The following is a 142,768-nucleotide window of genomic DNA, read 5'->3' as shown; positions in this document are numbered from 1 at the left end:
GATGCAGTGTATGGGTGCAGAAGTCGGATCCAGGCCCATTTGGAAACACCATGATGACAAGCGGGACCATTTTGAGAGGTAAGTAGTCCGCATAGATAATTTTCTACTGTTTAGTAATATGTGTTTGACAGATTGCGAACATGCTACTTCTGATTGTTGGAACCAACTAGGTACCACGCTGTGAGTGCGAGATGGTCTACCTGTGGATGGAATAGGGAGCGATGATTCTGTGAAAGCAGATCGGGTCATATCGGTAGAGGATATGGAGGACACATCAACATACGATGGAGGTAGGGATACCACGTTTGCCATGGCCAGGAGGGGGCTATTAGGATCACGTGGCTCCTTCTCGTATAATTTTCTCCACGACCCTGGGTATCAAAGGTGTGGGGGGGAACATGTATAGTAGGTGATGCCCCCAGTTGTATAGGAAAGCGTCCCCTTTCAAATCTCGCCCAATTTCCACTCTCGAGCAATATTGAGGACATTTTGCATTGTGATGAGTGGCAAATAGGTCTACTGACAGAAATCCTCAACGTTGAAATATCACAGAAAGCACTGTGGGATGTAACTCCCACTCGTGGTTGAGAGAAAAATGTCTGCTCAGGGCGTCGGCCGTGACATTGTGTTGGCCCAGGAGATACTCTGCGATTAGAGAAATGTGACAGTTGCACATGTTCCATAGACGTACCGCTTCTGCACACAAGGAGTGGGATCTGGCTCCATCCTGCTTGTTTATATAATAAACGGTTGTCATATTGTTGGTAAGGATTCGTATGACTTGCCCTTGAATGATGGGAAGGAAATTTTGGCAGGCTTTGTACACTGCCCTGAGTTCCAGAAAGTTGATGTGCATCAACGATTCGTTGGGAGTCCATAGACCTTGTACTTGTTCGTGCCCGAGGTACACACCCCATCCGATGAGTGAGGCATCGGTTGTAAGATGTGCTGATGGCTGAGGGTGGTGAAAGGGCACGCCCGACATTAGATTGCCTGTAACTGTCCACCAAGCTAGTGACGCTTTGACATTGGTGGGAATTGTTACTATCATATGTACATCGCATACGTTGGGGGGGCAAACCCCTGCCATCCAATGTTGAAGGCAACAAAAACGTAACCTTGCGTTTTTGACTACATACGTTGCGGAAGCCACGTGTCCCATAAGTTGTAGACACTGTAGTTTGGGAACCGTTGAGCTGGTGAGCAAGATCTGGATCAAATCCTCACGTGTAGAGTCGAGACGAGCGCCGATGAATTGTATTGATTGGTGCGGTTCCAGGGGTCCTCAGATTGCTCAAGTTTGAAAACTGCTGACATAAGATAATCTTTTGCCATAAACCATTACATTTCCTGTGGAAATACCACTTTCTTTCTTTTACTAGACTGTAGTTATATGTTGGAGAGCCTTGCTCAAATATGAGAAATAGGGGTCACCAAACAAAATTAATAGGTAGCAAGTTTAAAACAAACAAAAGGCAGTATTTCTGCACATAATGCACAGTCAACCTGTGGAACTCCTTGCCAGAGGACATTGTGAAGACGAGGACTTTAACTGGATTCAAAAAAGAACTAGATAAATTCATGGAAGATAGGTCCATCAATGCTTATGACTATGAGCCACGATGAATAGGAACAGTGTCCCTATTGTTTGTCAGAAGCTGGGAATGGGTGACAGGGGAGGGATCACTTGATGATTACCTGTTCTGTTCATTCCCTCTGGGGTACCTGGCATTGGTCACTGTCAGAAGACATGGATACTGAGCTAGATGGACCTTCAGTCTGACCCAGTATGGCCATTCTTATATAGATGTTTTGTATTTCACCGACAGTACAGTTTATTTCAAGCGCATTGTGAAAAGCCAGGACAACAGAGCAGAATAGGTCTGATCACTTTAAGAAGTTACAATTTGGTGGGACCATTTCAGAAATCATTGATTAAGGAGAGATATAGTTTATGGAATCTTCACTCTGTATTTTTTTGCTTTTGATCTAATATGGTGACTAGCTGCACAGATATTGGCAGTGTCTAGACTGGCAAGTTTTTCCGCAAAAGCTTTTGCTTTTGCGGAAAAACTTGCCAGCTGTCTACACTGGCCGCTTGAATTTCTGCAAGAACACTGACTTCCTACTGTCTAAAATCAGTGCTTCTTGCGGAAATACTATTCTGCTTCCGTTTGGGCAAAAGTCCCTTTTGCGCAAAGCTTTTGAACAAAAGGGGCAATGTAGACAGCTCAGATTTGCTTTGCGCAACAAAGCCCCGATCGTGAAAATGGCGATCGGGGCTTTTTTGCGCAAAAGCGCGTCTAGATTAGCACGGACGCTTTTCCGCAAAAAGTGCTTTTGCGGAAAAGCGTCCGTGCCAATCTAGACACGCTTTTCTGCAAATGCTTTTAATGGAAAAGTTTTCGGAAAATCATGCCAGTCTAGACGTAGCCATTGTGTTTAATTATCTTATTTGTTAATTAACAAGCATCAAAGGACCTATTCAGTCCTATTTTTTAAAATTGCACACACTCTAACACACTCTAACACCAACTGCCAGAGCATTTGTTTAAGACGAGACCTCCCAATTGTTTTTCAGGTGGACTGTGAATCAGCAAAGACAGAGATTTGGCTGCTACTCAACCCAGTGAAAAGCTGTTTAATGGTTCTTCTGAAATACACAGTTTACTTAATGTCAAAGGATAATAAATTTCTAACAGACAGTACTGATAGGCCAAAACCAGAATTATCTAGAAGAGGACTTTGCAAGACATTTTGAGCAGAGAGGAAAAGGGATCTGAAGAAGAATGGAACCTAAGTGGCACCTGGAACCCTGAGCCCTTTAAATCATCGCCACAGCAGTTCTGAGCAGTACTTAGGGCAGCCTGGAGTACGCTCCAGACAGTGCTGGGAGGCCCTGCAGTCTAGACCTTGCTGAAGGCTGGCTGCCCTTGGCCCCACCCCTTCATCCTGAGGCCCTGCTCCTTCCAGCATAAACCTCTCCCTCTCCCCCCCCCCCACACACACACACACTCACCTTGTCCAGGGGCCTGGCATGGCTGTCAATTTGCCTGACCTAACTACGCCTCTCATGAAAGTACAGCTATTAATTCAGTGTAGTTGGTGAGTTACATTTGCAGAAGCTACATTTTAGTGTAGACACAGAGTTAGATCTACATAAGTTGCTTTACATCAACCTAACTCTGTAGTGCAGACCAGGCCTATGGCAAAGTTCTGATTGCTTTTCAATGGAAGGAGACTGAACATGGTTTGCTGATGGGTCTTCGATGATATAACCCAGCACAAATCCTTGTGCAGTGCCTTGGAAATGAAAAGCAGGGGGAAGAGATTACCATATGCAAAGGATCAAAGCCTTAGTTGTATGGGGAGTGTTATCAATCTGTTTCTCTGTGTTCTCATTTTCTCAGAAGCTGCTTGTTGAAGGAAAAGAGTCCAAACTACTTAATCAGCTAAAGCTTGTCACATCCAATTGTTCTGTTCAGCTGAGCTCTCTGGCAGCTCTGATAACTCTATCAGCAAATTAAGTGGAGCTTCTAACCTATGGATTTGTGCCAAAATCGGAGGTAGCGGATGAGGGAGGTCCTGTGGGCACTGTTCTTGAAATAGATAATGCCTCTAGGAATGCAGGAGGCAGAGGTGCCTCAAAACTGTTGCTAGCTGGAAAAGGCACAAAGTGGAGGGCGGGATGTGATCATCCTTTGCATCACCTCTGAATCTAGAACAGAGGTTTTCATACTGTGGGGAGCACCACCTCAGGGGGCTCAGTGGAACATTCAGAAGGGCAAGCTGCAAAACCAGACAGGTAGCTCTGGCTGGTCTCGTTTGGGGGCAGGACCACCACCTTCACCTGCTGGCTCATCTTGAATGTTGTTAAATGGAAGGCAGGGTGAACCCTGCTGTAGTGCCAGGGGGAGTAGTTTCCTTTGGGCAGAGCCCTGCTTCCAGAGCGGAAGAGTGTCCTGTGCCCCGGGAACAGGCCCGGGACATTCACTGCAAGACAGTCTGCAGAGCAGGCAGCATAAGGTTGCCAACCCACCTGGCGACACCAGGTGTCTCCCGGAATCGAGCTTCGTCTCCCAGAGGCTACTGCAGCCAATGTGGGAGACTTTAGCTCACTAATAGTCTGGTGGTGCTCTGCACGCAATCTCCCTCCTGCAGCCCCCACCCCACACCCAGGCTCCCTCTCAAACCTGCACCCCACACTGCCTTCTTCTCCTCAACCTCCTGCCCCAGCGTGGAGAAAGCGAGTGAGGGTGGGGGTGTGAGTGACTGAGGGAGTGAGTCAGGGGGTAGCCTTGGAGAAGAAATGGGGCAGGGCAAGAGTGTTTGGGATGTGATAAAATGGTTGGTAACCTTTAGGCAGCAGGAAAAAAGATGTGCCCCATGTAGCAGGGAGTGTGGCTCAGTCTGCAGTCAGCCGCCCATGCTGCATGGGCACACAGTGAATGCTAGCTGCAACAGGACCTGCTGAGATTTGAAGAAAATTCTTTGTTCATTCTGAACGGTTATTTTCCTTTAGATCCCTCTTCAGCGATTGTTTTGATGACTATCAATTGTAGTCCGTCCTGCTTCTGTTCTCTAAATATACATCCCAAGTATGTATATATACATCTTCAGTTATGATGGAGCTACAAAGGATCCATTAGAAGGGCTAATCATGTTGTATGTTCCCAGAGCACAGTCAAAGAATCCTTCCTGCTGTCTGATTTGTATTAAAAAATGCAGGAAAATAATCTTATTTCCTTCAAGTATTTGCATGTCAAAGGGAAGGATCTTCAGCAGATATCAAGCATTAAGCAGAAAGTATGGATAGCATGAGATAGTCACAACCCTTGACCTTGGGAGGTATGAACTGCAGCCAAAGGTGCAATGATAATTACATTTCCTAGATTCTTTTTTTTTTCTTTTTTGAGAAAGCATCTATTCCAGAGGTGGGAAACCTCAGGATGCAGGTCCTAGCTTGCCTGGATCTGGCCCCCGAGGCTCAGAGCCCCCCCTAGCATTGGGGAGCACGCACTGATTCTCCAGCCCTCTTGCTGCCCCATTGTGGGACTGGAGGAACACACATCTACTAGCCTTGGGCCCCATAGGCTCTGGTGTGGGAGGAGAATGTGGGAAGTGTGTTTCTCCTTCTCACTTGGGAGCCATGTCAATGAGGGCTTTTTTTTCTCACTTGTGTGGTGTGCAGCCCCCAACTGATTTTTCTGTTGGTCTGTGGCCCCCAACCTCCAAAATGTTCCCCACCCCGAACTATACTTTGAGGGTTGAAAAAACCAATGGAACTGGCATTTTAGAGTAGTTAATCTTAGAACACTAGAACTAGAAGTGACATTGAGAGGTCATCAAGGCCAGTACCCTGCCCTCATGGCAGGATGAAGCACCATCATCCCTGATAGAGGTCTATCCAACCTGCTCTTAAATATCTCTAGTGATGGAGATTCCACAACCTCCCAAGGCAATTTATTCCAGTGTTTAACCATCTTGACAGTGAGGAAGTTTTTCCTAATGTCCAACCTAAACCTCTCTTGCTGCAAATTAAGCCCATTGCTTCTTGTCCTATCATCAGAGGCCAAGGAGAACAATTTTATTCCCTCCTCCTTGACACACCCTTTTAGATACTTGAAAACAGCTATCGTGTCCCCTCTCAATCTTCTCTTTTCTAAACTAAACAAACCCAATTCTTCCAGTCTTCTCCTATAGCTCATGCGAGAATGCTTTGTGTGCACTGAGCAATTCATTTAATGAGCTTCATATCCTTTCCAAATGACCAGTTGTCAAGCAGAATGTTCCCTCCAAGCACATGATGATAGTTTTGGCTAGAGTTTTTGCATCAAGTACCATATAATGGTATCTCCTCCTGCCTAGCCAAGAGATCTCGAGTCACCCAGGAAGCAGGGTTCAGACAGGTCCCTAGTTGAAAGGCCAAGTTACAATACTCTTCTCCAGGGATGAGCAATAATTTTTGATGGGGGGGCACTGCAAGAATTTGGTAATTTGGTAAGAAGGGAGCTAGGGATAAGGGATTGGTTGCAGGAGGGGGTCTGGGTGAAGGAGGGGATTGTGACCTGGGACTGGGGATGGAACTGCAGGAGGGAGTGCAGGGTCTAGGGGGTGTAAGTGTGCAGGAGAGGATTCTGACATGAAGGAGGGATGCAGGGCCTGGGATGGGGTTGTGAGCTGGGCCAGGAGTGCAGGAGGGGGTTCAAGGATTTGGGATGTGACCTAGGAAAGGAGATTTGGGTGCATGGTCTGGGAGAGGTTATGGATGGAGGGGGGACAGAGGGTTGGGAGAAGGGCAGGGCTGGAGTGCCAGAGGCAGGCTCTGGTTGGAAAACATTTACTTGGATGGCTTTCAGCCAGCAGCCCAGCAGGTTCCCCAGTCTGGCTCCCTGCCTTCCATGGCTACTCAGAGCAGCCGGCTGCAAGGGCCATGTGTGCTCTTCTGAATGCTGTGAGCCTGCAGAGAGAAGGAAGAGGCACTTCATGAGCTGCCTGTCCTGCAAACAGACAGTTCCCATTGACCGGTTTCTGGCCAGTGGGAGCTGCCAGATTATTTTTGGGGCAGGGGTAGTGTGAAGTTTCTCTCCCCTCTGCCCCAGGCTTGCAGCATTCACAGCTGCTTCTCTGAATGCTATGTAGAGGCAAGGCAGGCAGGGTGTGTATTGTAGGCTACATCCAGTGGCTTGGTGGGCTGCATCCAGCCTATGGACCATATTTTGCCCAGTCCTGCTCTTCTCAGTGCATAAGTAGGCTTTCCCTACAGTGCAGCACTGCTTTGAGCTAAGTTCAGTACCGACAGTGTACAATACTAATAGTCCCACAATTTCTAAAACTTGAGTAAAGTCTAGTGAGCTACATTTCAGCTGTTTACAGTTGCCCTCATTATTTATAAGACTTGATCTTATTCTGGCTAAGATCCATCCTTGAAACTTGACCTCTGATGAACTAGAAAAGAACTTGTTTCTTGTTAGCCTAGCAAAGATCTTTGACTCCCAGCCTAGTATGGCTAAGTCTAAGTGACTCTCCCTTTGACTTCTGATAAAACATGGAGCTTGAAGCCACTTTGAAAGAGTCTTTTATCTTATCCTTTGAATATGATTCTGCTGCTGAACTGATAGTTTTGGAGTCTCTGAGGTTTTCTCTTTAATGGCAGTGCGTGTGTGTGTGTACCCTTTCAATATGATTCTACTGCTGAAATGATAGTTTTCTAGTCTCTGAGGTTTTCTCTTTAATGTGTGTGTGTGCGTGCATGCGTGTGTGTGTGTGTGTGTGTGTGTGTGTGTGTGTGTGTGTGTGTGTGTGTTGGGGGGGAGGATTTACAAGTTTCCCCACCCAGTCTGTCAATGTCCATTAACTCTGAATGAAAGAACTGCTAGGCTGAAGAACAAAGTTGCCATATCCATTCATGCTAGTCATTGCTAATTATCACACAAATATCTTCCACAAGAACTGAACCAAACAACTAATTCATTTCACGTGTATTAGTGAGTGGATGGCAGAATTTTCAGGTACATGTTGCAGCTCTCTAAACTGGGACTCTCTGGTCTAGCAATATCCATGGTCTGGCAGGATCACAGATGTTCCTGAACCAGAAAGTCCCAGCAGCTGGGAATCCAGTGACAGGATGGCCAGCAGCCAGCTCCCTGACAAGCTAGGAGCCCAGCTGGGCTAGCAGCTGGAATCCAGTTGAGGCCAGCAGGCCAGCAGCAGCAGGGTCAGTGTCTGGCAGCCCAGCTGGAGCTGGGGCCTACAGCAGCAGGGCCGGCATCCAGCAATGAGGTCAGGGCTGGCAGCCCATCTGGGCTGAGGCAGGTGGGCTATCTGGGGCCAACAGCGGAGCCAGTGGCCATCAAGCGGGGCCGGAAGCATAGCTGGGCTGGGGGCCAGTGGTAAGTGTCTGGAATTGACCTCTGCTAGTCCAGCAAACTCCCACATTTAGGACCGGTCAGGTCCTGAGAGTGCAAGACTGTATTCCCTAACTGGTTCAGATTTAAATGACCACAGGACAAAATGCTCTCTAGCCCTTTAACAAAATTGGAACTGCCTTCTCTCTTGTTTTATTTTACTCTGTTAAAAAAAAAAGTCTACCAGATTTCTTTTGCAATAAACCACATATGTTATGAAAAGTGCATACATTTCAATCTCCTGCTCATACGGGATGGAATTTACTAGCACAAGACCTATACACCATGGAAGCCCTACTCTGAGGTCCTAAAATGGAATGTAAACAGAGTAATGGCTTGTGATGATCTGCTGAGGAATGAGTTTCACTCAGAAGGACCTTATGGATGAAAACATAAAGATAAGAATGAACAATTCTGAGCTAGTACCATATGCCATTTGTGCACTTCCCCGCTCCCCCTTTCCTTTTGGTTACATTTAATAATGTGTTACCCCTTCTTAGTATATTTTATATCATTGAGTAATGCCAAGAATGACATCAACTGCCATTAAAAGTGTTTCACATTCTCAATTGTAAACATTAATATTGCTCAGTTTCCAGACAAACTCAATGGCTTCCAAAGACATTCTGAGTTCACATGCTTTTTCCTAAACTTCCTGTCCCCTCTCCTCCAACCCTGTAATAAAGCATACTTAATGGATCTCCTTGGAGAGCAGTAGGTTGCAATGATGATCTGTAATGAATATCGGATTTCTCTCCACCACTCAGAATGTACTTTGTCCCCTTTCTGGCAACGCTGTTGAAGAATGAATTGTTCTGCTAAGGGATCACTTTGAGGTAGTATGATGGAGGCAGCCAGTGTTGCCTAGTCATCAATCTACTGCCAGGTGGCATGGCTCTTTCAGGGTCTGATAGTGACCTAAGGTAGGTAAAGTTAGAGGGGAAGTAGTTCTGGGAATGAATAATGATTGGAGTAGGAATCTTATCACGGCTCTTTTAAAGGACTCAGAGCCTTGCAGAGGGGGTGGGGCAAAGTTCCCGTCACACCCAACCAATAAAAAAATGAACTGACAAAAGGGGGGCATTATAAATGCTCCCTAATCCCTCATAATAGGACAGATGCCTGTAGACACTGGGGCTACGTCTACACTGGCATGATTATCTGGAAATGCTTTTAACGGAAAAGTTTTCAACACAATACAACTGCTGCACAATACAATTTCTTCCAAACTTGGCTGTCTCATTTGCAGCAGAATAAGCCACAGATGGAGGATAGGTACAGTCCCGCAAATCCATGGATATTCACTTTGTATCTGTGGTAAATGACCAGTGGATCCAGTCTCTGGTAGCGGCATTAACAGAAATCCACAAGAAAATAGGAGAACAGTTAGGTATCTGCATCTGTGGATGTCAATATCCATGGCTCATTTTTGCAGATGCAGATACAAATGTTGTACCTAGAACCCTGTAAATTTGCAGATATCTGCTTTATATACATGGATATCCACATCCATGGATGTCGATGCAGCTATCCGCAGCTCATTTTGTGGATACAGATGCAGATGCGGATACAAATTTTGTATCCTCACAGGGCTCTAAGGGTGCAGGTGGGAGCTGAATGTAATGAAAAGGGAAAATGTGATTTCTGCCATAAGCTGTCCTAAGAGTCAGGGCTGTGTATTTTCAGTTGGTCACCATATAGAGCAATTGCACACAAACATACACTAACTTTATTTCCATATTTTCCCCTTCATGACTTAGCTATCCATGGAGGGTCAAACTCTGCCCTCCCTTATTCTAAGGAAACCTCAGTGAAACCTAAATAGTAATAGAAATGTAGCCATGTTAGTCTGGTGTAGCTGAAGCAAAATACAGGACTATGTAGCACTTTAAAGACTAACAAGATGGTTTATTAGATGATGAGCTTTCGTGGGCCAGACCCACTTCCTCAGATCAAATAGTGGAAGAAAATAGTCACAACCAAAGGATATAAAGGATATAAGGATCCTTTGGTATATATGGTTGTGACTATTTTCTTCCACTATTTGATCTGAGGAAGTGGGTCTGGCCCACGAAAGCTCATCACCTAATAAACCATCTTGTTAGTCTTTAAAGTGCTACATAGTCCTGTATTTTGCTGAAACCTAAATAGTTACAAACAGAATTTGTACCAAACAACTAACTAACTTGTCCCAAATTGCTAGGGATTTATCATGTCACCTCATACTAAACCTTAGGAATAAAAGACTATACAAAAATCAGATATTACTATTAGTGTATGATGGTGTCAAACTACAGCATCACATGACACCAAATCCAATGAGCAAAATACTATAGAAAAACAGTGTCTCAACTCTGGGCAACTGCACTTGTATTCCTCTTTTGGGTCCCTTGAGGGTACTCAGTCAGGACTCCAGGCTCCTTTGCAAAAACCCACATATCTCCTCCTTCTGTTGAGGGCGTTTTCCAGGCTGTGCTGTTCTCTGGTTTATGCTGTGGCATCCCAAGCAAGCAAGTTTTCCTAAACAGGCTAGCATTAGTGTTTTGATTTCTCTTTGAAGGCTATGAACAGCTGTAATTGACAGAAGTTATAAGCTAATACACATCCCTTTATAAACAAGCACATTTATTAAGTGAAAGTATTACAGAGAAATCAATGGAAGTAGGAATAAGGGATCTTCCGGAAAAGGGTTTATTTTCCGCAAGATCCCGTTTAGACTGGCACTTTTCTCCGGCAAAACCCCGAGCCGGAAAAAAGCGGCAGCCATGTTTATGCAAATTCCATGGGGGATATTTAAATCCCCCGCGTCATTTGCAATTCCGAAGTGTCTCATTAGCATCCCTTTTCCGGAAAAGGGTGCCAATGTAGACACAGCCATACTGTTTTGATATGAAGGTTTTTCTGGTTGATATTTTAATTAAAAATTGATCGTAAGTTTCAGTGTTTCATGCTATATCCAAATCTTCCTTTTGGGGTACCTGAAAGATCCCAGTTATTCATTTAATAGTCAGAATCTTTGTTTTTTATAACTAAAAAAAGTTTATTCAATGCATATTACTGTTCCAAATAGAATTTTCTACAGATGGTTCAGTGAAATGGGTATTAAGTGTAATCAATAGTCATTGGAGAGCACAGTGAAATATTGATACAATCAAAGCTGTTGTTGTATTCTGCTGAGCAGAAAATGAAAATCCCTTCCTGTGAAGTGTGTGTGTGAATTTATCCACAGGATTAATTTTAAAGAAAAATTCTGTGTTGGGAACAGGAGTTTAGCCACAGGTGGGTCCTCATTGTCCACTCACCCACTTTGCACCAGACCCATCCCCTCGGGGCTTACCCTGCTCCGCTCCAGCCAGGGTGTGGGGTTGGGGCTTATCCTCTCTTCCCTTCTGTCCTGCTCCTCCCCATTCTTGCCCACCCACACCACTGGGTAATTTTTCAGCTTCACCTCTGCCAAGCTGAAAAGGACTTGTTAATTTCACGTGACACTAACAAGATACTTGCAGCTCTAGTGCTGAAGAGGAAGAGAGCTGTTGCTCCCAAGGTGGGGACTGTAACACAATGGGTCTCACTGCTTGCTGCTCCTGCTGTTCCCTAGGAAATTAACTTTTCCGCTCTGGAGTGCCCCCTTTCGGCTGGTGTCTTGTTCCCCCCAGCAGACCCGCGTCCTCCGCGGCGAGAAAAGCCGCTTCGCGTCTCCCTGGTCTGCTGGGGGGGGGAGGCGCTAGCCCCGCGTCTCCCTGGTCTGCTGGGGGGAAGCGCCCCCCATGCCGCTGGAGGTGGCGACAGTGGGGGAGGCACCCCGCACTAGCTGCGCCTTCCCCCCCCCAGCAGACCAGGGAGACGCGGAGCGGCTTTTCTCGCCGCGGAGGACATGGGCTGCGGGACCGCTGAGTCGCGCCGAGGTCCCACTGCCCGCGTCCTCCGCGGTGAGAAAAGCTGCTCCACGTCTCCCTGGTCTGCTGGGGGAAGCGCCCCCCGCGCCGCCGGAGGCGGCGACAGTGGGGAAGGCACCCCGCACTAGCTGCGCCCCCTTCCCCCATTTGTAACCAGGGATCTGACATAAGTCGGATTGATGTAACCCGGGGACTGCCTGTGCCTCCTTTTTTGAGGCATAAGGATTTTGCACAAAAGAGTTTTTTTGCACAAAATGGATCCATCTACACTGCTAGTTTTTGCGCAAAAACCTCTTGCGCAAAAAGCATCGGTAGCGATTATGCAAATGAAGTGCGAGAAAATGCTAATGAGTGTTTCATTTGCAGTGCCTCTTCCGCAAAAAAAACCGTAGTGTAGACATAACCTATATGAATTTCAGATTCAAAACCTCCCAAACTCAAAGCAAAACTCAGCCAAATCTACCAAACTTTGCCAGGATGGCTGTTAAAACCATGTAAAATCATGAAATTTCTGTAATCCTAAATTCACTTGTATCTTGGCTGAGGTTCACTGAACTAATGGAACTCTTTGTGAACCTGACCCTGGTATCAAGCATCTATTCTGCAAAAAACTTTCAGACCTCTCTTGTATGGTGCTTTGTTTCCGTGCACCACCTACTGGGTATTATCTTTATGTGCAATAGTAGTACAAAAACATCTAGCTAGACATGTGTGCAGTATTCTGACTGCTTCCATTGGTTTGCCTCATGCATATATGATCTTATAATAATGAAGAAGATAACACCAGTCATGAAGGTAGTTAATAATTTAGAATGACACAAATCCCTGTGGTATGACAGAAATCTTGTCTTTTGCTTCAGGTTGCCATTCCATCACTCTGATCACAGACCTCTTCACAGAAGCATGTGGAGAGTGAAAAATCAAATCAGACATTACTGTATTTATAAGAAGAAAAAAAACTCAGTAAAGGCTTAACATGTGCTTCAATCAAGATAGTCTATAAAGCCTGCCAGAGAGACATGCCAACTAACAGCAACTTTTGACCCTGATTTTTTTGGCTTCGTTGCATCTTGGCACTTGAACAAAATGCAGGCTCAGCACTCCAGTGGAGACAACTGATTGGAGTAGATTTTAAGAGTTTTTGGAGGAGGCCAACTGCTCTTATTAGATGATTAAAAACCCTATCTTCAGAAGTTGTGTAACAAACTCATGTCAAATTATTCACCTTTGAAATATAGGTCAAGGAATAGTCTGAACAATAAAAAAGGTGAAAGATTGTGCATTTAAAAGAAAATCTAAGTCAACATTTTTTCCATGGGAAAGTATTATCTAAAGCTTTGAAAAACTGTATTATTACAAAAAGTAATTTTCCATTTTAGAACTCTAGTGCCAATTCTATATCCTAATCTGGTCTTTTGATGGTACTTTGTCAGTGCAAAGGGATCATAAACCCAGTGAAACCAAACCAGCCCTCATATACATTCCTACACCAAAGAAGGCTTGGGAGTAATGAAGAATCAACCCCTTTTTCCTCTGATCTGTTAAGTTTGATAGGTGGTAAAATAGTTTTTAATGTTGAACAAAATCCTCTTCTCTCTCCATTTTCATTGAATATCATTCTTTATCCTCTTCTGACAATCAGTGAGGAGGAAAAGAACAGGACCTCACACAGTGAAAATCCCTCCCTTGTGCATAACATTTTCCTATGAAAAATGTCCTGTCATTAACTATAAAAGAGGACTTTTTCCAGAGTCTGAGAAAATCTTTCTTCTTTTCCTGCTTCTTTGACTTCTAAGGTCCTTGGCATGCCAGCCAGAGCCCTGTCCTATAGAAAATGGCACACAGATGTGGCTCAATTTCTGTCTTTTTGAAGAAGCTTTGGAGTATCTAAAAAAAACAACCCAACAGTACATACATCGGAGAACAAAAGGCAAGGCAATGGCCTTGATCATGTTAGGTGTTTCTAGCTGGGCAAAATCCTGCCATTCTTATTCATGAAAATGTGTGTTGAACTCAGCTCTGAGGAATGCAGGGTTATCCCCAGAAGGGGTGCTTTTCTAAAATATCAATGTATATTTAACTTTTTATTGTGCGTTCATGTACTTCTGTGTACTTTTAGGCCCTAAACATTGTCAAGAAAATACATTTGACTCAGAACACTGACACAGGGCAGTGTATGGACTAGAGTCTAAGAAGACCTAGATTTAGGCCAAAAATCCAAAAGATGGATCCAGATTCCAAACATATATGTTCAGATCTGGGAATGTATTTGGCCCATTATGAAGACAACTTCTAAAATTCATATCTAGATCTAAGTTCATGGCTTTGGCTCAGGAGCCTCTCCAGTAAGACACACTTTCTATTATAGCAGTCATGCATGGGAGCTGACTCCTTTGATCAGTGATTAAATGATCTTATCATAAACTAGACTAGGTTGTGACTCAGTAGTCATCAACACTTTTATTTGATTCTTTGATTTATCCAGTGTCAATCCCAGGCTCTAGGCACCTGAAAGCATTTAAAACATACAAGTTACTCCAAAATTTTAAATCACCAGTTCAGTTATCCAGGTATCAGACTGCTTTGTTAGAGGTTACTGGGCCATAAGACTCAACAAGGTTGTCCCTAGATCACGCCACCTGAGAACCCGCATCTTTCCCAAATGCTAAGTGCAATCATTTTTTTATATCCTCTGAGTAACTATCCATTTACTCCAGTTTACTCAAAGAAGAATATAGATTACCTAGTTCTAGTGCTTTGATGGAATCTTACAATCTACCTAATTTTCACAACAATACTCTAAAGGTGAATCCTGTCTTCATAAACTAAGCTGTTTCTATGACCAGATTATCACATTGCCCTCAGTCACAAGTGAAATCTGTATGAAACATTCGTCGTTGTGGCCAATTTATACTTCTACCGCTTAAAATGATGAGATAAAGAGAATGATTAGATATGCACATTCCAACTGTCCCACATCTGCCAGCTCTGTTGTGATAGTCAAAAACAAAGAGACCAGAGACACCCCTCCACCCATTTTGTATCTCTATTTTATTTTAAAAGCATTTTGAAGCCAAGAATGTGAAGATTAACCAAATGCAAACATGTTAGTAACGTTTTGTTTTACATAGTTCTATAAATATACTTATCACTGTTTAAACTATGACTGAATATATTGTACAGTCATATGAAATACATATGTTTTGGAGGACAGAAAGAAATAATTATGTGAAACAAAGACTGGAAACACTTTCTTCTCTGGGTAGAGTTAAGTTTCATAGAAATACAGGAATGCCAGAGATATAGATAAGACCTATGGTCCATCTACTCCATTATCCTGTCTTTGACACCAGATGCTTCCAAGGTACAAGAAAATCCAAAATAGGTTGTTATTGAGGCTACATTTTAGTCATGGGTATTTTTAGTAAAACTCATAGACAGGTCACTGTCAGTAAACAAAAAATCACAGTGATCAAGGTTCCATACCAGCTGGGAGAGATTTGCCGCTTTCTTCTCAACAGGGACCTGCTGCTGTAACTGATGGAGAAGTGCCCCTCCCCCAGCCAGGCAGTTCCATGCGCTGAGCCCTGAACCCCAGAACATTAAGCAGCTGCGGGGCTGTGCTACCACACAGCTTAGAGGGAACTTTGCCTGTGACCTGTCCATGACTTGTACTCCATACCCTGGACTAAATGTTGGGTGCTGGAGTGGCAACCTGGGGATGCTGGGCATGAGGAGTGACTCACAGCCTGGGAACACAAAAAGTGCTGAGGGAGCAGTTTGGCATGACCCAGGATCCCTATAGGTTTTCGGGGTGGGGAAGGCAGCAGCAGCCCAGGACCCCCACTGCTACTGCTACTGGGGGGCAGAAGGGTACAGTGGCATGAGATCCCTGCTGCTGCTGGGAGATAAGAGGGCACAGCGGCCAAACACTGTCTCAGTAAGAGCCAATGTGGTTGGCCCATGGGCTGCCCAACCTGCTCAGGCAGCTTTGGGCTAACTTCATTAGCCACTGCAGAAGCCATAGAGGTCCCAGAAAGATAAGGAATGCATAATTTCCGTGACAGGCTTGCAGCCTTTGTCATTATGTAAAAATCTGACCATGGGGAAATTTTCTCTGACCCCAAGAAGATAGTTGCATTAAAATCCACTGTACTGCTGGAAATGCCAACCTTTGGCTCCCAAATAAAGTATGAATCTCTGACTCCAATCTTTAATAAGTGCCCAGGAGTTAGGTTTGCAATGATCCCTATTTTGACCACTCCCATTTTGGGGCCCTCTGGGTTGTTTCAAGTAGGAAGAGAAATTGGTGATGAAGGCTAGTGCTCTATATCACGTTCATATTTTGCCTTGATGTGAGCTCTCAACTAATGTTGCAATACATTTTCACAAGAACTGCTTGTAATCATGGCACCTTTAGCACCACTCCTTAAAAAGGCTTCACTGATAAAATGTTAGGTGTCCATTTTGATTTGTTTAAATAGTGTAGCTAAGGCTGTGAATATAATAAAGAAGTATTTCTTTAGAGAAATTGCAACTGGCAAGAGGTGTGGTATGTTTGCTATTGAATGCATGCATGACTCATTTACTAAGCAATCCCTAAACATCTTGGCTGTGTCTAGACTGGCCAGTTTTTCCGGAAAATCAGCCACTTTTCTGGAAAAACTTTCCAGCTGTCTACACTGGCAGCTTGAATTTCCGCAAAAGCACTGACGATCTCATGTAAGATTGTCAGTGTTCTTGCGGAAATACTATGCTGCTCCCGTTCGGGCAAAAGTCCTTTTGCGCAAAAGTTTTGCACAAAAGGGCCAGTGTAGACAGCCCAGATTTGTTTTCCGCAAAAAAGCCCCGATCGCAAAAATGGCAGTAGGGGCTTTTTTGTGGAAAAGTGCGTCTAGATTGGCACGGACGCTTTTCTGCAAAAAGTGCTTTTGCGGAAAAGCGTCCATGCCAATCTAGACGCTCTGTTCCGAAAATGCTTTTAACGGAAAACTTTTCCGTTAAAAGCATTTCCGGAAAATCATGCCAGTCTAGACACAGCCCTTCAGTAAAGAAAGCTATGTGCCCATTTTCACTTAAAAAATAGAAACTTATTTATCCTCAACCCTCTATAAAGCAGCAATTTCTGACTGTTATCCACTGACCTGTGTTTTTGTGCTCTAATGTTCTGAGTAATTGTTCTGCTTCTAACGTACTGGCCTCTCACAGATGAATTTGGCCAGGGTGCAACAGTATGGCTGGTCGGCATTGCCAAGCAATTTTGCCTCTCTGTTTTATGAGTAAGACTCTAGCTTTATTAGAGCTTTTTCTATTTTTATTTTAATGTGCTGGGTTTGTGTATGTTTTGATGTGCAGTGCAATGTGTTTGGTTTTATTCTCTTCTGTGAAAGATAAAATTTAATCAGCTAGTTTTTTCTTTTGGTTGCTCTGGCAATACGACTCTCAAAATGCTTAATGATAAAAAAAAAGAGTGCCATCTCAGTTCTATTTTTGGCAAGTTTGTCAATGTGTTTATGAAGCCAGAGTTCTGAAAGTCTCCAACTTGTGAGTTCTGAAGCAATGGTAAGACAACCTTATAAACTAGATTTAAGCATTTTAAGCTGCTTAGGGCCCTGTAATTTGGGAAGCACTGCTTTGTGGACACCCCTTCCCAGCAATTACTATGTTCACAGCTCACCTTGAAAGATTAAGTTGAGGCCCATTTTTTCCCAGATCCAGTGATAAGCATCTTGTTCCCTATCTGACTGATGTCAAATACGCCACCATCATAGCCCTGGTCTACACTAGAACTTTATTTCAAAATCACCCCCCTTAGGTTGAATTTATAAGTGAAATGCCCACACTACCAAGCCCATTATTTTGAAATAACAGGCCGCTTATTTCAAAATCTGGACTCCTGCTTTTCTTGGGGAAAATACAGGCAGTCCCCGGGTTATGTACAAGATAGGGACTGTAGGTTTGTTCTTAAGTTGAATTTGTATGTAAGTTGGAACTGGTACATATTGTACCCCAGGTGTCCCCGATTCAGCCGCTGCTGAAACTGACCAGGGGCTGACTGCAGGAAGCCCGAGGCAGAGCTGCTTTTCCCCGGGCTTCCTGGAATCAGCTGCTGATCAGTTTCAGCAGCAGCTGACTTGGGGACACCTTGGGTAGAGCTGGGGTGCTGCCAGGTTGGTCCCCGCAGCGCCGAGGTGTGGCGCTGCGGGGACCAACCTGGCAGCGCCCCAGCTGCTCTGTACCAGGCGTCCAGATTCAGCTGCTGTTGAAACTGACCAGCAGCGGCTGAATCGGACATGCCTGGGGCAGAGCAGCTGGAGTGCTGCTGGGTTGGTCTGGTAGCGCCGACCCTTGGCGCGGCGGGACCAACCTGGCAACACCCCAGCTGCTCTACCCCAAGTGTCCCCAAGTCAGCTGCTGCTGAAACTAATCAGCGGCTGATTCCAGGAAGCCCGGGGCAGAGCAGCTCTGCCTCGGGCTTCCTGTAGTCAGCCGCTGGTCAGTTTCAGCAGCGGCTGACTTGGAGATGCCTGGGGCAGAGCAGCTGGGGTGCTGCTGGGTTGGTCCAGTAGCGCCGCACCTCGGCACTGTGGGACCAACCCAGCAGCCCCCCAGCTGCTCTACCCCAGGCGTCCTGATTCAGCCGCTGCTGAAACTGACCAGCGGTGAGAAAAGCCTGGTCTGCTGGGAGGGGGGCACACTAGCTGCGCCCCCCCCCCCAGCAGACCAGGGAGACGCAGGCAGCGGAACCGCCGAGACGCACCGCAGTCCCGCTGCCCGCGTCCTCCGCGGCTTTGCTCCGCATCTCCCTGGTCTGCTGGGGCGCTCCCCCAGCAGACCAGGTAGACACGGAGCAGCTTTTCTCGCCGCAGAGGACGCGGGCGGCGGGACTGCCGCAGCGTGTCTCAGCGGTCTGCTGGGGGGGACGCAGCTAGTGCGGGGTTGTTGCTATATTTCAAAGGTGGGAGTGCCACGCAGTGTTCCACCTTTCAAAGGTATTTCATTTCAAGGACTGAAACATTGCATTGAGCCCAGGACCAGCAGGGGACTCCTGCTGGCCCCAAGCTTCATGCAATACTGTTCTCTAGATGGGAGCAACTTTCAGCCTCCATAAAACAGGTCTTATTGAGCATATGAACACAGCAGAGCCACTCTCAGGGAGTGAAAGCCTGGCCTCCCTCAGCACAGCACATCTGAGTCTCCCCTGTATCCAGGTGGGCTCTTCCTGTTCCCTTGCCCAGTCCAGAAGCCCTCTCCTTCCAACCCAGCCTCAGATATCACTCTCCAGCAGCTCCTCTCCTGTCCTTTGTCTTTGTCCAGGTAAACAGGATCACCTGGGCCCCTCTCTTCTTTTCCTCTCACCCATCCTTTCTCCTATGTCTGGAACCAGCTGATCAGGTTACTGGGGTCCTCTCTCAACAGCCCATTGTCCTCCCTCTGTTTAGAACAGGTGTGGGCTGGGTCTTCTGGTCACCAGATCACCAGTCACTGTGGTCTCCATTCTCTAGGCCACTGTCCTCAGTCCTCAGTTTTATGCTGGTCCCTGTAATAACCAACTCCCTCTCCACTCAACCTGTTAAATTGGTAACACACAGGGACACTGAATGCCACCCCCACTGCAGGAAACCCCTCTGAGCCCCTCTTCAACACAAGGGTATAGCATGGACCCTCCACTTCTTCATACCCATGCAGAGCCAGTTTTGCTGGCTGATATGGAAGAAAGGAGTGTTATAGCCATCCCCTCTGATGTATTACAGCTGACAATGAACAGGGAGCAGTCTGGAAAATACAAGTACTGCCACTGTGATTGGCCAGGTGCATAAGAATATGAAGCCCTTTACATCCTTCCCTATCTCCTTGTACAGAGGCCAGTCACTATTTTGCCCAATGTGCTCTTAAAACTTATTTTAGGCGAACATGTTGCTGATAAAACATGAGTTTTGACTTTCTAGTCAAATTCCCTAATCTCAGTAATCATTCTCCTCTTCCCCACCTCTATTATTTGTGCTGCTCCTACATGACTGATTCAATGCCTCTGATTTGTGATCTTAAGACATGTATGTGGCTAAGTAGGAAGTAGAATGTAGAAAAACTATCAAGGTGCTGAAGAAAAGATCAGCTGGTATGGACATGGCTAGGAGCCTGAATCAGAGAAATTGAACTACTAGACATATGAGGAGAGTAAACGGACCTAAGATCTTTCAGTGATACTTTTTCCTAGTGTTTGTATATATTTCACTTCATCCTTTTAAAAGTACTTTCCCTGCTTTATGAGTAGATTGTAAGAGCAGCAGTTAAACACTAGGGCTATATCTAGACTGGCATGATTTTGCAAAAATGCTTTTAACGGAAAAGTTTTCCGATAAAAGCATTTTCGGAACAGAGCGTCTAGATTGGCACGGACGCTTTTCCACAAAAACACTTTCTGCGATTTTTGCGATCAGGGCTTTTTTGCGGAAAACAAATCTGGGCTGTCTACACTGGCTCTTTTGCACAAAAGTTTTGCGCAAAAGGACTTTTGCCCAAACGGGAGCAGCATAGTATTTCCGCAAGAACACTGACAATCTTACATGAGCTCGTCAGTGCTTTTGCGGAAATTCAAGCTGCCAGTGTAGACAGCTGGAAAGTTTTTCCAGAAAAGTGGCTGATTTTCCGGAAAAACTGGCCAGTCTAGACACAGCCTAGCTCTACTTCTGAATAACTCAAAACATCTTTGTTCCATATTTCCCAGGCAATAGCCCAATTGTGTGGTAGATATTTCCTAGTCATATACATTCAATTAAAATGTAGCCATCTCTGATCCCACAGAAACATAGTACTGAGCCAAGAACTTGTGTAATGACTATATTGCAAAGAAATAAGGTGTGCCCACAAAACTGTTATTAGCAATGGGTAACCAACGATGGTTCACGGTGTTGCTAAACATAACTGAATATAACATATTATGGAGTTGTGTTCATGTTCTTTTTATTTTGTACTATCCTAGATGCAGAGATGATCACATGAGATTATTTTTACATGGACAAGATTCTGCAGTAAACAATTCCTAAGGCCAAGAACCAAGGAAACAAGCAGCGACTGGAAGCCACCTGTAGCTCTGGGACCTGCTGATATTTGGGAAAACAAATATTTTCAGTGCAAAAATAATCGTTGGTGTCAAAGGCACAACACACAAATGTTTTAACATTGAAAATAAGAAATTCTACAGTATCTTGATTAAATGCAGTGCCAGTAAAAATTCAATTACATTCAACTTCGTTTTTTATTACTTCTCTCAAGCGTCTCTTCCCTGCCCTAAGTGTAAGCTATGACACTGCTATGGTATGGAACAGGCCTGGGCAAAACACCCTCCGCAGGCCGGATGTGGCCTGCCAACACACTGGATCCAACCTGCAGATGCTGCGGGGAGTCTTAGGCAGACTCCCCTGCTTGCCCCACCCACACATGCTGATCAGAAAAGTGGCTGCTAGGCCATTTGTGTTCCACAAACTTAAATCAGAGGAGAGGTGGGGATGGTGCTTCATGACTACTCCTGCCCCCAGCACAATCCCATTGGTCAGTTTCTGGACAATCAGGACACGGGGACGGGGGAGTGCGCAAAGTCTCATCCTCCACCAGGCTCACATGGCACCAGAGGGAACTGCCAGCTGTTTAAAATGGCTGATAGTTCCCTCTAGGCACCTCATGCCTCTGGCAGGACAAGGGTGGGGGAGCCAAAGATTTCACGCGCTCCTCCACCCCTAGGCCCTGATTGGCTCACCAAGTCTCCTCCTACCACCAAAGGAGTGTGGCACCTAAAGGGAACTGCCATCAATTCAAAACAGCTGGCGGTTCTCTGTAGGCACAGCACGGGCAGGGGACAAAGACTTCACATGTTCCTCCTCCTCCAGGCCACGGGCAGAGGCAGAAGACAAAGACTTCACATATGCCCGCACCTCCAGGCCAATCAAGGTCTGTGGAAGGAAGAGCATGCAAAGTCTCCTGGCCCCACTGCTTCCAACTGATGCCCCACCCCTTCTGGGGTGCCCATGAGCACTTCTGAAATTTGTGAAGTGGACCCTCTTCAAAAATTATTGCCCACCCAAGTTAAGAGGTGTGGAGAAAGACATTTCTGCCAGAGCTACATTTCCAGAAGCTTAGAGTATAGAAACATGGGCGTGCGCAGCACATTTCATTAGGGTGTGCACCCAAATAATTTCTTTTAAATGTACTTTGACCCCCCCATTAGCCACACCCCTGACCCCTGTTAACCACACCCCTGACTCCCATCAGCCACACCTCTGGAGGTAACACTCTTTGGGCAAGATGGACACATGACCAGAAGTAAAAGGTGTCACGTGACACCCGCCTCTAAGGACTTTTCCCACCATCCTCCTACCAATACAGATGTTTGCCCCTTCCCCCCCAAACTGCCCTCATGCCACTATCCTGCAGTTGCATTACCCCATTGTGTGTGACATTAACTGGGGGGCAGAGAGGCTGGGGGAAGTGTTCCCTCTAAGGGTATGTCTACACTAGCCCCCTAGTTTGATCTAAGAAGGATAATGAGGGCAACCGAAATTGCTAATGAAGCGGGGGATTTAAATATCCTGTGCTTCATTAGCATGTTCCTGGGTGGTCGCTATTTTAGAAATTGACTAGCCCGAAGTAACTGCCCACGTCTACACGCGGCAGTGAAATGGGATTCCGAATTACAGCCCTAAATTTAATTAGCTGTTATTTTTCCTGGAATGAGGTTTAACAGCTAATTTGATTTAAGGATTTTAATTCGGAATCCCGTTTCACTGCCGCGTGTAGACGTGGGCAGTTACTTCGGGCTAGTCAATTTCTAAAATAGCGACCACCCGGGAACATGCTAATGAAGCACAGGATATTTAAATCCCGCGCTTCATTAGCAATTTCGGAGCTAGTGTAGAAGTACCCTTAGAATTTCCTCCCATGAGCAGAATGAATTTTGTGTTGTGCACCAGTACTGAGTTCATGTGGCTTGTTTGGATGTGCCACTCTGGCACCCAAGTTATTAATAAATATCTCATAAACCTCTACCTTTTCCCTCTGTTGTCATGTCTCCTCCCCTTGCTCCATCAGCTCCCCTGGTGCCTGCTGCCCACAAACCCCTCACCCTCTTCTGCTGTCCTGACTCCTGCCCTTCTCTCTGCCCTCAGCCTTCCTGAGACCTGCCCCCCTCCACTAGCCCTTCTCTCCCCCCTGTGCCCACTCCTCCAGTAGCCCAACTCTGATCATGTGAACTACCCCTCCTCATCCCCTTTCCTAACACCTCCCTCTACACACCTGCCCTGCCTCTCTTTTGGTGCTGGTCCCTCCCCTGCAGGTGTCTGCCCTTCTGCTTCACCCCCAGAATTCCTTGGCATCTGCACCTTCCCTTACCCCTGCACTCTCCTGGTGCCTCCCCCTTCCCTCACTGCCTCTGCCTCCTTTGCCCTCTTTTTCCCTGATGCCCACCCCCTCACCACTCTCTGCCCCCATTCCCCTCGTGCCCGTGTCCTCACATATGTCTTGCTCCATCCCTGCCTTCCTCATGCCCGCCCCTTCTTTCAAGCCCCCTCCCCCCTCTAAGTCCCAATTCCCTTACCCACTCCTCTCCCAGCATCACCCTGTCCCCCTCCCACTGACACCTCCCCTCCTGCCCTTTTCCTCATTCTCTCCACTTGGTCCCCTAGCATTTGTGTCTCCTCTACCCTGTCCCTTGGTGCCTTCCCCTTTCTTCTCCTGACCTGCCCCACTCCCCTCAGCACAAGCCACTTCCTCTCCCACTCCTTCCTCTTATTTTTTTACCTTCCCCTCCCCTCCCCTCCCCTTCCTTACCTTCGGCTTCTGCCTTCCAATTCGTGGGGTTGGAGTCAGAGCCGGCCCAAGCTAGAGGCCGGCCAGGACCTAGCCTGGGGTGCACCCAGGGCGCCGCACGGTGCTGCTGGGACAGGCAGGGGCAGCCCCGGCGCGCCATGCGGTGCTGCCAGGCCGGGCGGGGGCGCCTCAGGGGCGCTGCGTGGTACTGCCAGGCTAGGCGGGGGCGCCCCCGAGTGCATAAAGGGCAGTGCTGCGGGGCACGGGGCGCAAAAATGGTTCGGGCCAGCCAATGTCTGTAGTCGGGCCCCAGCTGCTTCTGGAGCTGGGCCGCGTGGTTTTAAAGTCCCGGGCCGTGACATCATGCCATGCCTGGGCGTCTCCCCTCTCACCTGTTGTGCAGCGTTTGAGCATGCCGTGCATGCGCTCTTTCTGCCCCACAGTGCCCCATAGATGGCCACAGGGAATTTAAAGTGAGGGGCTACGGTGCCCCGTCACAAATCCCTCTCCTCCTCCAGCAGCCGCTAGCTGGCAAAGACATTAGGGTGTGCCTGGGCACACCCGGCAAACCCCACGCGTACGCCTATATGTAGAACATATCAGTATAGCCTGGGCCCACACTATCTGGCACAGTGAGAGCTGCTGCTGAGACAGACTTGCTGGATCCCACACTCCCCAGACTGGATACTCATCCTAGCTCTGCCTATGGACACCTGCCATGATGCTCCAGGTAGTTTTGATCCACAACCTCAATTTGGATCCAAACCAATCCTCTATGTGCCTCAGCCTCCCTCACCCACCGAATTCTGGCAGCCTCAGCCACCTTCTTCCCCTCCACCAACCCCAGCTCAGCCGCCCCCAACAACCCTCTTCCTCTCCGTCCAACCTCACCTCAGCCGCCCCCAACCACCCTCTTCCCCTCCGCCCAACCCCACCTCAGCCGCCCCAAACCTCCCTCTTCCCCTCCGCCCAACCTCACCTCAGCCGCCCCCAACCGCCCCCTTCCCCTGCGCCGAACCTCACCTCACCTCAGCCGCCCCCAACCGCCCCCTTCCCCTGCGCCCAACCCCACCTCAACTGCCCCAAACCGCCCTCTTCCCCTCCGCCCAACCCCACCTCAGCCGCCCCAAACCGCCCTCTTCCCCTCCGCCCAACCCCACCTCAGCTGCCCCAAACCACCCTCTTCCCCTCCGCCCAACCCCACCTCAACCGCCCCCGACCGCCCCCTTCCCCAGCGCCCAACCCCACCTCAGCCGCCCCCAACCACCCCCTTCCCTTGCGCCCAACCCCACCTCAACCGCCCCCGACCGCCCCCTTCCCCTCCGCCCAACCCCACCTCAGCCGCCCCCGACCGCCCCCTTCCCCTCCGCCCAACCCCACCTCAGCCGCCCCCAACCACCCCCTTCCCTTGCGCCCAACCCCACCTCAGCCGCCCCTGACCGCCCCCTTCCCCTCCGCCCAACCCCACCTCAGCTGCCCCCAACCGCCCCCTTCCCCTCCGCCCAACCCCACCTCAGCCGCCCCCAACTGCCCCCTTCCCCTCCGCCCAACCCCACCTCAGCCGCCCCAAACCGCCCTCTTCCCCTCCGCCCAACCTCACCTCAGCCGCCCCCAACCGCCCCCATCCCCTGCGCCCAACCTCACCTCAACCGCCCCCGACCGCCCCCTTCCCCTCCGCCCAACCCCACCTCAGCCGCCCCCAACCGCCCCCTTCCCTTGCGCCCAACCCCACCTCAGCCGCCCCCAACCGCCCCCTTCCCCTCCGCCCAACCCCACCTCAACCGCCCCCAACCGCCCCCTTCCCCTCCGCCCAACCCCACCTCAACCGCCCCCAACCGCCCCCTTCCCCTCCGCCCAACCCCACCTCAGCCGCCCCAAACCGCCCTCTTCCCCTCCGCCCAACCTCACCTCAGCCGCCCCCAACCACCCCCATCCCCTGCGCCCAACCTCACCTCAGCCGCCCCCAACCACCCCCATCCCCTGCGCCCAACCTCACCTCAGCCGCCCCCAACCGCCCCCTTCCCCTCCGCCCAACCCCACCTCAGCCGCCCCAAACCGCCCTCTTCCCCTCCGCCCAACCCCACCTCAGCCGCCCCCAACCACCCCCATCCCCTGCGCCCAACCTCACCTCAGCCGCCCCCAACCACCCCCTTCCCCTCCGCCCAACCCCACCTCAGCCGCCCCCAACCACCCCCATCCCCTCCGCCCAACCCCACCTCAGCCGCCCCCAACCGCCCCCTTCCCCTCCGCCCAACCCCACCTCAGCCGCCCCAAACCGCCCTCTTCCCCTCCGCCCAACCTCACCTCAGCCGCCCCCAACCACCCCCATCCCCTGCGCCCAACCTCACCTCAGCCGCCCCCAACCACCCCCTTCCCCTCCGCCCAACCTCACCTCAGCCGCCCCCAACCGCCCCCATCCCCTGCGCCCAACCTCACCTCAGCCGCCCCCAACCGCCCCCATCCCCTCCGCCCAACCTCACCTCAGCCGCCCCCAACCGCCCCCATCCCCTGCGCCCAACCTCACCTCAGCCGCCCCCAACCGCCCCCATCCCCTCCGCCCAACCTCACCTCAGCCGCCCCCAACCGCCCCCTTCCCCTCCGCCCAACCTCACCTCAGCCGCCCCCGACCGCCCCCTTCCCCTCCGCCCAACCTCACCTCAGCCGCCCCCGACCGCCCCCTTCCCCTCCGCCCAACCTCACCTCAGCCGCCCCCGACCGCCCCCTTCCCCTCCGCCCAACCTCACCTCAGCCGCCCCCGACCGCCCCCTTCCCCTCCGCCCAACCTCACCTCAGCCGCCCCCAACCGCCCCCTTCCCCTCCGCCCAACCTCACCTCAGCCGCCCCCAACCGCCCCCTTCCCCTCCGCCCAACCTCACCTCAGCCGCCCCCGACCGCCCCCTTCCCCTCCGCCCAACCCCACCTCAGCCGCCCCCGACCGCCCCCTTCCCCTCCGCCCAACCTCACCTCAGCCGCCCCCAACCGCCCCCTTCCCCTCCGCCCAACCCCACCTCAGCCGCCCCCAACCGCCCCCATCCCCTCCGCCCAACCCCACCTCAGCCGCCCCCAACCGCCCCCATCCCCTCCGCCCAACCTCACCTCAGCCGCCCCCAACCGCCCCCATCCCCTCCGCCCAACCCCACCTCAGCCGCCCCCGACCGCCCCCTTCCCCTCCGCCCAACCCCACCTCAGCCGCCCCCGACCGCCCCCTTCCCCTCCGCCCAACCTCACCTCAGCCGCCCCCAACCGCCCCCATCCCCTGCGCCCAACCTCACCTCAGCCGCCCCCGACCGCCCCCATCCCCTCCGCCCAACCTCACCTCAGCCGCCCCCGACCGCCCCCTTCCCCTCCGCCCAACCTCACCTCAGCCGCCCCCGACCGCCCCCATCCCCTCCGCCCAACCCCACCTCAGCCGCCCCCGACCGCCCCCTTCCCCTCCGCCCAACCTCACCTCAGCCGCCCCCGACCGCCCCCTTCCCCTCCGCCCAACCCCACCTCAGCCGCCCCCGACCGCCCCCTTCCCCTCCGCCCAACCTCACCTCAGCCGCCCCCAACCGCCCCCTTCCCCTCCGCCCAACCCCACCTCAGCCGCCCCCAACCGCCCCCATCCCCTCCGCCCAACCCCACCTCAGCCGCCCCCAACCGCCCCCATCCCCTCCGCCCAACCTCACCTCAGCCGCCCCCAACCGCCCCCATCCCCTCCGCCCAACCCCACCTCAGCCGCCCCCGACCGCCCCCTTCCCCTCCGCCCAACCCCACCTCAGCCGCCCCCGACCGCCCCCTTCCCCTCCGCCCAACCTCACCTCAGCCGCCCCCAACCGCCCCCATCCCCTGCGCCCAACCTCACCTCAGCCGCCCCCGACCGCCCCCATCCCCTCCGCCCAACCTCACCTCAGCCGCCCCCGACCGCCCCCTTCCCCTCCGCCCAACCTCACCTCAGCCGCCCCCGACCGCCCCCATCCCCTCCGCCCAACCCCACCTCAGCCGCCCCCGACCGCCCCCTTCCCCTCCGCCCAACCTCACCTCAGCCGCCCCCGACCGCCCCCTTCCCCTCCGCCCAACCCCACCTCAGCCGCCCCACTCACCAACTTCCTCCCCCCACCTCGCGTCCCCCCTCCCGCCCGGTCACCCCACTCCCCACCAGCGGCCCCTCCTTCCTCTCCCTGGGGCCGCGCCCTCCGCCTTTGCCCCCCGCGGCGGCCGGGCACATTCAGCCCCGCCCGGGCCGCGTGGCTCCCCTTGTTGCCCGGTAACCGGCCGGGCCGCTCTGGCAGGCGCCGGGTCTGGTGCCGCGGGCCGCCACGGGGACTCTGCAGCGGGGCGGGGATGCCGCTGCCGCCGGGGCTCCTCTTCCTTCTGCAGCAGGCGCAGCCGCCGGCCCGGGCCCCTTCCGGACCCTCTGGCCGCAGCCGCCCGGGAGCTGAGCCCAGAGGAGAGCGGCACCATGAGCGGGAACCAGCCCCGCTCCCGCTGGGGGGACCGGGGTACGTGCGGGATACCGGGCTGGGTGCGGCTGGGCAGGGGAGAGCGGGGCCTGAGGGCCGGGGTGGGAGCAGCGCTGGTGGGAGGGGCTGGTTGAGAGGGGTTGGAGCTCCCGGGTCGGACAGCGGTCTGCCCGCCCCTCAAATGTGACAGGGGAGCAGAGACATCACAGGGAAGCCTCCCCACTGGAAACACATTGGCGTCCGACACGCTCACTCTCGAGTCCCTGGCTCGCTTTCAGCTCCCTTGTCTCACGCTGCAGCTCTGTGACCGACCAGTCACATTCAGCTTTACCATGGTAGAGCCACAGGGCACTAGACCTGGAAGGGCCCTCGGGAGGTCATCCTGTCCGGTCCCCTGCCCTCGCAGCAGAGCCAACCAACATAGAAGCACCCCTGACAGATGTTTACCTAACCTGCTCTTAAATATCTCTAATGGTGGGGATGCCACAACTTCCCTAGGCAATTTATTCCACTGCTTAGCCACCCTGACAGGAAGTTTTTCTTAATGTCCAACCTAAACCTCCCTTGACATTAAGGAAAATATTTGTTGTTCCTCCTCCTCGTAACACCCTTTTAGGTACTTGAAAGCTGCATTCATGTCCCCTCTCAGTCTTCTCTTTTCCAAACTAAACACAAACCCACTTATTTGAGTCTTCCCTCATAAGCCATGGTTTCTAGATCTTTAATAATTGTTGTTGCTATTCTTTGGACGCTCTCCAATTTCTCTATATCTTTCCTGAAATGTGGCCCAGAACCGAACACAGAACTCCAGTTGAGGTCTAATCAGTGATTGTAGTGTGGAAAAATTACTTCTCATGTCTTGCACACAACACTCCTGTTAATGCATCCCAAAATCATGTTTGCTTTTTTGCCAGTATCACACTGTTTACTCATATTTAGTTTGTGGTCCACGATGACCCCATATCCCTTTCTGCACTACTTCTTCCTGGACAGTCATTTCCCATTTTATATGTACCCTTCAGTGTTACCCCTCTTCTCCCTGAAATGAGGATCTTTATCCAGTTCTGCCTCATCATATGCGCCACGACATTACTGCATGCCAGGAGAGGGTGGCATGACAGTTGCAGCAGGCAGGAGAGAATTATTATTAACTACAGCGGGCTATTTATGTTGACACAGCGCACGACTGAAAAATGCTGTACACAGTTTTATGAAAGACATCAAAAATAAAATGCAGCATTAAAATACAATATTTAATAAACATTGACCTATCAATACAAGAGGTAATGTTTGAGTGATTTTTTTTTTTTTTAGATTTCAAAACACCTTGCTCATGATGAGGCAAGTTGAAGAAAGATGGAAAACAAAAAAGGGGAGGAAATAAGAGAACTTGTTTGTTTCCTATTCTGGTTCTTTAAAAATGTCCATTTCAAATGCATAAATTGCCTGCAAACAACATTGCATCACACAGTTTGTGAAACTCAAAATAACACTCAGAACCTTTGGGACTCTGGCTTTCCAAATAGAGTTTAGCTGCCTCAGGGAAATGCTGGGGATTTTTTCTTAGTGCTTTCTGAATCTTTAATAGGTTGTTTCCTGTTAGTAAATTAAGGTATCAGTGCTTGGTAGGCTTAGTAGAATCACAGTTTGACACAGATGTTATTTCTAAATAAAAGATGTCCCATTTTCAATAGGGTTAAAATACTTCAATTGATACAGGATGACCCTCTCTAGCTCAGCACCCTCAGGACCTCACTGGTATCAAACCAGAGAATTTGCTGAACCATGGGAGGTCAATATTGTCTAGCAGCATTACCAACACTTCCACTGCTTACTGGACTCTTGGAAGACATTTAGGGGTAAATTAAAGTACACCACAGAACACTGCGAGCCGGGGCTGCTGACTGTAAACAAGTAAACTACAGGAACCTAGGCCACATTTATGATAAGTGAACATCTAGCTAACTAAAATCATGCTGGACCACAAATGTTGCCAGACCAGAGAGTGCCAGATTCGAGAGGTTCAATCTATACTGGCAAAAAAAAAAAAGGGGGGGGGGAAACGGTTTATTAGAAAAGAAGCAAAATGCCATGCTTACTCATGTCAATCTGTATAAATCTAGATGTAATCTACTTGGGTTAACTTCTGGTTGAAATAGAGTTCGCTGATACTTGTTCTATCTTCTATAATAAATGCTTAATAGCAAATAATCTTTCAGAGAGGTAATGATCATTTTTAAGGTGCCATAGGACTCCTCATTTTAGCAAATAAATTATTATTAGATCTTGATTTGTATAACATTATATTGTGTGTTAGCGAGACCTAATTCTGTTTCCATTGAAATCAAAGACAAAAATTCCACTGCATTTGATACAAATGTGACCAGAATCACAGTTGTGATATAACAAAAAACAGGACTCTGTAGCACTTTAAAGACTAACAAGATGGTTTATTAGGTGATGAGCTTTCGTGGGCCAGACCCACTTCCTCAGATCAAATAGTGGAAGAAAATTGTCACAACCATATATAAGGTTATTTTGAACTTCACCAGGGACTAATGTGTGGCACTGTTATTACTTATGTGAAGGATATTGTCATCAAATATTTTAAGCAAGAACTTACATTTTTTAGAAAAAAATATAAACTCTACTCATAAAAAGGGAGATCAGTATGGAGTCCAGTATCAGTTTATTCCCAGAGCAGTGATTAAGATGGCTGAATTTATGTGTACCAGAACACTAAGCAGAAGAAAATGAGGTTATGAAAAAGACACTTATTTAAACATAGACATTTGATAACTAATAAAAATAGCATGCAGTTAGGAGTCATTGATATCTGGAAACATAAATCTGTTTTATACATCTTATTTATTTTTAAAATATACCCAGCCTCAAAAGGACTTTAAGAAAGACGCACTTTCAATAAAATCAGGCTATTTCCTGCTATTGACTTTTAAGTTGAACTCCTTATTGACTTAATGAAGAGTTCCGCTTTAAAAATAGTGAGATTTAATTATAAGCTGTCTTACACATATGTAATTAATACATTTATATAGAACTTTTCCTTGTGAAGGATCCTAAATTCCTTTGAAAAATGCATGTAAGAATCACATCAGCCGCAGCTAAAGTTAGTGATGAAACATGACAAATATTCTATAGCACATAGTATTTTATATAATTTACAAAAAGAAGTAAAGAGTACCCAATCCAGTTGAAAATTCAGAGAATTTGGATAGGAAGTTGGAATTTGGCCAGGACATTTGGGCTAATGCTAATTCTAAGGAATATAAATCCTATCAATTCATTTATATGAAAGCCTGTGGTAGAACAAATGATGGCAACATAATTAAAGAGATTTTTTGCTGTAAACTGTAATTAGTGTTGTTTACCATTTTCTTTTTGTATTATCCATAGGAATTTGGTTTTCTTAATTCTGAAGGTAATTTTATTATTGTTTTGTGTGTGTTGCAGAATCATATGTAAAAGACATTAAATACCCAGACTCATCATTACTTTCTGAATGGTAAGTCTGTTAATATGGCATGAGACATAAATTAGTAAAGTATTCTCTCACAAAATAAGGTTTTTTTTAAAAACTAGGGATAATTTTCATTGTAAATGGATTTACAATATACTTTGATATCCGACTAGGTCAAGGAGTATGCGGGCTGATTGGGGCATGAAAGGTAGAATGTCTTTTTCTAAATGTATCAAGCTACTGGCTGTGTTACAGAACATTTATAAGTTTAGCATGTAAGGCTGTCTTTTATCTTGAAGAAAAGAGAGACTATATGAATATTCTGTTGTCATATATGGTTCTCCTTTCATGGATAGAAAGGATAATTGTGTATCTCATTTATGTCATATTTGGACTTTAGCTATCCTGTCTGGTTCTCATGCTTTTCATGAATGTGAGATATGGTACTTGTCTTCTACAATTTGCTGTTCCAAAAAATGTAGTCATGTAATCCTAAACATTTTATAGAAATGGCTAGTACCTTTTTGCTCTTTGATGGTTCTGTAGCCCAAATATTATGTTGGCTTTTTTTATTCCAAGTTGCAAAACAAATATGTATTCAACTATTATTGCTTGATGTTACAATCCACCAGAAGACTTAAGTCACAAAAAGGGGGAGTGTTATATTTAACATTTTAATATGCTAATGAATTATTTTCATCTGTGTATAACCTTGGGCAGAATAGCATCTCTATTGTCATTTTTGGTGGTTACCGCACTGAGTCAAAACCTTTTTTGTAATCATTGTAGTCTTGTATTTTCTGAAAAAGTCTGAAGTTCAAAATGTAAGTGTGGAATTATTTTCTTTTAAACGTGGATTTTTTGTTTCTTATTTTTGATGCATGCTCACACACACACACAAACCTTCCTACACTATTGCATTCTTGAATCACTGATAACACAATCTAATTTGAATGATGCTACTCTTCTTATGGAAATAGAATCAATAAAATAAACTCCATCCAGGGTCATCCTTGCAAAAATATATAATTGGAAGAGCACAATGTTTATTAAAACATACAAGATAATCCTTATCTTATTGCTTACTCTTCATGCAGTTTTTTTGTGGAGATGTAGTAAGGTGATTAGATTCACTACTTCTGACACCTCTTAACTTAAAACGCCAACCACAAGACATTGCATGACACAGTTCATTACAGAACATGCTCACTTCAAGGCTGATGAGATTGCTTTCAGAAACTGAACTGGCTTCATAATATCTGTTTGCATTCCAGAGAGTGATTCTGTTCCACATCACTTGGAACTTAAAGAATTTTTTGACATTGTGGGTTTTTAATAGCTTTTCTTTTCATTAACCTAAACAATTTTCCATTAACATACCAATGTTACATGTGTTTGTTTATGTCTGAAAGGTTGATGTAAAACCACTGTAATGGTTCGTATACTGCTATGCCCCCATCTCAAGCCATCCAAATTAGGGATGTCAAGGAGTAGTCAACTATACGATTAACTGATAAGCCTAGACTTATCTGTTAATCTTGTTGACTATGTGCATTTTCTCCCCCCAACCCCGCTTGCTGCTTCTGTATCAGAGGCAGTAATGGGAGGGAAGCAGGAGCTGGTGCTGGGAGGAGCTGGCTTAAAAGCTGGTTCCCCTAGTACTTGCTCTGCAGTTCCACCTGCCCACCACCAGGAGAGGCAAGCGCGAAGTAGCCTCTGTCTGTGGCCTGGCGAGATCATGCTAATGAAGCGTGGGATATTTAAATCCCCGCTTCATTAGCAATTTCGGTCTCCTACATTTGCATCCCTAGCTCAAACTAGGGAGAAAATATAGACGTACCCTAAGAGTAGGAATAAATGGTGAGTTTTCGTAGTCCAGAGTGCTAACTAGTGGGATTCCCCAAGGATCTGTACTAGGATCAGTGCTGTTCAACATACTCATAAATGACGTGGAAAAGGGGGATAAACCATGAGGTTGCAAAGTTGCAGATGATACAAATTACTCAAGATTTTTTCCTCCAAACCTGATTATGAATAATTACAATGGGATCTCACAAAACTGAGTGACTGAGCAACAAAAAGGCAGATGAAATTCATTGTTGATAAGTAATACACATTGAAAAATATAATCCATATACAAAATGATTCCATCTAAAATAGAGGTTACCACTCAAGAAAGATCTTGAAGCATCATGGATATTTCTCTGAAAACATCTGCTCAATGCACCTTAGCAGTTAAAAAAGCTAATAATATTAGTAATCATTAAGAAAGAGATAGATAATAAGGGAACATTTCAAGCTTCTTTCAAAATAAACACTGATTGGACATTATCTCACATTTAAGGCCACCCTGAACCAGTTCAGGCAGGGCATTAGATGAGCAGTTGCTTCCTGGAACTATTGCCTGAGGCTATCTGAGACGCGTGCTTAAAGAAACCCCCCTAAACAGCTGTATCTCAGGTTCTTCTGCTTGCTTGCCTACCTCTCCAAAGGACAGCAAAGCGTTTCCCCTGGGTGCTTTGGTTTCCCTGCTTTTGGACACCACAACACTCCCAGCTATGGAGCTGGAGCTGCCTCTGGGCACTCGATGGCCCCAGATTGCCGTGCTGCAATTTCTGCAGGCTGCCCTCCTGGCGCTGCAAGAACAAGACCCTAAGCTGCTTGATGAGAACCTCACCATGTATGCAGGAGCACTGTGCGTGCAGCCTTACCCCCCTGTGGAGTGATGCTTCTGGCGGCTGGAGACCAGTTCCAACTGGCGGAAGCGGCTTGTCCTAGAGAGATGAGATGACCAGCAGTGACTTCAGAACTTCCGTATGAGGAAGGAGACATTCCTGGAGTTGTATGCCTGGCTCGTCCCTACCCTCAGACCTGGAGAAGCAGGTCACCATTGCCATGTGGAAGCTCTCCACACCAGAGAGTTACTGATCCATGGCAACCAATTTGGCATGGAAAAGTCGACCATTGGGGCCCTCATTATGCAGGTATGGTGCTCTCAGGCTGCAGTTCCTGGAGGGTGGGGACGAAGTACTGGAAAGGGGGTCCCTAGGGAAAAGGGGGTTGGAGGTGGGGGGGGGTTGGGGTGGTAAGGGAAGCCCCGTCCCTGGGTGGTTCTCCAGACCTGCCCTCACACTGCCCTTCCAAGGGAGGGGGACAGGCTACAGAGGGAGTGGCTCCTGGGGTGTTTGTAGAGGGAAAGGGGGAGGAGGGCTCGGGGACCTCCCAAGGGCTCTTTGATTCTCTGTTCTGTTTGTTTGTCTCCTTCTGAAGGTGGTGAGGGCCATCAACACTGTCCTGCTGCTCAGGGTCATCCAGCAGGGTGACCTGGACTCCATCATCGCTGGATTTGCCACCCTGGGCTTCCCTAACTTTGGGGGGGGGGCTATTGACAGCATACACGTCCCCATCTGTGCCCCCAACCATCGTGCCACACAATACAACAACAGAAAGGGATACTTTTCGATGGTCCTACAGGCCCTCGTTGACCACCATGGTCAGTTTACAGACATCTTTGTTGGCTAGTTGGTGAAGGCGCTTGATGCCTGCATCTTCTGCAACTCCAGCCTCTACCAGAAGCTGGAGGCTGGCACTCTCTTCCCCGAGCGCAGCATCAGGGTCGGGGACGGGGACATGCCACTGTACATCGTGGGGGATACAGCCTACCCCCTTATGCCGTGGCTAATGAAGCCCTACACCAGCCACCTGGATCTGAGCAAGGACCACTTCAATGGCCGCCTAGGCAGGGCCCACATGCAGGCGGAATGCATCTTCGGTTGTCTGAAGGCAAGGTTCAGGTGCCTCCTGACCCGCCTGGATGTGGGGGAGCAGAACTTTCCTCAGGTGGAGTCCACATAATGGCCATTATTCTGGAAAAAATGGTGCAGTGTAGATACACCCTAAGACAGAAAATGCTATAATAGTATTATATGTGCACACCTTAAATACTGATTGCAGTTCTGGTTAAAAAAAAGATATGTTAGAATTGGGCAAAAATACAGCGAAGGACAATAAGCATGATTAGGAGTATGGAGTTGCTTTCATATAAGGAACGGTCCTAGTCTTTTTAATTTCTCATCTTAGAAAAGGACAACTAAGGAAAGGATATGATAGAGAACTATAAAATCCTGACTGGTGTTATGAAAGTAAATAAGGAATTGTTATTTCCTCCTTCACATATCACAAAAAAACGGAGGCCACCTGATGAAATTTATAGGCAGCAGATTTAAAATAAACATTAGAATGCACTTTTTTACACAGCACACAATCAGTCTGTGGAATTTGTTGCCAAAAGTAAAGAACAAAAATATTAAAAAAAAAAATTAGAAGTTTGTGAAAGGTGGTTTAATTAATAGTTATTAGCCAAGATGGTCAGGGACACAACTTCCAACTGCCAGAAGAGGAAACTGAATGAGTTGGATCAATCAATCATTGCACTGCTGTAGTAATTCCCTCTGAAGCGTCTAGCACTGGCCACTATCAGAAGAGAGGATACTGGGCTAGATGGACCACTGTTATGGCTATTCTTATAAAGTAGGTTTTCCCATCAAAATTCAGTCCATTAGGCTACCTTTACACAGCGGAGCGCAAATTGCGTAGTTTATTTTTGAGGTAAGGGTGCTGTGCAGATGTGCCCTTATTGATCTGGCTGGCTTCACAGGAACAAAACTCCAGTCTTTCATGGCGCTACTTAACAAGACGTCTTGTCAATTAATGATGGATCCAGAGTACCTTTTCCTGCCCTATATTATACTGCAAGGCTTTGTCTACACTGCGAGTTTTTGCGGCAGAAAATATGCTAATGAGGAACTCATTAGCATAAGTCACAACATCATTAGCATATTTTCTGCAGTTTCTTTTTGCGCAGAAAGAAGCAGTGTAGCTGCTTCTGTTTTGCACAAAAATCCCATTTTGCACAAGATCCTTATGTCTCTCCGGGAGGATCTTGCACAAAAGGGGAGTTTTGTACAAAATGGTAGTGGCTACACTGCTTCTTTTTGTGCAAAAACCCCTTGTGCAAAAAGAAATGGCAGAAAATATGCTAATGATGTCGCAACTTATGCTAATGAGTTCATTAGCATATTTTCTGCCGCAAAAACTTGCAGTATAGACAAAGCCCAACGGTCCTTTGCATTTATTCATAGATGACAATGTTTTGTTTGTTATATTGTTTCTTTTTCATCTCCAAGTTGTTTCATTTATTTGTAGTTGTGTCCGATCAGTATCTGTTAACTATTCTGTGATAGAACAATGGCCAACCAGGGAGGAGTGGCACCTCTCTCCTGCATGAATACACTGAAACCTCTGATGATTCCTATTAACACTAAGACAAAAAGGGCATAAGCTTAAGTCTAGTTACACAATTCCTTAAATATTATGTGTACACAAATCACACCATGATTACGAGCATCTAAAAGTTTTAGTCTTACATGTTACCCCTTATGGACAAATATCCTGTAAGCAATGTACTTAATATTTTGAAAAGTCCTAATTCAACATGTCTATGTATGTTGGCAACATTATTTATAACTTCTGAAAAACTTTGATTTCCTTACTCTTTAAACACGTATTTGCATTCACTGTAACTTTTGCATTTCATCTCTGAAACAGCATATCGCTTTCATCTCAGGCATCAAAAGAACAAAAAATACCAAGTCTAACATCTGACCATAAATATCTGAATAATAAAGCCTCAGGAAGATCATTGGGATGTTGTCCCTTTGAAAGTAGCTGGAGGAGTGCATTGTTGAAGACACAAAAGATAAAAAAAGGTAGATGATTAAGCTTGTTATTTTATGCTCTATAGCAGGGGTGGGCAAGTATTGGTCTATGGGCCTGCTCTGGTTTGCCAGGGTTAGCCCTGTGCAGGCTGCTGCCACTATATTTACCTGAACCTCTGCAGGTACAGGTGATTGCAGCATCCATTGGCTATGTGTCACCATTCATGGCCAATGGGAGCTGTGGGAAATAGTGTCCTGGTTTGTGCTGCCGTTTTATTGCCCATCCCTGCTCCATAGTGTCATTATCTTCCTTAAGAAGCTGCTATTTGCAGTGATACAAATGTGAGTGGCAGAAATTCTAGTGCTGCATTTCTCCAAAATTAATTTTTGGCCTTCACAGCATCCATAGAAGCCTTTAATTAAGACTTCTACATAATTACTCTGCTCTGTGCATCTTTTCTTTGTAAGAACTTGATTCTTCTCCTTTCAAAGCTAGTAGAAATTTAACCATTGACTTCAGGAAGAGTAAAATTCATTTTCTGGTATTTCTAATAGTTTCATATGCCCATGCATTGAGATCTGTGATTTTTGTGAAATGGCCTACATTTTAAAACAAATAACCCAAGCAATTTTTCCTGATGATTTATTAGTACTGATTTCATATTTAGTAAAACGAGATCAACAAACTCATTTATATTTCTTAATATGTGTTCTAATTATGATCAGATACTAATATTTATGTCCACATCTGTGTATATCTACTTTAAAGCAGAATACTCTTCAACCTTTGGCCTGAAAGACTGTGAGGAGAGTCCTGCAATGCCAAACCTTACTTACGGAATCCAAAGCTATCAAGAAAACCCAACTCCTAATCTACAGATGAAAAAGGGATTTGCACATGGTGCTGCTAAACCATTTCCAGCTGGGTATATGTCCATAATCAATGTTTTCATATACATAGTATTTCTTTTAGAACATTTTAACTTTTTATAAGCAAAGTGCACTTTGGGCGTATTGCACCTGAAAAGAGTTGCAAAAGAGTCCATGTATTTGATAGCAGTGTCAAATGAGTATATGCTGGGGGGAGTGGGAAGCTTAACTTGTTGTTTATGTTTTCACATCAATCTTGAATAATGCCGAAGAGTATAAAGTATAAAGAATGTACTTCTGTTGAGCCAATGCAATGATAAAGCAAAGATTGCCTTATTTCCAAATCCAATAGATTCCAAGGCACATCCCATATACCCACTATTAATTCACTGACACTCAAGTCAATTCTGTAACATAGCCCTGTGTCTGACTTGAATGTCATTGCTACAGAGCAATTGGCAGGTTTTTTTCATTTTATCAGAATCACAAGAAATAAGCTGTTCTTCTAATGAATTCCAAAGTGGCTGTGAAGATCAGTGATGTCTTTGCATTCTGCTAACTAGAAGATTTCTTCAGTGAAAAAAAAATTAATCATTTTGATTGGAAGAGAGGATCCACATCTGGAAATATATATAGATCTCTTTCTGTCCTTCTACAGAGGCAGCAAGGGGGGCAGGAGCTGGTGCTGTGGGGAGCTTGCTTAAAAGTACTGTCTCCACAATGCCACCTGCCCTTCCCCACCTCTGTAAGAGGCAGCAGGGAGGGGGGAAAGGGGAGGCTGCTGCGAAGCAGCCTCTGCCTACGGTGTGCCAAGGCTCACCTCGGGCACAGGCTGCACTGGCAGCAGCCCCTGTCCATGGGGGTCCCAATGGGGAGCTGGGTCCCCCCACGGACAGGAGCTGTTGCTGCCAAGCAGCCCCTGTTCACAGCAGCCAGGGCTGGCTGTGCACAGGGGCCCCTGTCTGTGGGCAGCCCTGGTTTCTGGGAACAGGGGCTGCTGGTCTTGACATGAGCTGGGACCAAGAAGTCCCGGCTTATGCTGGTCTGGGATGCTGCGCCTCTGCATTTTAAATGTAATAAGAGCCCAGGGGCTCTTACTACATTTAAAATGCAGAGCCACAGCATGGGTGGCTCCCAGAGCCGGCATGAGCTAGGACTAGGGATGTTAGTGACTAGTTGACTAACCAACAAGCAGGAGCTTATTGATTAGCACTGTCAACTAGTTGCTTCCCCCCAGCTGCCACTCTGCATTGAATAGCCCAGGGAAGAGAGCGCATAAAGGCACTGAGTCCATCCCTGATCCACGGGTCTCTTTTCATTCAGGAGACCTCTCGCACACACACACATACACACACCCAGCTGCCACTCTGAACTGAACAGTCCAGGGAAGCCGGTGTGCAAAGGTGCTACGTCGGTCCCTGCTGCACGGATCTCTTTTCATTCATGAGACCTCACACACACACACACACAGCTATAGTTCAATGCAGCACAGCAGCTGTGTGTGTGTGTAGGGGGGGTGTCTCATGAATGAAAAGAGATCAGCAGAGCAGGAACTGACCTACTGCCTTCACGTGCTGGCTTCCCTGTGCTGTACAATGCAGAGTGGCAGCTAGAGGTGTGTGTGTGCACGCGAAGTCTCGTGAATGAAAAGAAACCCGTGGAGCAGGAACTGACATAGCACCTTTGCACACTGGTTTCCCTGGGCTGTTCAGTGCAAAGTGGCAGCTGGGGAGGTTGTGCTGTGAACTGGAGCAAACCAGTCTGAGCGCCATAACTGCCTGGCTCCAGTCGGTTCTGAGAGCTACCCCCAGTGCGGCTCTGCAGAGAAGCCCCTTATTTACTAATCATGTAGTCAATACATTGACTTCACAATTAGCCAGATAATCACCGCAATTTAACAACATTAGAAGTGTCCACAGAGCTTACGTATACAACTAAGTGGGAGAGTAACATTTCTCAACAAATGTTTCTTTTCATTCACTTCCCCACCTCCCAACCCTTGATTTCTCCCCATCTAAAATATGTGAGAAGGACAAGTCCCCTCCTTGTAATTACACCACTTTAGTTCACAAAGCAGCTTTGTCTAAGACTTTTTTCTTATGGTCTTCAGTATGGCTTACAAACTGTTGCCATGTGTGAAAAAGCTATTTATTTGGAATTGCTTCTAGACATAAATAAATATGATGGGTAAACAATGGCAAAAATAGAGTGTGGTACTTAGTTTTCAACCCACTAAGTCCCTAAAAATATGCTGTTTACAGCTAAGGTCAGCATATGTAAAATTGTGCTTACACTAGCACATACAGCACTTCTATATTTTGTTACTGAATCATTGTTCTTGATTATGATAAAGCAACAATAACTAATTACAAAGTAATATAATCTGTATTCAGTAAACAAGTAGCCTTTCATACATGAATTCTTACTACTAAAACAGTTTGCCAGAAATTCACCTATTATTTCAATTTTTGTTGGACTGTCCTAACATTCTAGTGCTGGAATTTAGTCATAATTATCCTATGATTCTGTAATAAAAAACAGCACGTAAAGTATTCTTATTTCAGACACATGGCATCTCACAATTTAATGATCTTTGTTCTGGGGTTGTGTTCAAAGAAGCATATTATAAAATGGATTATCATATTTGTACAGACCACTGTTATCTGTTTAAAACATTCTAATTGTTTCTAGCTCTTGTAATAAAGATGAGCATAATTGTGTGCTGTCAACTTCATACATACTTCCTCAGACCTCATCCCAGTACTTAGGATATGAGTTTTGCAAAAATAGGTAAAAGTCTCCATTTTAAGTGATTATTTCCCTGAAGAGTGAAGGAAAGATTTTAAGTTACTGAATATGCAAAGAGACCTTAGCAAAGTGATTCTTAAAATATAGTCCTTTTTCACTGTATTTTTCCAATGTGTTCACAGTGAGATTGTAGTTATGTTAGTCCAGAATATTAGAGAGACAAGGTGTATGAGATAATATTATTATTGGACCAACTTCTGTTGGTGAGAGAGACAAGCTTTCAAATTTACACATACCTGAAGAGGAGCTCTGTGTAAGCTTCAAAGCTTGTTTCGCTACTAGAAGTTGGTTCAATGAAAGACATTATTGCAGCCAACTTGTTTCCCATCCTCCAATATGAAATTTTGCCACTTTTTTATTTCTGTGATTGGGAAAATGGATTAGTGACTTATTTTGGATGTGATAGAGACTAATTGCTCCAGCTTTCAAGCACAAATTAATTAATGCATACTAATAAGTAAAACTGTGTCCTATTTTCCATAACACCAAGCAAAATCATTTTGTTCTACCAATACAGTCTCTCTGCCCTGGCAGTATTCCAAAATTTGAATTTTTACCTTTCAGTATAGTGCAAGATTGCTTGTGAGAGATAAACATTTTAAATTAGGAAGAGAGCCAAGTGGTTCTCAGATAATACAGCTAATATACTTTATTTCTTGTGATTCTGTATCCATGTTGCAATTTGAAGAACACAGATCTGTGTACTTTTTATGGATTTTACTAAAAAAAAGAATAAGCAACCACATTAAAGCAAATAAAACAGGTATATTGATAGGGCTAAAACTACTATAACTTTAATAAACTAAGAATGAAACAATGCAATAATCAATTAAGGTCACAGTTGAGATTAAATAATTAGATCAATGAGTTAATAGTAACATTAATTTAGATATATAGTGTAGTTATAGCTGTGTCCAAGTCCCAAGATATTAAAGAAACAAGATGTGTGAGATAATATCTTTTATTGGACCAACTCCTCTTGATGAGAGAGAAGAGCTCTGTGTGGCTCAAAAGCTTGTCTCTCTCACCAACAGAAGTTGGTCCAATAAATGATATTATTTCACCCATTTGTTTCTCTAATTAGTTTACATTATCATTTATCAAAAAATCAAATTAATAAGTAGATAATTAGATAATCAAATTATGTCATGAGGTTGAACCAAGGAAAAATTATTTTTATTTAATCAGGAGACTGAAGGATGTACTTGTCCTTTAATCTGACAACCTCAACTGGGGGATCCTGTCTTGACTGGGAAATGAATTAATCAAATGTGACTGTTTTGCATTTAAATATTGATGGAGATTATACAAGAGGTAAATAACACTCATCTAGTCCTTAGGATGTATAGAGACCAAATTTCTTTGGCCACAATCTCAGTGTCACCCTGCTTCTTCCTTATACAGTATGTAATTGTTGCTATGATAATTATTATTCTGCTTTCTTACTCCTTCCCTATTTCACACAAATAGCACATAACAGAGGTGATTACTGAATTAGGCTCAAATAGTAGCTCTGCATAATAGGTCTTTTATCCCAGAGACATCACCAATCAGATGGCGGATTTGGGTTTGGTTTTCAGGTTTCAGACCTGACACATTCACACCCTAAGGGTATGTCTACACAGCAGCATTATTTCAGAATAACTGACATTATTCTGAAATAACAAAGAGCATGTCTACACTGCAAGCCTTTATTTTGTGGTCTTGATATCTCAATTGCTGCAGTTACTGGAACCAATATAGTAGCATAGTTGGAACTTTTGAGTAGCAATAAGGGGGTCAGACTGCCATAGCCAGCAAGTGGAGTCCTGGGAGGTCTGTCCAAGGGGAGTAGTAAGGGCACTTAGCTTCTGATTGTTGGAGGATTGAGAAAGCACACATTTTTCTGTGGTCTTGACCTTGATGAGGCAATTCCCCCACTTACTCTTCCTCAAGGGCCACTTTCATAGCTTTGGGACCAATTAGGTGTTCTTTTTATTTAGATACTTCTAGCATGACCCAAGCCTCTCATATGGGCAGGCTTCAAATCTGAGATCATTACAGAAAGTCCCACTCAGAGATTACCATAGTCTAGAAAGAGCTGCTTTTACATCTAAAAATGTAAATTCCATTTTAGATCAGATACTTAAGTGTTCCCAGGCCTAATTTGTATATGAGTTCTCCCTCTCACAGCTTTTCCCATCTTACTTTAATAAATGCATTTCATTTCTGTATCATTTTTATCAGAGGATTTCAAAGTGCTTTAAAACCATAAGCAAACAGGACCATATGAAGTAAATACAAAATATCCACTCCCTATAGATAGGGAAATTAAAGAAGAGAGGTGAAAAGACTTGCCTCAGGACACAAAAGTCCATGGTAGAGTTGACTCATGACTTGCAACCCTGTATTCTAATCACCATACTGCATTCATCTCACTGTCCTCTTCTGCTTTAGCACACTGTTGTCCTTAATGAGATCTTCATTCCTATTGCCTGCGGAGAACTTACTACAGAAATTGTTTTGTTTTTTCTTTCTTTTTTATATCCCAATTCTTCCCACCCTTGACAGAAGTATTACCTATTAAGAAACAACAAGTAGTTCTGTGACATCTTAGAGACTAACAAAATATTTATTTAATTTATTTATTTATATAGTATAATGAGATTTTGTGGGCAAAACATGGGTTTTGCCCAGGAAATCTCACGATACTGTGTGTGTGTGTGTGTGTGTGTGTGTGTGTGTGTGTGTGTGTGTGTGTGTGTGTGTGTGTGTATTAGTCTCTAAGGGTATGTCTACACTACAGCGCTAATTCGAACGAACTTAGTTCGAATTAGTTAATTCGAACTAAGCTAATTCGAACTAACGCATCTAGAACTAAAAACTAGTTCGAATTAGCGTTTTGCTAATTCGAACAAGCGCGTCCACACTGATTGGACGCAGGGGCGCATTTAAGGGCGGCTGAAACCGGTTCTGGTAGGGCATCAGGTCAGTAGTTGCGTTGTGTGGCTGCTGTCTGAGGCTATCTGAGGCTCGTGCTTAAAGGGACCCCCCCGGACAGCCGGTTCTCAGCTTTTCCTGCTTGCTTGCCAACCTCGCCGAGGGACAGCAAAGTGTTGATCTCTGCGCCCGTGTGTGTCGGTGCTTCCCTTCGGGGACGCCGCCGCAGGTGGCAACATGGAGCCAGAGCTCGCCCTGCACCTTCTGGTGCACTTTCTGGACTTGCTGCTGCAAGCCTGCCAGCAATGGCTCGTGGCTGCCTGGCACCTCCTGGTGCACGTCAGCCCCTTGCCTCTCCACCTGGCCTCCCTGGGGGCCGTGGAGGAGCCGTGGCAGCGCCCTGGCACCGGCGTGCCCCGCCGCATCTGGCGTCTGGACACCAGCAGCGACTGGTGGGACCGCATCGTCCTGGAGCGCTGGGAAGACCGACAGTGGACCCAGAACTTCAGGATGAGGAGGGACACCTTCCTGGAGCTCTGCGAGTGGCTTGCCCCTGCTCTGCGCAGAAGGGACACTCACATGAGGCCCGCCATCCCCCTCCAGAAGCGGGTGGCCATCGCCCTCTGGAAGCTCTCCACACCGGACAGCTACCGATCCGTCGGGAACCAGTTCGGCGTGGGCAGATCCACAGTCGGAGCGGTGCTCATGCAGGTATGGCACTCGTCGGCCACTGCGTCGGGGGGGGAAGGGGGCTGCAAGGAGGGGATGGGCCGCCCCAGGGACAAAGGGGGGGTGGGAGGAGGTGAAAGCGCCCCGCACCGGAGGGGTCGGTCTGTCCCGGCCGTACTACATGCCGCCAGGGGGGTTGCTTCCAGGAGTGGGGCGCGGGGCACTGCCAGGACATGAATGCTCCCAGCCACCCGGGCGCCCCACTGATTGGCGCTTTGCTGTGTCTCTCTCCGCAGGTGGTCAAGGCCATCAACCGGGTGCTGCTCCGCAGGGTGGTCCACCTCGCCGACCCGGACGCCGTCATCCGGGGATTTGGCGCCCTCGGCTTCCCCAACTGTGGGGGGGCCATCGACGGGATGCACATCCCCATCCGTGCCCCGGAACACCATGCGTCCCGGTACGTCAACCGCAAGGGGTACTTCTCCATCCTCCTGCAGGCCGTGTGCGACCACCGAGGACAGTTCACAGACATTAATGTGGGCTGGTCCGGCAAAGCACACGACGCCCGGGTGTACCGCAGCTCTTCCGTGTGCCAGCGGCTGCAGGACAGGACCTTCTTCCCCAACCGCCACATCAGGGTCGGGGACGTGGACATGCCCGTCTGCCTGGTGGGGGATGCCGCCTACCCACTGCAGCCGTGGTGATGAAGCCCTACATGGGGCACCTCAATCCCTCCCGCCAGGCCTTCAATGCCAGGCTGACCAGGACCCGCATCGTGGTGGAGGGGGCCTTCGGGCGACTGAAAGCCCGCTTTCGATGCCTCCTCACCCGTCTGGACCTGGCCGAGCACAACATTCCTCCCATGGTGGCAGCATGTTGTGTACTCCACAATTTATGTGAGAGAAAGGGGGAGGCTTTCCTGCCAGCCTGGATGGCTGAGGCTGACCACATGGCTCGCCACTACGGTCAGCCCCGCACCGCCGCCGTCCGGGAAGCCCAGCGGGAGAGCTTCCTGGTGGAGGAGGATGGACCTCTCCCTGCATGCCCCACTGGGGCCTTCTTCCACCCTACCCCCTTCTCCTTTCCCCTCCCTACCTACTGTCAAATAAAGACACCTGTTTTTCAAACAAAAACATCTTTTTATTTTACATAAATGGGGTGGGGGGAGGGAGGGAGGAAGGAGGGTAGGAGAGGGGAGGGGGAAACCTGGGACGAGGGAGCTGGAAGGGGAGTGAAGGGAGGAAGGGAAAGAAAAGCTCAGGGGTGGGGGTCCGGCTGCCTCTCCTGTCTCGCAACACTGCGGGTCTGGGGGTGTTGGTGGGGAATGGTTGTGGAGGGTGGGGCAGGAGGGACGGGGGGTGTGGAGGAAGCAGGAGCGGGAGCAGGAGGGGGAGCAGGGGGAGGAGGAGGAGGAGGAGCAGGGGGAGCAGGAGGGGGAGCAGGGGGAGCAGGAGGAATTGGGAAGCGGTCGAGCAGGCTCTGGAGGTGGCCTCGCAGGGCACGGCCCTGCTCTTCCAGTGCCTCCAAGCTCCTCCGGCGCAGCCTCAGGTCCTCCTGGACCCAGTGGTCCTGGAGACGGAGCTGTTGCTCCAGGAACCGGAGGTACTGCCTCTGGTACTCCTCCTGGTTCCTGGCTCTCCTGCTTGCCCGGGCGCGGGCGGCTGCTGCAGGCGGGGTGGTACGCCCTGCAGTCCCAGGTGCTGCGGTGAAACAAGAACAGCGGTCAATTACCCCAGGGCCCCAGGTATGTGAAACCCAGCTCCCCTCTGCAAGGCCAGGACCCCTGCAGGATCCCCAGCTGCTGCTCCGTGGTGGGCAAGGCCCAGGCGCACGGTCCCGGGGCTCCCTCTCGCCCCAGCCCCCCGTACACATAAGGGGAGCATGATGGTACTCACAGGTGGACGCCTCCCCGGCCTCGGACGACACAGGCGAGCGGCTCTGTGGGGTGCCTCGGGGGTCCCGGGTGCTGGGCAGGCTGCCGGCAGGCTCCTGGCTCTCGGAGCCCTCCTCCTCCTCCTCCTCCTCCTCCTCTTCCTCCGTCTCTTGGAGTGGTCCCTCTGCCCCGGGGTCTATCATGTCCCGGGGGGCAGGGACGGCAATAGCCCCCAGGAGGCGGTCCAGAGCCTGGAAGTGGGGGCACGCCTCCGGGTCGGCCCCTGGCAGGCAGGCCCGGGAGTAGGACTGCCGCAGGTCCTTTATTTTCCAGCGCACCTGCTCCCGGCTGCGCTGGTGGCCCCTGGCGGCCAGGCTGGCAGCCATGCGGCCGTAGACTGCCGCATTCCTGTGGCTAGTGCGGAGATCGTGGACATTGGAGGCTTCCCCCCAAACCTCGATGTGGTCCACAATCTCCGCACTAGACCACGCGGGCGCCCGCCTCTTGCGGCCCCGGGCAGGGTTCTGGGAGCCGCCAGGCTGGTCCCGGGAAGAGGGGGAGGGCTGGGTGTCATCGGGTGGCTGGCTCATGGGTGTCAGCTGCTGGGTGTGCTGGCACGGGTGCTGGCAGCCTTACAACTGGCACAAACTGTGTAGCCAGCCCGTGGCCCTTTAAGGGCTCCGGGGCCGGGAGGGGGGCAGTAGAGTTTGCTTGGTGTTGGCCAGAGTGGCCACCAGGGCAAGCTGGGGAGGGCTAGCCTCCCACTAGTTCGAATTAAGGGTCTACACAGCCCTTAATTCGAACTAGTAAGTTCGAACTAGGCTTAATCCTCGTGGAATGAGGATTACCTAGTTTGAACTAAGCGCTCCGTTAGTTCGAATTAAGTTCAAACTACCGGAGCGCTAGTGTAGCGCCTATGAAAGTTAGTTCGAACTAACGTCCGTTAGTTCGAACTAACTTTGTAGTGTAGACATACCCTAAGGTGCCACATGACCGCTTGTTGTTTTTAAAGTTACAGACTAACACAGGTACCCCTCTGAAACTCCCTCCCCCCCCCCCATAATGTAGATCTTTATAATATATTTCCTTGCCTTTCTTACCTGTTTATGTCACTGGGCTGTGGATTCCCATTGAGTTAGTACCCATGGAAATAAATGTGACAGTTCTCACTTCAAAGCTCTCTGGTTTGTTTAAATGAGGATTCTGGGGAATAATGAGGAGGCTTGGTTAGTCCAGGGGTGGGCAAAAGAGCCTCCTCGGGCTGCATCCGGCCTACCACACGGGTTGATTCAGCCCGCGGAGGCCCTGCCACTCCCCTGCCCCCAGGCCAATTAGGGTCTGGGGGCAGTGGGAAGCGCACAAAGTTTCCTCTGCCCTGCCAGGAGCACACGGCGCTTTGAAGCATGCTCCCACACCCCTAGGCCAGAGGCATGGGTGCTTAGTGGGAAGGGAGGGCAAAGGGGCTCCCCCACCCCCAGACCAATCATGGTCAGTGGGTGAGGAAGCCCAAAGCATCCTGGCCTCGCCCCTTCCATTTGAGGGCCCTCCCTCTGCCGTGCAGCATGGGGACACTTCAGAAATTTTTGAAGTGGCCCCCGGCAAAAAATTATTGCCCACCTCGGGTTAGTCATTCACCTGCTAAGAGGGCTGAAAGTGATGGGGAAATAACTAGCGAGACTCAATATTACCAGCAGAGCTTTCCTCACAGTACCCAGAGGCGGATTTACAATGAAACATATAGTGCCCTGTCAAAGGGCCCCCTCAATGTCTCAGGGCCTCCAGAGCCGGGCAGTCCAGCACCGGGTCCAGCACCTCCTCCCACACAGGGAGTGAGTGGCTCCTCTGCCGGTGGGGTAGGGGGGCAGTCCCTCTGTCGAGAGGGCTGAGGGATGCAGAAAAGCAGGGAGCCCCACCGGCAGGCTACAACCTCAGGAGAGTCTTCAGGAGGTGGCGAACAGCACAAGCACAGGCCGGAAGGCTTCAGGGGAGCATGGGGCAGCTGCATTCACTTTTAGTTAGAGTACATGTGGGTCTCTCCCTGCATCTCTGGGTCAGCCAGTGCAGGGCCATGGAGATTACGTTTTTTTAGAAAGCACCCTTATCCAAAGCACTTTACAACAGTTAGCTAATGGTACAAACAATATTTGGAAAGGACCTTAAGTGGTCCACCGAGACCCTCAGCAATTTTCAAGTGGTCTGTGAAAAAAAAAAGATCACTTTATGAAAGATAAATACTTCTTTTGGTAGGGGAGACATACCTGTGAAGGATCTGCAGAGGAGAGGACTAGATTCTTGGAACCCAAGTCCACTGAAGATGCCAGCCATTCATGATGGAGGTGGAGAGATAGGAGCTTCAAGGTACAGAATTTTTAGTGGAGGTGGGGGAAATGTAACCTCGGTTCTCTTATGAAAGAAACCCATGAAATGGCATGGCTACAGGAAAGGGAAAATTGAGGGAAAAGAGAAACAGAAGGACAATGGTTTAAATGTTACTATCAAAACAACATTTTTGTTTGTGTAAGCTGCATCTCCACTTGGATTGTTGCTGGTACAGTTCTATTTGTTTGTCTATACCAGCAAATATAAACAAGCCCTGAAACTTCAGAGCACTGGAGAGAATCATATATGGAAAGGCATATGTACAAAAGGTACAGAGAGGGAGGAGGGATGTTGATGGAAAAGATCAGACTTTTATGTTAGTATATATGCACTTGTGTTACTTCATAGTGACTTGTTTGTAAAACATTGGGCAGAAAACTGGATGCAACCCTTTATCAATAATCTATAACATATCCTCACTCTCAGAAGCCTTGGAGGAAAGACCAATTCTCGCTTACAAACAACCCCCTCGCCTCAAACAAATACTTTTCAGTAACCACGCAACACACCTCCATCATAATCATCCAGGAACCCATCCCTGCAATCAGCCCCGGTGCCAACTCTGTCCACACATCTACACAAGTGATTTCATCACTGGACTCAGTGACATCAGCCACCAAATCAAAGGCTCATTTAACTGCACATCCATTAATGTGATCTATGCCATCTAATGCCAGCAAAGCCCCACTGCCATGTATATTGGCCAAACTGGACAATCTCTGCAGGAAGGAATTAATGGACACAAATCAGATATCTGAAACGGCAACACACAAAAACCTGTTGGAGAACTCTTTAATCTTCCTGGACACTCATTAATGCATCTCCAAGTCGCAGTTGTTTTTCAGACCAATTCCACAAGCCAAATACACAGAGAAGGATTGGAACTTAACTTCATTCACAAGTTTAATTCTTATGCTAATGGTCTGAACTGGGATAGAGCAGTGGTCCTCAATGCGGTGCCCGTGGGTGCCATGGCGCCCGCTGGGGCATTTATGTGCACCCGCCAAGTGATCGGGGCCGGCTCCGGGCGCACGGCCCTGCCCCCGAACACAGACAAAAGGTTGGGGACCACTGGGATAGCGAATGGCTCACACACTATCTTCCACCTTTTAATGATTTAACCAACCAAACAATGGAGGTGTTAATGGTTCTTAACAGCCTCTTGTAACTATTTGAACTATCTACTCACTGTCTCACTTTTTCTTCCTCCACTCTCCTTTTATCTTCTTCCCCATCCCCCCCCCCCTTCCCTTATTTATTCTTAGATCTGGACTTATTATACTCTGATTATCTGAAGAAGTAGGTTTTTCCCACGAAAGCTCATGATACCATCTACATGTTTTGTTAGTCTTTAAGGTGCTACTAGACTATTTGTTGTTTTTTAAGTTTTTCCTGTTACAGACTAACTTGGCTACCCCTCTGAAGCTTTTACTTATTGTAATTAGTACCACAGAGGTCATTATAGTCTGGTGAAATAAAATTCCATACTGTGAAAAAGTTAAAAAGACTGAAAAAGAGATTACTATTTTAAAATTAGATGGAACATATACAATAAAGTACCAGATTAGCATAATTTCATATTCACTAGACCTAAATGTCAAGAGATATATTTAGCCTTCTGTTCAATCCCTATAGTCTACAGGGGATGAAGGGCTGTCCTCAGAGGACAGCTACAAACTCCCCTGGTGTATGAACAATCCCTGATGGCATAAATAAGACATCTGTTTTTATGCATCTAACAAAAATGTTCTTGACAGTAACTTTTGGAGGTGATAGAAATGTAGCCGTGTTAGTCTGGGGTAGCTGAAGCAAAATGCAGGACATTGTCCTGCATTTTGGAGGTGGACTGCTTTGGCCAACCACCTCCTGGCAAAGGGTATGTCTACACAACAACATCTTTTCGAAATAATTAGCATTATTTCAAAATAACTTTGTCTGCGTCTACACAGCAGGCAGTTATTTCAAAATAATGTCAAAATACTGTCAAGCCAGAGGAGTTCTTACTCCGACTCCTGTAAACCTCATTGTACGAGGAGTAAGGGAAGTCGGCAGAAGAGTGCTCTATTTCGAAATAAGTGTTATGTAGACACTCCCAATTCCAAAATAAGCTATTTTGCAATTAGCTACACAATTAATGTAGCTCAATTTGCGTAGTTTATTTCGAGTTAAATCCTGCTGTGTAGATGCACGCACCTGTACTATTTGCTCTTCGGAGAAGAGCCAGAATAGTTGGTTGGTAATCAATTCCATTTAATGAGATTTAGGAGGTTTTTTGGTTTTTTTTGTTTTTGTTTTCTGCTGTTCTTTATTGTCTATAGTTGTAGCAATTGATTTGATAGTCTCTGCCTTTGAACTTTTTCCAGTTTTGCTGGTTGTGGATACATTAAAGGGGTTCTGCAACAAGAGTACAGGGCTAGGCAATAGCAGATCTGTGTTCCATTCCCAGTTCTATCACTGATAAACTTCTCTATGCCACAAAGCATAATTTCCTTACCTCAATTTACCCATCACAATTAGGATAATAGGAATATAAAATATTTGTAAAGCGCTTTTAGACATTGGATGGAAAGGGCTATGGAAACATAAAATAATTATAGAATTCAAGAATCCTTTCAAACGCTCATCAACAAAACAGTCTTTTGCAATTCCCTCAGATCTTTGGAAATATCTTCAGGAAAGACACTAATGACTTTCAATACAGTGAATAAATCTAACCATTTTTATTTGTGCTATTTATAAAGTGAGTGGTTTTTATTCAGTTATATTAATTCTAAGACTTTGCACTGTGAAATCCATAGATCAAAGAAGAATAACCCTGCTTCCAGCATATATTCACTTCCAGTGGGAACCAAATACAAGTTTGGTAAGAAATGTATAATGTATACAATTATAGTGTTTAGCTCTTGTCAGATGCTGTTAGAATTGAGGAGTTGTAGAAGGGGCAACTCTAAGGGCTTGTCTACATGGATAGTTAATTTGTGTCAACTGTGGTGTGAATCTACCCCACGTTAGCCTGCTTACATACTAACTGTGTTTGTGGACACTGCTGACATGCATTGACAGTTTGTTAATGAGCTTTGATCTAGCCCTTTTTGAAAGAGGATTACAGCCTCAGCTGGCCACAATCTCACTGTCCCTGTGGACAAGCCCTAACTTGTCATTGCATTACAATATAGTTTTCTTGTTGAGCTTTCAATTTCCTTTTGAAAATAATTTTCTCTGTGATAAAACTTCTTGAATTTCTAGTGATTACATACATTTATTCAAGGAATACTGTTTACAGTGAAGTGTAAGAAGAAATATCACCTTTTTCAGGCAGTTAAAAACCAGAGAAGCTGTGATTGATAATAGTAAAAGTCACTTATTTTGAGTATACTGTCAAGTATCAGGAATTATTTCTGTTCTAAGATGACTGAAGAGTCACATGAACAGATGTTTCTTGTTTTTGTTTTTTTGGTGGAGTTGGTGGTTTTTGTTTGTTTGCTTGCTTTTTGCTCAGAATTTCCATTTGTCAGTTCAATTTCATGTGAATAGCTATCTGTTAGAAATGTAACACAATAGTACGCCCAGGGACCGGCACCTATTTACTCATCATACTTGAATTGAATAGGATTCCCCTCTGGCATACCTGCACGTATTTCCTGGGGTGGCTTGGCTCTTGATGGAAGCCCATTCAGGACACACGGTTCTAACGGAACCCCGACCGCATTTTGGTCCCCGGCACGACTTTTTTTCCTCAACATGTTTTTTTTTTTTTGCTCAACAACTTTGAGCCTGGAGTACCGGCAGCTTTTTTCTTACAAAAAAAGCAATGAATTAAATTAAATCTTAAGTGTTATATATAAATGTTTCACATTTGCCTATTGCATGAGCCGTGTGTCCCGAGTGGGCTTCCGTCAGGAGTCTCCTGAGTTGCTGGCTAATGGCTGGCCTTAAACTTTTTGGTTTTTTAATTTTTACATTTTATTAACTAAGGGTATGTCTACACTACCCTCCTAGTTCGAACTAGGAGGGTAATGTAGGCATACCGGACTTGCAAATGAAGCCCGGGATTTGAGGTGTACCGGTAGTTCGGAATAGGAATCCTAGTTCGAACTACCTAGTTCGAGCCCCGTGTAGCCGCGCTGCACGGGGTTCGAACCAGCGGGGTTTTAAAAATGGCGGTTCCCCGCTTATGCAAATGAAGCCCGGGAAATTCAAATCCCGGGCTTCATTTGCAAGTGCGGTATTCCTACATTACCCTCCTAGTTCGAACTAGGAGGGTAGTGTAGACATACCCTAACAGACAAATCCTCAGAACACTAAATGTACAGTGTCCTTTAAAATTCTACAACTAGCTGTAATCTTCCCCACTCCCTCTGTCATTTTGATTCATAGACTGAGCCAGAAATACAAGTTTTACTGCTTTTTCAACTCCCAGTTGATTTCCTAGATTTGTGTGAATAATATCAAATGATGACATCATTCTCTCTGTGTCTGCAGAGGAAGCTACTGCTGTGCAAAGTTGGCTTAGCAAATGAAATAATTCTGTTTTAAGGTGCCTGGCTAATCATTGCCACCAATTCAGTGGAATGACTTTGTTCATCATCAGTAAACAGTACATTTACTGTTTGTATGGTTTCACTCCAGCCCTGAAATGTATTGTGACTAGCATAACTGAGGAGTGATTTTGAGATGCCATTTCATGACAGCAGCAGCAGCATCTTCAGAAGTTAGGCATCTACCTGTATATTTGGGGTTAATAATGTTTGCAAGAAAATGAGGTAGAGTTAGTGTTTGATCCATTCGCTTCTTTATTGCCTGTAGTTTAACTTTCTCATGAGGTAATTCTTTCATCAATGTCTCTTGAAATGCCTTCAATTTTCAACAATATCAGCAATGCATCAATAATTGCTCTGAAGTTTGTTCAAGGCTATGGTAATAGGTTTCAGTATACTCTACATTCCTCTTTAATCCAACATTAGATACTTTGAACAAGATAATTCCATCCATTTAATTATAATTTTCTTCACAAAGTTTTATGAGAATGGGCCAGTTCTTAAATAAATTGTTCAAAACAATCAACCACCGAATTCCATTTAATATCTTAAAGGAGTAATTAGTGTGGATATTCCTGCTCTCTTAGGTGAAGATGATGCAGAATGGTTGTTATGGAAGTATTTTTGTGATTTCAACATTTTCTTTTATTCCTGGAGAAGACCAACTTAAATCTTTAGCTAAAAGATGCATTAAAAGTGCACTGCAGCCAATGTTATTAAGGAGCATGCTTCCATTTCTTCTTCTGAGTATCTTCTCATCTTTCATTGTCTGTGACAGAACTGCGCATATGACAATTTTTGCTCACAGTTTATGACAGCTTTCACTACCACTTCTTTTAAATATTCTGTTGCCCTTTGCACATGTTACTTCAGTCTTCTAAGAAACAGAAATTGAAAGCCCAGAACTTTCAAGAAGCAAGAGCTAGTAGTTAAGCAGACAGACTAGAGGTATTAGACTGTAAGTGTAGGTGTAGCGTGTTTGTGGTGAGATTTAATTGTAACTGCTATTTTTAAATGAAAAATGTAGTATTTTATTATTTTTAAAAATAAATCAAATTTAAATAAAATACTGATATTTTTTATTTTTTTAAAAAGCATTGGTTTTTATCCATCCTGGGGTGGAACTGAGACAGAGGCTATGACTGGCTGTCAGAGCTGGGATTAGAACTGAAGTAACTGATTGTCAATCTTACACTCCACTGAGTAGAATACTGGTCTATAAATGGTATGATGAGATCAGAGAAAAGATTACTTGAATGAACTCACTACAATGTCACTACATTTGAACCTGAAAATAACTTCCAGTAAGTATGGAAAAACATCTGTGTTGTTTTCATTAGAACCTTGGTGTCCAACCATTCTGAAGCAGCAGCATCTAGCCACACTCAACCGGCCAAACAGTCAAATTGTTCAAGTCAACTAGCCACACTCAACCGGCCAAATAGCCACATGTGGCTAGTGAGTTGTGTGTTGGACACCATGGCATTAGAAGACTGTCTCTGGAAGGTGCTACTTCTAAACTCATTTGACCATATTAACTACTTAAACATTGTTATGGTGAAATATCGAGCTAGCAAGTACTATTTTTAGGTTAGTTTGGTTCAAACTAACAATTTATATTACTTGGAAGGATTAATAGGTAGCAAATTAATCTGTCAGTGTCTTGTACAATAGTTTATTATTTGTAATTATAATGAAATATAAATGTCTCTAGATGAAATGCATATCTTTGTTATTAAAAGCCCCTTATGTAAAAATATGTCTACAAGTGGTCACAGATGAACTAAAAAGCAATATGAAAAAAGTAGGAGAAAATGAACAATAGTGGGACTGTAAACCAGAGAGATAACAGTTTTTTATAATTTAACAAAAATATTATAATTTAAAAATATCAGTATCATACATGTTTTTGGCAACTTTTGTTTGTCCACTGCCCCTTTCAATGAGAATTAGTTTGTTGAGATGTTTACCATTTTAAAATACATATACTGTCAAGACTTGATTTCTAGACTCTTACTTCTCTTTATTGAGGTTTTAAGTTGAAAGTGGAATGTCATATTTTAGTGTTAGACCAATGATTGATTAAATATAAACCAACCTTTCAAATAACTCTGCTAAAGACGTACTTCATAGTAAAGGTACTGATGATCTGCCTGAGTTAGTACAGTAGAATTAGTGGTTTTTTCCCCCTCCATAGGTCCTCACCATTTCATAGATCCTTTTGCTGGAGCTCCACCTGAATACATACAGAGACTTTCTGAAATGAAATCATTTCAGTGTGAAACTATACGCCAAGAGAAAAACAAAACATTGAAAAAGGGCAAGAAGCAAGAGACATGGACAAGCTGATGGGCAAGAAACAAACTCTTGTGTACACTGTTTTGTGAGCTAAGATTGTTTTGCCCACTGAAATACAAAAGCTTTGCATTTTAAATACAGTAAGATACTAAATAATGTTTTACCTGAAAACCCGTTTAATGTAAATAAACTGTAAATACCAAATCTTGTGATATATTTAATAAATATTTTATATATTTATACAGAGCAGTGTGCAGTGTTTTCATTACAGTCATAACTTGAGTCTTAAAGATATAGATTACAATTTGTAAAATGTAAACATCAAAGGTTAATCTTTAAATGTACTGTCAAAAGATAGTTTCCATTATAGAAGTCTGTTTTCATATAGCTGCTTTTTAGAAGAGGAGTTAATATTATCAAAGGGCTGCTCCTCATTTAATCTTTAATAAGTTTATTTCTGTATTCGATAAAAGGGTAGTTTTATATAATTTGTAATGAACTTACTTTACAGTTTAACATATGGAATTACTAAAGGTACTGTTTGATTAGTAATTGTTTTGATCACTTTATTAAAAATGAAGTATCTGTTTGTAGATTTGTTTGCATGTCTGTCTTTCATTGAGTCTTGTTTCATAGTTGTAGGAAACCAAAGAAAGCCGTTTACATGACACAGTAAAATTAAGTAGGAAGAAAAATTTCCACTGGGTGGCATAGTTGCTCCCATGTAAAATCCACTGTTTGTATATCATTAATAAACTTTGAGTCCAGAGCTGTTCGCTTTAAATAAAATCCTTCTGCTGATCTGGCAATTAAGAGACTCAGGTGGGAAATGGAAATCCTTCCTCCACAGTGTGTTCCTTCCTTCTGCCCAAAGTCATGACAGCTTCTCTGAGGGACTGCCTTCAGAATTGTGGGAGATACGCAAGAGAAGAGATAGGTTTCCCTGGATTTTCTCCTTCTCCAATCCCATCCCAAACATTCTGGGGAGCCCAACATACATTTTGTCTGTAAATTAATTTGTGATTGCTTCATGCCATCAGAGAGAAAGGTATCTTTTGGAGGGGTAGAAGCAGGGAAGTGCCCTGAAAACATAGCTTCTGTGTAGGGGTCATCTCCCCTGAATCTCTTGAGATAGAACTCCCAAACTGCTTCAGAAGTAGAATGAGCAAATCCTATATTAATGATGAAAGAATTCCTAGGAACTGCAGCTTGAAAGCTCAGTTGTCTTCTCTATGTGGATTATTACTGCTTAGAGGAAATAATATCCTTAACTGCCATAAACTACTTTAGGCCAACATTATTTTTAAAATATGCCCCTAATTTTCTGCAAGTAATTAGAAACATTTCCTGCTAGGCAGAGAAGCCTACAAGCAATGTCTAATGTTATTTTAAATCTATTAATAAAGCCTAGTAAAACAATACTTCAAGTACTGTGTATAATTAGAAATTTGATGATATCTGGTTCTCTTACAGGAATGCTCAGACTTGCAATACCTGTTTTAGAGTATAAAGAAAAATATGACTTGTAGTGTTTGAGTAACATCAGGTATCTCATTGTAAAAGTCATGGTGTTTCCCTTTCCTGGTTTGTAACTTGATATTTTCTGATATTCTGTCCAAATCTAACCAAAGCAAGGGCTAGAAAATAACTGGAATATCAAATGCCATTCTCCTATTGGTAAAGACTATATTTTATACAGGTTGAAACTCTCTTAACTGAGATTCTTTGGTCCAGCAATGTCCATGGTCCAGAAGGGATGTTGCAGGACCAGAAAGTCCCAATGAGGGCCAGTGGCAAGGATCCCTGTGGGATTGGCAGGGCAGTGGGCTGCCGGCAGCAAACTGACAGCAGTGTTGCCCAGCACGTGGCAGCAGGGCTGTCCAGCAGGGTTGGAAGACCCGGCGTGTGGCTGTCTGGCAAGACTGGCAGTCATGGTAGCTCAGTGGAGCAGGAAGTCTCAGTGCGTACGGCTGCCTGGCATGTCCCAAGGCTTCAGCATGGCACACATGGTAGCCCGATGGGTCTAGAAGCCCCGGTGCAGGGATGTCTGGTGGGTCCCAGAGTCATGGCAGCAATGGCTGCCAAGCAGGGTCATCAGCACAGCAAGGCCAGCAGGAGGTAGGGAGCAGGCCGAGAGGCCAGAAGATGGATAGGGGTGATGATGGCAGGAGTCCAAAAATTACCTCCCCTGATCCAGCAAAATCCCTCATCTGAGACTGGTCAGGTCCCTGGTATGCTGGACCAGGGAGGTCCAACCTGTATTTTATATAGCATCATTCGACTCAAAGGATCTTAGGGCATGCTAATCAAGTAAATCTATACAGCTTTAAAATAAACTTCCCTGACCACTGAAACTTTGGTCATGTATGGTATTTGATCATGTATGGTATTTTTCTTACTGTGAAAACAATGCAAAAATGCAATGAGAATAAACTAATACTTTTCTGTTTTGAATGTTTAGTGTCATTTAGTTAAGGAAGCATATCAGAGCTTCCTGGAAACTGAACACAGACATCAAATGTTTGCCTATTGGTGACGTCAAATAGTATTATATTTGAAGAAACTGCCAAGAAAATTGTATTGCCTGTGTTTTTGGGCTGTACCTGCAGTCTCACAGAAGATTCACTGAGGGAACATTCTATGCAGTCTGCTTATAGGGTGTAAAAAAGAGGCTGAAAATTTGGTAGGAAACATCAATTTGCAAATTCTCATAGTTTGTAAAATTTCACAAATTAATTTCACCCTGTGAAATTACATTGGAGTTCTTCTATGAAAGTGATGTAACCTTTACAAATACTCCTAACATTTTATCCTGAAATTTAGCCTAACTAGGTGGTAAATAATATGGTAATTGACTGTTAATATACTCTTCATATGACTCTTAATAAGTGCCAAAGAGTAGATTTGTAACATGTCATGTGTCATGAGTAGATGGAAGTCTTTTTTTTAAGTCATATGGCTTAATTTTTTATGATCTTTCTGAAATCAGTTTGTAGCTGTCGGTACTCTACCTCTCAAATTCAGACTATTGATGCATATGAAACCATTGCTGATAAGCGCTACATTAGAAAGATTCAGAGAAGTCATGAAAATGGGTAGAAGTACAAGACATTTATGGGGGTATGAAGAGGAGACTCAATCAATATTTTATAGCCTAGACAGAAGAGTCAAAGGATGTATTTAGACATTAGGAAAGGTAATAGGAAACTAGTCAGTCTGTTTTTCATACTGTTCGAACATAATGCTAGAAGAAAGGGTCACTTGATAAAATGATAGGCAACTTTTAAAGTAAAAAAAAAATCTATTCAACTTGTGGAAGGCACTGGTGCTGGAAGTCTTTGTTAGTCTTTGCAATGACGTTCTATTAATAATTGAATTGTACCTGTAAATTATCCTTAAAAGCCCTGAAAATGGTCTGAGACCTGATTAGCGGGGCATCCTTTTCTTGTCCAATCTCCCTCCCTAGCTGGGAAGCAATTGCTGTTCATTCCTGAGGGCTAAAGGTTCCAAGTCCAGCAGCAAAGATTTCCCAGCTAAGGACCCCAGGAATTCCCTCCTTGTTGGAAGTCCGCTTAAGCCTTGGAAGCTTTCACAACATGGTGTAAGATATTTTTATTTGGCTTAGTTTTGGTTGGAACACCTGTTTATTTGCATTTGCTTATTACAAAAGATGGTGTTTTTAAGGTTACCAAATTGGGTGGTTTTGTGTACATTAAAATTGTGTTGTGACTGTAAATAATTGCTCTGCTTCTATAGTAACAGGTGCTGTAAAAGTAATAAAAGATATTTCCTATTTTGCTTTTTCGTGCTTGCATCCAGAAAGCTGTGGAATGAAATTACAAACAGCTGGCACCAATATGTGAAGTTTTTGATTGGTTAGCGAGTGGCTGTTTAATAATACTGAAATAAATGGTTTATGTCAAAGGAAATGAGCCCTCACTGCCTTATTTGGTAACCAGCCTTGAGTCTGTGAAAGCTAGAATTAGGGTCTGCCTTAAAATAAATATTTAAGGTTCCAACAGCAGATTTAATTATTTTAATATAACTGTGTTGCAGTTTGCTAAGAGCTCTTTTACTGATTCTTTTGTTTAAAGAACAAAGCATTGATTCTCAGTACTTCCTTTAGTTTTAGCTAGACACAGACAATATATTAATATAACTAAGATACAAAATATTGTTTTCCCTGGTATTAATATTGATCAGTTCAAAAGCCCAGGTAGACAGAAATTGCTTTATAAAATTTGTTTTTCTTTGCCTTGGGAACTCATTCTTCTTTTTTTCCTACCCTCCAGTCTGATAAATTAGGTCTGCCTTATTTTTCCTATCACTTCCTGATATAGGATCAGCTCTTTTTAAAGTAGCTTTCTCTCTCAGGGTACATCTACACTGAAGGCTAAAGTCGGTTTAAGATACGCAACTTGAGCTATGTTAATTGTGTAGCTGAAGTCGAAGTAGCTTAACTTGACTTTTGGTGCTGTCTACACAGCACAAAGTTGAAGGAAGAACACTCTTCCTTCAACTTCTTTTACTCTTTGTGAAATGAGAATTACAGAAGTTGGAGTAAGAAGCCCGTTATTTTTAAATTATTTTGAAATAAAAGGCTTGCTGTATAAACATGCACTCTGTTATTTTGAAATAAGTATGCAGTGTAGTCATAGCCAGTGACTTAAGCAGGTTATTTATTAAAAATTGGCCTTTTTTCCCTTAAAAACAATAACTGCTTTGCTAACACTGGACTTCCATTGTTCACAATTTTAATTACCATTATCAGGACCCATTATTGAAATGTTTATGTATTTGCTAATTTGCACAAACATTTAATAGAAATTTCAATGAAAAATGGGCCTGTTTTGAACCCTACAAAACATAAATAAATTTAACATTTTGACATTTCAGCTGAACAGCTGGATGAAGCTTGTCTTGATGAGGAAGGCTCTTGAGAGGTGGTCCCAGACATAGACTTAAGAGATAGGTGCTGCTGAGTTTCATGGATGAGCTGACATGTTTCAGGTCAGGTAATTGCAATAGCACTTCTGTTTAACTTTTTTTCAGTGGCTGAACTCTAATGGTAATAAAATGAAGATGCTAGTACTCCTGCTCATTGCTGTAAGATTTCTAAGAGGCTTCTTAAATCATTGTTATCATAGGTTGGAATGGCTAATTCAGAACTGCTGAAGCACATCAAAGTTATGGGAGTTGCAGCCTCTGCCTAATGAGTCCTAGTTCAAATTTCATGCTGAGGAAGGCTGAGTAAAAGTTAGATATGTTAGTTTATGAATTTGACATTCTTCTACAAATACATGGAATTGCCAGGCTGCATAGGGGCTAATGTCCGCTGAAACAACACTATTAGAGCCCCACAGAAGCAGCCACAACTATTCAGCTATTATCTTGTAGAAATTATCCTTGATAAAAGCAATGGAATGTTAACCCTTTCCTGTCACATCCACACAAAAATGGTGTTCTCCTAGTCGGCTCATGTTTTACCATGAAAATGCTTTGCCCATTGGAGTCACACCAGTCCAGTGATCTTTCTATAATACGCTGAAGCTTAAGAAATGTAAAGAAAAATATTTGGGAGCGGGGGAAATGAAACACTGAGTGATTGAAGGGTCTTAACCTGACTCCAGTGAGAGATCTGCTGCTGAGATGGTAAGGAATCTGAATGTGGTACAAACAGCACTTGGATCCAGCTGGAGATACATTATTTGTTGGAAGGAAACTGGACCATCCTCCTGCCCACTTCCCAGAATGTGAAATGTGGGTGCCCTGCCTCCTCCTCTCTATCCCACTCTGACCCTACAATCATGAAGAGCTAAATGTTCACTGATGGCAGTAAAATAGCTCTTCCATTATAGAATACATGGACCTGAACTCAGATCATCTACTAATTTTACTACAGTAGAATCTCAGAGTTACAAACAACAAAGTTATGAACACTAACCAGTTAACAATACTCCTACCAGCCCTGCAATACATCTGAGACAAAAAAAAAAAAGGCTAATGGAGTTGACATTGTTTCTGTGTTTGTTTCATTTAAAGTAAAATGCAGCATTTTCTTCCTCATAGTACCATTTCCAAGCTGTATTAAATCAGTGATCTATGTTTGAAGAACAACCATAACCATTTGTTCAAAATTACAAACATTTCAGTTATGAAGAACCTCCATTCCCAAGCGCTTCATAACTCTGAGGATCTACTCTAATTGTTTTTGCACCCATGAGAAGAGCCTTGTACTGTCACCTGAACATATTAAAGAATGATGTCTTTATTACAAGAAGAGAAGGCGCCCATGGAGATCATGGACCTTATTCAGGTTTGGGAGGATGCCTCCAATGTCCATGATATCCGCACTAGACAGAGGAATGTGGCCGTCTATGGCAGAATAGCTGCCAGCCTGGCCACCAAAGGCCACATGCGAACCCAGGAGCAGGTTCACATGAAAATCAAGTCATTCCGGCGAGACTCCCAACCCTGAGCTTCCTCTCCCCCTTCTTCCCCTTTCCAGCTCCCTCCTCCCAGGTTTCCCCCCTCTCTTCTCCCACCTTCTCTCTTCTCCCCTCTCCGCCTCCTTTCCCTAGTCTCACCAGAGTTTCATTCCCTCCCCCCAGTTTTGTTAAATAAAGAAAGTTTGTGTTCATGAAAATACATGTGTTTTATTTTACATCAGGAAGGAGTAAGTGGAAGGACGTGAGGGAGGAATGAGGCTCAAGCCCCCAGTGGGGCAGACCAGGGAGGCTCTTAGTGCTCCTCAGGGTGGAAGCTCTCCCGCAGGGTCTCCTGGATACTGACAGTCCCTTGATGGACCTCCCGGATGGCAGCCTGCAGAAAGTGCAGCTAGGCTCACCGCAACGTGTCCAAGAGAAGCACCAGAGTGCCTAGGGGCAGCTTTGGCTGCATATTTCAGAGTGCTGTGGTGTCCCGAGTGACGGCAACCAGAGCACGAAGAAACAAAATGCTTTGCTGCCCCTCATTGAGGTAGGCAAGCAAGCAGGGAAGCCTGAGAACCAGCTGTCCGGAAGGGGGGAGGGGTCCCTTTAAGCACAGGCCTCAGATAGCCTCAGGCAGCAACCACACAAGGTAACTCCTGACCTGATGTCCTGCTGGACCTGGTTCCAGCCGGCCTTAAATGCGATTCCACATCCACTCAGTGTGGATGTGCTATTTTGAAATAGCAAAATGCTATTTCAAAATGCATTTTGTGTGTAGATGCGTTATTTCAAAATAACTTATTTCTAAATAAGATATTTCGAAATAACGCTGTCGTGTAGACATACCCTAAGAGATTAGTAAAACATGATTTCCGTTTACAGAAACCATATTGATTTTGCCCAACAAATTATGTTCTTCTATGTGTCTGACAATTTTATTCTTTACTATTGTTACAACTAATTTGCCCAGTACTGACATTAGACTTACCAGTCTGTAATTGCTGGGATCGCCTCTAGAGCCCTTTTTAAATATTGGTGTTACATTAGCTATCTTCCAGTCATTGGATACAGAAGCTGATTTAAAGGATAGGTTACAAACCATAGTTAATAGTTCTTCAATTTCTCATTTGAGTTCTTTCAGAACTCTTGGGTGAATGCCATCTGGTCCCGGTGACTTGTTACTATACTATGGTCACTGTTTCCAAGCAGTCCTGTTATAGTTACCTCTTGGACCAGATCCTGCACATCACTCAGGACTAAATCGAGGCTTGCATCTCCCCTGAACCAGCTGCTCCAAGAAGCAGTCATTTAAGGTATCAAGAAATTTTGTCTCTGCATCTCGTCCTGAGGTGACACGTACCCAGTCAATATGGGGATAGTTGAAATCCTCCACTATTATTGAGTTCTTTATTTTGATAGCTTCTCTAATCTCCCTTAGCATTTCTTAGTCACTATTACTGTCCTGGTCAGGTGGTCAATAATAGATCCCTACTGCTATATTCTTATAAGAACAGGGAAGTACTATCCATAGCGATCATATGGAACGTGTTGATTCATTTAAGATTTTTACTTCATTTGATTCTAAGTTTTTTCACATATAGTGCCACTCTCCGACCTGCACAGCCTGTTCTGTCCTTCCAATATAGTTTGTACCCCGGAATGATTGTCCTCGCTCCACCAGGTTTCTGTGATGCCTATTACATCAGTATCCTCCTTTAACACGAGGCATTCTAGTTCACCCATCTTATTTTTTTAGACTTCTAACATTTGTGTACAAGCACTTTAAAAACTTGTCACTCTTTGTCTGCCCTTTTCTGATGTGTCAGATTCTTTTTTATGTGAATGTTTTTCATCTGATCTGGCCCATACTTTATCCTCTTCCATCCTGTCCTCCTGACTAAAACCTAGAGAATCTCCATCAGAGAGGATAGACTCTCCTTTAAGAGATCTCTATCCGATCCACATACTCCTCTGCACCAATCGGCTTTCCTCCATCTCTTAGTTTAAAAACTGCTCTGCGACTTTTTTAATGTTAAGTGCCAGCAGTCTGGATCCACTTTGGTTTAGGTGGAGCCCATCCTTCCTGTATAGGCGCCTCCTATACCAAAAGTTTCCCCAGTTCCTTATAAAGCTAAAGCCCTCCTCCCTACACCATCGTCTCATCCATGCATTGAGACTCTGAAGCTCTGCCTACCTAACTGTCCCTGCATGTGGAACTGGAAGCATTTCTGAGAATGCCACCATAGAGGTCCTGGATTTCAGTCTCTTTCCTAGCAGCCTAAATTTGGCCTCCAGGACATCTCTGCTACTCTTCCCTATGTCATTGGTACCTACATGTACCATGACCACCCGCTCCTCCTTAGAACTACACATAAGTCTATCTAGATGCCTAGAGAGATCTGTAACCTTTGCACCAGGCAGGCAAGTCACCATGCGGGTTTCCTGGTCATCGCAAACCCAGGTATCTACATTTCTTATGATCAAATCTCCCATTACTACCAACTGCCTTTTACCTACTAACTGGAGTTCCCTCCCCGGAACTTCAGTGAGAGAGGCTATCCCAGCATCTGGAAGAAGGGTCCCAACTATGGGAAGGTTTCCCTCTGCTCCCATTGACTGCTCTCCTTCCCTGAGCCTTTCATCCTCCTTAACAGCGCAGGGGCTGTCTGACCGGAGGTGGGACAAATCTACAGTATCCTGGAAAGCCTCATCTACGCACCTCTCTGCCTCCCTCAGCTCCTCCAGTTCAGCCATCCTGGCCTCCAAAGCCCGTACGCGGTCTCTGAGGGCCAGGAGCTCCTTGCACCGTATGCACACATACGTCACCCGCCCGTAGGGCAGGTAATCATACATGCTACACTGAGTGCAATAAACAGGGATAGCCCCCACTCTGCTGCTGGGCTTCTGCCTGCATGCTCTCCTACCTAGGTTATTGATAGGGTTTCTAGTTAAATCAGGACGTTTTGATTAAAACCTTCAAACTAAACTATAAAGACTGGCAAGTGTACCTTGGTCCCTTCCCACTCCCCTTCCAAACTCCCTCTCAAAACTCCCTGTTTGCTGCTCCTGTTCGCAAAGCTCTCTGGTCGCTGACTCACTGCTTTATAAAGCCTTGGCCTGCCTGATAGCACAGCCCCCTAACTAAGGCTCAACCAATTAACACAGGCTTCTAGATTTCAAACTTTTAGAAACTCACAGCTTCCAGCTGCTGGCCACAGCCCACTCTCCTTCAAACAAACAAACAAAACAAACACAAGGTCAGCACACAGCAAGTAACCCCCAAACACACACAAACACACACTACAGACAGCTAAGCTTGTATTATATTGAATGCTAAACTGTATTATATTCTTCCACTGCTAGTAGAGGTGCTGTTTGTAATATACCTCACTTAAGCTAACTGCAGTCATATCTCACAGTACATTAAAGCAGTGGTTCTCAATCAGGGATACATGTACCCTGAGGGTACACAGAGGTCTTCCAGGGGTACATTAACTCATCAAAAATGTGCTTAGTTTTACTACAGAAAAAGCAGTAGTGGAGTAAGCAGTAGCAGTGTGCTGAACACTTCTGTATTTTAGGTCTGATTTTGTAAATTAATAGTTTAAAATGAGGTGAAACTTGGGGTACACAAGACAAATCAGATTCCTGAATGAGGCACAGTAGTCTGGAAAGGTTGAGAATCATTGCATTGGAGGATTTTATAGTGTATATCTCTCTGGTGCATCTCTTTGGGAAGGAAGCTCCTTAGCCAGTCTCTATCAGGTACAAGAGCCTGTTCTGCAACTTATCCATATACAACATACTACTGAGTAGCTCTCTTCAAAAGGACTAGGTTCTCCACAGACATGTGCTGAGTAACCAGTGAAAGGTAACTCCTTTTCTGTTTCTACATGCATCCCAAGACAAACCTCTTCTATAGCTTATATTCTGCTGTAAATCACAGCAGATGGTAGCCTGCTCTTAGAAGCCAACAGACTCAAAGTATGGAGCCAGAGCTTCTACAAAGCAGCGCCAGGCTCATGGCCCTCGTGCTGCACCACATGTCACAATACTTCCACACTTCCTGTGTGCTGCTTCAGCAGGACACGGACCAACCAGAACCATAGGCTCACCCAGGTCCTGGTGCTCCTGCTGCTGCAAATGCCCTGGATACCATGGAACACCACTTCTGGTGATAGAAGACCGGTTCAGACTGGTGGGACCGCATCATCCCACTGCAATGGGATGACCAGCAGTGGCTTCAGAACTTCCACATGCAGAAGGCCACCTTCCTGGAGCTCTGCAAGTGGCTTGCCCCTGCTCTCAGGTCACAGGACACCCAACTGAGATGTGCCATCCCTGTGCAGAAGCACGTCACCATCGCCCTGTGGAAGCTCGCCACACTGGATAGCTACCACTCTGTTGAGAACCAGCTCAGTGTGGGGGAAATCCTTAGTCGGGGCCGTGCTCCTGCAGGTAGCCAAGCCATCAACCAGGTGCTGCTACAGTGGGTTGTCACTTTGGGAAACATGGACAGCATTGTGGGCAGCTTTGCTATGAGGGGCTTTCCCAGTTGCGGGGAGGAGGGGACATAAGACAGCACTCACATTCCCATCCTGGTACTTCTCCATGGTGCTGCAGGCCCTTGTGGATCACAAGGGATGCTTCACCGACATCAACATCAGGTAGTCAGGGAAGGTGCATGACTCCCACATCTTCTGGAACTCCTGCCTCTTCCAAAACATGCACGCTGGCACTTTTCCCCCTGACCACACCTATGTGCTTTCAGCTGCTCATAGGGGAAGTTCTGGAGTCTCCTCACCTGCCTGGACTTGAGCAAGTGCAACATCCCCTTAGTGGTGGTGGCCTGCTGTTTGCTCCACAACCTCTGTGAGAGCAAGGGGGAGACTTTCCGGCCAGGATGGGGGGCAGAGGCTGAACAGGGCATATGAGTAGCCAGACACCAGTGCCACTTGGCAAGCACATCAAGGGGCTGTGCTCGTCAGACCAGTTGTGAGACTCTCCTCCATGCCTTTCCACAAGGGGCCCTGCATTCCCTCTGTGTGCCTTTCATTCTCTCCCTTCCCTCTCTCCCCCCCACCCCCCAACCACACCCTGCAGAACAGATATAAAAGCCTTTGTTTTTTAAACAAGACTGTTTATTGGGGGGATATACAACAGGGGAGGGATTGGGAAAAGAACCTGGAATAGGCAAAGAAGGGTGGGGGAAGGGGGCCTCGGGGATGGGTCTGGGACTGGTGCCTTGGGTTGTTCGGGAGACTTCAGCTGCACAAGAGGTCACATCACCCTATGTTCTGGGGCCCCAGTGGCCCCTGAAGGGGGCAAGGAGGGGAAGACATGGGGGAAGGAGGTGGCTGGTGGCCCACTCTATCACTGAGGTGAGGGAGGAATACATGGCCTCATACTGGTATACCAGCTGGTCCCAGGCAGCCTTCTGCTGCTCTCGGTCAACGGTCTGCTCCTGGTGCACCTCTTCAAGCACACCAGTCCAAGCCAGAGCTCTCCTGCATTCCTGGCCTGTGGCAGCCAAGGAAGCAGCAGGAGTGCTGGCAGCTGCGGGAGACTCTGAGGGAGCACTGGGATCCGCCCTGGCTCCTGGGATGTGCAGTGGTGTGGCATGAGGCTAGCAAAGCTCACCACATGGCAGAAGCCCTTCTCCTACTGCCTGTAGTTTTAAGCTCTGCAGGAAAAAGGGAGCAGTGGAGATGGCAGGTTTGGCCATAGCGGTCAGAAGTACAACTGTGGAGGCCAATTATTTCGAATTAGCAGCACTGGATTGTCCGTATTAACACAATTTTAAAATAAGGATTATTCCCCAAGGAAAGCAGCAGTAAAGATTTCAAAATAGCCAGCCCATTTTATAGAAATAACAGGCGTGGTAGTGTGGACACTCCGCTTATTGTTTCAAAATATGGGGCAGAGGTGTATTTTGAAATAACTCCCTAGTGTAGACCAGGGCATAGTGTTTAACAGAAGTTGGATTCAAAAGAATTGGGTTGTATCCTACAAGTAGTAGGTTGCCCATTCAACCAAGCACTTAAGCGCAACATTGTCTGTCTCTGCTGAGCAAGGTCACTATCACTACAATGCACCTTGTGTGGAATAAAAGTAACCAACATAAATCCAGCTCATATTCCATCCAAGTGTGTTAATAATCCAATGTTTGATTCATTCTCCCTCTCGCTGCCTGAAAGAGTCACAACATTAAAGGATCATAGAAGGACATCACAATGAACCGTTAGTCAATATCAACTCATTTATTCCTGTGGTAACTCTTAGCATCACCTACGACAGTTAGCTTCCATAGTATGAAGATCAAGCAAATTTTTGCCCTTCCGCTACATGGGAGGTTTCTTTCCTCACTAAGTTTACCTCAAAGCACCTGCATTACAGTTTGACATATATACTGCTCCCCAGACAAATTCTCCATTTGACATTGATCCCAGAATGATCAGTGGTAGTGACTCTAGTGCTAGCTCATGCCAAATCTCTAGACCTCACTGAATTCTTACAGATGAATAGCCAGGCCAATTCAGTTGTGTATTAGTATAGATAAAAGTGATTTTTAAACGTGTAAAAGTGTATTTGTTCAAATTTCATGAAAACTAATGAGATGCTAACTTGCATTTTTCTGTATGCTGTTTTCACTTCTCTGTATCCCATTATAATGTAATAGCAAACATCTATATTGTGCATATCCCTGTAGATAAATAACCTATCAAAAATGTTTACACAGGTTAAAAAAATTCTGGCAACCTCTTCTTTGATAAATTCTTCTTCACACATGCTGGGTTTCAATAATTCACATGATGGAATTTCTGATAGTTTCAATTTGCTTTTCTAAAAAAAAAAATCTAGGAAATGACATTTTAAAAGAACAGTATTAAGGTTGTAAATTTAAGCTTGCAAAAATTAGGGAATGCCAAACTTAATCTTACCCTTGATCATTTCTCTGTGATTCAGCTTCCATCCAAAAAATGGGAATAATACTACCCCCATTCTTCACAGGCATGTTGTGAAGAAAAAGTAGTGTTTTTGAGGCACTCAGATGCTGTAGTCATGAGCGCCAAGGAAAAGCCCATGAGGAAATTAATAGTAGTATTCAGAGCAATGTGCAGTTAATAAGGTTTGCGCCCAACGATCGAACAAGAAAGGATAAAAGAAAATATCAAATAGCTGTTTATTAAGTGAACGCCATCCATCCTGTGCTCTGAATGAGGGAAGGGGTCCTATGGAAAAAATAGCATGTGATCATGTAATTACTACATTCACGTCTGATATAATTATGCAAATCAAAATTCTCTTTGTCACAAGTTGGAGATCAGATCCTCTCCAAGTCAAGCATCTTCCTCTTCTCCATAGATCATATTTTGCTCTCATCAGAGGTTTCAGAGCAACACCCTGCTCCACTCTTCATTTCACTATCTATCCCAGTTCTGGACTGTTCTGTTCCTTTAATGAAAAAAGGCCTGTGTTTACAAGACTTCCATTACCCTCATATTTCAGCACCTCTCCTATATCTTCCCTTGTAACATTCATGTAAACAACAGACATATACCTAAGTTACAGACTGAGAATTTAGGACACTCAGGAAATCTATGGTAGAGCAAGAAACAAACTTAGATTTCCTGAGATCTAATCTAGTGCTTTATCCAGAACACTATCCATGTTTTCTATTAGCTTGAATGCCAAATCTATCCATAACTCTACCATAACTTAACAGAATCTACCTTATTCATAGAACACATACTATATATACTGACCACCAATACCTGAGTAACACATCACTGAAATACAGTATTGGAAGGGTTCATTATCAAAGCAAATGTACTATAAAAGTTTTAGAAACCTGATTCTTATGTTGACCTCCCATCACGAGATGCACTGAAGATAGCTGCTTTGGTTTTCCCAGCCTAGGAAAGAGTTCTGTGGTCACCTGTTTTTACAGTACTCTCTTTAAATCAATGTGCTAAATCACATCTGAAGGGAGCAAAAAACATAGAAATCCTTTCTTAATGTTACTTTTCCACAAAAAAGCAATATCTGTAGTTGTGGCAGGCATGTTGTGTGAAGAAGAATGAAAAGAAAAGCAATCCATTAGACAATTTCTCTTAGTTGTGATCCAAACTTTGAAAATGTATATTTGAAGTTTTGGAAAAAATAAAAGTGTTTGTAATAGTTTAGGATTATTTTATTCATAAGTCATATTTTGGACTGTTCTGATCCTTTAATGAAAAAAATAAACAAATGTTCTAGGTTTAGTTCTAGATCTGTTTAAAAGTTTGAATAACTTAAATTTTGGTAGCAGTAACAGTTTTTCAGTTTTCAAAAATACTTTGTGAGTATTCGGAACAAAAAATAGGTGAGAAACCATACTTTTCTAAAACAACAGGCAAGCTAAGAAGTTGGCAAAGCAGACATGTTAGAGACAAAGAAACATAGGAAGGAGAAAAGATGTATGTGAATGCTAGTAATCAAGCAATTCAAGCAATTCTAAGAGCTTTTATGTCAAATTTAGAAATGATATGGTCTGTTATACAACTGGGTTAGACCAGATGATTGCTATAGTCCCTCTGGCATTAAAATCGATAGCTTAGTTTTAAAAAAAGTCAGTTAGAGCTTTATGTGAAGTTTAAAACTGCAGTGGAAGTGTCATTCCTCAGTTCTAAGTAGATCTAAGGTATAGGCCATTTCTTTCTCTCTAGAACTCACAAGGTAGATTAATGCCCTATGGCTTCCTCTAGAGAGTAGTCTACAAACTTTCCCTACCTCCACATACATTCTGTCTCTCAAAAAATTACCCAAATTATGTCAAGTATTTCCATCACTGAATAGCAAATGTTGGTATCTGGACTTATTCACACTAGCTATGTAAAAGTACTTTCCAGCAGACAAAGAAGTAAATTCATTCTTGAAACTCTGATGCATTCATACTCAAGATCTTCCACTTAGCTAAGATTCCTACTGGAGAATTGTATTCTAGACAGCAGTGTGTACTTTTTATGCTGATATGATTCTTTAATGTTTCCATTATGGATGCAGCCCCTATTATAATTTGATTTAAAACCCACCCATTTTTCTGATATTATTTATTTTTGGTTTGGACACAAAATTTTTGCCCAAGTTATTATTTTTTCTCCATACATAGCTTATTATAGAGATTTACTAGGATATTTTTTCTGTAGGCCTATATTTTATTAGTGCAACAACTTTACTCAGTGAAATGTCCCCTATACTTAACTTTGGCATCTCTGAGGATGATGCTAAAATGTCTCAAACACCCTTAAGATATGTATACTGTAATGCTAATTAAAATCTAAGGGTGTAGATTAATGGTTTTACTCACAGGTTTGAATCCTGGCAGATTTAGTCTGGCATTTCAGACTTCTAAAGAAGATAAATGGCTTTCCGTTCAGTTTACCACACTAGAAGCCCCTGGCAATCCAAGATGGAAGACCTTAGAGAAAAGGATCTCCTTCACTAATCCTGATTCCTAGCTGCAGAAATACAAATCCTTTTCCTCAGGAATGCATGGGCTTTTCCAGTTACCTCTGCCCTCCCTGGGTTTGATAACTCATATTTCAGCACACATTAATCAGACACATTAGGTCAGACACAGTAATCAGTGTTGGCAGAAGCTAGATCATGGAAAAACAGATTTCTCTTACCACATTAATTGTTTTCCAAGACATTGCAGCAACACTTTGCAACAGAACAAAAACCCCAGATCTCTAGAATCTAATGGGGAAAAATTAAGGAAGGAGATTTTCTTCCCCCTTGTTAGAAAAAGGAAAGATATTGAACTAGTTCATAAAATTGTGGAATGTCAGTAACTTTAAGAGAGATTCCAGGAGACTGGAAAAGGGCAAATATAGTGTCTATCTATAAAAAGGGAAATAAAAACAATCCAGGAAACTACAGACCAGCCAGTTTAACTTCTGTGCCAGGAAAGATAATGGAGCAAGTAACTAAGGAATTCATTTGTAAACATCTGAAAGAAAATAAGGTGATAGGTAACAGCCAGCATGGATTTGTAAAGAACAAATCATGTCAAACTAATCTGATAGCTTTTTTGATAGGATAACAAGTCTTGTGGATAAGGGAGAAGCGGTGGACCTAGATTTTACTAAGGCATTTGACACCGTCTTGCATGTTCTTATCATCAATAAACTAGGCAAATACTACTTAGAAGGGCTATTATAAGGTGGGTGCATAACTGGCTGAATAACCACTCTCAGAGGCTACATCTAGACTGGCCACAAATTCCGGAAAAGGGATGCAAATCAGGTAAGTCAGCATAGGGAAATCCGCGGGGGATTTAAATATCCCCCGCGGATTTAAATAAACATGTCGGCCGCTTTTTTTCCGGCTTGGGGAAAAGCCGGAAAAAAAGCGGCCGACATGTTTATTTAAATTGCGGGGGATATTTAAATCCCCCGCAGATTTCCCTATGCTGACTTACCTGATTTGCATCCCTTTTCCGGAATTTGTGGCCAGTCTAGACGTAGCCTCTGAGAGTAGTTATTAAGAGTTCACAATCCTGCTGGAAGGGCATAATGAGTGGGGTTCTGCAGGGGTCTGTTTTGGGACCCTGAGCAGCTGCCCGGCTAGCCCCTCCCCCCCTTAAGGGGCAGGACAGGCACTGGAAACTCTGGGGGTGGGGCTAGTGCTGAGGAGCTCTGGGGGTGCAGGGCCGTAAGAGGTGGGGGCTTGGCCCTGGGGAGCTCTGGAGGCAAAGCTAATACCGGGGGACTCTGGGGGCAGGGCTAGTATCGGGCATTTTAAGAGGAGAGGACCTCCTGCAGCTCCCCAGAGTACTTCCTGGGGCTCTGAGGCTGAGGTAGTGTGTCCACATCAGGGTTCCCTGTAAGGTGCACATGTGCACAGGTATGCACCAAAAATTTCAGTCCCACCCACCCCCTCAGCAGAACTGCACAGCCATGGCCTCAGCTGCATCCGGGGGGCAGGCATGATCACATGGCGGGTGGCTGCCCCACCCTACAACCAGCTTGGTGGCTGCCATAGCTGAAGCCTGAACCGCAGTGTTAAAAATAGCACCGAGGCCCCAGCTCCAGTCCAGGCACATGGAGCAGCTGCCTGCCACACAGCCCCATTCTCAGGAGGAGCTGGGGCCATAGGTCCTGGCCCTAGCTTGAGGTGGGCAGCTGCCCCATGTGCTAGGACTGGAGCTGGGCCATAGTGCAGCTGTTCCTGGGCCAGGGTACTAAAAAGAGCACCACGGCTCCAGCTCTGCCCGTCATGCTGACCCTCCCCGGCATGAAGGAGTTGAAGGGTGCAAATGTCAGGAAGGCAAAAGGTGAGAGAAGGGACAAGGGAAGAACTAAGGGGAAGGTGGGTGAGGAGAGAAGGGGGCTAAGGCAGCAGAAAGGGGACGGCACCAAAGGGTAGGGAGGACAAATGCCAGGGGGGCCACAAGAAAATGAGGGGAAGGGCAGGAAGGGGGGATGGGAAAGCATCAGTGGTGTAAGAGAGGGGAGGGGATAGGGTGATACTGGGAGAGGAGAGGGGAGGGGCAATGGGGGCAAGAGGAAGAGGAGAGAGGAGTGTGTGCCAGGAAAAGAGGACTTGAAAGGAGGGGTGGGCATGAGGATGGCAGGTGTTGGAGCAAGTCATGTGTGAGGGCACAGAAGGGTGTGAGAACTGTGGCAGAGAGTGGTGAAAGGGTGGGCACTAGGGAAGAGGGCAAGGGGGCAGATGTTGGGAAGGCAGGGGCAGTGAGGCAAGGGGGAGGCTCCAGAAGGCTGGAGGGGGAAAGGGAAGGTGCAGGTGTCAGGGGAACTGTGGGTGTGAAGCAGAAGGGCAGACACGGAGAGAAAGGAAAGGCACCAACACGCAGAGGAGAGGGGCAGGGCAAGTGCACAGAGGGAGGTGTTAGGAGAGGGGATTGGGAAGGGAAAGGCAGACGCAGGGGTCAGAGAGGATGGGGAGGGGAGCAGGTCCCAGGAGGGCTGAGGGGAGTGAGAAGGGCAGGAGCCAGGCCAGCAGAGGAGGGTGAGGGGGGCAGCAGAAGGTACAAGGGGAGCAGATGGGGCCTAGGAAGGAGGGAGACATGGCAGCAGAGGGGAAAAGGGAGAGGTTTATAACTTAGGTGCCACCGTGGCACACATCCGCACAAGCACACATGACCTCAATATTGGTACACAAGACAAAACATACTGGCTACGTCTAGACTGGCATGATTTTCCGCAAATGCTTTGAACGGAAAAGTTTTTCCGTTCAAAGCATTTGCGGAAAAGAGTGTCTAGATTGGCACGGAAGCTTTTCCACAAAAGCACTTTTTGCGGAAAAGCGTCCGTGCCAATCTAGATGCAGTTTTGCACAAGAAAGCCCCAATCACCATTTTCATGATCGGGGCTTTTTTGCGCAAAACAATAACGCGTTGTCTATACTGGCCCTCTTGAGCAAAAGCATTTGCGCAAGAGGGCTTTTGCCAGAACAGGAGCAGCATAGCATTTCCACAAGAACACTGACAATCTTACATGAGATCGTCAGTGTTCTTGCGGAAATTCAAGCGGCCAGCGTAGACAGCTGGCAAGTTTTTCCTTGCGGAAAAACTTGCCAGTCTAGACACAGCCACTCAGTTCATGGATGAAAAATGTTAGCGGGAACACCTAACCACAATGAGCACATCTTGGACAACATTTGATTCTTCCCTGTAGTGAGGACATGGCATTTTCAATTTGTAAAGTCGGGTGCCCAGAAGTCAAATTTAGTAAATTCTAAATAATCTCCTAGACATGACCTAAGAGATGCAAGTTTCCTGTGAAATTCCCCATTGCAGATGAGCACAAAAACAGCTAGCCACATGGTACTGCCTCCTATGTAAACAGATCAAGTCAACCCCTTAACTTTATAGATTGTGCTCTACTCTATCATTCTCCTAGCTCTTCTCTACCCTTTCCAATATCAAGATCCTTCTTGAATTGTGGCCTCCCATCCCCGGATAGAATATTTCAGCTACATTTGCACCAGTGCCAATTATAGCTGTAACCTGCCTACTCCTACTCCAGACTCCCATTTGTACATCCAAGGATCACATTAGCTCTTTTGGCCATAGCATTGTACTGGAAACTTAGCTGATTATCATCCATAACCCCCAGTCCTTTTCAGAGTCACTGCTTACCAAGAGAGCGACCCCATTCTGCAAGTTTGATTCTGAGATGCATACTTCATAGTTGACAATACTGAAACATGCAGATCTGTCACTCCTTATAAAGTGATTTGGATTTCTCTGTACCAATTACCTGCTCTCGTATTATTTACCACAACACCCAAACTTCGTGAAACTTAAGTTCCAGGTGTCTTATTTCACAATGACCACTACTCATTGCTTCTATTATCAAGTCAGCAACCATGATTACTAAAAGTAGCTTGTGACTTCAATTCTATTGAAATAGGAAAAATAGACACACAATGGGGCCAGTTAGGACTTCAGTCTCAAGAATGGGAGAAAACAGGGCAATGTTTGTGTGATTCTCTACAGCAGGGGTGGCCAACCCGCGTGTGATGGGGCGATCAAGTCCCGCGAGGGACGCTCGAGCCCCACACTCCAGCCAGGTTTGTCCTGGCACTGTGGGGAGTGACGCCTGAAAGGAGGAAGTGGTGCGGCACAGCACCTGCTCCCGGGCGGGTGGTGGTGCGCTCCTGCAGAGGGAGCTAGGAAAGCATGTCACAGGATGCGCCGGCGACATCACGATGCACGCACAACCCTGGCAGGGGATTTAAAAACCCGCCAGATGCTGAACTGGAGGGGGAGGAAGAAGTGGCACAACACCAGCACTACCCTGGTGGCCCCAAGCTGGGGGCCAGGAGACAAGGGCACAGAGGATGCCACAGAGAGAAGACAGAGATTGGCATGGGAATCCAGAAGAGCTGGAGGACAGTGACTCCCTGGGCGAATAAATGGCGCAGAGGACTCTAGGGCTGATCTGCCACCGAGCTGCATAGCGGATAGATGGCTGGTAAGACTGACCCTCGGTGGCGACCCATTGGAGCCCCAAGTCAGGGGTGCAGAGTAGGAAGTGGGCCAAGATGGAGGCGTTGGGCCCGCAGGTTTGTGTGTTTTGGGAGGCTTCCCCACTAATCAGGCAGGGGAGGAACTATGACCCCACCGCCTTAGGGTCTTGGGCCAGGGCCTGGAGGAGAGGGAGGGCACGGGTCCCCCTACTCCGCCACTGACAGCCGAGGCCAGCAACCAAAGGCGAGTGGGGACTGTGAACTGTGGAAAAACAAAAAGGGACATTGAGAGACAATTGAACCCAGAGGGACTCGAACTGGAGGAGGGATCCACAAAAGTGTGGTGTCACTGGACGTAAGTGGGTAGTTGAAGGCCAATTGGGCAGATGAGATGGCCTGGGTACTGACCTAAGGGAGGGGTGCACCAGTTGTGTTCTATTGTTGGAGGAGATACTAATAAACTGGACGGTGAGGCCCAACCCCCACCGGCCACCATTTAAGACTGCGGCTCTTCAAATTAAAAATTGTGGCTCCCGCACCTGTGGCTGTTAAAGAGGCAGCATGTTTCTGTCAAAGAGACAGATAGTGTCACCACGTCCCATACAGACTTTAAAATGGCCACCTTAAAAGGGCAATCCCTGCTCTGCACTTAAAAAGGGCAAACTGGTTTTTTTGGCTTAACCAAATGGGGAGTAGGGCTTTTTTTTTTTGCTCAACTTTTTTTCCCTCCGCTCTTTCCACTGTATCCACCTCTATTTTGGCTCTTCATCTGTAACGCGTTGGCCACCCCTACTCTACAGAGTATGATTTGCGAAGAACCTGTTATTTTAACAGCTTCTGTGCTTTATACAGGATATGGTTGACTCTGCACGCTACATACAAAAAATAAGACCTGAACTGTGGAACGAGGAGCTGCTATAATATACCTATCGAAACATTTTTAAAGGAGCTTTTGAAGTATTAGAAATATCACCTGGGGGGCCTGTTCATGTCTCTAGCAGTAATTTTCTTAAAGACAAATTATATAGCTATCTGATATCATAATTCCATTATTTTATAAATATTAACACTTGCATTTCCATACATTTGTGCTATTCATTAGCTGAGACTATTTCACAACTGTAGATATTTAAGCCATTACATGGGAGGGGGGGGGGGAGTGAAGAGAGTAAAATGACTCAGTTTCTTGCCAAGTTCATGGTTCAGCAGCAGAGATGGGAATACAAATGTGGTCTTCCATTGTTGAAAATTACATTAGAAGAAGCTTGAAAGCAGGTTCTATATAAAGAGGCATTTACACAAACGGAATTTCCTGGATAAATAATCTGTCATTTGTTTTGGATGCTGGTCACACTGCACCCCAACTTTAGGCCACAGCAATTTTGAGAGGTATAGTGACAACTGACCCATTTATGACCCTTTGTTTCAGCACTCATGTGTTACCAATACTGCCAGTAGCAGAGCTAGTTGGGAAAACATGGTTTAATAGAAAAGTAGGCTTTATCTACAATTAAAGCATAGCTGCACCAGTATTTTAAAATGAAACCATGGCATTATCACTGCGAGGGTACATCTAAACAGCAGTGTTATTTTGGAATACCTAAAATTATTCCGAAATAACATAGTCCACGTTTACACTACAAGCAGTTACTTCAACAATGTCAAAATAATGTTGAGTTGGGGGACTTCTTCTTCCAACTCCTGCAACCCCCATTTTACAAGGAGTAAGGGAAGTTGAAAGAGAATGTTCTTTTTCGGACATCCTGCTCTGTACAGACAGTGCCAAAAGCCAAAATAAGCTATTTCAACTTAAGCTATGCAATTGATGTAGCTGAGGTTGTGTAGCTTATTTTAGCTTTAGCCCAGCTGCGTAGATGATCCCAGAAAGAGCTCTTCCAGTACTATATAAGCAACCTGTGCTCCCAGCACTATAGCCTGGTTCACCCTGGCACTTTTCTACTGTAACTTGCTGCACTCAGAGGGGAGGATGTTTTTTCACACCCTGGAGCCAAAAAGTTACAGCGCTGCAAAGTGCCAGTGTAGACTTGACCTTAGTCTCTCAACTCTCTGAAAATTTTAATGTGTTTAATATAAACTTGTGTAAGGGTGACAGAGTGCTGAGAACTTGATTTTTTTCCTTTTTTGCAGACTCATGGAGCCAGGATTCTTCTGTGCCCCATAGCAAGTCTGCAGCTTTGCAGAGTCCTGCCTGGTTAGGGGGAGTACAGAAAGGCATTTGGGAAAACTGTGGTGGAAAATTACTGGTTTGTCAGATGTATGCTGTGGCAAGCGGTGCCTTGATTCTATAGCCCTCCTAGGGCCTTCAATCAGCAAATAAAAACAAAAGACTTACACATCAACTTTCAAAGAAAAAAAAGCCACTCTGCACCTCTTCTCTGCTTATTAATTTCAATTCTAGAGGGTGGAACTGGCTTACATAGGAGGTACTTCATATTTAAGGAGAGGAAAAATGAGTGTTAAGTAAAAAAAAAAAAGGAATAAGTATTTTATACTTCTCTTCTACTGAATCTTAATTATGAAATTTTAGAGGAGTATCTTATTAAAGCACACTTCTAGACAAGGAGTCTAGGCAATATTACAGAAAAATTCCCAGGCAAAATGACTTGAGACTGTTGTGCACATTTCTTTTTTATTAACAGACCAGAGTAGGGAAGTCCACTTGCTGGGCACCTGAAAAAAAAAGAAAGAAAAAAGACAAATTAACATTAATATAATTTGATATTCTTTGTTCTACATGATAGTAATATAGACATTATCAATTTATCACAGCTGATGTGACTATTATACTTTCAATCAGAGGGAAGAGACCCTTTAGGTGCTATTTAATTTGCTTTTTATTAGAATTCCATGCAAGTTAAATACCTCCAATTTCAACAGCCAAGTCTTTTCATTGACAATAAAACACTGTTTTCTAATACTCCAGTCATCTGAAGAAGTGGGTTACGCCCACGAAAGCTCATGATACCCTCTACATGTTTTGTTATTTTTTAAGGTGCTACTAGACTATTTGTTGTTTAACTTTTTCCTATTACAGACTAACCTGGCTATCCCTCAGAACGTTTTCCAACTGTAGGTTTAGAACATGCTATGTCTCCTAATAAAATATGACAAAGGAATAAGCAATTTTACCTTGACTTAAAAGGAAAGCTAGTATTTAAGGCAGAAATCAAGGAACACAATAAAATCATAATCCTCACTGTTAATGTTGATATTAAATTTATGTAAAAATGCACAACCATAGATTAAAAAAGGCTTCTCACCACCACCATCAATTCAGTTCCAGCTACGTTATTATGAGCCTTTTAAGCAAAAAGGCTTAAAGGTTTCAGCCCAGGATGTAAAAACCCATTTAATCAATTAACTGGTTAAATGTTTTGTTTAGCTGGTTAATTGCTTACCCAAGATGCCGTGGACTGGAGTGACACCCCATCCCATAGTGCCCTTGGCCCAGTTGGGCTGGAGCAGCCCCCTCTCACTCCCCACAGGCGGGCTGCCAGTTAACTGGTTACATCCCTCGTTTCAACTGCATGAATGGCACAATGTTTTGCTAAAACCTAAGCACCACATTACTCAGGTGCTCACTGATGCGGTAAGCACTTAGCTGCATTGGGACTCCCAACATGAACACTGGTCAACGTCAATGCTGGCAACAGCGGGAAATAATTAGAAAATTTCCCTAACATAGACAAGGGCTATAGAAGAATCATACCCTCAAAGAAACGTAAAATTGCAATGAATTTTCATCTTAAGGCATACAGCCCTTTAGAAGACATTTGCTTACATGGCCATTAGCTCAGATGAACACTAATCCTTATTTAAGCTAGAGAGCTCGTTTTGATTACATTACTAGCAGATAATTATCTGCCCCTTCAAATTTAATGAATGAGAAAACAAAACAGTCTTTCTAAACAAGTTATTCATTGTTCACTTAGACGGAGGTAACAGTAAACTAACTAGGATTTTCTGCAGGAAAGAAAATGCAGGAGAAAGGAAGCAACTGGATAAAGTGTTTACAAGAGCTGTAGACCAACATAAGTGGTCTATATGACTTTACCAGCAGCTCAAATATAACATGGCATGGGCTTAAAAACAAGGAAGTGTGGTTAAAAGGAAATTAAAGTGACACTGCAGTTTGTATTGACCTGCAGAACTAATACAGAATGAACTGAAACTGAGCCCAACTAGTGACAAGGAATACTATGTGGAACACCCATCAACATCATGACATGCACCATTTCACTGGGCTTGAGCCATCTGTATATGTGAGCAGATGCAGCTTAAACATATCCCGGGGAAGAAAGGAAAAAGTATGACTTAAACATTCTTCCCACACCAAGCTCCTGGAAGCTTAGGCCACGGTGATAGGGAAGCAAGACTAAGAGGAAAAACAAGTGAAGAGAGTTGGCAGTTTTTCAAAGAAACATTATTAAGGGTCAAAAAACAAGCTACTCCATTGCATAGGAAAGATAGAAAGTATGGCAAAAGACCATCTTGGCTTACCCAGCAGAGCTTGCATGATCTAAAAATAAAAAAGAAGTCATATAAAAAGTGGAAACTAGCAAATTACGAAGCATGAATATAAGCAAACAATACAGGCATGCAGAGGCAAGATTAGAAAGGCAAAGGCACAAAACTAAAACTAGCTACAGACAAGGGAAACAAGAAGACATTCCACAAATATATTAGAAGCAAGAGGAATACCAAGGACAGGGTAGGCTCAGTGTGAAGAGAGAAACAGTAACAGGAAACTTGGAAATGGCAGAGGTGCTTAATAACTTCTTTGTTTCAGGCTTCACCAAGAAGTCTGACGAAGGAATTCCTAACAGTGAATGCTAGTGAGAAGGGGGTATGTTTAGAAGATAAAGTTAAAAAAATAAGTTAAAAATCACTTAAAAAAGTTAGATGTCTGCAAGTCACCAGAGCCTGATTAAATGCATCCTAGAATATTCAAGGAGCTGATAGAGGAGGTATCTGAGCCTTTAGCTATCATCTTTGAAAAATCATGGAAAACAGGAGAGATTCCAGAAAACTGGAAAAGGGCAAAGATAGTGTCCATCTGTAAAAAGGGTAATAAAAACAACCCAGGAAACTACAGAACAGCAAATTTAACTTCTGTGCCAGGAAAGATAATGGAGCAAGTAATAAAAAATTCATCTGCAAACACCTGGAAGATAAGATGATAGGTAAAGAACAAAACATGTCAGACCAATGTGATAGCGTTCTTTGATAGAATAACGAGTCTTGTGGATATGGAAGAAGCGGTGGCCATGGTATACCTAGACTTTAGTAAGGCATTTGATATGGTCTTGCATGATCTTCTTATCAATAAACTAGGAAAATACTACTTAGATGGGACTACTATAAGGTGGGTGCGTAACTGGCTGGTTAACTGTTCTCAGAGAGTAATTAGGAACAGTTCACAATCCTCCTGGAAAGGCATAACTAATGGAGTTCTGCAGGGGTCTGTTCTGTTCAATATCTTCATTAACCAGTTCTGGGACCGGTTCTGTTCAATATCTTCATCAACGATTTAGAAATTGGCAAAGAAAGTATTAAGTCTCCAGATGATAGGAAACTGGGAGGGGTTGCAAGTGCTTTGGAGGACAAGGTCATAATTCAAAATGATCTGGACAAAGTGGAGAAATGGTCTGAGGTAAACAGGATGAAGTTTAATAAGGGCAAATGCAAAGTGCTCCACTGAGGAAGGAACAGTCTCACACATACAGAATGGGAAGAGACCGTCTAGGAAGGAGTACTGCAGAAAGGGATCTAGGGGTCATAGTGGAACACAAGCTAAATATGAGTCAACAGCGTAATGCTGTTGCCAAAAAAAAAAAAAAAAAAAAGCAGCCAACAAGTTTCTGGGATGCATTAACAGGAGTGTTGTGAGCAAGACACATGAAGTAATTCTTCCACTCTACTCTGCACTGATTAGGCCTCAATTGGAGTACTGTGTCCAGTTCTGGGCACCACATTTCAAGAAAGATGTGGAGAAACTGGAAAAGGTCCAACAAGAGGTCTAGATGATTAAAGGTCCAGAGAACATAAAGGAAGACTGAAAGAATTGGGCTTGTTTAGTTTGGAAAGGAGAAGACTGAGAGGGGACATGATAGCGGTTTTCAGGTATCTATAAGGTTGTCACAAGGAGGAGGGAGAATAATTGTTCTCCTTGGCCTCTGATGATCGGACATGAAGCAAAGGGCTTAAACTGTAGCAAGGGAGATTGAGGTTGGACATTAGGAAAACAACTGTCAGGGTGGTTAAACACTGGAATAAGTTGCCTAGGGAAGTTGTGGAATCTCCATCTCTGGATTCATTTAAGAGCAGGTTAGATAGACATCTATGAGGGATGATCTAAACAGTGCTTGGTCCTGCCATGAGGGTAGGGGACTCAATGACTCTCAATGTCCCTTCCTGTTCTAGTGTTCTATGATGTTCCATCATGCTGAGTAAATTTAAAAAGCAAATAATCATTGATGGAAGGCGTGCAGACTGCCCATTGATACAGGCTATGGAACAATGTGTGATCTTAAGAAAACTGTTAGGATACAATTGATAAAAACAGCACTTTGTTTAGAGGGAACTGCCAGCTAATTTGCTGACATTTAACAAAAGTAGTTTTGCACAATTCTGAATGACTAAGCATCTATTTACTAGAATTTCAGAAGTGTGTTTATCACATTTGTTAAACTTCTAGGAAAACAGCTAAAAGTACTATACCACCTAGAAAAATCACCCCATCAGAATCAAATAAACTTCTGTTCAGCTTAGTGTAATCACTAAACTAGCATGATAGCAATTAGGGATTTGTTTAAAAAGGTAACTGAATTACTGCTAAAAATCCTACACTGTTACATGTTGCGGGCTTTACAGGATATTGCAGAGCCTGCAGTGAAGCCATTTTTCCAGGAGTGGGGCCGGCAAGAGCACCTAAATTAAACCTCTTGCCAGCCCTGCTTCCCGGGAGAGGTTTTGCAGCAACAGTAAAACTGCTTCCCCAGGAGAATAGCATAATATAGAAAACTAATGATGTTGAACACTGGTTTAATATTTAGGTGCTTGTTTTTAAAAAAGGCAACCGCCACTAATTCCCTCGGCATCAGGTTCTGCTGGTCCCAGTCCCCCAAATGTAGTGAGGGATATTTACAGTATAAGCCATGGACAGGTCAAAGGTTCTGAATTTTTGTTTATTGCCCATGACCTGTCCATGAGCCAATGGATCTTTGCAGCTACCATCTCAACTTTAGACATGCAACAGAAGAAAACTGGTAAGACCAGCTGCTATTCAGAAGCCTGAAGGCAACATATAAGTTGATGAGAACCACATCAGTTTGTCTGCTATTGCTTTTGAAAGCTACATACAGCAACAGAAGGAACTGAAGAATATGTCAGACAACAGAGAACTCTGAAAATGAAAGGAAGATGTATGTGTGAAGAGGGGGTGAAGTAACAGAATTCTTTACATCCATCCAGAATTCTCTGCCCTCCCTGTGGAGATATCTTTTCTGCATATTTTAGATGCCCGTTTTAATTTTAGTAATTTATTTCAAGATACTTGTCAGCAAATATTTCTAACAATACAGACAAAGATTCAGGAAATATTTGATAAAAATATGCCTAGTAATTCATAATTAGAGATGTTAGAAAGCTTTTAATAATTATGTAACAGCACAAAATCTTATCAGTTACAGAATTATTCAATGGTCCCCAGGGCGGAAGTGGCAGCCAGCACGCTCCAGGCCCCATACTTAGGGAGCTCCCTGCCACCCCAAGCTGCTGACTCTATCAGAGACAGCAGTGCGGGGAGGAAGCAACCTCAGTTCATGGGGGACCCGAGCTCCCTGCAGACAGAGGCAGCAACGCGGGGGAACGGGAGGAGATTCCACACATAAAGCCAGTGCTCAGGGGAGCCGGCTCCCCTACACATACCGGCTTCTACCTCCTCCTCCTTCCCCCCACCCCTAGGCCTGCGCTGCTGCCTGACAGACAGGAGCGCAAGGGTATATGGCTCTGTTGGAGCCAACAGCTAGGAGAACATCTGACTCTCTGGTTAACAGTAAAAGCAAGGAGCTTTCTGAGAATGACTACAAATTTTGATCTTTTAATGCCAGTAAGGTTAGGGCAATCAAGGTTTCCATTACAAATCCAAGTGTCTTTAAATATGTAAATTATTTGTTTTGCAAATTAGCAGTAAGTTGTTGGGGAAAATATATAGCAGCTATGATCAAGATTCAAACAATTTCTGCATACTTGTGTTTTGGTAACTTTTGAGAAAATTTAAATATTAAAAAATATACTAATCTATTGGACAACCTAGTTCAATAAGGCTTCTTGCTATAAAAGTGTGATCCAAACATATCAACTACATATCAACTACAAAATAGGCAACTTTGCTTTCCAGTCCCTTGGACCATATCCTTAAGTCATACTTAATGTAAAATTAAGGAGGTGCTAATTTTAAAGTACCTTTTCCCTGTGACAGTTTTAAGTTTCTTACCATTAGTTCATTCTCCTTATGAGTCTGTTAATCTGATCTTCCCTGTTGCCAGCATCTCCACCTTCCACAAAGTGGATAGTTTTCTTTTTCATTCCACCTCGAGGAGACGATAACTTGAAGGGCCAAAGAAAGTTGTTCACCACTTTGAAGTTCTTTCCAACAGTGTAGATCTCATGGACCACATCTTCCATGCAGATGATGCCATATTTCTCTATAATTCAGGAAACAATTATATAAGACAATCAGACTAAAACTCACAACCTATGGCATGAACCTAAAAAATACTATGCACAATGAATAATTTGTCTCATGTGTTATGTTTGATAGTAACCAAAGCTATCTTAAGTTGTTTACTTGCGTTCAAGTCAAACTCTACAAATTGGAATGCTCTGCTTTAATGTTTCAAAACAAGTTATGTACTACTTACCCTCAAGGATGTTACTACTGCTAATTAGAAAAAGTTTGCTTCTCCTTTACACAAGGAAAAACTATAGCAAAATATGACAAAAATTGTTTATATAATAGTAATCGTCAATGATAGAGAAAACCATGATAGCCTAATGGAATTTTAGTAAATATTTCAGTGGCCTTTTCAGAAAAATTGATGAAGTTAAATCAACACTGATTATACAATGCCAGTTAACAATTCATCTTTTATTAAATCACATATTCAATCCTTGCAACAGTTAATGAAAAATGCACTAATGGCATTTCAATAGTACATCAAGAGTAAAATTTTCCAAGAGAATCTGGTAATATAATGCAGCATCTGCTAATATAATGCAGCAATTGAGTGTATCAGATTAGGGATGTAATAATGCAGATCATTGTTTCCCAAACGGTGTTCCACCAAAAATAAGGGTGACGCAAGAAAATTCCATTAAAATAACATTTTATTGTTTAAAAACACAATTAATATTTAAGCATTTATGAATTTTATTGAAAACAATTTTCATTTGTGATCATGATTTTGTTTAGCATTTGTTTATTATCCTCCTTACTTATTTGTAGTCTACTTTTTCAGCTCCATATATAAGTGTTATTAGGGGTTCTGCAAAATTCTTTTGAGTTTAAAAGGGTTCCGTAGCCAAATAAAATTGGGAAACACTGGTGTAGATGATTAACCAGTAAGCAAAAACTTATTGGTTAATGCTACAGACTACACATGTCCCCCCTTGCCTATGCGTGCCAATACATTTTTAAGTAGGCTGGCCAGCAGCCCAGCTTAATCCCAGCTTCCACCATATCAGGGACCTACCACCTCTGCAGTTCTGCATTTAAAGTGTATTAGGAGCCGGGCAGGCAGGCAGCCCAGCTCAGTCCCACCTGGTGGACAGGGGCTGCTGCCACCCTGCGCTGCTGCCTCTATATCAGAGGCAGCAGCATGGGGCGACAGGCAGTCTCTCTGTGAGTGGAGCTGTTTTTTAAACTGGTTCCCCTCATGGACCAAATCTCATCTGGCACCCCATGCTGCTGACTTTGATACAGAGGCAATAGAATGGAGTGGCAGGGGGCTCCTTAGAAGTGGAGCCGGAGTGCACTGGCTGCCGGCCCTGCCCTTGGGGACTATAGAATAGTCGAGTAACTTATAAGAATTCATGAGGTTGATCACCTATTCAATTAATCGATATTTAACATCCCTATTTCAGATTGTGAAAACTCAATTCTTAGAACAGTAAAGAATAGACTTTCAGATCTCATTCATTTGGCATGATTTCTAGAAGTATGTTACCTAAAACCAATGGCAAATTATAAAAATAGAGTGTATACTATTTTTAGTAACCAAGGTAAGTAACCAAGGTTAATGGAAAAGCAAATGTAATCAATCTGAATTATGGATAAACAAACTATTTTGTCTTTAATTCCAGATGAAAGGGAAAGGTGGAAATGTTAAATATCCCCAAATCTTAGAATATGATTAGAATAATAGAAAACTAGAACTGGAAGGGACCTTGAGAGGTCATCTAGTCCAATCCCCTGCACTCACAGCAGGACTAAGCACCATCTAGATCACCCCCGACAAATATTAATCTAATCTGCTCTTAAGCATCTCCAATGATGGAGATTCCTCAACTTCCTTAGGCAATTTATTCCAGTGCTTAACCACCCTTAGAGTCAGGAAATGTCCAACCCCTAATGATGCAGTTTAAGCCCATTGTTTCTTCTATGGAAGACCGTGATTACTGTATATTTAGCAAATTTCAAAATAGTGTCAAAACTGCCATTGTTTCAGTATTTCCACTCTTCACGATGTTTTCTTACTGATATTTTCATTCTTAAAAAGGCTCTTGGCTTGACCTATCAGTTTTTCATGTTAGAAATCAATGCTAATCAGAGACATGTATAATTTTAAAACCCTATTCAAATTATAATAGTTAAAAATATATTTTTAGAGATAGGGGTAATGTTCAGACTATTTTAAACTCACACCAAAGTAACTGCTAAAAAATTAAGTTGTATTTACCAAGACACCGCTGAATCAGAGAATTGTCAGTCAGAGCAACGCGCTGCTTGTTGATCTTGCCGTAACCACGCTTGTAGATCAGTTCATGCACAGATTTCAGATTGGGGTAACTTAAATACAAAAGTGAGGTAGAAGTGATTGGGATTCTCATTCAATAATGCCAAAAAAGAAGTTTTATATTAAAATTTATGCTTAGGATTATGACAACGTGCACACCCACGGTAACAGTCAGGTGGCAACATGATGCAAACACTATGTTGAACCAATGACAGTTCATGACACTGAGTCAGACCAGGTCCTGTGTTTACTTTTTCTGCTACTTATTTCAGTGTTGAGCAATACAAGCTATATTTTCTTTTTCAAGTTGACTTGATACTCAACTGTTATTAACGTTAAATTGAAGACTTCACTTACCCCCATGCTATGTAGGGTTCAACAATCCGCAGCATGTTAATTGAAGCCTTGTTGAGTTTTACAAATGTGCCATTGAAAATCTGACGTAGGCGAAGAAGCTGCAATACCTTACGGACCTTGGGGCTAACTCCATTGATACTGTAAAGTGTAAAAAAAGACATGGCTATTTGTTTTTGATTCCGGAATCAGCTATGCACTTACGAGAGAGTCAAAGTAAACAATTATAGTGAATTTTATTATGTTTTCCCATCTCTATTTTTGAGGCAGATTACGAATATTATATATTGACTAATTGACAAATCAAACAGTCGATTTATTTTGTATCGACTATTCAATTAGCTGACAGAATGCCTCTGCCTTTGAAGCATAGCAACAGCCCTAGGGCTTCAAAGGCGAAAGTGCTGCATGAAGCCCAGGGTCATCTGGGGTCTCCCAGCTACAATGTGGCGCTGCTGCTTTGAAATGCTGCATAAAGCCTGGAGCACCTCAGTTGGCCCCAGGCTCCATGCAGCATTTCAAAACGACAGCGCAGCATGGAGCCCGGGCTCTGGCCCCAAGCACCAAGTGGCGCTGCCACTTTCAAGTACCCTTTCCTCCCCCTCCCCCTTATCGGATAGTTGACTAGTCTTTCACATCCCTACAGCAGATCCACTTTTAATGTGGAGTCTCTCTTCAACAAGTTAACAAGGGCTCAGCTGGACCTACTCTTGAGAAAAAGCAAAGCAAGAAGTAATAGAGATGTAGCTGTGTTAGTCTGGTCTTGCTGAAACAAAAGACAGGACTATGCAGCACTTTAAAGACTAACAAGATGGTTTATTAGGTGGTGAGCTTTGGGTCTGGCCCACGGAAGCTTATCACCTAATAAACCATCTTGTTAGTCTTTAAACTGCTGCATAGTCCTGTCTTTTGTTTCATCAAAGCAGGAAGGTGATACTGTCAATTCAGAATTCAGTGCTCCCATCAGTAAACATCCAGGGATATGGTTCTACTTCAATAAGAACCAGATAGGCCCTTCTTTAAACAGCTTTTTTCTTTGGATCACTTGGTTTCCCTCTCATAGTACATCTTTAAACAAGCTGTTCTGAAACATGTGGAAAGAGATTTCTATGGTGCCTCGTTAACAATGGCCTGCACTAGGGATGTAAAAGGGTAACTGGTAAGCCTCATCCTTAACAGGTGATCCTTACCAGTTCATGTTTACTGGAAGGGGCTGTAAGAGCTCCCTGCCTGCCCTAGCAGGGGCTTGAGACACCCTTTCTGGGAAAACTTCACTGCAAGCTCCGCAGTATGAAGCTGAGCCTGCAGTGTGTGTAATTGTGTAACCGCTAAGATCTTAAAATGATTTTTACATCCCTAGTCTGCAGAGTTATTCATATTATCCAGTTTATGTCATAAAAGTAACAAATACTCATTTTTGCAATGTTGCAGGTATATAATAGAACAAGCATGAGAACAATTTAAATTGGTAGACAAACATGTTATTATCATTACATTACAAGATGAAATGTAAATGAAGATAATTCACTCCATGCACAGTGCTACTTTAACTCTTCACTGACAATGCCAAAACATGGGCTTCCTTCCGAACACGCGGGTGGGTGGGTGTGGCATTAGGAACTAGACTGAGTGAACAAGACTTCTGCTAGTACTATAAATCCACATCACTTGGGTGATTTACCAGTGGATGGCTTTTATTACAAGTTACGTGAACTTTAATGCTGGAAGGCAAATTTCCCCACATATTTAATAAAATGTAACCATAGTCCAAAATATTAATTAACTTACCCTCTGATTCTGATCACAAAGGCCAGTTTTGGTTCAGCAGGTACATAGTAATTGCCAGCTTTGCGTGCCATTCGAGCCATACGAATCTCACTTCTGTACATTTGCCTGTACTCCTTGTGATAGGCCTGAGCTCTTGCATAAATGAGTTTTCTTTGTGCTTTACGAAGCTGAAATTAGGCGTAAAATATCATTCAAAAATTCATATGTAGCTGCTGTATACCAACAGGTCATTCATAATTATGTTAGCCTACAACAACTCAATTGTATTATTGCAAGTGGTCAATAAAATATGTAAACTGCCGCCACCACGGGCTCTTCTACATTGGCCCCTTTTCCGGAAGCGGCATGTTAATTTCAGCCATCGTAGTAGGGAAATGCGCGGGGGATTTAAATATCCCCCGCGGCATTTAAATAAAAATGTCCGCCGCTTTTTTCCGGCTTTTAGAAAAGCCAGAAAAGAGCGTCCACAATGGCCCCGATCCTCCGGAAAAAGCGCCCTTTTCCGGAGGATCTTATTCAAAGTAGGAATAAGATCCTCCGGAAAAGGGCGCTTTTTCCGGAGGATCGGGGCCAGTGTGGACGCTCTTTTCCGGCCTTTCTAAAAGCCGGAAAAAAGCGGCGGACATTTTTATTTAAATGCCGCGGGGGATATTTAAATCCCCCGCGCATTTCCCTACTACGATGGCTGAAATTAACATGCCCCTTCCGGAAAAGGGGCCAGTGTAGACGTAGCCCACCAGTTTTAAAGAGGCAGTGATGCCTGGGGTCAGCTGGGGGACTGTAGTCTTTTACATCCTTAATCTCCACCACAGTGTATTAGAATTGCCTTTATTGTGAAACAATTAAAAAGCTTATTACAATATTTACCTTCTTTTGAATCACTAGCCTCTTCAGACGCTTGGCCTTTATATCTGCAAAAGCCTTTCGCTTTTTTAAAAGGCTTTCTGGAACAGAAGGCACCTTCTTTCCTCTAAATTAAAAAAAACAACAACAAGACTTGAGGGTTTATTTATAGATTGATTTCATATGACAAGTAATGAAAGATGTATCTGCAAATTTAGCTTAAATAAGAATTAAGCAGCTTGGATATATATAAATCACACAAACACACCCAGAAATTAAAATGCAGTTTATAATTACATGCCATCTCCCCGCATCTTCAATTGTTTAGGGTCTCACTCAGGACTGAACTCCTGTGTAACATTTTAATATGCACTTACTTACAGCATCTTTCATTTACAGATAAGGAAACCTGTATTGCTGTATGCGACTGAACAGCTACATCACACCATAAGGTAACTGCCCTTTATTGCTACTTCTAGGCATTTATAAAGCAATCACTTATCTGAATATGTAAAAGCACCAAGCAAACTGACAGTCTACCAACCATGCTCCCTTTCAGACACCACTTGGGAATCTGAAAATATTTCCTCACTTCATTCTACTTAAAATCATTCTGGCTTAAAACTGAGGCAAACTCTTACAAAAAACAGATCTTGCATCTAGCTCTGAATACAAATCAGCCCAGGGCCAGCCCAAGAACCACTGACAAATAGTTGCAATAGTGGCAGGAATGATCACTGGATATAGCCTGAATATCAATTAAATCTTATATTTTCTTATGAAGGAAACCCAAGTTCATTATTACTAAGGTTTGTAATTCAAATTTAAGCTTTACAGAAGTGTGTCAAAGACTCTTAGGAAATCACTTAGTGTTAGAATAATAATTGTGAAGTTTGTTCATTTACAGCTACATTGTGACCCTTAATAAATGGGCACAATCCCACTTGGTCAATACATCTAAAGGCAGCATCTAGCCCTAAAGCATCATACAGCACATTAACGAGGCAATAAAGGAAAGGACAGACTACAGTTTCAGAAGATCCTGCCCATAGGATACAGCCCGGAGAGGCTGTACATGCTACTGTCCCATCACATCATGATGGTCCCTGAACCGCGACACCATCAATAGCCGCAGCCGAGACACTTTCGCCTTAATCACAAGGGCCCAACGCAGTCAGGCTGCTGCATCCCTGCTCATCCAGAAGACTCTATCAAGTCCTCTCTGCACCAGGCGAGGCGACCCAACCGCCCTGCCACCCCAAACCCAGGCCGCTCCGGCCGCACGCAGGCCTGGGCCGCCGAGAAAGGACGGAGGGGGATCAATACGGGCGGTAGCGTGGGAGCAGCGCCCCGGCTGTCGGGTTCGAGGAGCCGGCTCGAGGATAGAGACCGACACGCTACGGATGGAAGTGGATTTTCCCTGTGAAGCTGCTGCACTTACTCTACACCCGCCATGATCCCGACCGGAAAAGAGAGGGCATGCGCATGCGCGTCCCGTACTTAAAAAATCGGACCCGGGCAGGGACCAACGTAAAAAAGCCCTGGCATTTAGCTGTCCTCGCAGTGCCTGGATACAATTCAGGAGTAGGGAGGTGACTACTCAAGTGCCTGGGCTACAGGTAGCCTAGTCAGGTGACCAAATTAAGGGAACTTAAGAGTTGGTTGTGAATGTGAGAGCTTAAAGCGAAGGGCTCAAAAATCTCACACAGAGTAAACTTCTACAGATCTGGAGGAAAAAGGCAATAAACACTTCCCTTAAAACATCACCAAAGCCCCTCTACCTATCAGTGATACTTGCCTACAGCTTCATCATGCTGAGTTAGGCACACTCCACAATTCCCACAATATTTAGGCCCAGAAATGTAATTTAAAATGTAATCTCTATTGTTATTGACGTAAATAGTTAATTTCCTTGGTGTGACTGATTATCCTTAGCTCTAAAAATGTTCTATAGGACTAAATCCTGACCCTGGGTGTTAATATTAACTTCAGTGGGATCAGGGTTATTATTTATTATTATTTATTTTTGTCATATACTAATAATGTATTCTGTACACAACACAAAAAACAGTTCAGGCTGTTCAAACAGTCAGTATAGAAAGACACTTTCTTATTGTTGTTATTTCATTTATTTATGAAGCCTAACTAGTGTTAAGCTTGCATAAAGGAATCATTGTATAATTTTGTTAATTTTATTTTGGGACTTGGACTTAAGGTGAGAAAAGGGACTGAAAATTGGACAAAGTCCCAGATTCATAAACATTTATGCACAAATTTAACTTCATTAGTGTGAATTATCCTACAGACTTAAATGGGACTTTAAGTCTTTTGCCATATTGGGCACCAAGTCTCTTTAGGTTCCATATCCACCTGTGTAACCATTGTGCACTTAAAATCATTTAAGGCATCACTGTCATAAACAGATAAACTTCAATGGCATTGAATCCACTTAACTAAAATAATCTGTTCATCTAAGTACAGTATTTCTACAGGCTGCAACTCACTGTACTCTAGAGTACAAATCTTACAAATGCTTGCATGTGGATGAAACTTTATTCCAGTTTTCTCGTTGACTTCAGTGGAACTGCATATGGAGTAGAGTTACATACATGCAGAGCAATCCCATTGAAAACAATGGAACTATACCATTCCGTGTAAGGGTCAAGCAGTTTGTCCCAGAATAATTAACAGCGTTACTATTGTTTTTCTTTATTTTGTTTGTTTCAAGCATCCAAAAATATGCTGTTAAGCATATATTGTAAAAGGATGAATTAATCATAAATGACATTTGAACAGTTAGTATTATAGATGTAAAACAAATGGTAATACGAATGTATATTAGTAGAGCACGTTATTCTCATGAATCTTACTAAAACTAGTTTAATACCAGGGGAATTAAAATACATTTACAAGTATATGTTTAATTACATTGTTATATTAGAATAACTATTATCCTATAGACAGAATTTCACTGTCAATAAGACACGGAAGTTTTTTTTCTCTGTCGAGCACCGCAAGCTGATTCGTTCAGCAGCTTACACATCATCTTCAAACACCAGTCTCGCCCGGGAAGCAACGTGGCCGATGCCGACTACAAAGCCTCTCATACCAAGTTCCACCTTGGCTACGGCTCCCGGACGTGTTGGAAGGCTGTAAGCCGAACTGCATGCTGGGACATGCAGTCCCTGAAAGCCGCTGGACTCAAGGAAACGCATTGCACTCTGGGACCTGTAGGTTAAGGGGATCGCTTTGCATGCTGGGACATGCAGTCCCTTCCAGTTGCCCAAGCTGGAAGTTTTGGCGGACAGTCAGGGCTCGCCTTTGCAAGCCAAGCGCTAGGTCCGCGCCATGGAGAGATGCGCCCGATGTCGCCTGACAGAATGTGGGCCGAGAAACCCGCTGAGCAGCAGGGAGCTCTGGTCCGGGGCTGCGCTAGGACGGGGCCGAGGCTGGGGTGCGGGCCGCCGGGTGTGCGTGTCAGGCAGCGGCGGAGAGTGGCCGTGGGAAGATGTTGATGGAACTGGGGACAAATCGGTTGCTGCTGGGGGGTGGCGTGACCGACTCCCCGGGCTGTGGGAGAAGATGGGGTGGGCAACGCTCAGGAAGGGGCTGGCGGGGCACCAGGGGGCCTGCACTGGTGTCGGGGGGGGGGGAGCTGGCGGTAGGAAGGGGTGGGGCTGTGCTGGTGGGTGGGTTGGCCTGGGGGGGCGGTGGAGGCGGAAATGGGCTGGGGGAAGATCTGGGAATGCAAAGTGGGCTGGGCTGGGGGAGGGCCTGGGAATGTGGTGGGGGAGGGGACCCGTTTCTTAGCCGTGGGTATATAGCGCGCGGAGCGTGGAGATGCTCCCTTCCAGTGGCGGGGCGCAGAGCGCTGGAGGAAGGAGCTAGCTCGGGGCGAAGGCATTGGGGAAAGCGGCGCCTCCTTCCCTGGCCGAGCAGCGGAGGTGCTCCTTGAGCCTGCGTTCCTGCTAGCTTTTCCTTAGCCAGTGCTAGCGGCAGCGAACGGGCAGCTAGCCCCGGCTGGCTCTGGGCAAACTTAGGGCGGCTTGACTGGGCTGAACTTGCTGGCTTGCGTGTGGCTTGGCGAGGAGCCGCAGCCCGGGCGAAGGAAACCTGGTGGCATAGGGAGCTTGTTCCTCTTTGAAGTCTCCCTGCCCGGAGCCCCGCAGCCGCTACCGAGCAGGCAGTGGCAAGCTCCGCGCTTTCCAGGCAGTAGCAGCACCAGGTGCCGGGGCTGGTAGTGACGCCTAGGAGCCCGGGCAGTGCTTAGTGTTAGGATAGTGGGTGTCCGCGCAGCCTCTCGCCTCTTCTAGCTCCTGAGGGCAGGCTTTGCACGGCCCCTTGCGCTGCACGCTGAGCGGACTGTGCCACGGTTGCCGGTGTCCCTTAAGCTCACTAGGCTCCACGCGGCTTTGGGGAGAGGGGACTGTTTCTGGAGAGGGGGAGTGCGGAGCCCCGTGGAGCGCAGAGCAGGCAGGCTCCCCTTCCCGTGGTAGGCAGCTGAGCCCTTGGGAACAGCGCTGCAAGCATGAACATCCTGCTGGAGTTCTTCGTAGTCACTTTCAAAGTGCTCTGGGCGTTCGTGCTGGCTGCGGCCAAGTGGCTGGTCAGGCCCAAGGAGAAGAGTGTGGCGGGGCAGGTGTGTCTCATCACCGGGGCAGGCAGTGGCCTGGGCCGCCTCTTCGCCCTGGAGTTCGCCCGGCGCCGGGCACTGCTGGTGCTGTGGGACATCAACACGCAGAGCAATGAGGAGACGGCAGGCATGGTGCGCCACATCTACAGGGAGATCTCCGAAGAGGCCACTGCCACTGCCCAGCAAGGTAAGTGCGCTGCCCGCGTCAGGCACGGACAGCCGTGACGTATTGTGCCCCTCGGTCTACATGCTGATGTATCTTGTGGTCGTAACATAAGTGTTAGCTATATCTCACCCCCTGGTCTTCTCTTCCTTTCTTCTCTCCTCCCCTAATAAATGTAGGGACTATAAAACAGCCACTGCTGCATATCCGGGGACAGCGTGGCTCTGGGTTAGGGACTCTTGCTGGGTTAGTCTCCCATGAAGAAGTGGTATTACCTGCCAGCCTGCCTTTTGGGGAACAGAAGAATGGCACTAAATCTGAGGGTGCTCAGCTAAGTGGGAATGGGGGGTCAGTGAGAAGCACTGGGTCTGGAACTAAGGGTCCTAGGCATGCTGACGCACTCCCTGGCTTGAAGTGGTTTCCATTAAATACAAGGCTTACAGTCTGGTTCAGTGGTTTTCAGTGTCCACATTCTAAAAATTGTTCCTGTGAAGAATTAGTCCCAGTTTACAGTGTGTGGGGAGTATTTTGGTCAGAGGTGGCATCTGGAGATGGCATTTAGTTTTATGAGAAATTAGGAGGAATGTGTACAAAACTGTCTTTCACCTGCTTCTGGAAGGGTAGCTAAATGAGGTGTTTATAAGAAAATCACTTGCATTACCATAGTGGTGGTCCTCCTTCCAGGAAAGGAGAAATGTTAATTAGATGTGAGCATCCAGAGGGTTTATTTCTGGGATTCTTTAGCACTTGTGACCGTCTCCCCACCATCTGCCTAATGGTGATCAGGGGAATGGTTTGTGACTTAAACCAGATTGGATTTGGCATTGTTCTACAAACCCAGCTGTAAGTAAGGATTTCATCTCCCACTCCCACTTATATCTGACCACCCAAGAAGGAGTGGGGTTTGTGTGCTTGTATTCCTTGCTAGGAAGAGAGATTCATGAGTGAGAAAGCACAGACCATACTTCATCAGTATAACCTTTGATTCAGAAAGTTGCAAGTAAACCTGGAGCCTCAGATTTAACTTTTTCAGTCAAGAACAGTAAATATAGGATTTGTTTGCTGTGATGATGCCAAAGTCAATAGAACTGGTAAGGTGTAATAGATGACTGTTTACTCTTTCTGCTTAGTTTTTTGCCTGAATGTTGAGATCTAGAGAATGTAACCTTTTTGTTCTGTGTTCTTTAGCAGCTGGAGATGGTGAAGAAGAGGTGCTGACCCACTGCAATTTGCAGGTTTATACATATACCTGCGATGTGAGCAAGAGAGAGAATGTCTACTTGACAGCTGAGAGAGTCTGCAAAGAGGTTGGAGAGGTCTCTGTCCTGGTTAACAATGCTGGTGTAGTCTCTGGACACCATCTCCTAGAGTGCCCTGATGAGCTTATTGAAAGGACAATGATGGTTAACTGCCATGCACACTTCTGGGTAATTATACATTTGTTTATACTTTCTTTCGTTTATTTTGGAAATGATGTTCTGTCACTTAGTTTTGCATATGACTGCATTTACATATGCAATCTACTGATCTTTTTGGATTATTATCCAGTAGGGTTTGAGATTGATAAGGGGAGAAGAATAATAGTTTTGTATCCACTATTTAATGGTAAAATCAATGTTTTACATGACTTTCAGTATAACATTTTCTATAGGAACAACTTCTGAATTATCTTGTCTGCTGCTCTAAATTAATGCTTTTTGCAGTCTTACAATAGCATTTTAGCAGCTTTAAGATGTTTTAACACTTGATGCTACAGTATTGATATTCACAAATGTCTCAAAAGCTACTTAAATACTTCTTAAAAGCCCTGTCTGCAATGTAGCTAAAGTTGGCTGTAAAGGCAAACTGTAACTTTTGAAGACTTGGCAGGGAGGAGAGGATACCCTCAAAGGAAAACCAAGCTAGAAAGTCTTTATCGGGAATCTTGCATATTTGTAATTATAGCTCATTCTCCAGAGTAAACCATTAGTAGTAAAATAGAACTACATGGATTCTTGTGTGATGTTGTTTTAGTAACCGAAGAATGCTAAATGAAAAACTTAAACTAGTTGTTTATACTCATATTGAATTTTCTTGCTCTCCTTTTGTGTACTCATTTCAAAGAATTTATATAAACTAGAATGTTAAAGCAGGGCATGATACCCCCTGGGCTGGTAGTAGCTGTCAGTCTAAGTCTGCAGCATTAAAAGAACTGTCCTTCGGTCCCTCAAATAACGTTATAAAATATACTTCCAAAACAATCAAAGATTTAAGCAATCTGAAATCTACTTCAGTGGATGCCTGATAGATTATTCCTGCATGTGTGATATTAAAAATGTGTGAAATACATGGTGTACAGGAACTTCACATGCCTCCTTACTATACCTTTTAACATAGGAGTTAAAATACTGTTTCATAACCCTAAAGGAGCCCCTTCAAATCAGCACTGTAAAACACTTAATGGCAGAGTAGTCTGTCTTTTTCTCAAGTATTTTAGATCTTGTCTAGAAAGAGTATTTATACTTCAGTGCACATCAGAGTCTGTGTTTGGAGTCTTAAATCTGAAAATTTACAGGCAAGTTGAAAGGTTTTAAAAAAAACTTGATACAATCCCCCAATAAAATCCAGAACATTCAACTGATGCTTACAAAAGCAAGGATGTATGCTAGCTTGAATGAGCTTTCTTTGTGTTTTAAGACTTCTTGGAAACTCAGTTATGATATCACTTAACATAAAATATGGGAGGATCCTAGAGTCAGCAGCTGTTCTTCCCTCAGGCATGTAAATCAAGACACTTATTTACAGCATTGTTTCAGAGAACTTGTTTTAAGGCACTTGTTTTATATTTGCTGAGTTCCTAACAGCTATGGAAAAACTAGTTAAACGTAAGCAGTTTTTGTGATATTTTTCCATTTAGAAAGAAACATATTCCAAACTCTTAATCTGTCAAACTTTGTATTGGAATGTTTGTTTTAAATTGCATTAGCCTAAAGGCTAACGCTACTGCAAGATCAGTACTGCTGATCTCCAGAACTTAGATTCACTTAAACTTTTAAGGAGCTGTCAACACCCTCTTCAGTTAACTGAGGAGTTGCTTATGTACACTCCTTTTACAGATCAAGAGATCAGCTTGTGTCCTATATTTCTAGGGGTTTTTTTTTGTTTTTGTTTTTTTTGAGAGGTGGGAGGCACTTGGCAGTTTTTGGTGCTGGCAGAGCTGTTCTTCTCCCTCTCCGTCCCACAAATGACTGGTCTAACCAAAAGTGGGTGGACTCTGTTTAAAAAATACTTATCAGATACCATCTAAAATAGCCAGATCTGGAGCCAGCTTTTTTAAGTATAAGCTAATGCTGACTTTAACTAGGACAATGTGTCTAGATGCGTGAAGTCAGACTTTTCCATGTCCTCTACAATGCTGGTTCAGCTGCAAAACCTGGTACTCCAGAGCATTGTATAGACTTATGACTGTCCTTGGAGGGTATTTAGTCAAAAAAAAAATTCATGAGTGGATTACAGTAAGACACATTCTTTGTCATGTGACTTAAAAGTACTGAAGCATTATTATAAAAGGAAAATTCTTCCCACTTTCTAAGCAACACTCTGAATTATCAATGCACCTGTGTATAAATAATCAAAAAATATTACTTTGGCATTATCCCTCTGAAATATTGAATTATGCCTCCTTTTTGTGGTTTGGTTTGGGTTTTTTGCTGAAAGCTGCAAATAAACTGAAAAAAAAATTGTAGCTGTTAATACAAAATTAGAAGGCGACTGTCACAGACTGGAAGTGCCTAAAGCTTTGGTGACATGCCTTGGCCAAAAGATACCTTTCGTTTCACTGACATGCGTGAATTGCATACTTTCTCTGGGCATTCTACATAGCACATGTCACTACTGCAGCCAGTATAAAATAATCAATATGTACTGAATATATATATTTCAGTGTTCAGATAATGAGATTGCTTCTAATATTGAACATCTTCAGAGGGGACTCAGCTTTCTGTGGTACAAATATGCATCTGTTGTAGCTCACAGATTTTATAAAACTGCACCATGTTAATGTAATATCTCTTCCCCTCACACCTTCTTATAGTTGTTGTGATTACCTAGTCATTCCTGTGTTCAGTTCCAGGAATTTACTCTTAAAGTCTGCTGGGGAATTTTTCTCTTCCAGGGATGATGGGCCAGAATTTGTGTTTGATAAACTTCAGGTCACAAAGCAAGATGTATCCTCTGTTTGATTAGCCCTCTTTCACTGATGAGTGGATCATTCCTGTCATTTGTCCACTTGTTTTTACTTTTTACAATAAAGACCAATATTTGATGAGACACCCTGGTGCCTAAGCAATGAGGAAGTCACACTAAATAGGAATCTTTCTTTTTTGTCATATATCTTTGGTTAAATATTATTCCATATTATCCATATTGGAGCAGTCTTTTAGATTCTTTTGAGACAGATTTTCCAGTACCTATATGATTAAAAGATTACACTGTTTCCACATCAGTAGACATTTGGTGTCTACTAGGAGTTTTTTTAGGCCTTGTTGCTAGAATGAAAACTTGAACAAATGCTCTAATATAGCAAAATACTAGAATCTGAAGGTGATCAGTCTGGTGGTAATTCTGCTATTTTGCCAAGTATAGGTTTTCCTAAACGCTCATCTTAAATTTATGTCTTCTAAAAGAATAGCATCTCACCCATCACAGGAAGATCAGCTTTCTCTTTGAGTAACCAAAAGGGGGAAGCAAAAGCTTTTAACTCTAGTTCTGGAGTAGTCCCAAAAGAAATATTCATACAGGATCCTACTTTGAAAAGACCTTCCCACATGCTTAATTATGTGCTGTGAGTACTCTGTGTAAACTTAAGCATGTATATAAATCTGTGGAATTGGAGCCTAAATGTGTGACAGACTTCTATTAATATAGTAAGCAAGTGAGAGAACCTACTGTCAGGAAGGAGATAACTAAAGAGAACTTTTCAAAGTAGGAAATTCATCCTGAGTAGGAAATTTAGGCTATGCAATACCTAAAGTCTATTGTGCTAAATTGTTCATTCAGGAAATTTAAAAGCCAGCCAGTACAAACTGTGTAGTATAGTGTTTAATAAATCTAATGCATACTCAGGCAGTTACTCTACTGATAGTACTTTCCAAAGGCTTGTAATGTGGGTATGGTTAATAGGAGCTAAAACTGTTAATCTTGTTCAGTCTTAAGAAATTTTTAGTACTGTTCAATAAAGCCCATGTTTTAGTTATAGAACGTGGCTTTTTTTCCTTGTAATATCAGGTTGAGATCTAGGCTAAACTTTCTCATTGAGATAGCGATGTACAAATGTTTAATATTTCAAATGATCTTTCTATAAATGTATATATGTGCTTAGTATAGGTAGTGTGCATTTATAAACACATATGTAAATATGCATGTCTGCACACAACCCTCAAAACATTAAGCCAGGAATATTTACATAGTGACTTATGGCAGAACTCTTTTTAAACATTTTCTTGGCAGTATTTTTACTATTTATGATTTACTTTAAATGCATAATCTAGCATCTTGACTGATTAGCAAGCTGTTTCACCATGAATCTATTAGCCAGGATGGGTAGGAATGGTGTCATTAGCATCTGTTTGTCTGGAAATGGATAACAGGAGAGGGATCACGTGATGATAACCTGTTGTGTTCACTCCCTCTGGGGCATCTGAGATTGGCCACTGTCAGAAGATCGGATACTGGGCTAGATGGATCTTTGGTCTGACCTAGTATGGCCATTCTTATGATCCATTGGGTTAGGGCAACTGAAGGCAGATGAACATGATGCTGCACATTACTCCCTTGGATGTCAGTTTCATAGTAACTGCTCCGCCTTAACTTCAGCCTAATGGCCATTGGCTTGGGGGAATTCTGAGTTTGACTAACTGGTGCTCTTTTAACTCTGTTTGTCTTGTGACTGACCCCGTCTCCCAAAAGAAAATCTGAATTCCAGTAAAAGTAGTTGAAAGGATTATATATTTGCAAGAGTTCCTATGTTCTTTCTGGTCCTTTTGTTTATAATAGTCTTGGAATACTGCACACTCATGTTATATAAGACATACCTACCCTTTTGCCAGTTACTGATGGCAGCAAAAAAGGTCTGGGTTCAGTTTTCTAGGGGTTTCCTTAAATACTTAAGTGACACGAGCTTGAATCTCCACCCTGGCAAACTATATACACCATCCTCAGTGTCCATGGTAAGCAATTTTCTCACTCATAAGCACTGAATCCAAGGATTACATCAAAGAACTTTTTTCCCCCGAGGGGAGGGTCAGTCAAATGAATTGGTCTTAACAGTAGTTCCAACCTCAGTCGTCCGTGGCTTTTGAAAATGGCTAATGTGTTCTGAGTACTTCCCTCCTGCCTGCTAATGGTTAAGTTTCCTGGTTTGCAGAAGTCCATGCTCTCTAGCAGATCAGTGCTGACTTAGCTTCTCTGTAGGCTTTGTTACCTAACCCAGCAGAAATAGTAGAGAGGACTGTGCCATAGTCCCTTGGGTATGCTGTTGTTTCTCTGTGGCTTCAGTCCAAGCTATTTTGGCTCTACTTTGGAGCTGCTGCCACTAATACTCTGGTAACACCATACAATGCAATCTGCCACTAGTCTCTCAAAGCTACTATCTCTTTGCAATATCCAGCAGTCTCAATGTAACTATTAGGGATTTAGGACACTTGTCTGACTCCTCACCATCACAGAGGGCCTCTTACTAAGAAGCAGAACTCTTCTATCCCACTTCCCTCACAGCAGCTTAGTCCAAGGGTACGTCTAGACTACATGCCTCTGTCGCCAGAGGCATGTAGATTAGGCTACCCGACATAGGAAAATGAAGCGGCGATTTAAATAATCGCCGCTTCATTTAAATTTACATGGCTGCTGCGCTGAGCCGACAAACAGCTCATCAGCTGTTTGTCGGCTCAGCGCGATAGTCTGGACGCGCGGGTGTCGACATCAAAGGTATTTGTCGACCACCCAGGTAAACCTCATCCCAGGAGGCATACCTGGGTGATCGACAAATACCTTTGATGTCGACACCCGCGCGTCCAGACTATCGCGCTGAGCCGACAAACAGCTGATGAGCTGTTTGTCGGCTCAGCACAGCAGCCATGTAAATTTAAATGAAGCGGCGATTATTTAAATCGCCGCTTCATTTTACTATGTCTGGTAGCCTAATCTACATGCCTCTGGCGACAGAGGCATGTAGACTAGACGTACCCCAAGTTTCCTTACCCAACTTTGCCTAACAACAGTCTTGGTCAGGGTGATTCCAAGCACCCTTGACATCTGTGTCTTGATATTTCCCAGCAAGGTCAATTGCATTTAATTGCTCCCCAAATGCAAAATTTAACATTTACCAAAATGCCCCAAACCTTTACTTAACACAAATGTGGATAAGGCCCTGCCTATTTAGTCAACTCTGCTCTCCAACAGATGTGGCAGAGAATTTTCTTGCCAGTAGACTTCATATCCATCTGTAGCTCTTAAGGAGCTGTTGGCTCTTCTCCCACTTCACCAACAGGTGACAGCACTGAGATCTATTGTGTTATTCTTCAGCCTGCTGTGACTTTGCACATCATTTCAAGTGGTGGTCATGTGCATCACTGTTCATCATGAGCCTGGGGGTGGGCTTCATACACTACCCCATGACCCAGTACAATCTTGCTGTTCCAATTAGCCCAAAATTGGCCACTGGGAGCTGTTTGGGCCATGCTCTCCTGGCCCCTACGTCTCTTGCTGTACCCCAATCTCCTGCCCCAGGTCACAGCCCCCTCCTTAACCTTAAACCCCTTTCCCGAGTTCCCTTGTGTACTAAAACTCCATCCCAGACCTTGCACCTCCTTCATTAATATTATGGAAGGGTGCGGCCCTTGATAACTTACCAAATTCTTGGAGTGGCCCCCCAATCAAAAATTATTACCCACTCTTGGCTTAAACACACAATGTGTGGCAACATCTCCAGTGAAGCCTCAGCAGGATTCTTAGGCTTCATCTTCGGTGTAAATGCTTCAGTGGCAGAATTGCAGTTGTATCACTGTAGTGCTTCAGTGTAGACATATATCTTTGAGAGGCAGTTGGTAAGTCAGCAGGTGAATTCTTCCAGTGACTCTGTATGCACGAGGGGTTAGCTCATCTTAACAGTACTCAAGGAGTGGATTTTTCATATCCAGAAAGACTTAGCTAGATGGACCTAACCTTTTTTAGTGCAGACTTGGCTTTAGCCATAACAATGGGAGGATTACAGAGTCTGTACGTGCCATTAGGTATTTAGATTTTGTTCTATGGGTTCATATGTGACTCTCAAGAAGATGCTTTCAAATGGGAAATTAATTTTGGGGAGAATCTTTTTAGGTGACAAATCTGAGGAATTGTCCCAAATTGAGATGTCATTAGAAGAGGTTTAGGAACAAATTGATAAACTTAACAGTAACACGTCACCGGGACCGGATGGCATTCATCCAAGAGTACTGAAAGAACTCAAATGGGAAATTTCAGAACTATTAATTATGGTTTGTGGTTTGTATCTATCCTTTAAATCAGCTTCTGTACCTAATGATTGGAAGATAGCTAATGTGACACCAATATTTTAAAAAGGCTCTAGAGGTGATCCTGGCAATTACAGACCAGCAAGTCTAACGTCCGTACCGGGCAAATTAGTTGAAACTATAGCAAAGAATAAAATTGTCAGACACATGGATTAATATAATTTTTTGGGGAAAAGTCAACATCATTTCTGTACAGGAAAATCATGCCTTCCTAATCAGCTAGAGTTCTTTGAGGGGGTCAACAAATATGTGGACAAGGGTGATCCCGTGGATGTAGTAAAGATTTCCAAAAAGCCTTTGACAAGGTCCCTCACCAAAGGCTCTTAGGTAAACTAAGCTGTCATGGGATAAGAGGGAAGGTCCTTTTGTGGACTGATAGTTGGTTAGAAGACAAGAAACAAAGGGTAGGAATAAATGGTAAGTTTTCCAAGTGGAGAGAGTTAACTAGTGGGGTCCCCCAGGGGTCTGTCCTAGGACCCATCCTATTCAACTTATTTATAAATCATCTAGAAAAAGGGGTAAACAGTGAGATGGCAAAATTTGCAGATGATTCCAAACTGCTCGAGATAGTTAAGATCAAAGTAGACTGTGAAGAGCTTCAAAAAGACTAAGTGATTGGTCAATGAAATGGCAAATGAAATTTAATGTTGTTAAATGTAAATGTAAATGCACACTGGAAAACGTAATCCCAACTATATATACAATATGATGGAGACTAATTTGGATACAACTACTCGAGAGATTTTGGAGTCTTTGTGGCTAGTTCTCTGAACACATCCACTCAATATGCAGCGACAGTCAAAAAAGCAAATAGAATGTTATGAGTCATAAAAAAAGGGATAGAGAATAAGACAGAGAATATCTTATTGCTTCTATATAAAACCATTGTAAATCCTCATCTTGACTACTGTGTACAGATGTGGTTGCTTCATCTCAAAAAAGATATATTGGCATTGGAAAAGGTTCAGAAAAGGGCAACAAAAATTATTAGGGGTTTGGAACGGGTCTCATATGAAGAAAGATTAAAAAGACTTGGACTTTTCAGCTTGGGAAAGAGGAGACTACGTGGGGATATGATAAAAGTCTATAAAATCATGACTGGTATGGAGAAAGTGAGTAAGGAAATGTTAATTACTTAGTCCCACAATATAATAATTAGGTGTCACCAAATGAAATTAATAGGAAGCAGATTTAAAACAAGCTAAAGGAAGGTTGGTTTTTTCCTTAACTCAGAACATAGTCAACCTGTTGAACTCCTTGCCAGAGGATGTGGTGAAGGCTAGAACTTTAACAGGGTTCAAAAAAGAGCTAGATAGATTCATGGAGGTTAGGTCCATCATGGCTATTAGCCAGAATGGGTAGGAATGGTGTCCCTATCCTCTGCTTTTCTGCAAGTGGGAGACAGGGGAGGGATCACGTGTGGATCATCTGTTGTGATCCCTTCCTCTGGGGTATCTGGTATTGGCCACTGTCGGCAGACAGGATACTGGGCTGGATGGACCTTTAGTGTGACCCAGTATGGCCGTTGTTATGTTCTTAAGCTTAATTACATATAACTTTTGGGCATCTTTAGAAAATATAGGTTGGAAAACCACATCCTTCAATGATGGAAAATAAATGTTGATGAAAACCATTGTTCTCTAGATTTGCTGGACATTTATTTTTGGAGCTTGAGTAGCCAATGGAGTTGTCTTGCGGAAAGAAAAAAGGCTTTACTGCTATATGCTATTTTGTAGTCTGTAGGGATTTTGTGTAGTCTTCTGTTGAGGACAATCAAATTGTCATCATATAAATTCGTAAGCATTAACAGACAACCACTAGAAACAGTACTTCAGGATGTTTTTTTATCTTGCATTAGTTCTTTTTTAATAATTCTAGAATTATTACCGCAGGCACTCAGCATTCTTCTGTTGTCATGGAGCTAAAGGTCCTTTTGTGTGGTTCCTTTTAAAATAAACAAATTCAAAAACTCCTCAGTGCCTATTTATATGCTTAATCCAAGGTTATCAAAAAGAGTGTGTGGCAGAGTTCCAGGATTGAGGTGGTCAAGGCAAAGATGATTTTTGAGACTATCTATCATTTCACTTGAGAGCAGTGAGCAAGCATAGATGACCACATTCAGTGCAATCCTAGCTCTATGAGAAAACCCTTTTAAATGTTGCCTTACACAGAGACTGTTCAAACTCAAGCATGCATAATTGAATTCTAGAGGTGTTATCTACTACTCAACTCTAGTTGTACAGATGTTGCAAAACACTACTCTCTGAAGTCCATTAATGATGTCTGTGCAGTTGTGGTTTTCTGTTATCTAGTATCATCAGGCCTCTGACAGCAAGCTTACAGCTGTAAACTGAAGTACATAAACACAATGGTCCATAGTAATTCGCTTCTGTCTTCTTTAGTTAGGAATGCTTTTATGAAGGCAGTTAATAGGTATTTTGAAAACCGCCTTTGAACATGTTACCACCAAACTTTCTGGTCACACGCTTTCCAATGTGTGCTAGGGCCTTTGCACTGATCCTGCTTTGCTGTAATTAAGGCTATGTCTAGACTACGAAGTTTTTCCGGGATACCTCTCCCGGAAAAACTCTGCCATGTCCAGAGAACACGTCTACTCTTCTGACATGCTCTTTTGGAAGCCCTGTCTTCCTCGTGGCACGAGGAAGAAGGGCTCTTCCAAAAGATGACGTTTTTCTGAATTTTGGCCTGGTGTAGACAGGCCAAATTTCGGAAAAGCCTCTTCCAACAAAACTATCGGAAAAAGGTACGCAAATTGTAGAGCACAATTTGTGTACCTTTTTCTGATAAAAAAGTGGCAGTCTAGACATAGCCTAATCTTTTTTAATGCAGACACAGAACTGTTGCTCTTGCATCAGAGGTTGACAATCCAATTGGTCTAGAATTTGATATACTTAGTCCTGCACTGGGGCAAAACAGTGCTGGTAATTGGAGAGCCAGTGTAAACTTTTAGGTACAATATCTTGTTAATCGGCAAGAACTAGTAATATTCTAGTCATCTTGTGGTGTTGAACACATTGTAGCCCCAGTGAGTTATGACAGATCTGAAACTGCCATTCAGATTAACATCTTGCTTTTTTCCTCCCACTTCAATTATGACATGATTTCAGAAACTGCTGTCTTGACCCACAGTTGCTAGAAACTAATATCCTGCACACGTTGCAGACGATACTAAACTGCTCAAGGTAGTTAAGACCAAAGCAGACTGTGAAGAACTTCAGAAATATCTCACAAAACTAAATGATTGGGCAACAAAATGGCAAATGAAATTTAATGTAGATAAATGTCAAGTAATACACATTGGAAAAAATAACCCCAAGTATACATATAATATGATGGAGGGCTAATTTATCTACAACTAATCAGAAAAGAGATCTTGGAGTCATTGTGGATAGTTCTCAGACGTCCATGCAGTGTGCAGCGGCAGTTAAAAAAGCAAACAGGATGTTAGGAATCATTAAGAAAGGGATAGAGAATAAGACGGAGAATATCTTCTTGCCCTTATATAAATCCATGGTACGCCCACATCTGGAATACTGTGTACAGATGTGGTCTCCTCATCTCAAAAAAGATATACTGGCATTAGAAAAGGTTCAGAGAAGGGCAACTAAAATGATTAGAGGTTTGGAATGGGTCCCATATGAGGAGAGATTAAAGAGACTGGAACTTTTCATCTTGGAAAAGAGGAGACTAAAGGGGGATAAGATAGATGTCTATAAAATCATGAGTGGTGTGGAGAAAGTGAATAAGGAAAAGTTATTTACTTGTTCCCATAATATAAGAACTAGGGACCACCAAATGAAACTAACGGGCAGCAGGTTTAAAACAAATAAAAGGAAGTTCTTTTTCATACAGTGCACAGTCAATCTGTGGAACTCCTTGCCTGAGAAGGTTGTGAAGGCTAGGACTATAACAGGGTTTAAAAGAGAACTAGAGAAATTCATGGAGTTTAGTCAATTAATGGCCATTAACCAGTATGGGTAAGGAATGGTGGCCCTAGCCTGTGTTTGTCAGAGGGTGAAGATGGATGGCAGGACAGAGATTGCTCGATCATTACCTGTTCGGTTCACTCCCTCTGGGACACCTGGCATTGGCCACTGTCAGTAGATGGACCTTTGGTCTGACCCAGTATGGCCATTCTTATGTTATATTCTTATGTACATTAGAAGAAGTTGGTATCTGCCTTATTCACCTGGTAGACAGCAAAGGTTCTTGAATGTTCTAGGAACTACTGGTGGTCTCTAAGTACTAGCTTGTCATCTATGGCCAGCTGGTTGACTTTTGTCTTTGTTTCCAACTGTTGCGTTGTATGAAGATGACAAAAATGCATTGAGAATGTACTGCTTTTCTAATATTTCATGTAAGATGTGTCAAGTGTCTTAGACTAGTTAACTGTATTTCAAAGGCATTACTCCTGAAGCCTGTATCTATTAAGATGTGATCTATGACCTTCCATTCTAAGAACTTTAGGAATATACGATATATAATCCTATTTTAGTGTTGAGTGATTCTACCGGGTGCTAAAATAACGCTGGAATTGGAACTGCTGGAGTATGTCATGAAGAAGTAAGACTTTAGAACTCAGACTTTCAGGTCTCCCATGACTTGTCAGAGCCACAAACACTTTAACAAATCATATGAATGTTTTCAGGACTTGTAATCTCTTCTTAAAGCACTGGTCCTGGGCGAATGATCAGAGGGAATTTAAATTCCTGTCTCTTATGGAATGAGTCAGCAAAATAAACGGCATCTGAACAAAGGCATCAGAGAAATTATAGGATTAGCAGTTGAGAATATGGGGAGGCAGGACAATCTCTGACATAATTATTGTGGTTATCCCAGTGAGGGGCCTCCTCCTTGCTGACAATATATGATTAGTTTTTTCCCTGCTTTCAGGAAGCACTTAGTTACAGAGGCAGAATACGTGGCTTTCATGTGGCTGGAGAATACATTGTGTCATTATGAAAGTTTAGAACAGAAGATTTTCATCCACAGGTGGCAGAGGATTAGAAAACACAACTGGGTTGTTTGTGGCTTATCAAGCAGCCAACTGGTTGATTTTCATGAAACCATGTTTTCACATTCATGGACTTGCTGATTCCTACTTTTCACTTTAAAATTGTCCCTTAATTTAAAAAAAAAAATCCTACTTAAGAAGTTAGTATCTGCTTCATTCAGAGGGAAAATGCCATCTCCCATCGCAAAAAGGTGCTGGCAGTGAAGTACACAGATTTCCCTTCATTAACATTTGTCTTTCCACTTAGAATTAGCAATTTCTACTTGCACAGGTCAAACAAACTACATATGAAAATAGATTTTCTCATTCGGTATATGACAAAACGTATCTACCATGTTTTGGGGCTTGTATACTCTTATGCTGTACAACATCATTGAAGTGTGAAATCTCTTTTGAGCAAAATCTACCTGTAGTTGGGTAAATAAATAAATGCCATTTCAGTGTCGTGATTCTTATTTTATTTTACGAATACTTGTGATACCAGATTATTACTTGATTATAAGCAAATGATCACAGCATATCTCTCTGAAACAGGAGTATCTTGTTCTTTTGGTTTTTAAATAAAATTAGATCAGTTACAGTGTGACTAGGATTATGCATCTCATGATGCCAAAAATTTTCCATATCAGTGTTTGCTTTCCTTAAAGTGTGCTTTAGGTTAATCATGTAGGTTAGTTCTCATTCTTTTATAATCCAGACTCTCTCTCTAGCACCTCGAGCTATTTATGTTAAATACATTCAAGGAATATGGAGGCTGTGTTTATGTGGCCCTGTCACTTGCATTTTTACCCTGAAAATTTTCACAATCCAGTCATATAGTCTTTAGGGCATTTTTACTATCTGGGTTTCTCTATTCTGTTCAATATTGTGTTTAGAACAATTTTTTTCCCTTTATTTGCTTTTTTTTTTTAAGCCAATCATTTTGGGGTCGCTTGCATATTTCTTGCCTCTAAGTCTTTTTGCATGGGAATCAGTGATATGTGCCTTTTTTTTCAGTCTCTCCATATCTCCTTCCAAGTTCTAAAACTGGTATAGCTTGCAGATTTCATTAATAACTTTTGAAGACTGTGTTCCTAAGTGGATATTCTTCTTTAATGCAATCTTCAGCTGATTTATATGGCTACTGCATACAAAATGGCAAGAGCCCTGCCTTTTGAGAAGTGCTCTGGCTAATTATGCATTTTCATTCTCCAGAATACTTGAGGTTCTAATTCAATGCTCAATATTCAGATTTAAGTATCTGTTGTGATTGTCCTTTGACTGACTATGGTCCCAGACACAGCCTTTTGATATCTCATATGTTGACTTTGCAATTTAGGGAGAGCAAGATTTTTGTATATGGGATGAAGGTAGTGTCAGACAAGTTTAATTACTAATCTGTTGAGTAGCCCTCTTTTTCCATTTAGAAGAAAAAAAGGTGTGACTGCACAGTTGGTCAAATTCTGCATCTTATTGTACAACCTAACAAGCGATGTGTGTAACCGAGGCTGAAACTTTTTGTCTTTTGTCTCCAAAGTGGTGCAAAAAACACATTAATTTGTATGATTATTTATGTCTTATACTCCTTTCCCTACAGCAGCCTGTCGAGATAACTGATCTCCTTTCCTCCTTCCCACTTCTAAAAAATGCTTGCTACTTAATTGCAGAATCAAGTGTTTGAGGCTCAAGCTAACTCCCATGGAAGATAATGGCAGTTTTTCCACTGACATAAACATAAGTTAAATTGGCTCTTGATAGCATAATCTTTTCCTCTGAGCTTCAACATTTTAATCTGTCCAGAGTCTTTCAAAGTGTAGTTACACACATGTAGATTGTACATCTTTGTAAATCTGCTTAGATTGTTGAAGCTTCTCTGAAGTTGGGGAAAATGCTTCACTTGAATATATTGAACATATTTTATAAAATGAGCTGGATGGGTTCTTAAACTCACAACATTGCAACATATTCCTTTGTGACTATTTTGCTCATGTAAATAACTACTCTTCTTCAGTGAAGTGAGATAATTGACACATTAGCAATAGTTTATAGTGCTAATTTGATAGAAACTCAACACCAGTGAACTGTCACAACTGGAAATGGAAGGCACTAATAGGCAGAGGAAGTTTCCAAGAATACAGGAACAAATGTGTAGTGGGAAGATGACTCCTTTAACACGATGCTTTGAAAATTCAAGTTTGTGTGGCTATTAAATTCTACACCTAAATTGTTTTATGAATGAGCATTTGGGTTTTTTCCCTTCCATTTGCTGTTTGCTTAAATTTGTGTCAACATCTCAAATATTGTCTATGTCCCCGACTTGGGAAAGCACTAACACATATGCTTAAAGGTAACCACCACGTGTTAAGTGTTGTATTAAATGGGGATACTTCACTAGATAAGGTTTAAATGCTCTAAAGAGCAAATAGTTCTATGCCCTTTTTTCCATTACAGCCTTCAATCACCTCTCAAAAATCTAAATTAAAAAACCCTGCTAAAGATGTTGCAGAAGATCAGCAATACAAAATTGTAGACAATATGTAGAATGATTCCCAGACCTTCCAAATCTATTGAGTACCCAAAACTATTACTGAAGTTCACACAAGTTGTAGGTTCTTAGGCTTTCTTATACCCCGTGCTGTTGAAGGACATATGATGTGTGTCTGTGGCTCTCCTGCTCTTTCCTCCCTCCCTCTAAAAAATAAATATATGGAAATAAGTTGCAGTGATACTATTGAGAAATCAAAGACCAGATCGCACTTGTATTGTATAATGTGGGGTACTAGCATATAACCTAGCTTGTCCTCAGTCTAAAAATAGAAGTGTCCATTTCCCTTTTTTTTAAAAATCACTAGAGAAAACTGTTGCTGAACTGTTAACTAGCATAGTTATATGGGTGCACCAGTCATTAGAAGTGCACATATATTACAATTGTGCGCTTAAAATGACCAGAGCAATGAATTTAACATCTCTTGGATTAAGGGTGTGAAGTGAAAAATTTAGAAATCTTACCTTGATAGAACTCTTGTTATTGGTATAAACAATTAGGCTATGTCTACACTGGCGGCTTTGATGTGTAAAAGGGAAATCAAATCCCCCGGAGCTATTGATTCCCCTATGAGGGGCACGTACAATATGCATACATTGCTAATGCTTAGATATATTTGCTATTTGTATAGGAGTAAGACATGACAAAGGTCAAGGCCTGTCACAGGTAATAACTTATAATAAGGAGACGAGGGGAAGTGAAACCAGTCTTCTGTTAAGTAGAGATATGGATAGATTCCACATCCTTTAAACTTGTGACCGGCTCAAGCAGGAAAGGAAAAAGGGAAGTATGGCTTGCCCATTGTTCAGCAAGTAGGCACTGTATTTAACCTCATTTGGAAAATTAACCTGACCTATAGGAATGCTAAATGTCAAAGATGAAGTAACCTATCATGTTAAGGCACCTAAACCAGGAAAGATGTGAACCCTATAAAAACCCCTGCCTATGAGATGTTGGGGGTCGGCTCTGATTTGAACATTGAGTTCCTTAGCCGTACCTTGGTTGCAACCAATAAACTTGAGTTGGACCCAGCCTGAAAGTGTGACTCTCTTCTTGGGGTAAATCAGACTAGCCTCCAAGGGGACGAAACCAGCAATTTATGCAACAGCTTCTTGTTCAAGAACAGCTGTTCTCGCACACAAACTTGCGCGTTCTTGCGCAAGTAAATTTACAGTCTAGCGTTGGAAAACAGGGCTTCTTCCGGAAGAGTTACTCCTCTCCCCATGAGGAATAAGCCCTCTTGTGCAAGAGGGCAGTTTAGACAGGCAACATGAATTTCTTGCACAAGAAACCCCTATGGCTAAAATGACCATCAGAACTTTCTTGTGCAAGAGAGCGTCCACACTGCCATAGACGCTCTCGTGCAAAAGCACATGACAGTGTAGACGCACTCTTGTGGAAGATTTTTTTTGTGCGAGAACTCTTCGCAAAGCAGTTCTTGTGCAAGAAGCTGCCAGTGTAGACGCAGCCTCAGTGAATCTCTGAAAATTGTCTATTTTTCTAAAATCTCCAGTAAATTTTGTGAATAAAAATTGCAGTTGTATTTCAGTGGGGATTACTTTACAGTAAGCTGGAGCTACCAGCAGTCTTTAGTTATTTCATAGTTGGACGTGTGTTATACTATTGTCAAACTTCCATTCAGCTGTAAAATCTCATATATATCCTATTTTATTGCTGATTAGCTGCTTACGGACAAAATAAACATTGTCCTTGCAATAGACGTATCGCTACTGATGACTATGCATTTAACACAAATCAGTATTTGTCTTTCTGAATCCACTGAGAGGAAGTGCAGGCTGACTAAAAAGTTCTTATTTGCATACAAATACTGTGGTAAACGGTAGTCATAAAGAAATGGCTGTACAGTATCTGTAAAACTTAAACAACATCAATGGTTTTTATCTAAAGATGATCTTCTTCATGAAAATGCACCATCATAGCAGATTGTCCAAAGACATAATTCACTTCAATAATAACTTTTCATAAATACTTTAAAGAAACCTTCACATTTTTAATAAAGAACAAAGCTGTCAGACAATCACACAGATTAAAAGAAAGGTGGAAGTTATGCCAAATGTTGGACAAGATGACTAAGCTTTATAGCAAGTTCTATCTAGAAAAAAATCTGTGTTTTAAAGTTGGTCTGCATTCTTATTTGCTGATCAGAGCATTCTGAACTGACTCTTATCTAACAGAATAAAACACCCACATAAAATTCCTTTCAGAATGGTTAAGGAATACTTGTATTGAAAGGTAATAACAGTAATTGGAAACTGCTTAATTTTTGTGAAGACTTTCCATTATTTGGAGATAGATTAAATAAAAATATTTTGCACTCCAAACTGGTTTGGAAACTTGCTATAAACGTGTGTTAATGAGGGCAAGAAACGAATAGCTTTCTCACGCAACAATCAGTGCAGCGTTACAGTAATTAAAGTCCTGGCTTCCCAATTATCTACGAACAATAGTATCATAGGCATGCACAGCACATTTCATTAGGGTGTGCACCCAAAGAATTTTTTTTTAAATGTACTCTGACCCCCCATTAGTCACACCCCGTGACCTCCATTAGCCACGCCTCTGGGGGTAATACTTTTGGGGCAATATGGACACATGACCAGAAATAAAAGTCCCCCCCAGGACTTTTCTCACCATCCTCTTACCAATAGGGATTAGTTTGGCCCTCACCAACTGCCCCCGCCCCCATGCAACTATTCTGCAATTCCTTTAACCCAATGTGTGTGACGTTAACTCGGGGGGTGGAGAGGCTGGGGGAAGTGTCCCCTCTAAGAGTTTCCTCCCATGAGCACAATAAATTTTGTGTTGTGCACCAGTACTGAGTTTCTGGCTTGTTTGGATGTGCCACTGTAGCCCCAAGTTATTAATACGTATCTTATAAACCTCTACCATTTCCCTCTGCTGCCATATCTCCTCCCCTTGCTCCATCAGCTCCCTTGGTGTCTGCTGCCCCCCTCACCCACCTCTGCTGTCCTGACTCCTGCCTTTTTCTCTTCCCTCAGCCTTCCTGAGACCTGCCCCCCTCCACCAGCCCTTCTCTCCTCCAGTAGCCCCACTCTGGTCATGTGAGCTACCCCTCCTCATCCCCTCTCCTAACACCTCCCACTACACACCTGCCCTGCCTCTCTCCACTGGTGCTGGTTCCTCTCCTGCAGGCGTCTGCCCTTCTGTTTCACCCCTAGAATCCCCTGGCACCTGCACCTTCCCTTAGCCCTGCACCCTCCTGGTGCCTCCCCCTTCCCTCACTGCTTCTGCCCTCTTACCCTCTTTTTCCCTGATGCCCACCCCCTCACCACTCTCTGCCCCCATTCCCCTCATTCCCCTGTGCCTTCACACATGCCTTGCTCCATCCCTGCCTTCCTCATGCCCACCCCTTCTTTCAAGCCTTCTCTCGGCACCTCCCCTTCTCCCCTCTAGTCCCCCAAAGCCCTTCCCTTCTCCTCTCCTAGCATCATCCTGTCCCCCCTCTCACTGATACTTCCCCTCCTGCCCTTTTCCTCGTTGTCTCCACTTGGCCCCCTGGTATTTGTCTCTCTCCTCCACTCTGTCCCTTGGTGCCTTCTCCTTTCTTCTCCTGACCTGCCCCCCTCCCTTCAGCACAAGCTCCTTCCTCTCTGACCCTTTCCCCCTATTTTTCCCTCCTCCTCCAGCAGCCGCCAGCTGGTCTGTAACAGAGTTCTAAGGTTGCCCTGACTGTCACCCTTCTGGTGCTCCCCCTACTCTGTCTCTTAGGTTTCTCAGCCCCCTTTTGGCCCACAAACCCTCACCGCACAGTCTCTGGTTCCCAAAGTTCCAGCAGTCTCCCCATCACTTGGTGCCTGCACCTGGTCCAACTCATAGGGTTGCCAGGTGTCTGGTTTTCTACTGGACAGTCCAGTTTTTGGGCCTTCTGTCTGATTTAAAAAAAAATCCAGAAAATACTGGACACGTGCAATGTCTGGTATTTCCTGGTTTTCTGGCTAGGCGCCAGACTGAAGCCTGGCAGTGGCGGGGGGAATGACTGGAAGGTGGGGCGCAATTGGCACTGGGAGCCTCTAGTGGGGGGCGGGGCTGGCCAGGAGGAAAGGGGGGCGGGAAGCAGAGCTGGTGGGGGGTCAGGGGCCACAGAGCTGGTCGGGAGGAAGGAGGTGCAGGAAGCAGAGCCGGGGGGGGGATTGAGGAACGTGGGGTAGGTAGGAAGGAAGAGCGGGGCTGGGAGGAAGGGGGGATGGGGAAGCAGCTCTGGGGGGGGCTGCTCCCAACCCCGGGCCTCCCCCCGCCCCAAGCCCAGCTGCGCTGCCCTCCTCCCTCCCCCGCCCCCCCCCCCCCACACACACACCCTAGCTGCGCTGCTCCTGAGCCGAGCCGACCCCCGGCCTAGCTGCGCTGCTCCCATCCCCTGCCCAGGGGCAGGCACATCCCCCTGCCTCCCCACCTGGGGTTGAAACTTACCTCGCTTGCTGGGGAGGTGGGGTGACGATTCTGCTCCCTGCCGCCTGTTTCCGTGGGGTCCTAAGACTCGCCGGTTTTAGCCATGCATGTGTGGCAAACCCTGCGCAGCATCCGTTCCCCAGCGCACCCTGGCGGCCCTTTGAAACATTAGGGTGTGCCTGGGCACACCCCAAGCGCACGCCTATGAATAGTATATTTAGTCATTTGATTTCAGCCCGGACTTGAACCTAATTTTTCTGAAAGAGAGAGAGCGTGCCCATTAACTCAGGACAGTACTGAGTCTGTGGAAACTTTTCAAGAACTGAGTTTGACATTTGAATCAATGTATATTCTGCCTTCCTCACAGGCAAATGTATCTAAATGAAAGCACAACATGGTGGTGGTAGTATAGTGGTAGTGATAATTAGAGGATTTATCTTCATGTGCTTGTTACACCTGTGATGGAACTTGGTAGTCCAGACCATATGTGTTTAGCCCTTTCTGCTTATTTGAGAACTGCATGATGAGTGGGATGTGGCTCTAAAGGTATGTCTGCGCTGCTGCTGGGAGCATGCATCACAGCTTGAGTAGACACCCGTTCCTTTGCTTGAGCTAGCATGCTAAAATAGTTGTTGCTCAGGGTAGCACAGGTAGCGGCTTTATAACCAAGAGGTCGAGGTGGATTTGTATTCTGGCACCTAACCTGAGCCCCACTGCACATTGCTACCCTGGCCATGCTGCTAATTTAGTTCACTAGCTTGAGGTGAGTTAGTATATACCTACTTGAGTTGTGAAATATGCTAAAGTACAAACCCAACTGAGACCTCTGGGCACATATTTGGCTAGACAGAGGTGCTGCTTATGCTGCCCTTTCCTTCACCAGCTACACTGCTGTCTTCACATGCTAGCTTGAGCATTACTATAGTGTCTACTTGAGATACAGATGTTAAATTTAGATTAATTGGCAAATCGAATAGTCGATAAGGGCATCTCTGCCTTTGGGCACTTCAAATCAAAAACACAGCGGGGAGCACAGTGCTCCTTGCAGAATTTCAAAGTGGCAGTGCCGCATGGAGCCCGGAGTCAGCAGGGGAGCATTTGCTTATCAGATAGTCTACTACATCGTTCACAACTCTAACTTGAATTAGGAAGCATGCTACTTGTATCAGTGTGTAGATGTATCTGAATCTATAACTTGTGTATTATCTACGAGTTCACTAAGGCCATGGATGAATGGGTGTCTTTGAAATCTTGTGGGGTGTCCAAAAAGAACAAGTAAATACAAATGTTTTATATAATGAGTCCTAATTAATTCCATGATTCTCCTCTCCACTTTTAAACCCAATCCTATCAAGAAATTGTACTGGCTAATACGCTTGGCGGTTGAGCTGAGATGCTTGATATAAACGGAGGTCTCCCTTTTTTTTAAACAACAAATTGTTTTTAGTAAACTATAACATCTATTCTGATACATTGACTAGAATATGCAAACCAAACTGCAGACTGCTAATGAACAATGCAATAGCAAATGTAATCTGGTTGATTGCTCTTTGTTTTAACTCTAAAATGGCAATCTTCGCTTGGTGAATGCAAGCTACTAGGATCCAGTGTAGACCAAGGATATGTGTATCCTGTACAATTAGCTTAGGCTTTGATGTGGGTATTGTCCCTAATCCTTCTTCCATGTACATATACCAACCTTAAACCCAGGTTTGATGGTATTTTAGGCCAGATTCATCTTTAACCTGGCACAATAATGTCTCCGCGAACTCCTTTCTTTTTCATTGTAGATGCAGGCTAATTTCCACTTGTGCCAATAGTCCTCCAGACTCTTCTCACAATTCTCTGACCTTTATTTTCTTTCCCTTTACATTCCTGCTACTTATGCACCACTATATGTGTACACCAGTTTGGTGTTCAGTGTCAATAAAGCTGGTGTATAGGTCCATCTGCTAGAAATAGAAGGTGGAGAGTTAGAATGGCATATCTATGGTGGTTCTATGTTGCCACCTCCTAGTTGAGCAGTCTGCTGATGTTTCATACAGGAGCAGTGCCAAATGATTTCTCAGGTTTTAGATAATGCTGATTTCCCATGCTTTCTATTTGTAGCTTATTAAACCTCCCCAGGCATTAATCTTCATCTAAGTCACTTGGTGACAAAGAATCTCCTGGGTGTAGATGTATGGGTGTCTGTCTAGAAGCCTGAAACAGGTGTTTTCTTCATTCTGGAATTGTCTGAGTTGTCATCTTCCAGTGTCACTGCTACCAGAAATGTTAAGACCATCGCTAGTAAAAGATCTCTGGTCAGTCCATCTGTCAGCCGAAGGTCAGGGCAGTGTGTGTGTGTGTGTGTGTGTGTGTGTGTGTGTGTGTGTGTTATATACCCGAGACTTCAATTGCTGAGACCGGGGTCCCTTGCAGCGGGCAACCTGGAGGAGGTTGACGGGCGCCCCAATAAGTTTACAGGGAGAACTTATAACACCTCAGATTTTAGCTGCTAGGATACAGAAATCCCTTCGCAGCGGGCAGCCTGGGGAGGCTGAGAGGTGCCCCAACGGATCTGTCCCCTGGAAGCGACACAATCCAAAACGCCCAAGCTCTCCCTATATCTGTCCCTTATGACCGGCTGAAGTTCTTTTAAAATTGTGCTTGGTTCTGGTACAGCAACTGAAGGAGTCAGGTTAAAGCTTAAACAGTTACTATTTTATTGTTACAGGGTAAACTTAGTTGTTAAATGCTACTACTATGTTACAGATAACACAGTCACTACAAAGGACAGGACAGAAATTACACTAATAAGTCACTTACAGGTACCATGAAACCCTTTTGGTTCTCTGAGCTCTTATTAAATGCATGCAAAATAGATACTTAGCAGGTATAATTCTCACCCCTGCGTTCCAGACTTGGCATGGCCAGCGTCTTTCTCTCAATCCCTCGGGAAGAAGTAGGGCGAGGTTGGGCGTCCCACAGACCTCGGGAGACAATCAATACCTGCCAGCAGGTATAGATGATTGGAGCTCAAATGGGGTGGGCTACTAAACCCCTCTTTATACCCCTTGGGTCACATAGGCTTTTTCCTAGTCTCAAGTGGCCAATTAGGAAAAATGGCTTTGAATGCCAAGTTTCCCACGAAGGGTGCAAAGCATAATTCACACCTGGGAAAATGCAGACAATGGGCACCTCTGGTATGTGATGGGCGAAGATTCCTCTCCTGGGACATTGCAAGCATGTCAATTACTGGTACTAGCCATCAGGGCGACGGGAGGCCCCAGGTCGTCAGCTAGCCCATTTACTGTCCGGTTTCTGTTTATGGTAGAGTCAGGGACAGGCAGCACACCTGCGTTCCCAGGGCATCAAAGGCTGACTGCCTTTCTCTTGCTCTCTGGCGGGGGGGGCGGAAACCAAGATGGGGTTCGTGTCTGGCTACACCATCCACTCTTCAAACATAGAAAAAAGCCCATTTTATTTTTAATAAATGCAAAGCACTTGCCATTCTTTTGTCGGGAGAAAGGGATTTACCAATTTACAAGCAAAGAAACAGAGGAGGCTAAATGCCAACAAGATAAAAGTTCAAACTTTCCTCTTGTTAATATAATATAGATAGTTATTTGATTTTTCTGACTCTTTTTCTTCTTATCCCCAGAAAGGTTTGAAGGTAATGATCTCTCTCTCAGGAAGGGTTGAAATGCTAGAAGAAACACTAAGTATTATTAAGAGTAGGTAATTCACCATAGGTTGAATCTCTCTAGTCCAGGACCCTTGGGACCTGACTGGTGCCAAACCAGGAATTTGTCAGACTACGGGAGGTCAATATTGTTTAGAAGTATTACAACTCTTCTACAGCTCAATGGACTCTTAGACAGTTATGGGTTAATTAGAGCTAAATAACAGCACAGAACACTAAAAACCAGGACTGGTAGTTGCAAACAAATTTTATAGGACTGTGGGAAACTTGGTCACACCCATGATAAGTGGACATCCAGCTAACTAAAATCATGCCAAAACATGGATGTCACCAGACCAGAGAGTTCTGGACTAGAGTTTCAACCTGTATTATGTGTTTTACGGTATTTGTGTGTAAATCCAGGGGTATTTTATACTAGAGAGGAAGAGTAGAAAAGTATTATTTAAGACAAATGGGACACTGGATACACCAGCCTCCACCTAAACCCGAGATGATATTCTCCTGCCTGTAAAGAATCTCAGGAAGGAAGGTAACTTCTGGAGTTGATTAGTCTCCACTCAAAGTTTAAAAAAAAAAAAAAAAAAAAAAGTCATGTATGTAATAGAATATGATGTAATATTTTATTTAGGTAAACATTAGTTTCATAGACTCATAGGATATTAGAACTGGAAGGGACCTTGAGAAGTCAGAGTCCAATCCCCTTCCCTCACGGCAGGACCATGCATCACTTAGACCATCCCTGATAGATGTCTATCTAACCTGCTCTTAAATATCTCCAATGATGGAGATTCACCAATCTCGCTAGGCTCTTAGCTCTTTAGATCAGTGTTTCTCAACCTTTTTTTTTTTTTTTTTTTTTTTAATAAAGTACACCTTTTTTTAAAAAAAAAAAGTACCCCCAGTACATACAGTTTTCAGAGACACACAATTTTTTTTCTACCATTGCAACACACTTGTTTAAACAACTTAATCGTAGCCAGGCAGGTAATGAAATTTTTGGATGTAAAAAGTACAAAAATAATAAAGCGCTGGAAAACTTAAAACAAAAATTCAGTTTTCTCCAAATTTCAGTTGTTGACCTACCTCCCCAGACTTTTCACGAGTACCCCTAAGGGTACTCGTACCACTAGTTGGGAAACATTGCTTTAGATAATGGAAGGGCACCTACCGAAACTATGTGAATGAGCCCACAATAACACATGAAGCCTTACGTTTTTCCTCTCTTACATTTCTGATTTTTATTCCTTCCTCTAAGGTCACCTCATCTCAAGTAAGCCTTCTAAAACAGTTTACAAGAGATTTAATTTAGCCAGACTTTGTGTGCAGCTGCCATAAACGTGACATAATTACACTTTTTTTTTTATAGCATGGAAAATTGACTAATGCTTGTAGATAATTGGTAGTATTACTTTTGCTGTTATTTGAATAGGGCTACTTATCTTATCTCTGTACCCCCATTGTAAAGATATTTGTGGGACTAAATTTTGATTAGAAAACTACTTAATTCAGTTTCAGTCTGCTTCTGTGTTTACCGAACACAAGAAAATCACTACAGCAGTCAAAATGGTCATAAGTAACAATTGTACTCCTAGATCTCAAAATTTAGAGGAATTTTTGTAACTGATCACATTAGCTAGCTTTACCATTTGAGTGATGTTATTTAGACTTATTTATAACTAAAGATAGTAGATGGTATGCTGCAGAGGGTTTTTTAATAGTTTGTCAGAAATCTGTACAATATGGATTTAATCTTGGAGAGACAACTTTGACACTTGTATCTCAGGTAGTAGTGTCAGTCATGTTTTGAGCACATTCTGTATACCATAGTGATGTATCTATTTTGGGGTATGGGGAAGGAAAGAAATGTTGATCCAGTGTATGTGAAATAATGATTAACTTCTTAGAACTGTAAATAAAGCAATTGCTTCATGCCCCTTCAAAACAAAATTTCATGCTTAGTTGGAGGAAAATTATTCATATATTTTGAATAAATATAAATGAAAGCCTGGTCTGAGACCAGTCGTTTCTGTGCTACCATGACTACTTTTGTTTTCCATCTACCAGCCTTTACTTTGTTACCTCTAACTTTTCCGTCTGGTCAAACTTTCTCTACTTTCACCTCATCAGCAAACAGGGCATGCTTAATATTGGTTTGTGTGTATGTCTGTGTCTTTGCTTGCTTGTTGTCATCATTATAGACTTCTTTTAAAGTCCATCTTGCTATTTCATGAGTTTCTGGTTGCAAGGCAACTGTAACGATATTACTGTGCATGTTTGTTAAGTATTAACTACTGTTGCAGTTCAATATTAAATGAATCCCCATGGTTTCTAAACAGTAGGTTTTTATGTGAAGGGCAAATGAAGCTTTAGTGAAAAATTGAAGGTTGTACTGCCTGCTAGGAGCTAAATAACTAAGGGACTTCTCTTCAAAAGAGAAGTTGGACGTTCCAATAATTTATTTCAAAAGAAGGCCTGTTTCAGACACACAATGAGGGAGATTTCTAGAATGGCTTCCTTTCGTATTTTAAGATAGATGCATATTTTCATGAAGATCTGGTTTGAGGGAAGAACTACATGAATCTTCTGATGCATCCTGAGCCCCAATTGCAGAAACAATCTAGATATAGATCAGAGAAGAATATAAATCCGTGGTGTCCAGCACACTAGCTACTAGCCACATATGGCTATTTGGTCAGTTGAGTGTGAATAGTTTGCTATAGCAGTAGCCACTATAATGGCTACCGTTTCAGAATTGGTTGAACACCATGGGTATAAATTAACCATTTCAGATTAACAAAAATATCCATTCCAAATTGTGATGCAGATTTAAAAAAATTTTTTCAGACTTAAAATCTAAGATCATCACAATAACATAAACAAGAAAACATTTAATTTCCCCACTCCCTTGAAATGGTCACATAAGTTTGTGGTGAAGTCTCTCTATCAGCAATCCTCGTAAACTGAGACTTGGTTGAAGCTACTGGTCTAAAGTTCACAGATCAGCGCTGCGATCAGGGAGCTGAAAATTATATTCTTACCAAATGGAAGCATGAGTTGGAAACAGTCTAAGACAGTGGTGGGCAGTCTGCAGCCCATGGATCCTCTGGCTGCCCCTCTCCCCCACACACCTCTCCTGCACCAAGGCACCAGTGCCCCGCACTTCCTACTCCTCTCCCTCCATCACAGAGCTGGAATGCTGCAAATCATTTATTGGTGGCATTCCTGCTCTGGGAGGGAGAGGAGAGGAGCAGGAAGTGGTGTGGGGCTCCTGTGCACAAGAGGCGCATAGGGGAGGAGAACAGACAGGGAACCCCAGTGAGCTGATGTGGCCCACTCAGGTGAAGGCAGGCTATTCTTGTGGCCCACCCATTCCTGGTTGCCATTCCTCATCTAACATATATTTAAGCGAATTCAGGAATCCATTGCTGTACCTGACACCTTATCCACACTTGATCATTAATCCTGGACCAAGCTCAGTAGGCTGCTTTCTGGCTGGACCAGTGTTGCAGCAACTTTGCACCAGCTTGGGGTCCCCATGCTGTGACTAGGAAAGTGTTGCAGATAATCATATGGTGAAAAAGCTCATGTGCGTATAAAGATTTGTATGTGTGGAGGGAAACTGTGTGGAAACAGAGTTTTAGCGTTTATACACCAGCTTTCTTTTCATGTAACTATGCAGTTTGAGTGGCATTCCATTTTTCTTTCCTAGCTCTGCTTACTGCTGATCATGCCACATTATCTCCCCCTCTCCCATACAAATCTTGCTCTGTTGTTCACTCTCAACTTGCACAAGTCTTGTTACTGCTCACCTTAATTTTAGCACAATTGCCACTTTCACCCTAAAATTTAAACCCCACTGTGAACATCTTGCTATCAGTTAAAAATATTATCTTTTGCATAGTCAAAGACATGCTGATCAGTTATTTGAAAAAGTTTTATGTTTTCATAGTTCTCAGTGCATTAAACTCTTTCATTTGGTCAGTTTGCACTGGAACCAGTTACATATATATGTATGTATTTTAAATAAAGCTTTGACTTCTCAGTGTATTTCAGTCAAGCTGCAATTTTGGGAAATAATTTGCTTGCTCTGAATAATTATCTATAGAACTCTTATGTATATACTCAGCTGTTTGGGGGGGATAGCTCTGAAATTGTAGTACAGTAAATGAAGTTACATATATTTTGTAATTTAAATCTAATGACAAGATTTACTTGGTGTTGCTTGGGCCCTTAATTACTGGGTTTTTTCTGAAAGGAAAATTAAATGAATATGTATAAACTTCACTTAAACCATTGCTCTGGGGTGGGGCTGGAGATGAGGAGTTCAGGCTGCTCCAGGGAGAGAGGATATCCCGTCCTCTCTCACTGCAGCAGTTCGGGGCCAGATGAGAAGCACCTCTCCATAGCCGCTGCAGCTTCAGTGGGCACAACCAGAGGAGAAGTGTATGTCTCTGTCCTGGGGCAGCTCCAGGTTCACCTGCCCCCTCTGCTTCCTGGTCACAGTGAGGAATGCAGCAAACTGTGCACTTTCCCCTCGCTCTCTGACAAAGGGGAACAGCCAGCAATGTCCCCATATGAATTGGAGGTGGGGGGGGGCATCAGTCCTTCCCTGCCTTCCCTAAAGGGCGCCTGGGGAGTTGGAGGCCTTGGGGTTGGGGCAGTCCCAGACTAGGGAAAAGGGGTTGCCCCCAGCTAGCCCCTTTCACTTGCCTGGTGATTGTCTTTTTTTCTGTATGATTTTGAGAAGCAATCCAATTCCAGGAACATCCCATTCTCCTGGCACAATCAAACCTTATCTTGCTTTAAGTTATGATAAAAGGAAGCTGTATACTGAATTTGCTGGTTCTAGCTCTTACAGTTTAGGAGAAGTTCTTGAACAAACAGACTCAGACAAACTCAAATATATAGTAGAAAAGTCTGTCTATCTTGAACAAATCCTGCGGTAGCATCATAGTAGAAAACGTTTACATTTTCACTGACAAGCCCACTGATTCTGTCTTTCACACACTGTTATTCCATACATGAATGTAAATGCATAGCTGGTTCAAGAGAAAATGCCTTTGCAGTCTGTACCTCCTCAATTGAGTACTACAGCTGCTAGGCTAAAGCTACTCTTTCTCTCTCTCTCTCCACTCTCTAATTTGGGTGTGTGGTATTGCTGAATAACTATGCATACATAGGACATATGTCTACAGAGGACTGTGTTTTGTAAAGGGAGTTAAGGTGATAGCTTCCTGTTCTGCCTGAGGAGGCTAGAACCTGGGATGTACTCTGTTGCTCCAGGGACTTTTGTTCTTCATTCCAGAGTTGAGTCTACAAGAAGCTGCTTATATTCTATGCCATATGGCATGTGAACATGAGTTGGTAACGTGTAATCTGGTCCTTAATGGGGGGCAGGTTCCTTGTGGATGCAGGCTTGGTGGGATTTTCTAAATAAGACCAGATTTGTTAAACCAATTTGTAGGTCTCGCTGAGCTGTGCTTAACACGGGACTTGGAATCAAGAAAAAGGGCTCCAGATGAAGATGGAGCCACTCAAAGGCTACTTAAAATTTACTCTGCTGTCCTGTGGGCTCTTCTGGCAGCTGGGAATAGTTCGGGCTTGTCTACATGGGTAAATGTACTGGCATTACTATATTGATATAACTATAGCAATATGATTACATAGCTATAGTAATGCTGATAAACTTCCATGCATAGACAAAACCCTTGAATAAAAAAGCATAATGATCATGCTCCTTTCCTCTAATCATTTCCCTTTGTATGAGGGGGTGGTAAGGAGAGTAGTAATATGGACCTATTGTGTCATTCAGTTTCCCCAGCATAGGGGGAATTCCTGCATAGCTGAAAAGCCAGTTTAGCCAGTTAGTTTGTTGTCAGAATCATGGAAAAGGGTTGTTAGGGACTTAAATGCAGTGTCAGTCAGAAGTTATGAAAACTTCCACTGTATTGTACATTTCCTAAATTTATATTTGCTAACTTGGTTCAGACTTTCTGGATTCTTTTTGATGAAATGAGGACAGCTTTGTGTACATGATATGGCATTAACCTCTTTCCACTTTCATGAGCCCTTACCGTTTAGCATCCCTTGTCCTGAACTTTCATAAAGGCAGTATTTTCTGATGCTTGTTAATTTACTACTTTAAATAATTATTAATCCAAAATTTAATTTAAAAATCAGGACTTTTGCACACATGATGTTTTTTCATATTCTGATTTGTTGTACTTTAGTCTAATTTGTTTTGACACTGCAGCTGCACTGCTCTTTGTGTTGTACAATCTTTTGAGTTTTGTTTCATTAAGAGCACCAAGAATGGAACTAAAGAATTTGGGGAAGGGAAAGGAAGGGAAGAAGTGTTAGACTGTTGGAAGTTAATTTGCTGTAAACCAAAAGATTGAGAACAGATTACTAAAACTATGAAATCACATGTAAATGCTTGTTCAGTTTCACACATTTGTCTAATAAGTCATTAAAGCTGTGTGTGCAGAAAATGAGCATTTTTAGCTTGTAGGGATAGTTGATGCTCTTTCATTGATGTATTCAGAAGCGAAGAGAGCCACTCAGAGCAAGGAAGTGTTTTAAAGAATCCATAACAATTAGAGTTTGGAAAAGAGCTATTTAGTTAATCCCCCTGCTAGTGCCAGATTGTTCATCCATTGCATTTCAAGTGGGTCTTTCATCAGCTTCATTGGTGAACTATTCTGCAGTCTAGAAAGTTGTCTTGGGCTTTGTCTACACTTAACAATTTAAAGCGCAGCCACAACAGTGCTTGAAACTGAAAGTGGCATGGCACGAGTGTTGGGAGAGCACTCTACCAGCACTCTATGTAAACCACTTCTGTGAGAGAGAGTAGCGAACAGTGCTGGGAGTGTGGCTCCCAGCACTGTGGCCTGGTTCACACTGGCAGTTTACAGTGTAGTAACTTGCTGTGCTTGGGATAGGGTTTTTTCCCACACCCTTGAGCCAGCTGTAAAGTACTAGTGTATACTTAGCCTTAGGTCAGGGCTACTCAGCACGCGCCCATTTGTTTGCGGCCCGCAGTGTAGTTTGGGTTTGCGTGGAGCTCAACACATGGCCCGCAGATGGGATCATTTGAACATGGCCTCCACTGGGAACACGCTCCACAACAGCGAGGTGTCTCCCAGGCGGGGTGATCAGTGAAAGATGCAAGCGTATGGGCTGGCTGGAACAGACTGGTACAAAGTGTCAGCGTTTCTAGCGCCCAGGGAGGAAGTGCTGGGGTATTGTGGGAAATGCTTTGTATTTATGCTCATCAGAGTGAAAGAAGGTATTTGCATGTATATTTGCATGTATATGCAACCACACTTAAGTTGCGGCCCTCAGCATGTGCTGTGGGTATCATAGTGGCCCCTGGGGCTTCCAAGTTGAGTAGCCCTGCCTTAGTTTCTTTCTAACTCCTGTATAAATATGGCTAGTTTGCCTACCGTTGGTCTAATGTGTTCTAATCTGTGGTCCACTGTCTGCATGTGGTCCACTGGGATTCCACCTGCAGCCCCCACACCGCCCTCTCTGTCCCCTGCCCCCATGCGCCTCTTATGCACTGGAGTCCTGCACTTCCTACTCCTTCCTTCCTAGCATATTGAAAGCACCATGATCCACTGATTCACTCTCCATCTTCGCTGTTCCTCCTCCCTCCCAGAGCTTGAAGGCTGCGAATCAGCTATTTGCAGCTGTTCAAGTTCTGGGAGGGAGGAGGGAGCAGGTAAACATGGGGTTCCATTGCCCCAGTGCATGATGGAGATGTGGGGGAAGTGGGAGAGAGGGGGTGTGCGAGCCACAGATGGAACCCCAGTGGGCTGCAAGCCACAAGTTGCTCTCTACTGGATATCATGCATCCCACTGAGATGGAGGCCCACTCATGCAGCCCACTCACTAGGCTTGGTTGCCCATTGCTGCATTAGGCTGACAGAGAAATCTTAACTAAAGTTATTTTTCATAATCACTAGTACAACATGCCTGTTTTTACCCATCATATCATGTTTAACTTTATTCCATTCACTGTGGATTCATATGTACAGTGTTGGTAAGTCTCAGATTTCGTGCATTTTTAGTAAGAGCGCCAGTTCAGTGTCATGAATATAAGAGAATGGTATTTATTTTTAAGCAACATTTCTACCCATCACAGTTGCAAAGGGAAAAAGTAGGGGGGGGGGGGACTCAGAAATCAGAATGCAATCAAGCATGAGGTCTAATTATTAAAATGTCATGACTTGAGCCAATCACATGAAGGTTTTTTTTTGGGGGGGGGGGGCTGACTCATGACTTCAATGCTTTAGGTTGGCAATACTGAACAGGGTTTCTGTAGGCTAATATTTTGTACCATTTTTGAAGACTGGTATGGGCAAGACTGCCTGTTTAGATCTTCCGGCTTCAGGCATCCATGAGGCACATACCAGTCAGTGCATCTGGTGACAGACTGATTCTAGAAGTTGATGTCCCTCTGCTAAACCAATATTTTAAATAGAGCAGCAGGGTAAAAATATATTAAATAACTGTGTCCACAGTTTGTGGTGCATGTGTTTTAATGAGGTAGGTATCTAGCTGCTGCAGATGATCGGGACATAGCAGTGTCTGAAATGGCTTTCTCTTCCATGTATGCCTGACGGCTTATTTCAGATGCCAACTTGGCAAGTGACATTTGTGCCTTCATTTTTATTAAACTATTGTAGTGAAATATCCTTTAAATATATTTAACAAATGGAATCTGAGGCATATTACAGGTACCTTCTTGGTGAACAGACTATTTTAGTACAGGCAGTCCCCGGGTTACGTACAAGATAGGGACTGTAGGTTTGTTCTTAAGTTGAATTTGTATGTAAGTCGGAACTGGTACATATTGTAGGGGAAACTCTAGCCAAACATTTCTCCAGAGCTCAGTTTTATTCTCCCACACCTCACTTCCCTCAGTCCTTTATTCTCAAGCTGAGGTGTCTGCTGAGAAAAGCCGCTCCGCGTCTCCCTGGTCTGCCAGGTGGAGGGGGGGGACGCTAGCTTCGCGTCTCCCTGGACTGCTGGGGGGAAGCAGCTAGTGCGGGGTTGCCTCACCCCGTTTGTAAGTAGGGATCTGATGTAAGTCGGATCCATGTAACCCGGGGACTGCCTGTATGTGCAAAGAAATGACTTTGGCATTGTAGGATTTGCAGGTGTTGCTAAATAGCTTCGGGCTGGTGTTACTTTTGGTTGATAAGACCCTTTAATGGTGCGAGACCACCTTTCTCTATACAATATGTCTGTTGGAGTGGTTGGTCTGTAGCTGAACAAGTGTGTATTTCCAGCTGTCTGTATTGAGGGTTGGAATGGTGGTGGTGGTGGTGGAGTCAGTCCCAGGATATTAGAGACAAGATGGCTGAGATTTTTGTTTTAAATGACTAAATTCTGAAAGGCTGAGACAACCTTTCAAGTTTCTGCAAAGCTCTTCTTCAGTATGTTTTCCTGACCTGAGGAAGAACTCTATGTAAGCCCAAAAGCTTGTCACTCACCAATAGAAATTAGTTTAATGGGGATTGTTAGCAAGGTGTTCTCTATTTCTTTTTAGTTCAGGATGGACCAAATCTGATCTTGAGGACATACTGCAAAAACATCTGTATTCTCAGATTTTGAAGGAGTGAAATATGATAAGAATGAGCCTTTTGAGGGTGAAAGAGCCTTTTTACATGTCTAATCCCCAGTTACTTTCCTTGACTATAAATTGATGAAGCGACTGGATAGTTTGTGTTGAGGAATGCCTTTAATGTAATAAATGTACTTAGATTTTTTTCCCCATAGAGCTATTATATATAAAATAAATCTCAACATTACTTATGGACACATCCTAATTGTTACACTGTTTTGTTAAACTTTTTAAAAAATCATGAGCAACATACAGTCGAAGGAACCACATCAGATTCTAAGGTGGAATAGATTTGTCTATTGTTTGATAGGTCACATGCACCCCTTTCACTACAAAACAAAAAAACTTCCAAAAAGCAGAAACATTCTGGTTCAAAAGTAACCCTTCCACTGTACCAAGAGCTCTACTTTCACTTTGCATAATGAGGCTCTGTAGTTGGTGGGAACATGAGATGGGAGCAGTAGATTCTGAAATGACCTGGGCAGTCTAAACTTCTGAATGAAAGCTGTTGATGGAACCAGCAATAATGTCCTTATTCAAGAGGGTTTGTGGCAGATTCCTATAGGGACCATATGGCATCATGACTCTCATAAAGAAGGGAGTGGACCACTAGGCTTTGCGGAAGTACTGGCCTCAATGCAGAAATCAAAGGGCATTTGCAGGTTTTTTGAAGGGATAAACCCAGCTTGCAGCAGGGGTAAAATCTGCCCTTTGAAGCAACTTAAGAGGAAGGTCAAATTGAAAAGAGAAGTCTACATGGAATGCTTGTAGCCGAGTGGTAGCAATTATTGCTGCCCATACAAGCTATTGGGGCTCATATTTTAAAAGGGGACACTACCCCAGTTAAAATGCACATCTGGGATTTGACAGCATATGACAACTCAAAAGCTAAAAACGATCTAAGCCAACTGTTTAGATTACTCTGAACTCTATTAGTTTAAGTATTGCATCTGTTTTTTATTGCATGAAGTACAGTTGTAGCAGAAGTTGATCCCATAACAATATTACTTCACCCATCTTGTGTGTCTATTTTTATTGTAATTTTGGGGCCTTCCATGAGCTGAAAACTTTCATCTCAGAATTCAGATACATAAGTAGAGGAAGCAACATTGCTTTCAGCCCATTGTAATGGGCCTCTGGCCAGTTGAAACAATCTATATTGTATCAAACTTCTGGTGTATTTCTGCTAATTCCCATCCACTTCAAATTTAGAAGAGAATGATTTTGTAGGACACTTCTTCTCTGACACTCTTCTAAGTTATCAGGCTGGAATGCACACTAAAACAACTGTACCCTCAGGGCAAAGCCTGTTACACTTCAGACCGTGCTGCCCTAGAACAAGTGGTTCTGTTGCCATGCAGCATGGGAAGAGAAGTTGGAACTCTCTGTGCCTGGCACAGATTAGTCTGGCAAGTGAACTGAACTGTTGTTTCAAACTCCATAAGAGGTTTACCAGGGTCTGCCATGAGATGAAGAATAAACAGGAGGGAGCTCACTTCAGACTTTCTGGGGAAAAATTAATTATATGGCTGAAAGAATCTAAAAGATATATGGGAATCAATAGAAGAGGCAAGGAGTTGGGGCTGTTTAATTTGTCACTTGCCAGCTGTCCAGTGAAAATGTTCTTTTGTGTGGAGTTGGGTTTGGATTAGTCATTTAATACCTGCAGGCAAAAATGTAGCACAAAAACATGTGAAAATTGTTGAAGCAAAACTGTCCTGACGTCTGATTAGAAAATGCAGATAGCGTAAGAATGGAATTGGATGGTTTCAGCTGTAGTTTTATACTTTAAAGTATGCAGCTGACATCAATTAAGTAGCAAATGCTTATTGAAGCTCTTATGTGCTTCAGGCCTGGATCACAGTTTTATTCTTGAAGTTTTGTTTTTGGAGAAGACTAAAACAATTTTGAAACGGCCCTCAGTGGCATTGACTGCGTAGATTAGAATAATGGCCCTACTAGAGATCAAGAATTATGTTGAGATCAAGAATTGCTGGTAGGATTTTCATGGGACCTGCTTATTAACCCAGAAATATGCTTCTAAAATTAATAACTTCCTCTGTTCTTAAAACTATCTGCAGTTACCCATTGTTTAAGAACACCTTGATCCATTCTATTGTGCTAGAATTTAATGTAAATCACAACTAACAGAATTTTCACTAAAATATTGTACCAGTAGTCTGTTTTGGGGAGGGTTGTAACTGCCATGGAACATCTTTCTATTAATCCCAAGCAGGTGCTTTCAGAGAGACTTTAAATTTTGATTCTTCTCAGAGTAGAAGCATGTGACTACTTGCAAAACAGTAATTGGGTAGCTAACTATTTTAGTATGTATAGAGTTTATATTTGCTTCTGGGCATAATAGGATATTCAATCCAGTCTGAGGCTATGTCTACCTTGGCATTTTACAGGGCTACAACTTTCTGGCTCGGGTGTGAAAAAACATCTCCGCCTGAGTGCAGTAATTTACAGCACTGTAAAATGCCAGTGTGAATCCAGCTACAGTGCGGGGAGCACAGGTGGTTTACATAGAGTGCTGGAAGAGCTAGTCTAAAGGGCTAAAAAGGCTAGTTTAAATTGCCAGATGTAAAGCACTGTCAGTTACAGCACTGCTCACACTGCAGTTCCAGTGACTTTAGGAACAGTGCACTCTGGGAAGCTAGTCCACAGAGTACCTCTTCCTCTTTTGCCACAGAGGTTTGTAGGCAGGTGTGGGAATTCTGGGTTCTGTCCCAATGCCTCATGGAGCATTGCTTCACGTCCCAGCAACCCCTGTTTTTCTGTCCACATTTGGCTCCATCTTTCAACAGCTTCTGTGCTGCACGCTCTTCCTCCTTGGGCTGTGGGTATAGATCTGCAGCTGTTGACAAAAGTGCTGACTAATACATCACAAATGGCAGTCAAGTTATTTCTGAAGCTGCAAAGTGATGAGTAGTCCGTGTAGCGTTCATACGTCAGATTTCTTGTGGCATTCACAGAAGTGCTGACTACAGTGGAACACCGTTTTTGGACTCAGGAAACAAACATTGAGTGGTGGGATCACATAGTCATGCAAGCTCAGGATGACAAGCAGTGGATGCCATATGTCCCAGTAAGGGCCCCTTTCGGTTATGCATTTAAAGATGTGCCTGTAGGTATTATAATTCCTGTGGCTGGAATATGGCTGGGGCTGGATTGCCTCCTCTCCCAAACACTGATGAGATCCAGAACTTCAGCATGGCTCCAAGCAAGGGGTCTCCTGGTACGTGGAGTAGGCATGGCCAGCTGGAAAGATGAGCTAAGAATGCACCATGCGTTGCCGAGCAAACAGGAAGAAGACTTTCAGATTTCCAAAAACATAAAGGGTGGGTCTGGGTTAGTCACCTGAGAGCAGAGCAGAAGAGTTGAAACAGATAACCAGAGAGTCAAGAACAGGCATTGTGGATGCCGAAGGCCATCCAGAATGCAGTACTATACCACAATATCCACACTGGCACCACAGTGCTCTATCCAGAGCACAGAAAGTTCTGTTTCTTGCAGAGGTTTACCTAGAGCGCACTAACAGTGCACACTTGTTCCACAAAGTGTCTTTGCAGTGTGGACACTGCAAAAGTTATAGTGCTGGGGACTGATTTATTGCACAGTAACATGCCAGTAGAGACGTGGCCTTAGAGTTAAAAGATTGAACAGACTAAGTGCAATAACCCATGGTAAAATTGAAGTGGACTAAATCACACATGCAAAGCTTGTAGTTTAAGTGAAGTTTTATTGATGAATTTTGAAACTCTCTTAAGTCTTATAATGAACAATATATTTGTTTTTATTGTAACAATGCTTATATATGCCAATAGCCATGAGATTAGTAGTTCAGATTAGCAGGTAAGTAGTTTAGTTTATATGTGGACGATAATATAACCAAAATACTGGAGACAACGTTTTCTGCTCTTGTAAAATGAACAAAAAGATAATGAATAAATCCAGATAAAAATCACAAGAACCTCCCAATTTACAAGACATCTGGCCAGCAAGCAAATCCAGTTGTCTCAACTCTTAACACAGACATGGTGTAATTAAACACTTTCCTTACCTTTTTATAAGAATTGACTTCAATTTTAGGGTCAAACTAATCACCTGGAAAAAAAGTCTCTTTTAGAAAAATAAACATATCTGAGTTGAAATGATCCTTTAACCTTTGAGTTTCACAGACTAACCCCTCTGCCCCATAGTTTGATGTGATGAAAATAGTATGGTTTTTCTGTTGGCATTAACTTTTGGAAACTTCAAAGTTCAAAATCATGTGTAATCACATTGAATAGAAGTTTAGAATGACTAATGCTTTATTCTTACAGTAATAGACTTGCGTGCACTCTCTCTTTCATGTATAGACCACTAAAGCATTCCTTCCCAAGATGCTGGAGATGAATCATGGGCACATCGTGACAGTTGCAAGCTCCCTGGGTTTGTTCAGTACTGCTGGAGTGGAGGTTTGTTTAACTATGTAGAAAAATCACATGTTGCTTTGTCACACATGATAAATGCCTTTTCCTGTTGTCAACAACGTAGCATAAGTAGGTTTGGAAGGATTCGGTTTTTGTCAGTAAACGTAAATTTCACTGTATTCACACAAACTAATAAAAAGACCTGTCGAATTACAAATAGGCAAAATCGTAAAAATATTGCTCAGGAAAAATATTTGTGTATTTTACAGATATTTACTTGTCTTTTGACATGTGATGTTCACAATTTGTTTTAACAGTTGCAAAGCTTTAGTTTATTTGAATCTCAATATCATTAAATAATTGGTCTGACTGCCACTGCTCAGTTTTCTACAACTGTGAAAATTTAAATAAAATGAAACTCACAATAAATGCTTTAAAACAAACCTCAGTATTTTCCACTAAAATTATCAAAACAGTAAATATTGAATTCTGCCAAACCTAACCATCCTCTATGGAGGAAAAAAAATTGCATTGGCTTCTTTTTATTTTTTATTTTTGCCCACTTCAGTTTTACTGACTGTATTCAGAAATAATTCTTTAATGTCTTTGGTGGGAAAAAAAAAATTAACTAGCAGATTGAAAGATCTAGCAGAAGTCTCTTGTGAAAACTCCATATAGGCTCACACTGAACATCTCTAGTAGGGATGTTAAAAAATGTTTGTTTTTTGTAAACCTGTAATCACTGAAATTTTCAGCAGTTACAGGTTTACACACAGGGGGGCCGCCCCCTTTCTCATGAAGTCAGCAGCAGAGGGTAGGTGGCTCTACAGGAGTTGGCAGGTGTAGGCTGCCAGCTTAAAATCTAGCTCCCCATGCACACTGCCCCTCCTACTCTCCCCCCCCTTCTGATACAGAGCAGCGGGGGGGGGGGGGGAGGGGCATGTAGTTAACCGATGAGCCCAGTTGTACCGTGTGTACCTGTAGACTTTCATATCCCTAATCTCTGAAGTACCTTCCTAAGGCTAGGTCTAGACTAGACCTAGAAGGTTGGCTTAAGAGGCATAAATCCAGCTATGTAAATAACATAGCTGGAGTTGATGTACCTTAAGCTGAGCTTGGCACAGTCTTCATAGTGGGAAGTTGATGGAAGCAAATGTTCTCATCAGCTTCCCTTATCCTTGTAACCACGAGGAGTACTGGTGCTGACTGGATGTGGCCTCAACGTTCAATTTAGCAGGTTTTAACTAGTATAAGTGTAGACATGGCCTCAGAGACTATAGATAGAAACCACTGCCAATGCAATGTACTGTAAATCAACAAATGCAGTGTCCAAAAGCACCATAGTTGTATAGTTGCTAGTTTGTGCATTGTCACAACATGTATGATTGGGGGGTATAACAGTACCCTTCATTCATGTCTGAAGGGTAAGCATAAGTGTCTTAACACTACATTTGGAGTTTTTAGGACAAGATTTTTAGGAGTGACAATTGACTTTTTTGGGTGCCGACCCTGAGACCTCTTAAAGGGGCTTAATATTTCAGGAAGTGATTATCACTGATCTTGATTGGGCCCCTCAAACCAGCATCAATTTTGAATCTTGGCCTTTTTGTAGAACCTATGTTGGTGCATCAGAATAAGTAATAAGATTTTAGTATACTGCAGTTGTATTGGGAGCCAAGGGGTTGGAAAGCAACGAGCATGAGCTAAAGCCATGCCATTACAATCATAGCAAATAATTATAATCACTGAAAATTAATCCATTTGGCCAGCAAAACACTGGCAACACTCGAGAGTTGTAGAAGCTTTTCTGGGGGCTGGCTCATTAATATCTCTGAATTAACAGGAGTCCCTGACTAGAAGTAAAACATAACTTGGGCATAGCTCTCAAGACTTCATGATGGATTCTAGGACCCCATCTTAAATGTTTCCAGTGTGCTCATATATGGCCTAGGGAGTATGCTTGAACTCATCATTAGTCTAGTATTTCTCTACTGGATGATCCTAACAGAAACTTTAGTATTGAAGCTATGTACAGTACTAGGTAACTCTTGGCCTTCAATCCACATAATATCTCAGAGAGGAAAGCTATATGCATCTTACAGTTGAGGCAAAACTTAAAGTAACTTGCCCAGGGCTCCATAGCATTTTAAGTGATGTGCTAAAGTTAGAGTTAAAAATAGGGAGTTTCTGGACCAAGGACTATGCACTCTCAGAACCTGACTCTAAAAGTAGTGTCATTAGCAACTTTGTCTCTTGTTCTAACCTTTGTTTTAAGCAGTCTGGCTTGTCAGTATAGTTTTGCTGAATAAGGCCACTTAAATACACTTCAAAGGGCATCTCCTTGATATTTAATTCAAGTTTGTCTGCTTTGAGTTCTTGTGTTAACTGCCCTAAAAGTAACGTGATGCATGGATTCTGATATATCTTTCATTGTGTTGCTGCTTTGAAAATAGATCTGCAGAGCCACATCAAATATGGCTTTCCTTTTTAATATTATTTACTCTGTTACATCACCTTCAACTTTGAAGAGATAAAAGGATAGTCTCATTCAATCTGTTATACTCTTCATGGTGATATATTCTTCTTTTATTCATTGCCTATGTAGGATTATTGTGCCAGCAAATTCGGAGCTGTGGGTTTCCATGAATCTTTGAGCCATGAATTGAAGGCTGCTGACAAAGATGGCATTAAAACAACCCTGGTCTGCCCTTATCTTGTAGACACAGGAATGTTTAGAGGATGTAGAATCAGGTGAGTAGACCCAACAGCATATTCTTTCTCCCTTCTGTCTTCCACACCACTCGCACTCTCTTCTTTAATACTTTAATTCTGAGCACCTTTTTTTTTCCCCCCAAACAAAACACAAAAATATTGAGGTTTGGGTTTACAAATTAGTAGGAAAGGAAAAAACAGGTAAAATGACAACTGCAGTACCTTTGTTCATTTAACTACTGCTACTCACTGAGAAGAAAGATGAGTGTGAGTTGAAACACATCACTTCAGGGTAGGTGCTGGTGCAGTGTATGTCCAGTTACTGACTTCTAATGGGAAATAGTCATGTGTAGAGAAATGTATCTACTGTGTAGTGTACTGTTGAATTTTTTCCTCATGTCATCTATTATGCTGGAAGTAAAATGTTAGTCAAAATAAATTTATTCCAGTACCTCAAAAGTTCTAGTGATTTTAAAAGCTTATTGACTCATTATCCATAATCTCAAGAGCTGATTTTGCTGTGTGATCCTTAGCAAGTTGAATTGTTTCCCTCAAGTTCATCTTCCGTTTTTGAAGTAAAAATACTTGTCTATTTTTTTTCTTAAAGCTCTCTGACATCCTTGGTTGTAGTGCTATAAACATATTCATTACTTTATCTATGGTAAGTGGTGTTCATCTCCTGTGTGCATTTTCTAACAGTAGTCCTAGAAGGGATCTGTGCCAGGAAAAATACTAAGTTTGTCTTTACCTGAAGCAATTTTTCATACACTTAATGAAGCTCTTAATATTGAATTACAATGGTACTTAATTTGATCACATGTTCTTCTATTATGTGTGAAAAGTTGGTGCTACTTGAGTATTAAAGAATTAGGTTTAGATACTCTAAAGAAGTAAGCTAGACAAACTCCACTTTGCTTTATTAATACCTATTACCAAAATATGTACTATTGTCAACCTGTTTTTAAAAATGAAATATTTCAGAAAAGAAATTGAACCTTTCCTCCCACCTCTGAAGCCAGACTACTGTGTAAAGCAGGCTATGAGAGCTATCCTCACAGATCAGCCTATGATTTGCACACCTCGCTTGATGTACATGGTAACCTTCATGAAAAGGTATCTTTTGAAATACTAGCTATTAAGCACTTCAGACAAATGTACAGCTTTAAATCCAAAAAGCTTAGTCAGAGGCCTGTTTCCCTGGATTTCTATGCATGGATCTCTCATTTTATTCACGAGATCACTTTCCACAACATGAGCTGCATGGATCTGGGGACTTGTATGATGAGTGGGATGGCCAGGAGACATTTATTTTTCTCTGTTTACTTTTCCTGAGGCTCCACTAATTTCACTGCAATCATCTTTCACACTGTAGAACTCCATTTATGGGAGGGTCCTGAGATAGCTACCAGAAAAGAATCTGTAGTAGCCAATTCCAGAGTTGATGCGGAGGCCCTAACCTCATACACATTCCCTGGGATCTGCACAGATCTTGTGGGAGAAGGGGAAAATCTGCAGGCAAAACCTACTAATCACTTTAAAAGTTCAGGGGAACAGAAACCGTCCTTCTACTTACCCAGTCGAGTGATTTTTTTTTTTTTTTTTTTTTTTTTTTTAAGTGCGGGAGCTCTGTTCTCTGTAGCTAAGCCAGCCATTCCAGCACTGCTCAATATTAGGGGCAGAACCAGATCAATTGCTCATAAGGAGTTGAATAGATTCCACCCACTTGAACAATGTTCCATTCATGCTGCTTTTTGACAGATCTGCCGATGATCTATTCTTAGATTTAATCCAGTATGCAGCACATCGGAAACATGTTTACAATTTGGCAAAGTTCCTTTTTTAACCCTTTCTTGCCTTCTTGTGAGGATTTTGGACTTAGTTTATTTGTAACACAACAGCTCCCCTTTTCCTGAAGTGAACAAGCATTAAGCATGCTGCTTCTGAGATGTATTGTTCTTCGGAATCATGTCCAACCTTCTTAAGAGGAAGACTGTGCCTATCGCAACAAGTAGGAAGCTTTATCTGCAAATCCTTTACAATGGGCTGCAGCAGCATGCTTAGTGGTTTCTTCTGAGTCTGCTTCAGTGCTCAGAAGTTGCACAGACAGTGCTCCATGCAGCATCAGCAGCCAGATCAAAGGCCCTTCCTGCTGTCTCCCATTCAGCACTCCAGCTTTCCAACAGGGAGATCAAAGGTCTTGCCAGCAGCTTCTGTGCAATTCACACCCCAGCCAGCAAGTTAGAGCTAAGGCTTTTCAGTGTTACTGCACAAGCAATGCTACCAGCAGCAATAGAACCTGCATCCACAACATCTACTTCCCAGTTCTCCAGCAACGGAGGAGTTGAATTCTAAGAGCTCAGATTCTGCTGTGTGCCTCATTGGTCCCGATCTGACAGTCATTCAGCTCCCCAACAGCTTACTTGATACTTAAGTGTGGTCGGGTCCTGGTCCATGACTAGGGTTTCTGGTTGCTATAGTAATATAAATATGTATAGGTGAAAGAAGGGGTGTAGAAAGCCTGTTTTCCCCACTGGAATTTCCTTGGAGAAGACTGTGGGGAACCTGACTCCTCCTTATTCTGGAATACCTTCTATGGGAGGGATAATTAGGCCCAAAGGACAGGGATATGTATTGCCAGAGACAAGAAGTGATTAAGCTAATAGTTATTGCACATCTATACCTCTACAGTTGTTTGGGTGTCTTGTGTCTCAACAAAATAAGCCATTACACATTAACACTGCTTTGAAGGGAGGATTAGATTTTAGCAAACTTTTTGTTACTAAACAAAAAAGAGACAGAGGCAGCATCCGTTAGGTCACAAGGCGGATGTAGGGGTTCCATGCTAAAGTCTTGAAAATGAGTAGGAGATTAAAAAAAGAGGCTAAGTAGTTTGAGCTGGCTTGCATTTTTATTCTCTTCATAAATATCGTAGTGAAATGAGAAACATAAATGTTTAGCCCCTTCAATAGCCCAGAAATGGCTAAACTAAGTTTCCAAAAAAGTGATCATGGTACAGAATAAGTTTCATTCTACTACCATATATCAGATTTGTAACCTTTCCCCTTTTTCTTCAGCATCTTGCCCTTTGAAGCAGTTGTGTGCATGTACCGGTTCTTGGGAGCAGACAAGTGTATGTACCCTTTCATTGCTCAAAGAAAACAGGCTACAAACAACAATGAAGCAAAAAATGGAATTTAACACTTTTATATGGACTGGCATTTATAGCTGACTATAATCAAAAATGTTACATGACTGAATTTTGAAGTGCACTTGCATCCAGCTGATGCAAATGTCAACATTTTGCTGTGGCATTCTCTTCGATCTTAAACCTGTGTATTGTAGTTACAAAAAATCAATGGGTTTTTTTTACATGCTGTAAATAAACTGACTATAGAGTACTTGGAAAATGTGATAGGTAAAGTGAATCTAAAATGTAGCTGCCATTGTCCTTTAGACTATTACTGTATGTACAGTAAAGCTAGTTATACTACTTTTTGTAGAGATGCACTGTGTGAAATCTTTTCCTCAGACTGCCAATGTTTAAAAGCTGTTTACAGCTAGAAGATGCAGTGTTTCAGAAATTGCTTTTTCTTTCTCTATGTATTAAAACAAATTCATGCAATTTAAACTACTCCTACATGTGACCATTTTAGCAAATTCAAGGACTGATTATGAATGCATCTTTCCACATGCTAACCTAAGCTGTAAAGGATTCATGGTCGACCTGTGGTATAATTCTCTTAAGTGGCGACTGCATGCCTTCTGTATTTAAAAAGGAATTTGTAAATCTCCAATTCAAAGGCAAATAGATGTCCTTGGAATATTTTCAGAGAATATATTGGGCATCCTGAGAAATGCAGTCTGTGGCTTAAGCCATTCGACTTTTTCAAATCATTTGATTTGAAATGTGCTCTGTGTTCTGTCCATCACTCTGGATGGCAGACTCCTACCCTAGGAGACTACATTTTTCTTCCTCCTTAATCTTCCTTCCATCATCCCCACTGCACCTGCACAACACCCCCCACCCCAATCTCCCAAGGAAGTTGTATTAAATTTCTGTATCTGGGCTCTTGCCTAAAATACAAAGCAACTCCAGCAGAGTTACAAATTGTTTATGTAAGTTCTGGTTTTGTGCCAACACATTAGCAAAAGAAAAAGAAACTACTGCTTGACGCATCTTTTATGTGTGGAATATGGAAGGGTGCAAAGACTTTCAAAAAATTGTATTTGCATTGTAGAATAGCAAATGACATTTTTACAGTATTTTTTGTAAAGCAAACAATATTGTGCCTTGAATTTGGTAATTTGTGTGTTAGTGAAATATTGTAAAAGTGAACTTCTACCTCTGTATCTTAATGTATATCATTCACTTGTAAATTGCTATCAAATTATGTGATTACTTTTTTAGAATGTCTTGTTAAATAGTGACCAATGTTTGTTTATTAAAGTGAGCCACCTTTTACTTAAACCATGATTGGGCAGTTTGCTTGAAGTGCTTATTGATCTCAATGTTCTAATTTACTGATATTGGTTACATGGCCTTTAGCATTTACATAGTTCAAATAATTTGAACTCATTTCCTGCACTGACTTGCTGCATGTTATAGAACCTGATGGTACAGCCCTTAATAAAGGCAATGAAAGTCCTGCCTGGGTGAAGACTGCAGAATTAGGCCTCTGGTGGAAGTGTCTCAGTGATCAGATGACTTTCACTAACTAGTTACAGAAGCACTCAAAATCTGTGCTTACAGTTTGTCTAAACAATCTTAGTTTTAGTTTTTTGGCAGCACTTTATCTCCATATTGATAGACAATACCTTTAATCCCCTAGGGTGTATAAAGTTATAACAATATAAAGGATGCTTTTGTCTTTGTGGGTGTGTCTAGACTACATCCCTTTTCTTGAAAAAGGAAGGGATGTAAATTAGACACTTCAAAATTGCAAAGGAAGCTGGGATTTAAATTTCTTTCACTTCATTTGCATAATGGCAGCTACCATTTTTTGACACAGGGCTTTGATAGAAAAACGGCAGTTTAGATGGGGATCTTTTGAAAATAAAACCCTTTTTCGAAAGATCCTGTACACCTCAAAAAATAAGGCTTACAGAATCTTTCAAAACGGTTTTATTTTCAAAAGATCCCTGTCTAAATAGAAAAAATGGCAATCGAAAAGCCCTATGTCAAAAAAAAAAACCCACAGCCGCCATTATGCAAATGAAGCAAGAGAAATTTAAATCCTGGCTTCATTTACAATTTCGAAGTGTCTAATTTACATCCCTTTTTCAAGAATTTGCATCCCTTTTTACACACCCTAAATTATTTCATTCAATGTAATGCCAATAAGTATCTTTATATACTGTTATTGCATGCATACTAGGGCTTGTACTGTGCTGATTAATGCTACTTTGTTTAGAAATTAATACACTGGGTATAGACTAACCTTTGTATCAAATCCCCCTATATAAACTATCAGGTTTGTTTTTTAAAGTGCTGGGGTTTTTTTTGTTTGTTTTTAAGGCTATACTGTATTTGGTATACCTCAATGAATTTACCAAATCTGCTTAGAGAGAACTTGTATTTTCTGTAATGGTTACATTGTAAGTAAAAATTATTCTTTGTGATAGTGCCTTCAGAAAGGAACTGGCTTAAGCTTTTACTTAGAGCTGCCAGGAATTATATAGCTATATCAGAATGAGCTGAGGGCTGTTTTTTTCTGGAATCTCTCTTTTTTTTTTTTTCCTGTAGAATCTGCTTGTGTATTTCCCTCATTTTCTGGCTGTGGCGTTGTAAGTTTGATATTTAAATAGTTGCTTGCATACTTGTTCTGGAAGTTCTCTTAAACACCCTCCCATGTTACTTTTATTTATTTTCTTGTCTGAATGACACTAAAAGAGTCCAGTGATCATGTACAAATGGCAATCTTTTAAAGTTTGAGCCATGAAGGGTACCTGACCATTGTGATTTGAACACATTCTCTCCCAAAGCAGACCCTCATTAACAAAATGCTCCATATGAAATAGCAGCTGAGCAACAGTTCAGAGACTCACTTGAGTTCAAAAGATGGTAAATAAAACTGGCTGTCACAAAAGTAAACTCAGCTTACTCTTTTGCTCTGAAATGCTCAAAACAAAACTGAGATTTGGGAAGCAGTAGTTGATGAAGGAATCTGATTGTAATAAAGCTCTGAATTCCAAATTCCAGATAAGGAGATAGAGTGCCACTCTTTTCTTTCAAAAAAGCTAGAATGATCAATGTTTCCAGGACAGGGGAGTCAGCAACATGGTGCTAAATAAACAAAATCCTAATTAGTCTGGTGTGCTTCAGCATAGGTATATGATGGGGGCCAGGGAGAATCCTTTTCCATACAACTCTCAGTATTTTTTTTTTTTGTGTATTTGGTTTTTGTGTTTTTGCTAGTCTAAAAGAAAAGACATGAACTTGCTTAAACCCTAACATTACTTAAACATAGATTAAAAATAGTTATTTTAAGCAACCACAAAAGACTACAGTACTTAAGTTCTTACTTTTTGGCTTTCTGCTGATGCTACATAATAAATAAATCTTTACCATAAAAAGCTCCTGAGCTATAATATGGGGCACCTAGATACTAGGGCAAAAGTAGGGATTAATTTAGTTGTTTCCCTCTTCCTAGACTATGCTACTTACAATTAATATTAGTCCAGGCTGTATTTCCAAAAAATAGAGTCCTAGCTAGAAGGCACATACTATCTTATTTAAAGCCATGTTTTCAACAAACAATGTGCCTGACCAAGTGCTTATGGGCATTAGATTACTGGACCCTTTGTTTCCTAATCCAGTTAAGAACTCCTGCATGATGAGACCTGGTACTAACTAAAGCCTTGTCATCAGGACAGTTAATGGTCTTATCTAAGAAGCCTCTGGGGAGCTTTCATTGGTGGTTGGGGGAGGGTGGAGATTTACAAAGAGACTAACATGAGAA

At 43.5% G+C, this 142,768-nt stretch overlaps 3 protein-coding genes across 8 annotated transcripts; 2 read left to right on the top strand and 1 right to left on the bottom strand.

Moving 5' to 3' along the window:
* Positions 1–27,753: 27,753 nt before the first annotated feature.
* C2H8orf89 (chromosome 2 C8orf89 homolog) lies at positions 27,754–60,679 on the top strand. 4 transcript variants are annotated; one of them, XM_075919794.1, is made up of 7 exons: positions 27,754–28,086; positions 31,519–31,570; positions 37,133–37,293; positions 38,015–38,168; positions 48,629–48,739; positions 51,559–51,623; positions 55,496–55,799. In XM_075919794.1, exons 1-7 carry the CDS (start codon positions 28,047–28,049, stop codon positions 55,645–55,647), a joined length of 735 nt encoding a protein of 244 aa, XP_075775909.1. In that variant the 5' UTR covers positions 27,754–28,046; the 3' UTR covers positions 55,648–55,799. The 4 variants fall into 4 exon arrangements, with proteins under 4 accessions (XP_075775909.1, XP_075775908.1, XP_075775910.1 ...); XM_075919793.1 differs by having other exon boundaries at positions 27,756–28,086; positions 38,012–38,168; XM_075919795.1 differs by lacking the exon at positions 55,496–55,799 and adding an exon at positions 53,886–54,668 and having other exon boundaries at positions 27,756–28,086; positions 38,012–38,168.
* Positions 60,680–78,638: 17,959 nt separating this feature from the next.
* Positions 78,639–91,588, bottom strand: RPL7 (ribosomal protein L7). Of its 2 annotated transcripts, XM_075920526.1 has the most exons (8): positions 91,473–91,588; positions 90,056–90,158; positions 89,189–89,355; positions 87,404–87,541; positions 86,990–87,099; positions 84,526–84,736; positions 80,529–80,547; positions 78,639–78,698 (listed from the first exon to the last, which is right to left on the bottom strand). In XM_075920526.1, the coding sequence occupies exons 1-6, from the start codon at positions 91,484–91,486 to the stop codon at positions 84,528–84,530; spliced, it is 741 nt and encodes a 246-aa protein (XP_075776641.1). In that variant the 5' UTR covers positions 91,487–91,588; the 3' UTR covers positions 78,639–78,698; positions 80,529–80,547; positions 84,526–84,527. The 2 variants fall into 2 exon arrangements, with proteins under 2 accessions (XP_075776641.1, XP_075776640.1); XM_075920525.1 differs by lacking the exon at positions 80,529–80,547 and having other exon boundaries at positions 91,473–91,587.
* Positions 91,589–93,824: 2,236 nt separating this feature from the next.
* On the top strand, positions 93,825–140,283 carry RDH10 (retinol dehydrogenase 10). Of its 2 annotated transcripts, none has more exons than XM_075920522.1 (6): positions 93,825–94,851; positions 96,019–96,254; positions 133,044–133,142; positions 135,703–135,848; positions 136,791–136,922; positions 138,884–140,283. In XM_075920522.1, the coding sequence occupies exons 1-6, from the start codon at positions 94,560–94,562 to the stop codon at positions 139,005–139,007; spliced, it is 1,029 nt and encodes a 342-aa protein (XP_075776637.1). In that variant the 5' UTR covers positions 93,825–94,559; the 3' UTR covers positions 139,008–140,283. The 2 variants fall into 2 exon arrangements, with proteins under 2 accessions (XP_075776637.1, XP_075776636.1); XM_075920521.1 differs by having other exon boundaries at positions 93,827–94,851; positions 96,016–96,254.
* The last annotated feature ends 2,485 nt before the right edge of the window (positions 140,284–142,768 follow it).

Source organism: Pelodiscus sinensis, chromosome 2 (genome assembly GCF_049634645.1).
Source record: "Pelodiscus sinensis isolate JC-2024 chromosome 2, ASM4963464v1, whole genome shotgun sequence".
NCBI classification, from domain to species: domain Eukaryota; kingdom Metazoa; phylum Chordata; order Testudines; family Trionychidae; genus Pelodiscus; species Pelodiscus sinensis.
Note: the sequence above shows the minus strand (reverse complement) of the source record. Positions and strands in the feature narration are given on the sequence as shown.

Bases quoted from the DNA above. Each gene is read 5' to 3' on its own strand.
- RDH10 (XM_075920521.1), top strand. From the start codon at position 94,560: ATGAACATCCTGCTGGAGTTCTTCGTAGTCACTTTCAAAGTGCTCTGG. The intron at 96,255-133,043 runs GTAATTATACAT...TTTCATGTATAG, and splicing joins ACTGCCATGCACACTTCTGG to ACCACTAAAGCATTCCTTCC. The intron at 133,143-135,702 runs GTTTGTTTAACT...TTGCCTATGTAG, and splicing joins TCAGTACTGCTGGAGTGGAG to GATTATTGTGCCAGCAAATT.
- RPL7 (XM_075920526.1), bottom strand. The intron at 87,542-89,188 runs GTAAGTTAATTA...TACACTTTACAG, and splicing joins TTTGTGATCAGAATCAGAGG to TATCAATGGAGTTAGCCCCA. The intron at 87,100-87,403 runs GTAAGTGAAGTC...TTTGTATTTAAG, and splicing joins GAACCCTACATAGCATGGGG to TTACCCCAATCTGAAATCTG.
- C2H8orf89 (XM_075919793.1), top strand. From the start codon at position 28,047: ATGAGCGGGAACCAGCCCCGCTCCCGCTGGGGGGACCGGG. The intron at 28,087-31,518 runs GTACGTGCGGGA...TGTGTGTTGCAG, and splicing joins CTCCCGCTGGGGGGACCGGG to AATCATATGTAAAAGACATT. The intron at 37,294-38,011 runs GTAGATGATTAA...TCTACTTTAAAG, and splicing joins GACACAAAAGATAAAAAAAG to CAGAATACTCTTCAACCTTT.